At 43.2% G+C, this 122085-nt stretch overlaps 2 protein-coding genes across 3 annotated transcripts; both read right to left on the minus strand.

The window, feature by feature from the left end:
- Nucleotides 1-11916: 11916 nt before the first annotated feature.
- On the minus strand, nucleotides 11917-12674 carry lsm10 (LSM10, U7 small nuclear RNA associated). Its single transcript, XM_078566910.1, has one exon. It carries the CDS (start codon nucleotides 12537-12539, stop codon nucleotides 12174-12176), a length of 366 nt encoding a protein of 121 aa, XP_078423036.1. The 5' UTR covers nucleotides 12540-12674; the 3' UTR covers nucleotides 11917-12173.
- A 16466-nt stretch (nucleotides 12675-29140) lies between these two features.
- On the minus strand, nucleotides 29141-98147 carry oscp1b (organic solute carrier partner 1b). Of its 2 annotated transcripts, XR_013580025.1 has the most exons (11): nucleotides 97959-98147; nucleotides 72424-72578; nucleotides 71781-71948; nucleotides 67268-67348; nucleotides 48016-48119; nucleotides 42958-43086; nucleotides 40274-40343; nucleotides 31869-32008; nucleotides 30926-30989; nucleotides 30265-30437; nucleotides 30085-30181 (listed from the first exon to the last, which is right to left on the minus strand). XR_013580025.1 is itself a non-coding variant. In XM_078566911.1 (10 exons), the coding sequence occupies exons 1-10, from the start codon at nucleotides 98068-98070 to the stop codon at nucleotides 30065-30067; spliced, it is 1140 nt and encodes a 379-aa protein (XP_078423037.1). In that variant the 5' UTR covers nucleotides 98071-98147; the 3' UTR covers nucleotides 29141-30064. The 2 variants fall into 2 exon arrangements, 1 of the variants encoding a protein (XP_078423037.1); XM_078566911.1 differs by lacking the exon at nucleotides 30265-30437 and having other exon boundaries at nucleotides 29141-30181.
- Between the last annotated feature and the right edge of the window lie 23938 nt (nucleotides 98148-122085).

Raw genomic sequence — 122085 nt, forward strand, 5'->3', positions numbered from 1 at the left:
AGGGGGATATAAAGAGGCTGTCAAAGGGGATAGGACAGTTAAGTGACTGAGCAAGAAGATGACAAGAAGATGGGAGTATAATGTAGGAAGTTTGGTAGGAAGAATAGAAAATAAGTTTTTAGTAAAGTGAGCATTGGTCCTCTAGAGCGTGCCAATAGGGAGTTAATAGTAGATAATAAGGAAATGGTGGATGAAATGACAAATATTTTGCTTCTGCCTTCACTCTAGAGGTTACAAAAAACATTCCAGTAATAGTTGTAAATCAGGAAGTGGAGGGAAGAGAGGAACTTGGTGAAATTACAATCACTAGGGAAGCGGTGCTGAGCAAAATGATGGAGCTTCAGGCTGACAAGTCTCCAGGTCCTGATGGACGTCATGCCAGGGTCTTAAAAGAGGTGGTTAATGAGGTAGTAGCATTGGTGTTAATTTTCCAAAATTTGCTAGATTCTGGAAAGGTTCCATCAGACTGGAAATTAGTAAATATAACCCCTTTCTTCAAGGAGGGAGGGAGGCATGGGGAAGGCACTAGAATCCATCATTAAGGAGGTTATAGCTGGGCAGTTAGAGAAACTCAAGGTAATCAGGAAGAGTCAGCATGGCTTTATGAGAGGGAAATCAGGTTTAATACATTTATTGGAGTTCTTTGAAGGAGTAACATGCACTGTGGATAAAGGGGAGCCTGTAGAAGTGCTGTACTTGGATTTCCAGAAGACATTTGATAAGGTGCCACATCAAAGGTTATTGCAAAAAATAAAAGCTCATGGTGTAGGGGGTAATGTATTAGCACGAATAGAAGATTGGCTGGCTGGCACAAAACAGAGAGTATGCATAAATGGGTCTTTTTCTGATTGGCAGAATGTGACGAGTGGAGTCCCACAGGGGTCTGTGCTGGGGCCTCAACTTTTTACAATTTATATCAATGACTTAGATGAGTGGAGTGAAGACATGGTAGCTATATTTACAGATGAAACAAAGATAGGTAGGAAAGTATGCTGTGAAGAGCATATAAGGAGGTTGCAGATGGATATAGATAGGTTGAGTGAGTGGGCAAAAATCAGGCAGATGGAGTATTATGTGGGAAAATGTGAAGTTATTCACTTTGGCAGGAAGATTAAAAAAGCAGAGTATTACTTAAATGGAGAACAGCTGCAGAGGGATCTAGGTGTTCTAGTGCATGAGTCACAAAACGTTGTCATGCAGGTTCAGCAAGTAATTAAGAAGGCTAATAGAATGCTATCCCTTATTATGAGAGGAATTGAACATAAAAGGATGTTATGCTTCAGTTACACAGGGCATTGGTGAGACCACATCTCCAATATTGTGTGCAATTTGGTCTCCTTATTTAAGGAAGGATGTAAACGTATTGGAGGCGGTTCAGGGGAGGTTTACTAGATTGTTACCTGGAATGAATGGGTTGTCTAATGAGGAAAGGTTGGACAGGCTGGGCTTGTTTCCACTGGAGTTTAGAAGAGTGAGGGGTGACTTGATTGGAGCATATGAGATCCTGTACAGTCTTGACGAGGTGGATGTGGAAAGGATGTTTCCTCTTATGGGTGAGCCCAGAACTTGGGGGCACTGTTTTAAAATTAGGGGTCACTCTTTTAGAACAGAGATGAGGAGAATTTTTTTCTCTCAGAGGGTTGTGCGACTTTGGAACTCTCTGCCTCAGAAGGCGCTGGAGGTGGGGTCATTGAATATTTTTAAGGCGGAAGTAGATAGATTCTTATTGGGCAAGGGAATCAAAGGTTATCAGGGGTAGCTAGAAAGGTGGAATTTGAAACACAAACAGATCAGCCATGATCTTATTCCCTCCAACACCGATGCACAGTGACAGCAGTGTGTACCATCTATAAAAGGCACTGCAGCAACTCACCAAGTCTCCTTTGACAACACCTTCCAAACCTGCGACCTCTATCATCTAGAAGGACAAGGGCAGCAGGCTCATGGGAACACCACCACCTGGAAGTTCCCCTCCAAGCCACCCACCATCCCGACTTGGAAGTATGTCGCTGGGTCAAAAACCTGGAACTGCCTCCTTAACAGCACTGCAGGTGTACCTACTCAGCAAAGTGATAATAACTGGGTAATCTGGTTTAGTAGGTTGAGGGATAAATATTGGTCAGGATATCAGGGATAACTCTCCTACTCTTATTCCAATACCTCAGTTTACCTCAGTGGCATGGGGTATCTTCTGTTTACCTGAGGGGGCAGACAGGATCTTGGCTTAATCTCATCTAACAGACAGCACCTCTGGCATTGCAGCAGTCTTTCAGTACTGAACTGAAGGGTCAGTCTATAGTGTTCACATCTTAGGAGTGGGGCTTGAACCCACTGCCCGACGATTCAAAGGCAAGTACGACCACTGAGCCACATCTGCCAATGAGATTGAATCTCAAGTTATTTCAAATTTGATAGTGTTTCAATTGCTATCACTCAGCGTTTATGTCATTTCAGTTTTGGAATTCCTCTCCAGTTGCTGGTATGGTATGAACGTGTCATTTCAAATGTGCTACTTTGGTGCCACCTTGTGGTTGACATGCAAGAAGCAACACATAGAATAGGTTTACAAATATGCGATAATGGAGGTCCAACACAAATCAAGGAACTCCAACGACTTGACAATTAGAATAACAAAAAGTCAGTTTTTAATCGATGGTCTAAAAACTAGGTGATTTTTCAAGTTTTATTTTTTTGTATCAAAAATCAGGAAAAAATTGGATTCCAAAGCTTGGATAAATTTGGAGAAATATCAGTAAAAATCACATTTGATTTGGGAGTTTTTTTATTCGCTCCTGAAGCGCTGCAGTCCATGTAATGTAGATAAACCCACATTGCTGATAGGGAGGGAGTTCCAGCACTTTGACGTAGAGACATAGTTCCAAGTCAGGATGATGAGTGCTTTAGAGGGGAACTTGCAGGTGGTCGTGTTCCCATACGTAATCTTCCCTTTGTTCTTTGAGGTGTTAGAAGACACGGGTATGGAAGTTGCTGTCGAAGGAGCCTTGGTGAATTCCTGCAGTGCATCCTGTAAATGGTACATTCTGCTGCTACTGTGAGTCAGCATTGGGGGGAGTGAATGTTTATGGAAGGGGTGCTAATCAAGTGGGCTGCTTTGTCCTGGATGGTTCCATTGCAATATTTGAAGAAAAGCAAGGAAGTTCACCTACTTCCAGGTGCACCTTGCTAGAAGGGACATGTGAAATGTGGTGCTGACTAGCTGCTCATCTCCAAGCCAGTATCAAGCAGGAGTTGGCATTTTGTTTAGGAGCCCAGGTTTTCAGAGTATGTCACACAGGGCACTTGTTGGGTATGAGTCCTGGGAAAATTTAATCCCTGGAGTCGATCCCTGGCACAGGTCACAAGCCAGCATTGAAGGCTGGTGAGTGTTCAAATGGAAAATCCTGGCATTAATTTTGTCGACTACATTGAAAGAGTTTAACGCAGAAAACCTTCTACCCATTGATCCAAATTCCTTTGGAGCATTTCCAATAATGCCTGAATCCTTGTTTGATGCACTTATATAGCACCTTTAACAGAGTAAAATATCCAAAGGCACTTCACAGGAACATGATCAGGACAGAATTTGACACCGAGTCACATAAGGAGATATTAACACAGGTGACCAAATCTTGGTCAAGAGGGTACACTTTAAAGAGCATCTTAAAGGAGGATTGAGAGGTGGAGAGGATTAGGGAGGGAATTCTAAGTTCCTACTTCAAACAAACTTATTTCATATCCAAAATATTTCTCCGGACATCATAAAGGAAGTGTAATATTAACAGCATGTCAGTGAATCGTGTGAAGAATGCACTCACCACCTCCTGCTTTCGCACATTCTAAATAAACTTTTCACTTGATAACAACAATTCAAAGATCTCTTTAGGACTACATTGTACCTGAAGCAAGGTGCACACAATATGAAGACAGACTGGGTCTTTTTGTGAGACCATCTCAGATGACAGAGTAAATTTAAAATGATCAAAGACTAGAGGAGCAGATTGTTTCCAGGGGATCAGGGGGTCTGGAACCTCTGCATTCTTGAAGAGCGACTTGAAATGTTTTTTTCGTTTCATAGGAACAGGAGTAAGCCATTCGGCCCCTCGAGCCTGCTCCGCCATTCGATTAGATCATGGCTGATCGTTTACCTCAACGCCATCTCTCCGCACTATCCCCGTATTCCTTATTGTCATTGGCATCTAGAAATCTATTGACGTCTGCTTTGGACACACTCAATGACTGAGCCTCCAAAGCCCTCTGGGGCCCTCCCAGCTTTCTCTCAGGGGCAGTGAGTTTTGCCAAGGCAAAGTTCCTCGTCATTTGCAGGGAAATACAGCGTCATAGGAGAGGGTTACAGAACATAACTCGGCACAGCTTATTTTTACTTGATATCCACACATGCACTTTACAGCAGGGCCTATGGTGCAGTAGTGAGGAAGGTTGATATTTCACCTGGACCTACTGGGAGTATTGAGATTGACAGGAGTGCGCCTGCGGTGCTGTTGCTCAGATCAGGCTGTTCCATATCACTATGTTCCATTAATAGCTGAGCTGTTGTGTGATATCATGAATACGACCTGCCAACTTTGGCTGCATGCATTCCAGGAGTTGTCACGTGAACCCCTAACCCTCCAACTGCCCTACCCCCACAGTCCTGCTAGTGGGTGCCTGTTCTGCCCATTCTCACTGAGTGATACACTCCCACGCCAAAAAAGCGAATGTTGCCTATCATTTAAGAGCCTTATTCCCATCACTAATATTTTTGATAACTAATAGACAATGTTTTCAAAGAAAATAAAAATAACAATTTTTAAGGCCAGTGATTTTTCTCCTGTGTTGCTCACAGTAGTGTCCATGAAATTAATCTTTAACTCCTGGGCAATTCAGGAAGATTGGCAACTCTAGTAACTGTGAATGGGTGCTTGTGTGTCTGTTAAGTGTGTGACAAGTGAGTGTGTTTGCGTCTGTACACAAGGATCAGAGTGTGACAAGGCTGCACAGCAGGCGGTGTGACATGCAGCATATTAAATAGCAGTCAGTCAAGAAGGAAACACATTAAGGTGCAGAGTGGTTTGTAAATAACTCGCTCTGCACCTGTGGTTAAACAGCTGGCATCATAAATATGCAGAGATCTGAATTCTGACTACAGGTATTCTGCATCAGCAATTTCTCTGCAGCTGTTGCGCCCTGTTTAACAACTCTCACTCATTGTTCATTTTTTTTATTTAACCAGTGAAATATGATCTGAAAGACATCGAAATCTTGAGTGGGTGGTCCATCTTGGCCTCCTGCTGATGCCCCAACCATCATAAAAGCCAGTCTTTAGCCAATTTAAGCCACCCCATGTAATATCAAGAAACGGCAGAAGGCAGTGGATATAACTTGTGCCCTGACAACACTTGAAGACTTGTGCTCCAGAACTAGCCATGCCTCTAGCTAAACTGTTCCAGTACAGCTATAACACAATATTCTACCAAATAAAATGCAGAGCTGTCTGGGTATGACCTGCCCACAAAAAGCAGGATTTAGCCAATCAACCAATTACTACCCTATCAGTTTACTTTCAATCATCAGCAGCTTGATGGAAAGAGTCGTTGACAATGTTATAAAGGTCACTTACACAGCATTAACCTGTTCACGATGTTGGATTCTGTCAGAACTACTTGGCTCCCGACTTCATTACGGCCTCAGTCCAAACATAGACAAAAGAGCTGAATTCCAGAGGAGAAGTAGAGTGACTGCTCCTTGACACCAGGAAAGCATTTGAGCATATGTGGCACCAAGAGTCCCAGCAAAATTGACGGCAATGGGAAAACTCCCCTTTGGTTGGAGTCATACCGAGCACAATGGAGGATGATTGTCGTTGTTGGAGGACAATTGTCTCAGCTCCGGGACATCGCCACAGGAGTTCTTCAGGGAAGTGTCCTAGCCTTAATCACCTTCAACTGTTTCATCAATGACCTTCCCTCCATTATAAGGTCAGAAGTGGGATGTTCACTGATGGTTGCATGGTATTCAGTGCCATTTGCAGCTCCTCAGATAATTAATCAGTTCTTGCCTGCATGTAGCAAGACCTGGACAACATTCAGACTTGGGCTGAGAGATGGCAAGTAACATTCGTGCTACACAAGTGCCAGGAAATTTCCTTGCCAACCAGATAATCTAACCACTCCCCCATGATACTTAGTGAAATTAGCATCAACATACGAACATACAAAATAGAAGTAGGCCATTCAGCCCCTCAAGCCTGCTCCACCATTCGTTATCATGGCTGATCTGTTTGTGTTTCGAATTCCACATTCCTATCTATCCCCGACAACCTTTGATTCCCTTGCCTAACAAGAATCTATCTACTTCCACCTTAAAAATATTCAATGACCCCGCCTCCACCACCTTCTGAGGCAGAAAGATCCAAAGCACAACTCAGAGGAAAAATCTCTCCTCGTCTCTGTCCTAAAAGGGTGACCCCTAATTTTAAAACAGTGCCCCCTAGCTCTGGACTCACCCACAAGAGGAAATATCCTTTCCATGACCACCTTGTCAAGACCATTCAGGGACCATCCTCTTGTCCCTCACTGCTGACTAAAACAAATGACCCTATTTGAAGGGGTTTGACTAAATTCTGGAACAAATTTTCCAGGTATTTCTTCCCCTCCTTTATGTTGCACCATGTCTGCAGTTCAGCTTCCAGGTCAATAATCCTGATCCTGAATTCCTCTAGCGACTTACACTTTCCGCAGACGTGTTTGTCATGCATCATCTTGACATTCAAAAGTTCCCACATTCCACAGCTGCAACATGACACCTGTCCTGCCATTGTTACTTATGTTATTTAGTTAATTTAGTTACTCACTTAACTAACTTAGAATAATTCCTATGTATACCACACCTTTTTCCCCAATGTGCCAAATTCCCACATGAGCATAGTTCGCTACTCACTCAGTCTCCGTCTCACTCCGGTGCAGATGCCTGTCTCCTTGCGCGCCCCTTACTGATTGTGCAGTTTGAAAAGCCTGTTTCTTTTGTAGATCCTCTGATGAGTCATTAGCTAGTTTAGCTTCCTACTACAGAAATTAACACCACTTGAACCAATTGCTTTTTAATTATTGACATTTCCAGCCAAAGCCTTCAGTCATAATGCAATGCTTTAAGTTTAACTCACGTATGAGAGCCCCGGGGGAGCCGATTGCGACATACATTGTGAAACTCAATTATCAGAGCACTGCAATTTTGGTACGACCCTAAATGATATGCTGTGTGATCGATTAGCCTGTGGCATGTGTAACGACACCATACGATGTTGGTTGTTAGTGGAAGTTGATATTGATTTCAAACACGTAATGGAGATTGTGCTCGTTATGGAAAGCGCTGAGGCAGATTCATTGGAATTGCAGGGTGCGCAAATTGGTGCCGTGCACACTTAGGGCGGGAACTGGCAGCCAGCTGTGGCGCCAAATCGGCCAAGGCCACTGGAAAAAGGGAAGCAGTTCCAGTAAGCTAAAGAACTAAAAGATGGCAGTCAGGCAGGTCCAATGTTATTGATAGGAGGCCAAGTGCCATTACTGTAGAAAGGAAGGAAAGACACCTGAGGAGACAATGCTGGGCTAGGTCCAGGCAGTCGAATAACCAATTCAACAAGATGTTTCAAGTACACAGCGTGGAAGACCCTGGTACCAGTAAGTCTGATATTTATACTCTTTCCAACCTCAAGCATGTTAAGCCAGACCCAATTATTGTAACACTGAGTAAATGGGAAGCCTCTAAATATGGAACTAGGTATAGGTGCATAAGTCACTGTGATGGGCGAGCACACATTCCAGTATTTGAGAGGGGTGCCCAGCCTTTAAATTTAAAGACCACTTCAGCCAAGCTGAAAACATACACCGGAGAAGAAGTGAAGTTGAGGGGTACCACCACTGTACCTGTAAGCTATGAACAGCAGTCTGCCCAGCTACCTATCATAGTAGTATTGGGTGAAGGACCAAGCCTTCTGGGCCATGACTGGTTCAGGAGAGTAAAGTTAAATTGGGCTAAAATTTTCCAGATTAGGACAGGGGGATTGTCAGAATTGTTAAGAAAATATGACAGTGTCTTCCGGGATGAGTTAGGTAAAATTCAGGGCTTACAAGCCAAAATCTACGTGAATCCAGAAGCCACCCCTCAATTTTTCAGAGCAAGGCCCATACCATATGCCCTGCGTGAGGAAGTGGAGGCTGAACTAAAGAGGTTAGAAGAACTAGGTATTATCCAGCCGGCTCAGTTTGCAGAATAGGCTCCACCCATGGTCCCCGTTTTGAAACCCGACAATACTATCCACATTTGCGGTAATTACAAACAAACCGTCAATCAAACCACAAAACTGGACGAGTATCCTCATCCACGAATCGAAGATCTTTATGCAAAATTGGCTGGGAACCAGTCATATGCCAAGATGGACATGAGTCACACTTATCAACAGCTTGAGTTGGATGACAGTTCCTGAGGATATGTCGCAATTAACACCCACAAAGGGCATTTTCAGTGCACGCACCTGCCTTTTGGTGCCTCGACGGCATGTGCAATATTCCAACGCACAATGGAGAGCCTACTACAGGGGTTGCCACATGTTGTGGTATACCTCGATAATATACTCATCACAGGGGCCACAGAGGCCGAACATCTGGCAAATTTAGAAGTGGTGTTAAAAAGATTTCAGAAGGCTGGAGTTCACCTCAAGAAAGAAAGTGCACTTTTCAAGCCGGTGAGGTGACTTACCTGGGACACAGGATAGTAACCCCCAGGGTATTGATAGTGGGGTATTCAGTAATGATAATGCCATTGAATGTCAAGGGGGGGTGTTTAGATTCTCTCTTGTTGGAGATGGTATTATGGCACAACCAATGATAAATGCTGAGTTGTTCAAATCCCAAAGGGAAACTTGAAACAACTGTCACAACTTGTTTTGCAATTTATATAAATTGAGATGCCTGCCTTGAATTCACTAGTAATAAGACCACCAAATCTTATAGGTTTTTACAAAACTAGATTAAACATTTATTAGTAAGAGAAATGATTTTAAAGCACAAACGTGGATCTACAAATCACTGCTATGATAACTTCTAGGCTCAAGTGCTACACCCTGTCGTGGAGAAAGTCAAGGCCATAAAAGAAGCGCCTTCCCCGACGAAAGTGTCTGAACTTCGATCGTTTCTAGAATAGTCAATTATTATGGGCGGTTTTTGCCAAATCTGTCAACTGTGCTGGCCACCTTATTCACCCTAAAGAAACACCGCTGCTGGTTTTGGGGAATTCCTCAGGAAACGGCTTTCAACAAGGTGAAGCAATTGCTGCAATCTTCAAACGTACTTGTACACTTCCACTCTTCGAAGGAACTAATGCTGATGTGTGATGCCATGCAATTGTCATTGTCAAGAAGATACAATAATTCTCAATGTTATTGGAATGCATTGCAAAATAGTGGTATCTGTGTGTGTGTGAGAGAGACTTAATTGGATTAATGGCAGCTGGCCTGAAGGCTTTGACGTTTTAGGAGATGAGCTAGGTTTGAAATGTTAAGCAGGTAAACATAGGTGTAAAAGGCTAGATTGTTTTCAAAGGAGGAGTGAAATAGCCAGCTGAAACTTAGTAACAAGTGTGTTTATTTTAGATTACTGATAAACCTTAATGCTATGAGAGATTTTTATTGTCAGAAAGATAAAATCCAAAGACATAGCGAAACAATGGGAATTTGCATTCAAAGGGGAAACTTTGTATAAAGGAGTGAAGGGTGTGTGTAAGGATAGACACTTTTAAGATCTAACAAGTGTGAAAAGCCTTCAGTATCTATGCCTCAAGCTGCTGTCTTCACAGAACTGAAGTTAAGAAAACTCATTTTGAATTCAGCTGGTTCAGGGTATTGTGTGCCACCTTGCCAGACCAGCCATATAAATACTGTGGCTGTATGAGCAGGTCAGAGACTGAGAACACTGCTGCGACAACTCACCTCCTGACTCCCCAGAGCTTGTCCACCATCTATAAGGTTCAAGACAGGAGTGTGATGGAATACTCTCCACTTGCCTGGATGAGTGCAACTCCAACAACACAAGAAGCTGGACACCACCCAGGACAAAGCAGCCCGCTTGATTAGCGCCCTTCCACCACCTTAAACATTCACTCCCTACACCAATGCACAGTGGCAGCAACTCACCAGGGTTCGTTCAACAGCACCTTCCAAACCCACAACCTCTACCACCTAGGACAAGTGCAGCAGATGCATGGGAATACCACCACCTGCATGTTCCCCTCCAAGCTACAAACCATTCTGATTTGAAAATAATATTGCTGTTCCTTCACTGTCGTTGAGTCAAAATCCTGGAACTCCCTTCCTAACAGCACTGTGGCTGGGTCTACACCACATGGACTGCAGTGGTTCAAGAAGGTGGATTTGTTAATCCCTTTCATGCCTCTCATTCCGGAGAGGCCCCATCATTTTTAAATACTTCTGTTTACACTGAGTCACAGTCCAGTGGGTGGGTGGGTGGGTGGGTGGGTGGGTGGGGGGGGGGGGGGCGGCACTGAGCCACAGGTCAGCGGGAAGGGGCTAACTGTCCCTCCAATGAGCGGGAGCAGCTCCCCCACCACTTTGCCCACGGCCTGAGTCATCATTGAACCATCTCCCAAGGGGAGTTACCCTTTTCAGAACAAGGAGAGATGAGAAAAGGATTGATGCAAGTTAGTGTTGAGCTGCAAGTATATACAATGACTGCAGAATTCTCATGGTTACCCAGCATAATCACTGAGATAGCAATGTGTAATGTTGGCTGGATGAAATTTTCACACATGTGACAGACATACGAGATTCAGTCCTTCCAAACTTGGGCTCTGGATTGGACACTATACCATGTAACTCAAGGAGAAGTGCAGGTGGTGCAGAAGTGATCACTCGTGGTGATCAATTTTAAATGAAGAAGAGGTTCATACAAGAAGCAGATCACGTTCTTCCATTGAAGTATGTTAGTATGAATGTGATCCTCCTGCAATGTAATGTTTTCAGTGCTCACACTTGGACAAGTGCCAAGTTGTGGGAGCTCTCTTCTGCCATTCATTCTATTTACTGAGCCCTGATTGGAGAGTAGACAGACAAGACAGCACCTGGAGACTGTACTATCCATTACTAGCTGCTATTGTTAGTACTTCACATTGATTCACATACACACAGGGTCCTGCTGATCCACACAACAGGCAGACAGAAATCATGTGAATGACAGCATTGACCAACTTTTAGATACTTCAGGAAATCTAACTCATACTTACTCCAATCACCTATTAGGAAGCAGCACAAATAAACACAGTGGCAGTGTGAAAGAGAACCTGCATTTATATTTCATCTTGTCACACATTACAGATATATTCCAAAATGCTTCTGTAGTGGATGCAGCAGCTGCTCTCCACACAGCAAGATCCCAAGGTGGAAAGGTGTTGATGCTGCTGGTTAAGACTCTGTACTGGAACCAGTACTTAGTATTCTTCCCGTACAGCCAAGGGAACTGTCCTGTCCACATGAAGCACAAAAACAAGCAGACGGTACTGTGATTTAATGTTTCAAAGAACGGCATCTTCAACAACTCAGCTCTCTCTCAGTACTACTCTGGAATGCAGGCCCGCATATTATCAGTGGAGCTATAAGCTACAGCCTTCCAACTCGAAGATGAGGATTCTTTCTAGTGAGTCAATTTGGCGGTGCAGCTTGTCCCGATCAGTGGTCATGCTGTGGTGGGGAGGCAGACCTCATTCCACGTACACTGACCAGTCCAGTGGTCCCCACAACGCCACTAAGCCCTAATAGTGCCCCCCCACCTCAACGCCATCCAGTGCTGATAGTCACCCCCCCTAATATCAAAAGACAGCCCCAATGCCATCTTGTGCCAATAGCTGTACCCCCCCAACGCTACCCAGTGCCGATAGTCACCCCAACGCCATCCAGTGCCAACACCATCCAGTGCCAATAGCCAGGCCCCCCCAATGCCGATAGCCACCCCAATGTCACCCAGTCCCAATAGCACCCCTTTACCATGCAATGCCACTCAGTCTTGATACCTCCTCTATACTTCACATACATAATCCAGTGCTAAAATTCTCCCTTATTCCCCACATCCAGCACACGGTTCTGATGCTATATCTCTGGGATCAACACATTGTTATTTTCTTGATGGGAATTCTCTTCTCCCTCGATCTTTCCCCCCAAAGTTGCGCACTCGATGGATTTTTTGCAATTGACTCTGGATGGTTTCGATGATATCGATCTCGTCTGGAATGTGAACATAACGTACGTTTCTGCCAGTCACAAAAAAGTTGTCCAGGTGCGACACTCTACCCCACCTGTCAGTATATGTCACTTCAGATAGTCGGATATTCATGAACGCATCAACGTTAACAAAGCACCCCCTCACAGAGCTCTCGTCCCTGAGGTCCACGGTGGTGATGTGGCCATGCACTCCCTGAAGGAGGATAATGAGGCTGTTCTCTGCAATTGTCCGTTCTTTAATGGAGTGGCTCAACGACATGGTGCTCACTCACAACTCTGTATCATTGGCTGAAAGGAAGAGAAAGATCAAGCCCAACTCAAACAGGTCCGCTGATAGAACTGCAACAGCATCTGAATGGAAAAAAAGAAATAAATCATGTGAAGAGCTTTCCCCTCCCGATCCTCACTGACTTCTATTTTGCTAGGGCTCCTTGATGCCACACTTGGCGAAATTCTGCCTGAATGTCAAGTGCATTCACTCTCACCTCACCTCTGGAGTTCAGCCCTTTCGTCCATGTTTGGGCTGAGGCTTATAATGAGGACAGGAGCCGAGTGGCCCTGGCAGAGCCAAAACTGAGCTTTGATGACGGGCAGAGACTTGTCCACTAAGATTTAGCCATTTCTGCATTTGGACCCTGAACTTTCATCAGTGCTGACGAAAAGGCATCGAGCTGAAACATTAACTTTCTTTCTCGCCCCACAGGTGCTGCCAGATCGGAATATTTCCAGCATATTCTGTATTTCTTTTTGATGTTCAGCTTCCACAGTATTTTGTTTCTATAGTTCCCTGGTTTATCCCCCTTGTCGCCTTAAATTTTCCCATTCAAAGGAATAATTCCCAAAGCCTTGAAAGATTATAATTAGTCTAATAATAACTGTCCTGTCCACTCCTTTTCAGACTCAGATGGAGTCCATCAGCCCATTTTTAGTCACATTCATTTTGTTATTAATTTGAATTTTTAAGTTTTCCATCATCTCTGCTCCTTTATTCCCCTCCTCTACAGTGAAGACCAGTACAAAGTTTTATTTAGGAAGTCAGCCATTTGCTGATTTCCAATGAAGATTATCACCTGTGCCTGCTATATTATGGTCACTCGCCTCATTAAACAGTGGATAATGAGCAGACACTGGTCAGTGCGTCCCCCGGGTAGACAGTGTGTGGACACAGTATGTCCCCCCCCACCAGTGGGCGGACAGTGTCCCCCTGGGTGGACGGTGAGCAGACACAGCATCTCCCCCCACCCCCCCTCCAGGTGGACAGTGAGCAGACAGAGCGTCTCTCCTCAGGGTGGGCAGTGAGTGGACACAGCGTCTCTTCCCCAGGTGGACAGTGAGTGGACACAGCGTCTCCCCCCCAGGGTGGACAGTGAGTGGACACAGCATCTCCCCCCAGGGTGGACAGTGAGTGGACACAGTGTCTCTCTCCCATCCCCCGGGTGGACAGAGAGTGGACAGTGTCTCTCTCTCTCTCCCCACCCCCCCCACCCCCGGGTGGACAGTGAGTGGACAGTGTCTCTCTCTCCCACCCCCCCCCCCACCCCACCCCCGGGTGGACAGTGAGCGGACACTGTCTCCCCGGGTGAACAGTGAGCGGACACAGCGTCTACCCCCCGGGTGGACAGTGAGCGGACACAGAGTCTACCCCCCGGGTGGACAGTGAGCGGACAGTGTCTCCCCCGGGTGAACAGTGACTCCTCCCCGAGTGCAGACCGCACCCTTTCCCCGAGCTGGATTTGATCCTCACCCCAATAAACAAGCAACAGCTCCTAACTGGTCACCGATTAGCCCCGGAGTCATTTACCGCCGATTTAAACAGCTCCCGCCTCGGACATCCTCCTTTAGAAGGCCCCGTCTCGCAGGTAACGGCAACTTCCGCCTCTCCAGGAAATTACGTATAGCCCGAGAGCCCCGCCCCTCTGATTAACGTAAGAAGGCTCTAACCCGGAAGTGAGTGGGAGCACGTGGCTCAGCTTCTGCTCTTCATTCATACCAAGCTCAGGGTTTAACTCCATGCCTGGTCTCAGTTTACTATATTGGTGTGGACACACGGAGGACATAGTTGTGATAAACTTGGTGTACCAGACAGGGTTCTTGAAACAGTTAACTTTATTACAGAGCTCTTGAAAACTGCCCCCCTAAGATTACCCGTGCTAATGGCTGATTCATCAGTACAATTACGTGGCCCCTAAAAGCAGTAGGAAAGGTTTTACTTCTGGTCACTACATTCCTTCTCTTTTAAGTGTTTTACATTTCTTATTTACAAGAATATCTTAATCCATAACATAAACACATATACGCAGGTCATGCAATTATAAATTAAATCTTTGAGGTGGTTTTCTAATTTGGTTAGAGCGATGTGGCTCTACGACTTGAGATTCTCCCACTGGATTGACATGATCAGGAACTGAAGCATCAGGGACATCCTTAGATAATGGCAGTTCAGAATTAGGTAATTCAACAGAGACATCAGGTTTATCTATTCTATGTTGATCTGGCACCTTAGGGATCAAGGTTCAACTTCAATTACAGTTCGAAAAACCGATTGTTGGAATTTCTCTCTACCCCTTAGATGATCCACATGTTTTCAAACAATCTGGTCTTCCACTTGCACTTGGTATAACAAAGGTCCAGTTTTAGAAACAATTATGCCAGGAACCCATCTAGGTCCAGTTCCAAAATTCCACAGGAAAACTGTCTCTCCCATGATAAATTTTCGAGCTTTGCTGTGAATATCATGATTCACTTTCTGACTACCCTGGTTCTTCTCTACCTTCCCCTCTAAGTGTGTAAACACCAGACTCAACCTTGTACGAAGGCAGCGTTTCATCAGTAATTCAGATAGTGTTGAACCCATAGCTGCATGAGGAGTCATGCGATAGTTGAGAAGAAATCGTGAAATTCGCGTTTTTAACATTCCTTCGGGTAGCCTCTTCATTCCTGTTTTGAAGATTTGCGCTGCTCTTTCTGCTAACCCATTGGATGAGGGATGATTTGGTGTTATTTTAATATGTTTAATCCCATTTAAAATCATGAACCATTGGAATTCCATACTAGTGAAAGCAGTATTGTTATCCAAAACAATGACTTCTGGTCGGTCATGTATACTAAAACATTGGCGCAGCTTTTCAATAGTTGCACATGATGTCAGTGATCTAACTTCATACACATCCATCCACTTAGAACGTGCATCGACAATCAATAAAAACATGGTACCTAAAACTGGACCTACATAGTCTATATGTGGTCAAAGCCAGGGTTGACTAGACCACTCCCACAGATGCAGTGAAGCTGAAATAGGCAACTTCTTTTGTTGCTGATACTGGAGGCAGTGTTTAACCATTTTGTCTATATCACTCTCTATACCTGGTCACCAGACATTGCTTTGCGCAAGCATCTTCATCTTCTAAATGTGTGGATGCGGACTGTGAAGCTCTGTCAAGAGTGGTTCTCTTCCTTCCAAAGGGAACGTGCACAACAAGATTCCAGCTTGACAACTTGACTCAGTTTTACGGGATTAGAATGGCTTTATCTCTTCAGAGATTGGTGCATTCGACAATCCTTGAAATACCTGGTTTCAGACTTTTGATAAAATTAGATCCCGGTTTGTCCAATTCTTTATTTGCTTTGCATGGACTGGCAAGGAGTGCAGCAAATTCAACACAAATACAACTTCTTGTGGAGCATGTACAATGCTATCTGGCAAGGGAAGATGACTGAGGGCATCTACATTTACTATACTGTCACCCGGACAGTGCATAAAGCTGTACTAATATGCCGATAAAATCAAGGACCTAGTCCATTGTAAAATTCTGACAGAGGCTACTAGTGGAATGGCTTTATCTTCACTGAATAAACCCATTAGTGGCTTATGACCTGACACTATGGTGAAATATCAATCATGCAGATATTGATGGAATTTCTTTACTGCAAACATTATGGAAAAACCTTCCTTTTCAGTTGTGAGTAACCCTTCTCAGCTGCAGAGAGGGTTCTGGAGACATATCCTATTGACCTTTTGGGTTTGATTTCTGTCTTTTATTCTTCTGTTTGCTGCCGAGTTTTGTCTTGTCCTTCATTTTGATTCCACAGTCAGCCAGATTTCTCTCTGATGAAACCTTAACTTTGTTCAGTTTGTGGCTGAGTTACCCATGGCTTCGTTACCCACTCACACCTTAGATAGTTCCACGACTTTTCCTCCTAATGCCTCTTGAGTTTCAATCAGCTGATTCTTCAGCTCTTCTGTCTCCTTGTATCTTTTGGCTTCCTCCTGGAACACTGAGCATTGTTGAGTTTTTTCTGCCAACTGTTTCTTCAGTTTGTTCAGAGTGGTACTGTATTCATTTTGCTTCTTTTCAAGATTTTCCCGTGGAACCAACTCTGACCTGAAGGATCCTTGCATCCTGTGAAGGACCTTCAGTTCTCCTATCTCATTCCAAAATACACTGTCATATTCCCCTATCAACTCAGGATTTCTTTCTGTTCTAACTTGAAAAATTTCTGACCAGTTGAACTTAATTTCTTTCAACCAATCTCAGCCCAGAAGACTAGGTCCTTCACCTGTTACAATGATCATTGGAAGCTGGGCTGTCTGTTGTCTGTAGGATACAGATACTGTGACGATGCCTTTTACCTATCTTGACTCTCCAATGCATGTCTTCAGTTGAGCCACAGTTTGCTCCAGATGCAGTGGCTGGTACCTTCACTTTGGTATTTAAATGTGTGTTCTCCCACCACTGTGGTCGATGGTCCTGTGTTAACCTCCATGACTAGATGCTTCCCATTTACTTGAACGGTGATGGTGATTGGTTCAGTTTTCACTGGTTTGACATTGTATAAGGAATAGATATCAGTATCAGCAGCTTCTGGTTCAGTTATATTGTGCACTTCAATCGCCTTGGTCTGCTGTCTGATTGACTGTCTTGAGTCCGTCCTGCATTGCTTTAGAACGTGCCCTTTTTTTGTGACAGTAGTGGCATTCTGCCTTTTTAAATCTGCAGGTTTCTGGTATATGGTTACCCCCACATCGGTAACAATTTAATTTCTGAAGCGCTGGTGAGTTGCTTCCAGTGTGCCTTTTCATTTTTTGAGCAGTGGAGGCTGTTTCCCACTTCGCGGCTGTCTCTCTGGTTTTCGTGCCACGCCCGGTGGTAGGTTCCCACCCCAACTGAAGAACGGCGCCATGTTGCACACTCTGCACAGCCTGCGAGTCCCTCTCAGCACTCTCCATTGCTAGCGCTATTTCCATGGTGCGCTTCGAATCAGTATTAACTTCTGCAAGTAAACGGCACTGAATGGCATCGTCGTGTACGCCGCAAACCAAACGATCTCGCAACATTTCATTGAGAGTATCTCTGAAGTTGCAGTGCTCAGTCAACTGTTTTAACTTCGCAATATATGTTGCAATTGACTCACCCGGGCCCTTACTCTGGAGTTGAACTTAAATCTTTGCATAATCACCAAAGGCTTCGAAAATGTGTCTTCATGAGGTCTACCAGCTCGTTAAAAGAATTGGAATTGGGTGTTTGGGGCCGTCAGGCTACGGATGAGGTTCTATGTCTTGCTTCCGCACTCACTTAAAAGAATTGCTTTCTGCTTCTCCTCTGCTGTTATTTCATTCCCCACAAAATAAAAACCTAGGCACTGGCTCCAGTCTTCCATGGATGAGTCATAAGGATCAATTCTGCTGAAGAGTGGCCCGACTGGTGAGTATACTTTTCTTTCTTTCCTTAAGAATTGATGTACTCACATTCAGGAGGTGAGGTGCAGCGTCGGAGCTATTTATGCTCTTCGCCAATTGTAACAAAATTGGTGTACTAGATAGGTTTTTTTACTTGAAACAGTGAACTTTATTACAGAGCTCTTGAAGAAGCTACATGCTTGAACCAGGTCCATGACCAGAAAGCTCTATCCCTAAGATTACCCGCGCTTAGGGCTGATTCGTCAGTACAATCACATGATCCCTAAAACAGTAGGAAAAGTTTTACTTACAATCACCACAATAGTTAATTCAATATAACCCATAGGAAGAAAGGCAAGAACACCTAGGTCAGGTTTATAATTGATGAAGAAACTTCATCTGCTCTCTTCTGTCTCTGGGACACTCCTTACCCATTCATTGTGACAGTTCTCTTCTTGAATGCCACATGTAGCACTAATTAATGCTAAAATAGGGGATTTTTGGATCATTGGCCTACATCCAGCAGTAGCTGGATTCAGACTGTGCACACTCTATTACCAAAACCATCCAACTGCAGAGAAAATAGTCTGCACTCAATTCAAATGAGGCCCAAGGGCACAAGAATAGACTTAAAAACCATTGCCATATTACACATGTTAATATCTGTAGAGAAATCTAGTGAATGCAGATATTTTCTGTCTGCTTTGTTTCTTGGCACTTAACATTGAAAATTATTGTGAAATTAGTGACAATAACCTTAAAATCCCATACCCTCTCCATCACAGTCTCATATCCTCACAGTCTCATATCTCAATATCCTCTCCATCACAGTCTCATATCCTCACAGTCTCATATCTCATATCTCCATATCCTCTCCATCACAGACTCTTCCTACAATTACTCTCCATCCCTGCCTTGGCTCATCTACTGCTGAAATCAACCTCTGTACTTTTATTTTCTCAAGACGTGATTATTCCAATCTTTTCGATATGTAATCTTTAGCCTTAGCACGACCATGCTGCCCATATACCAGGTTCTGCTCACCCATGACACAAATCCTTGTTGACCTTCATTGGCTCGCAGAGCCCCAACTTTAAAATTCTCATTCAAAAATGTTTCTCCCATTTAAATCCTGGAAGTTCACTATACATGGGTAGAAATTATTTGTAAATCACACTCGGCAGCAGCGTTACTTTCTGCACAGACAAACATTTGGAAATAATAAGATAAAAGCTAAATACTGCAGATGCTGGAAATCTTAGATAGAAATAGAAAATGCTGGAAAAACTCAGCAGGTCTGGCAGCATCTGTGGAGAGAGAAACAAAGTTAACGTTTCTTGAGTCAGTATAATTTCTTCAGAGCGCTGAAGAAGAGTTATACGGACTCGAAACGTCCTGCTGAGCTTTTCCAGCATTTTATGTCTTAATTTGGAAACAATAGTCTGTTACTAACAACCACAACAAAGAACCTCCATTTATATAGCACCTTTAACATAGTAAAACATCCCAAAGTATTTCACAGGAACATTATGGGTAACATTTTCCCCCTGTCCGGGGGGAGGGGGAAAGCGCGGGAGTAGGTGCTGGTGGGTGGGCGTGCCTCCGATTGGTATCCCCGATCGGGGCCACGCCTCCATTTTATGTGGGCGGGCCAATTAAGGCATGCCCAGCGTGATGTCCACCAGGAAGCGCTATGCGCTCCCTGTGCGGGCTAGGGGGGGGTGGATTCCCTCAGCCGGGAGTGCACTCTTTCACGCATGCGCACGAAAGAGCGCACAGATCTCCCTAAGGCTAAATGCTGCCTCAGGGAAATCGGCTTCAATTCAAAAGCTGACTTGAAGGTAATAAAAAAATTTCCCTGCTATGTCCCCTCATATGACACTGTCATGTGAGTTGGGACATGTCCATTACTTTTATTTAAACATTTGATAAAAATTTAAAAACTCTCGTGAAACCTCATCCTGCCCTTGGATGAGGTTTCATGCTTTTTCTGAGGCCCTCCTGGGCTCCCGGCCTGTCCGCCAACCTTAAGGTTGGACGGGCAGGTCCATCAATCAGGTTAATTAGTTTTTTAATGGCCTTAATAGGCCGTTGAACTGAAAATCTAAATGACGCGGGGTGATGTCGTGACTCACACCCAATGTATCCCCGTGTCATTATACGCATCAGCGAGCAGGCCCCGCCCCTCCTCACCGACCAGAAAAACCTGCCCTATCAAACAAAATTTGACACCAAGTCACATAAGGTGAATGACCGAGAGCTTGGTTAAACAGGTAGGTATTAGGGTATTAAAGGAAGAAAGAGAGGTATGGGCAGGGAACTCCAGAGCTTGGTGCCTTAGCTGAAAGCATGACCACCAATGGCAGAGTGATTAAAACTGAGAATGCTCAAGAAGTCAGAAGTAGGCGAGTACAGGTATCGTTTTTTAAAAATTCATTCATGAGATATGGGCATCACTGGCTAGGCCAGCATTTATTTCCCATCCCTAATTACCCTTGAGAAGGTTAGGGTGAGCTGCCTTCTTGAACTGCTGCAGTCCATGTGATGTAGGTACACCCACAGTGCTGTTAGGGAGGGATCCAGGATTTTGATCCAGTGACAGTGAAGGAATGGCAATATATTTCCAAGTCAGCATGGCGAGTGCCTTGGAGGGGAATTCCAGGTAATGGCGTTCCATGTATCTGCTGCCCTTGCTCTTCTAGTTGGTAGTGGTCGTAGGTCTGGAAGGTGTTGTCAAAGGAGGCTTGGCTATATTCTCTCGTGTTGGAGATGGTCATTGCTTGGTACTTGTGCGGTGTGAATATTACTTGCCATTTGTCAGCCCAAGCCTGAGGAACTCCTGCAGTGATGTCCTGGAACAGAGATGATAGACCTCCGACAACCACAACATCTTTTCTGGACCTATACGTTGAGGAACCAACTAGAGAACAGGCTATCCTAGACTGGATATTGTGTAACAAGAAAGGAATTATTGGCAATCTAGTTGTGCAAGGCCCCTTGGGGATGAGCGACCATATGATAGAATTCTTCATCAAGATGGAGAGTGACGTAGTTGATTCTGAGACTAGGGTCCTGAATCTTAATAAAGGAAACTACGATGGTATGAGGCGGGAGTTGGATTGGGAAACATTACTTAAAGGGATGATGGTGGATAGGCAATGGCAAACATTTAAAGAGCACATTGGGTGAACTGCATCAGTAGTTTATTCCTGTCTGGTGCAAAAGTAAAACAGAAATGGTGGCCAAACCATGGCTTACAAGGGAAATTAGAGATAGTATTAGATGCAAGGAAGAGGCATACAAATTGGCCAGAAAAAGCAACAAGCCTGAGGATTGGGAGCACTTTAGAATTCAGCAAAGGAGGACCAAGGGATTGATTAAGAAGGGGAAAATAGAGTATGAGAGTAAGCTTACGGGGAACATAAAAACTGACTGTAAAAGTTTCTATAGGTATGTGAAGAGAAAAAGATTGATGAAGACAAATGTAGGTCCCTTACAATCAGAAACAGGGGAATTTATAATGGGGAACAAAGAAATGGCTGACCAACTAAATACATACTTTGGTTCTGTCTTCACAAAGGAGGACACAAATAACATACCAGAAATGTTGGGGAACACAGGGTTTAGTAAGAGGGAGGAACTGAAAGAAATCAGTATTAGTAGGGAAATGGTGTTGAGGAAATTGATGAGATTGAAGGCCGATAAATCCCCAAGGCCTGATAATCTACATCCCAGAGTACTTAAGGAAGTGGCCCTAGAAATAGTGGATGCATTGGTGGTCATCTTCCGAGATTCTATAGACTCTGGAACAGTTCCTACAGATTGGAGGATAGCTAATGTAACCCCACTATTTAAAAAGGGAGGTAGAGAGAAAACATTATAAAAGATTTAATAGCTGAGCACATGGAAAACAGTGGCAGAATTGGACAGAGTCAGCATGGATTTATGAAAGGGAAATCATGCTTGACAAATCCATTGGAATTTTTCGAGGATGTAACTAGTAGAGTTGATGAGGATGTGGTTTATTTGGTCTTTCAGAAGACTTGACAAAGTCTCACATAAGAGATTGACGTGTAAAATTAAAGCGCATGGGATTGGGGGTAGTGTATTGAGATGGATAGAAAACTGGCTGGCAGACAGGAAACAAAGAGTAGGAATAAACGGGTCTTTTTCCAATTGGCAGTCAGTGACTAGTGGGGTACCGCAGGGATCGGTGCTGGGACTCGAATTATTCACAATATATATTAATGATTTAGATGAGGGAACTAAATGTAATGTCTCCAAATTTGCAGATGACACAAAGCTGGGTGGGAGGGTGAGCTGTGAAGAGGATGCAGAGATGCTTCAGTGTGATTTGGACAAGCTGAGTGAGTGGGCAAATGCATGGCAGATGCAGTATAATGTGGATAAGTGTGAGGTTATCCACTTTGATAGCAAAAACAGGAAAGCAGATTATTATCTGAATGGCTATAAATGGAGAGAGGGGAATGTGCAATGAGACTTGGGTGTCCTTGTACAGCAGTCGCTGAAGGTGCAGGTGCAGCAGGTGGTAAAGAAGGCAAATGGTATGTTGGCCTTCATAGCCAGAAGATTCGAGTACAGGAACAGGAATGTCTTGCTGCAATTGTACAGGGTCTTGGTGAGACCACACCTGGAATATTGTGTGCAGTTTTGGTCTCCTTATCTGAGGCTAATGCTATCAAGGGAATGCAGCGAAGGTTTACCAGACTGATTCCTGGGATGGCGGGACTGACATATGAGGAGAGATTGAGTTGGTTCGGATTATATTCGCTGGAGTTCAGAAGAATGAGGGGGAATCTCATAGAAACCTATAAAATTTTAACAAGACTAGACAAGGTAGATGCAGGAAGGATGTTCCCGACGGTGGGGGAGTCCAGAACCAGGGGTCACAGTCTGAGGATACGGGGTAGACTATTTAGGACTGAGAAGAGGAGAAATTTCTTCACCCAGAGAATGGTGAGCCTGTGGAATTCGCTGCCACAGAAAGTAGTTGAGGCCAAAGCACTGTATGTTTTCAAGAAGGAGTTAGATATAGCTCTTGGAGTGAAAGGGATCAAAGAATATGGGGAGAAAGCAGGAGCAGGCTATTGAGTTGGATGATCAGCCATGATCATAATGAATGCTGGAGCAGGCTCGAAGGGCCGAATGGCCTACTCCTGCTCCTAGTTTCAATGTTTCTATCTTCCTTTGTGCTAGGTAGGACTCCAACCAGCAGAGCGTTTTCCCCCTGATTCCCATTTACTTCAGTTTTGCTAGGGCTTCTTGATGCCACACTTGGTCAAACGCTGCCTTGATGTCAAGGGCAGTCACTCTCATCTCACCTCTGGAGTTCAGGTCTTTTGTCCATGTTTGAACCAAGGCTGCAATGAGGTCAGAAGCTGAGTGATCCTGGTGGATCCCAAACCCAGCATCAGTGAGCAGGTTATTGCTAAACAAGTGCCACTTTATAGCACTGTTGATGAGTCCTTCCATTACTTTACTGATGATCAAGAGTAGACTGGGGCAGTAATTGGCTGGGTTGGATTTGTCCTGCTTTTTGTGTACAAGACATACCTGGGCAATTTCCCACATTGCTGGGTAGATGCCAGTGTTGTAGATGTACTGGAGCAGTTTGGCTAGGGGCATGGCAAGTTCTGGAGCACAAGAACTATTGCCAGAATATTGTCAGGGCCCATATCCTTTGCAGTATCCAGCACCCTCAGCCATTATAAACAAAAAGCTAAAAGCTACTGCGGATGCTGGAAATCCAAAACAAAAACAGAATTACCTGGAAAAACTTACCTGAAGAAATCTTCTCCACCGATGCTGCCAGACCTGCTGAGTTTTTCCAGGTAATTCTGTTTTTACCCTCACGTGGAATGAATCTAATTAGCTGAAGACTGGCACCTGTGATGCTGATAACCTCCAGAAAAGGCTGAGATGGATCATCCACTTGGCGTTTCTGGCTGAAGATTGTTGCAAATGCTTCAGGCTTATCTTTTGCACTGATGTGCTGGGCTCCCCCATCATTGAAGATGGGGATATTTGTGGCGCCTCCTCCTCCAATGAGTTGTTTATGCCCTCTAAACAAGGGCAATTAGGGATGGGCAATAAATGCTGGCCTAGGTAGTGATGCCCACATCCCATGAACGAATAAAAAAAATTGTCCACTCCCATTCACGACTGGGTGTGGCAGGACTGCAGAGCTTAGATTTGATCCGTTGGCTGTGCAATCGCTTAGCTTTGTCTACCACTTGCTGCTTATGCTGTTTGGCACGCAAATAGCCCTGTGTTGTAGCTTCAAAAGGTTGACACCTCATTTTTAGGTATGCCTGATTCTGCTCCTGGCATGCCCTCCTGCATTCTTCATTGAACCAGGGTTGATTAACTGGCTTGGTGGTAATGGTGGAGTTGGGGATATGCCAGGCTAAGAACATAAGAACTAGGAGCAGGAGTTGGCAATTCAGCCCCTCGAGCCTGCCCCACCATTCAATACGATCGTGGCTAATCTCATTTCGGTCTCAACTTCAATTTCCCGCCCTCTCCTCATAACCTTTCAACCCGTTACTAATTAAAAATCTACCTCCTTAAATTTATTCAGCGTCCCGGCATCCACTGCACTCTGAGGTAGTGAATTCCATAGATTCATGACCCTTTGAGAAAAGTAATTCCTCCTCATCTCTGATTTAAATCTACCACCCCTTAGTCTAAAACTAAGGCCATGAGGTTACAGATTGTGGTTGAGTACAATTCTGCTGCTGTTGATGGTCCATAGCACCTCACAGTTGCCCATTCTTGAATTGCTAGAACTGTTCGAAATCTATCCCATTTAGCATGGTAGTGCCACACATGATTGAGGATACCCTCCATGTGAAAACTTTGTTTCCACAAGCACTGTGCTGTGGTCACTCCTCCCGATACTGTCATGGACAGATGCATCTGTGACAGGCAGGTTGGTAAGGATGAGATCAAGTATGTTGTTGCCTCTTGTTGCCTCACCACCTGCTGCAGACACAGCCTAATAGCTACGTCCTTTAGGATTCGGCCAGCTCAGTCTGTAGTGGTGCTACCGAGCCACTTTTGGTGGTGGACATTGGAGTCCCCCATACAGATTTCCCCACATTAAAATCCCCCACAGCCTCAGTGCTTCTTCCAAGTTGTGTCCAACTTGGAGGAGCACTGATGCATCAGCTGACGGGGGACCCACGTTTGACCTGGTGCCCTGTGACTTCATGGGGTGCAGAGTCGATGTTGAGGACTCCCAGGACAAGTCCCTCCCGCGTGTATATCTCTGTGCCACCACCTCTGCTGGGTATATCCTGCTGGTGGGACAGGACACACCCAGGTATGGTGAAGGTGGTGTCTCGTTCTGAGAGTATGACTGTTAGGCTGTTGCTGTTGTGAGACAGCTCCCCCAATTTTGCCACAAGCCCCCAGATGTTGATAAGGAGAACTTTGCAGGGTCGACAGCGCTGAGTTCGCCATTGTCATTTACGGTGCCTAGGTCGATGCCTGCTGGTCTGTCCAGTTTCATTCCTCATTGGCTTGTTTTTAGTGTCTTCCCCAGAGCATTACCCTGGGTCTCTGGATTACTAGTCTAGTGACAATACCACTATGCCATCGCCTCTATCTCAGAGGGTTGTATCTACAGAAGGTTACAGAGATAGGGAGGTCTATGGAGGCACTTGAAAACAAGGGTGGGAATTTTAAAATTGAGGCCATTCTTAACCAGGGGCCAATATAGGTAAGCAAGCACAGGGGTAATGGATGAACTGGATGTAGCATATAAGATCCAGAGGGGGATTTGACTCGTGGTGGAGACTAGAACCAATAGACACAGTTTAAGAATAAGAGCTCTCCCATTTATGGCTGAGACGAGGAGAATATTTTTCTCACAGAGGATTAGTCTGTGGAATTCTCTACCCCAGAAGGGAGTGGAGGCTGGGTCATTGAATTTATTCAAAGCAGAGATAAGACAGATTTTTGATCGACAATGGAGTCAAGGGTTATGGGGGGCAGACAGGAAAGTGGGGTTGAGATCACAACCAGATCAGCCGTGATCTTATTGAATGGCAAAGCAGGCTCAAAAGACTGAACATTCTGCTCCTGCTCCTTAGTCCTATATTGCAGGGCTTGTGCAATTTAAGACACAAACAGCAGAGTTTTCCATAACCTCATGTTTACAGAGGATAGAACATCAAAGACTAGTCAGCCCTACCGTGGAATGGTTGAGACTAGAGGTAATAAAGGAATGGGTGAGGGTTTCAGCAGCAACCAAGCTGAGGCAGGGGCAGAATTGGACGATTTAATGGCAGCAGAAATAGGCAGCCTTATTGATGACACAAATATGCTGGCAGAAGCTCATCTCAGGGTCAAATAAGACAGCAAGGTTGCAAACCATCTGGTTCAGCCTCTGACAGTTGCCAGGGAGAGGGATGGGTTTGGTAGCTAGGGAACGGAGATTGTAACAAGGGAAGAAGACAATGGCTTTGGTTTTCCCAGTTTTAGATGGAGGGTATCTCACCATCAAGATCCTTGGTAGATACATATTCTGTACAATTTGGTCAAATAGGAAGCCATCAGGAGCACTGGCTGGTAAAGGGCTATTAAGCTTAACGGAATGGTCAGGGTTCAGGGTGAATGAATTGATGTAAGTAGATGTAACCACGGAATGATTAAAAATCATTCTACATTTTAATTTAGCTCCCTCCAATTGTCAGAGTCAGAATACTTTACTTCCAATAAAATATATTAGGTGATATCTTCAGCATTTACTGTATTTGGCTTAACTACACATTTTAAAAACTTATGTAAAAATTGTGAATGTATCTTCTAATTATTGCTGAAAAGAAAGACATGTTGTCGAAGCTTTTTCAACTTGTACTCATTAGGACAAATGCAAGAATACCAAATTTCAAACAATCACAACAATTTGTACTACAGGAGAAAAGGGTGATTCTCTCTCCATTTAAATTATATTCCGCTTCTCTATTCTTCCTGCCGAAGTAGGGAAGCTCACATTTTCCCACATTATAATCCATCCGCCAAATTTTTGCCCGTTCACTTAACCTATTTAAATCCTTCTGTAGACTGTGTCCTACACACAACTTGCTACCCTACCTATCTGTGCCATCAGCATATTTAGCTACCATCATCCAAGTCATTAGTATAGTTGAGGTGTCTGCACTGATCACCCCCCACTGGTTGCAGTTTGCCAACCTGAAAAGGATCCACTTATTCTTCCAGTTAGCTAACCAATCCTCTATCTATGCTAATATGTTTCCCCTAACACCACAAACTCTTATCTTGTGTAGTAACCTTTTATGTGGCACCTTATCAAATGCCTGTTGGAAATCCAAATCTACTGGTTCCCCATTATCCACACTGCTTGTTACTTCCTCAAAGAGCTCTAATAAATTAGTCAAACACAATTTCCCTTTCACAAAACTATGTTGACTCTGCCCGATTGTATTACGATTTTCTAAATGTCTAGCTATTACCTCTTAATAATGGATTGTGGCATTTTCCCTATGACAGATGTTAGGCTAACTGGCCTATAGTTTCCTGCTTTCTGTCTTCTTCCTTTCTTGAGCAGAGGTGTCACATTTGTGATTTTCCAATCCACTAAGACCCTTCCAGAATCTAGGGAATTTTGGAAGATTACAGTCAATGCATCCACTATCTCTGCGACCACCTCTTTTGAGATCCTAGGATGCAGGGGACTGGTCAGCCTTTAATCCCATTAGTCTTCCTGTGACTTTTTCTCTAGTGATAGTTTTTAAATTCCTCCCTGCCTTTTCTTTCCCTTGACTTTCAACTAATCTTGGGATTATTTTTGTGTCTTCTACAGTGAAGACTGATAGAAAATACCTATTTAGCGCTTGTGCCATTTAATTCTCCAGTTTCACCCTCTAATGGACCAACACTCACTTTAGTTATTTTTTTCCTTTTTATATAGCTGTAGAAGCTCCTAGGCCAGGATTTCACCACCCTGCTGTGGCGCGTTTCCCCCAGGTGGATGCAACGGGCCATTTAATTCTCCATTCTGTTCAGCGGGACCATAATATCCCGCCGTAAAATCCTGGCCCTACTGTTTTTAAATTTCTCACTAGCTTTTTTTCATACTTTAATTTCTCCTTCCTTTGTTTTTTTTAGTCTTTCTTTTCTGGTTTCTAAAATTTGACCAATTTTCTGACCTACCACTAATCTTTGCAGTATTGTACATCTTTTCTTTCAATTTGATACCATTCTTAACTTCCTTAGCCACAGGTGGTGCATCCTTTGCATTGTCCTGCTTTCTCAATGGATACTTCTTTCTTCATGTATACGGTGTAGCTACTGTTAAGGGCCCTATAAACTACTCCGACAAGTGACTTCTTTCCTTTGCTATTTCTTATCTCCACCCAATTCTACCATCTTGCTTTTCTAAACCAAGATCATTTCAGACTGCTGTACTAATCTCATTGTTTAATTACAGAGCTACCCCACCACCTTTTCCTTTCTTCCTGTCCTTCTGAAATGTCAAACACCCTTGAATATTTAGATCCCAGCCTTGGTCACCTTGCAACCACATCTCTCTAATAGCTCTCAGATCATACTTATTTAATTCTATTTGTGTTATCAATTCATCTATCATCGTTAATAATTCTGTGTGCATTCAGATACAGAATCTTTAATTCTGTCTTTTTACTGTTCTTCCACACTTTTACGCTATCTGCTGCACCCTTCATTATGTTCACACTGTCCCTTCCTGTCACACTGGTTATCATTTCCCAAGTCGCTATCCTGTTATCACTTTCCAATCACTACCCGCTCTTCTTCTTTCTCTTCAACTTACCAAATCTACCCTCACATGATCCCTCCCCTCCATTATTTAAAGTCCCCTTTATGGCCCCAGTTATACCATTCTTCAGGACACTGGTCGAATGGATGAAGGAAGAAGTGCAATTGGAGAGCGAATGTTCAAGAAAATATTGAAAAGATTATTAAGACATTAAAATAAATCATTTCAGCAAGTGAAGTAAATACAAGATTAATCAGAGCCAGTCCAACACCCAAGATAGGAAATAAGAACTGCATGGAATGAAAATATTGTTCCTCAGAGAATTTAAGTAATAAAAACAAACAAATTGAAAATAAACAGGAATCAAATATGCTAAATACAAATTAATGCTCATACTCAATTTGGTTGTAATATTTTAATGAAGTTGTCAGTGTTTAAGGTTATTTAAGAACATTTAATGGTGGCAATTAATAGTTGATCTTTTAGAAATTCTAGGTGCAGAGGTCCAAATCTTGAGGCCAGCTCTGCCCTTTAACATTAAAAGTAGAACCAAGCTTTATGTCTGTTTGGTTAGATGTAGAAATCTGAACTGTCCAAGAAGATCGGCAGATTTTCATACAACTGCTGGCAAGATTCCGTAAGGTCACCCAGTGACCCCACTGCCTCACAACTCAGCGTCAGACACACACACACACTCAAAGTTTCATAGCATGACCCACTGTGACACCAACCACACAATGTGGCCCAACTATAACCTACACTACTATTTTCAATGGCATGGTATACTTAGCAATCATCCATAACATTTTTACCTTTCTCTGCATGCCCCCCACCCCCCGCACCGACTCCATGGCTACTAATAAGCCAGAGTCTCAGTTTTACCTGGTGTGATTTGACTTTCACAGATGCACACTCAAAAAATGCACTAAGAAAACATTTGCATCCCGTACAAATCTGTCTCCAGTTCACAGGTCTGCAAAAAATTCACAACTGAGCCAAAACCTCTGTCTCTTCCACTTCTGTCTTCCCTGCCCCATTGCTTTCCAAACCTCTATCCAGGTTTTGAGAGTCACAAACGTTGGTGAATATGATCAGTCTGGCTGGTTTAATATTTACTATGTACATCGAATTTAACTGGATGAAACTGTGCCTAGATGCACAAAATTGTGCAGAATGGGAGTTCAGCTCTTCGTACAGGAATTAAGTGAGTCGATAACAGAAATAACTTGTTCAGAGGGTTGAAAGCTAGTGACCCAGCCACAGGTGTTGTGCCAAGGAAGGTCGTGGGGTAAAGGCGATGACCTCACTGTTGACTGGGAGGATATCACAGATTGTCCATCATGGCCAGGAGGTCATCCCCCTTACTGCAGCTGTGCCTGGGCTGCTCCTGGACATGGAACTCTCCCATTATTCGAGCTAACTCTTCATGCTGTTGCTGGTCCTGCAGAGGGAGACAACACATATCATCTAACCAGCTGTCTTCTGTTTTTTATTAATAAATCAATTGATTGATTGGGTAAATACCTGTGTGTGTGGCATGATATTATTTGGTTTACAGGGGGTTACAAGGGGAGGAGTTCCTGGTGAGAAAGTCATACCAAACATCATGTCAAGATCTGACACAATCTCTTAATTCATCAGGACCTGAATATCATCGGCCTTCGCAAAGTGAGTGGTTTGGGTCTGGAATGCACTGCCTGGAAGTTCAATTGAGGCATTCAAGAGGGTAATAGGTGATTATTTAATTAGAAACAATGTGCAGGAATACGAGAAAAAGGCAGGAGAATGGACACTGGGCCCGGAGGCTGGACCCCCTGAGTCTGTTGCTGGGCAGGCCCTTCTCAGCAGAGTACAAGACAACTGACTTCACTGTTGATATAGGTCATAAACCAGCTGGAGTCCCTCTAGTGCCTCTGGACACTCTCTGGTGAGTGTGCATGGGTACAAGACAGGATTGGGCTTGTATGTAATGACCAACACCCTTTCACCAGGCATATGGTTGAATAGAATCATGTGCCCATTTAGCTGAATTAGCAAAGGGTTGCTGGTGCCCACAGGTATTAAAATCTTTGTTGATTCAGTGAGAAAGCTGGAGGGAAGGAGTGGGGAGAATCACAGATGCATACATTCATTAAAAAGTAAGGTGTAGCTGCTGCAAATAGCGATCCAATGACATTCTGCTCACCTTAGAAACCTGTATGTTGATCACTTCATCCAAAAGGTCTGGAGGCCTTATGGCCGCTGCAAGGCTATAAGACAAAAATAGGTCAAAGTATGACTTGCTGTGGCTAACAGACTGCCTCATTCTATAGAACAGATCAAACTTCAACAAACAACTCTTCTCTGTTCACATAACAAACTAAGGAGCTGAGCTTCTGTTCCCGCTGTACTTGGTTAATGTTGTTGTATTACGGTATGTTTCAGTATCTTATTGCCAATGTTTTATGGTCATACTGTGTTACTGCTGCCTCCACTGGACAAAGATCTGAAGGCCTGTTTTAAGTTGAGGCCTTGATGTAGCATCATGGCAATCATCTTGGATTTCCCTCTCAAAGAGACACTGTCCCTGTGATCTCCCTGCATAGTGTAACACCAACACAACAATTCCTGTGTGTGGAGGATTAATACTTTCCAAGTTTTATTATTTCCTGCCCTAATTTTGGGTTAACCCATACCATGCATCATTTCCCAGTTGAGAATATAAACAGTAACACTGCTTCTGGGCCTCTGCAACACTTAAGGGTGCCACTAGAAGGTGCAAGGCACCAGTTCAAGCTGACTCTCAGTATTAACATTCTTGCTGTAGGGATATATCAGAGGCATGGTGAGATGTGAAAAAAATCATTTTCATCGAAATTTACAGGAGTCAATTCTGCAATTCATGCCTGTGAGTATGTGCACAGTGGGGTGTGTGCATTTGGGTATATGTGAGAGAAAGTATATGAATATGGATGTGTGCATGAAGGAGAGTCGAGTGTGAGTACATGTACATGGGTATGTGTGAGAGGGTGCATCTGAATGTACAAGGGTGTCTGTGGGAAGGGACATGTGAATGTGTGTGCATGCGTGCAGTTATAAACCTTGTTCCTGCAAAAGACACACAACTAGATAAACAGCAGTCAACTTACTCTTCCTCCTCATCTGTGCAAAACAGATTCAGCCGAAATCCTGGGTCAGTGCCCACAGGCTTCTTGATCTCTAGACCGCCCATTAACAGTGCTAGCAGGTTCAGCTCCTCCTTAGCCAGTGGGTTGGGGGCTGCATTCTCCTGGAATGAAGGACAGGAGGTAATGAAATGTCAAAAAATAAAGCAAAACAAGCAAGAGAGTGATAGATTATCCCAAGGCATTTTATAAATATATTAAGGGCAAATGGATAACCAAGGAAAGAGTAGGGCCCATTAGGGATCAAAGTGGCAATCTGTGCATGGAGCCGGAGGACATAGGTGAGGTTTCAAATTATTACTTTTCATCTGTATTCACTATGGAGAAGGATGATGTAGGTGTAGAAATCAGGGAGGGGGACTGTGATATACTAGAAAGTTGCATTGGAATGGAGGAGGTATTAACGGTTTTAGCAGGCCTAAAAGTGGATAAATCCCCAGGCCCACATGAGATGTATCCCAGGCTGCTATGTGATTGAGGCAAGGGAGGAGATTGCAGGGGCTCTGACACTCATTTTCAAATCCTCTCTGGCCACAGGAAAGGTGCCAGAGATCTGGAGGACAGCGAATATGGTACCATTATTCAAGAAGGGTATTAGGGATAAACCAGGTAACCACATGCCAGTCAGTTTAACATCAGTGGTAGGGAAACTATTGAAACAAATTCTGAGGGACAGGGTTAATCTCCACTTGGAGAGGCAGGGACTAATCAGGGATAGTCAGCATGGCTTTGTCAAAGGGATACCATATCTAACAAATTTGATTTAATTTTTTGAGGTGGTGACTAGTTGTGTAGATGAGGGTAGTGCAGTTGATGTGGTCTACATGGACTTCAGTAAGGCTTTTGACAAGGCTCCACATGGGAGAATGTCAAGAAGGTAAGAGCCCATGGGATCCAGGGCAATTTGGCAAATTGAATCCAAAATTGGCTTAGTGGCAGGAGGCAGAGGGTGATGGTCAAAGGTTGTTTTTGCGATTGGAAGCCTATGATGAGTGGTGTACCGCAGGGATTGGTGCTGGGATCCTTGCTGTTTGTAGTGTACAATGATGATTTCAACATGAATATAGGAGGTATGATCAGTAAGTTCGCAGATGACACGAAAATTGGTGGTGTCGTAAATAATGAGGACGAAAGCCTTAGATTACAGGACGATATAGATGGGCTGGTAAGATGGGCAGAGCAGTGGCAAATGGAATTTAATCCTGAGAAGTGTGAGGTGGTGCATTTTGGGAGGACTAACACAGCAAGGGAATACACAATGAATGGTAGGACCCTAGGAAGTACAGAGGAAAAGAGGGACCTTAGTATACATGTCTACAGGATGTTTAGATCCCTGAAGGCAGCAGCACAGGTAGATAAGGTGCTTAAGAAGGCATATGGGATATTTGCCTTTATTAGCTGAGGCATAGGATATAAGAGCAAGGAGGTTATGTTGGAGCCGTATAAAACGCTAGTTCAGCCACAGCTGGAGTACTGTGTGCAGTTCTTGTCACCACTCTATAGGAAGGATGTGATTGCACTGGAGAGGATGCGGAGAAGATTCACCAGGATGTTGCCTGGGCTGGAGCATTTCAGCTATGGAGAGAGACTGGATAGGCTAGGGTCATTTTCCTCAGAGCAGAGAAGGCTGAAGTGGGGTAAATAATAGAAGTATAGAAAATTATGAGGGGCACAGATAGGGTAGGAAGAAACTTTTCCCCTTAGCAGAGGTGTCAATAACCAGGGGGCATAGATTTAAGGTAAGGGGCAGGAGGTTTAGAGGCGATTTAAGGAAAACATTTTTCGCCCAGCGGGTGGTTGGAATCTGAAACACACTGCCTGAGGGGCTGGTAGAGGCTGGAACCCTCACAACATTTAGGAAGTATTTAGATGAGCTCTTGAAATGCCAGAGCATACAGGGCTACAGGCCGAGTGCTGGAAAATGGGATTAAAATAGATAGGTGCTTGATGGCTGGCGCAAACATGATGGGCCAAAAGGCCTGTTTCTGTGCTGTATAACTCCATGACTCTATGACTGATTATAGGTAGAAATCTGACAGAGTAAACTGTCATGACAGCATCAGTATCTAACTGTCAAGCCAAAGTGCCAATGTTAAATGGACTGATTTTGGATTCACAGCAGAGGGATCATCTGGTACTCATTAGTAACAGGATTCTAAACAGGGATGTAGTGGAATAAATCCAAACATTGGCAAAGAGAGAAAAAAGAACAAACTTTTTAGTGCCGTTTATGACCTCACAGCTCCCAAAGCCAAGTAGGTACTTTCGAAATGTAGTGAACATTTGTTATAACTTTAAATATGTTTATTTTAAGCATATTTCTGTCAAATTAAAACAAGTAAAGAATAGGTTGGTGCTGTAAGTTTTGCTTTTCTGGTTAAGGGTTTGTTTTTCTAGAAACAAAACTGATGGGATGATGGAATCAACATCCTGGGGGTTACCATTGACCAGAATCTGAACTGGACCAGCCACATAAATACTGTGGCTACAAGAGCAGGTCAGAGATTGGGAATTCTGCAGAGAGTAACTCACCTCCTGACTCTCCAAAGCCTGTCCACCATCTACAAGGCTCAAGTCAGGAGTGTGATGGAATACTCTCCATTTGCCTGGATGAGTGCAGCTCCAACAACACTCAAGAAGATCAACTCCGTTCAAGCAGCCCGCTTGATTGGCACCTCATCCACCACCTTAAACATTCACTCCCTCCACTATTGATGCACAATGTACTGCAGCAACTCACCAAGGCTCCTTTGGAGCACCTTCTAAACCCATGACCTTTACCACCTAAGAGGACAAAGACAACAGATGCACGAGAACACCATCGCCTGAAAATTCCCCTCCAAGCCACACACCATCCGGACGTGGAACTATGTTGCCGTTCCTTCACTGCTGCTGGGTCAAAATCCTGGAACTCCTTTCCTAACATCACTGAGGGTGTACCTACATGCACTGCAGCAGTCAAAAAGGCAGCTCACCACCACTCTCTCAAGAGCAACTGGGATGGGCAATAAATGCTGGCCTAGCCAGTGACACCCATGCCCTGTGAGAAAATTGTTAAAAAGGTGATAACAGCTGTAGCTAGCCCAAGAAGGGGTGATGGTCAGATGAGGTCTCTGCAATAGTGGAAGGACAACTGGGTAGATAATTAAAACAAATAACCATATTACAAAACTAGTGTTAGGCTCTTCACTTAATCTTACTTAGTTCAGATGTTTGTGAAATGTGTAAGTTAATTAGTGTGTAGAAGTAGAATATGAGTTACTTTAATGAACAACACTATGGTTCAACAGTCTGATAAGAAATAAGAACAACTTGTTAACAGGCCTTATGAAGATCATTGGGCATATATAAATGGTGATGGGGCAGATATGAATAAATGAAGCTTCTGAGAATTAGTTTGGCAGTCAAAGATGGAATGTCCCTGGCAAGGTGCAATAAAGTAAATCCTTATAGGGCAATAAGGTTTGTCAATAATCAATCCATGTCTAGCCCTGAAAAAAAAGGTAAAAAGAAAGAGACTTTGGGAGACCTGTTACAATTATGAGGTTGACAGGATTATTATGTTTGGAACTGTTGTCTTTAAATTTAGGGTAAATGGAAGGGGATCTTGTAACCTGTTCTGGAGTCTGCCTGACAGTAAGCCTGGGTGGTTAAACTGTTAGAGATCAAAGGAAGGCTTAGGTTGTTTTACTGAGAAGAAGGTGCAAGGTACTTACACTTGGAGACAATGGCAGCAGTTTCTGAGCTTACAATGAGTAGACCCTGGATCTCTCGAAGTCCCAGGAAGGTATTGTTGGAATCGGGTTGTAAATAGTGGTTCTATTACATATCCATTTATTTCTAAGTTGCTAGCTTTTTTTATTCATTCACAGGATGTGGGCTTCGTTGGCAGGGCCAGCATTTATTGCTATCCCTAATTTATTGCATATCCTTAATTGCCCCCGAGGTGGTGGTGAGCTGCCTTCTTGAACTGCTGCAGTCCATGTGGTGTAGGTACACCCACAGTGCTGTTAGAGAGTTCTAGGATTTTGACCCAGTGACAGTGAAGGAACAGCAATATATTTTCAAGTCAGGATGGTGAGTGACTTGGAGGGGAACTTCCAGGTATTGGTGTTCCCATGTATCTGCTGCTCTTGTCCTTCTAGGTGGTAGTGGTCATAGGTTTGGAAGGTGCTGTCTAAGGAGCCTTGGTGAATTGGAATCAATGATAGCTAATGAGCAATTCAGCCTGGATGCAAGATTAATGTGCTTCATATTGCCACAAGGTAGAGGGGAGGGAAAGCCATTTTTGAGATCAGATTACAGGCCTCCCTCCAAATCAAGTATCATAAATAGACAGCAGTTTGTTTTGGGGTAGACTGCAGCCATCTGAGAGATAGAGGCAGCCAGTCCTGCATTTGAAGCAGAGAAGATGCTGAATCTATTGTTTATCAGTCAATGTGTGTGGAAGCTCACAGTCAGATTGAAGGCGCCGAGTTTGTGGGGACTTAAAGGAGGCTGGAAGATTCGCCTAGCTTGGGCTAGAGGAAAGCAGTCTCCAGTCCAACTTTCATAGCAAAAGTCAGTTCTAGGATTAGAAGTTATAAGGCTGGCAATGTTAAAAGGAAGCAACACGTCGGAAGCTGGGAGCAATTATGGACTGTTTGCTATAAGGATTGTAATTCTGCGGAGAGTACAATGTGCGGTAAGTATAAAAGGGGAATGTTCCTCTGTGTAGTTTAAAGTATAAGTTGCAACAAAAAGAAAAAAGTGCTTAGTCAGTAGCGCTTTTAATCATTTGTAACAACACAAAACTTCATGTTATTCTTTTAGCTAGTAATTGGAAGTTTGAACCTGTAGCTGTTTTCCTTGGAGAAGTTGAAAGGGTATTTAATAGAGGTATTCAAAATCATGAGGGGTCTGGACAGAGTAGATAGGAACAAATCTCCCATTGATGGGAGCATTGAGAACCAGAGGATACTGATGTAAGGTGATTGGCAAAACAAGCAATGGTGACATGAGAAAAAACTTTTCCACGCAGAGTGTGGTTACTATCTGGAATGTAGTCCTGAGAGTGTAGTTGAGACAGATTCAATAGTGGCTTTCAAAAGAGAATTGGATCATTATCCGAAGAGAAAATATTTGCAGGAAAAAATGCAGGGCAGTGGCACTAGTTGAATTGTTCTTGCAGAGAGCTGACACGGACACAATGGGCCGAATGGCCCCCTTGTGCTGTAACCATTCTATGATTCTACAACATGCCAATAATTTAGAATTAGCAGCACTCCTGCAAATGAATATGGAATGTTATTGCATGAGGTGATCTACAGGTGTAGAGTATTAACCCAAGTAGATAGTGATTAGGGATCACATTTTAGTAGCTAGATTTTTACCGAACTATAACCGATAACGAGTATTTAACACAAATTCCACATTTCTCACCACCCAAAGTGATTGGGAGCTGTGGAAAGAGGAAACTAAACTCTATAAAACTACGTTAAACAAATTATGTGCAGATCACCCCACTCATAGGTGAGAGAAAGAATGAGTGAGTGGTAAAGAATAACAATGAGACATGGATCGAGGGAAAATCTTGTCTTGTCCCTTTCAATTATTCTACTGTCGTAATTCCAAATTGCCTTCTCTGCTATGTGATAGTTCTCCTGCTCTGGAAGGTACTACAATTAGTTCAATTTTTTTTGCACATTTGAATGCTTTACATGCAGGGAGACAGGCTTTCATCAAGGCTGAGGTCTCAGAAAATTCAGAAAGCTCTGAGGCATCATATAAGGCCTTTTGGGACAGAATTTAATTCAGGAGATTCGGTGTATTAAAAAAGGGAAGGCCACGGAATGGAAAGACCTTGGTAAGGTAATAGGCCATGATGGTAAGACAGTATTTATCAAACCGTTAAGGTTCATTTCTCATGATTAATTAGAATTAGTTGTCAGACTCTGAGCAGCTGATAGTAAATGAGGCACCTTGTATCTCGAGTGCTCATATGTTTTGTGATAAAGTTCCTGAGGAGCAGAATACAGTGGGTTAAGGGGATGAATAGTGGTCAAAAGAGTGATCATGACACACAGGACAGAACTATCCCATCCAAAGGCCAATTATCCTGAGTGGGTACTCGGGTGAAATATATTCCATAAATGGAAGGATGCAACAATTATGGGATATGCACTGTCTAAACTTTTCCCCTTCTTTCTGAAAGTAACTTCCCATTCGTTGTTCTCTTCCTGTCTCTATTACTTACCCTCTTTCTCTTATCACCAAATCATACCTTGGTCTGTCCCCCTACTCCTCTGGTACCTTCTCCTCCTTTAAGGATCTCATCATGTTCTACCTCTCCCAGAGGTTTTGTGTCAAATATTGTCTGTTAACCCTCCCGTGAAGCATCTTGAGACATTTTACTATGTTAAAGGTATTCTATAAATTCAAGTTGTCATTGTTGTTGTTTAACCTCTGAGGGGACTAGGACCTCACCGTGTATTTTTTTATATAAAATATATAAAGATATCCTCATGGCTATATCTAAAATTTTAAAAACTGGACAAAGATCTTTTAAAACGGCTGATGCTATGTCTGTCTGTGACACTCAAACAAAACTACTATGGCAATATCAAAGAAACTTGTACCTCGTTATCTCTGAAGACACAAAAACAACGCCCCCCCACCATGGGCTGCGAAGACCAAATTCAAAGAGAGCTATACAAAGGCCATCTGCATTTCATAACCCAGGTTGGTCAACCGGAGTCTACTCGTCTGCTTGGACAAAGCGTCCCATAACCTTCCTTTCAATTATTAATAGTTGGGACATTTAATAATCTCGGGAACCCAGACCAGGGATATGCAACCCTTGTCAAAGACAAAGGAGAGAGGTGGGAGTCATGTGACGTGGACCTTTTGAGCCTGCTCCATCATTCATTAAGATCATGGCTGACCTGGTTGTGGTCTCAGCTCCACTTTCCTCTCTGCCCTCATAACCTTCGACTCCCTTGTCTAACAAAAATCTAACTCAGTCTTGAATAAATTTAATGGCTCAACCTCCACTACCTTCTGGGGAAGAGAACTCTACACTCTAATGACCCTCAGAGAAAAAAAATTTCTCCTCATCTCTCTCTTAAACTTATTCTTAAACTATGCCCCTGAATTCTAGTTTCCCCCACAAGAGGAAACATCCTCCCAGTATCCACCCTATCCAGCCCCCTTAAGATCTTAGCAGGTCTGACATCATCTGTGGAGAGAAAAACAAAGTTGACATTTTGAGTCCATATGATCCTTCTTCAAAGTATAAATCTTCTTCAGAGCATATATTGAGTCATAGGGACTCGAAACGTCAGCTCTGTTTTTCTCTCCACAGATTTTTTCCCACCTATTTATTATTATTTAAAAAATTTATTTCCATTCATTGTTTTATCCCCACCTTTTAGCCTATTGCGATCCCCTCCCCCACTAGGGCCATCTGTCACTTGCTCATCCTGCTTTCTACTCTTAATGTCATCATTAGCACATCCTTTAGCCAGTATCACCACCATCCATACCCCTTTTGTTTATGACATCTTTTGCAATCTCTCCTTTGCCTCCACCTATCACTGTCCTTCTATCCAGCTTCACCTGTTCCAACCCCCTTAAACAGTATATATTTCACCACATTTCTACTTCTCTTTAGTTCTGAAGAAGAATCATACGGATTTGAAACATTAACTCTGTCTTTCTCTCCACAGATGCTGTCAGACCTGCTTGGTTTTTCCAGTATTTCGCTTTTGTTTCAGATTTCCAGCATCCACAGTATTTTGCTTTTATCCCCTCAAGATCTTATATGTTTCAATAGATCACCTCTCATTTTTATAAACTCCAATGGGTATAGGCCCATTATGCTCAACCTTTCTTTATAAAAGATGCCCTTCATCCCAGGAATGAGTTAAGTGGATCTTCTCTGAAGTGCTTCTAAAGCAATTATATACTTTTTAAATAAAGAGACCAAAACTGTACACAGTATTCCAGATGTGGTCTCACCGAAGCTCTGTACAGCTGCAGTAAAACTTCCCCACTTTTACATTCCATTCCCCTTGCAATAAACACAACATTCCATTTGTCTTCCTAATCACTCACTATATCTGCATACTAACTTTGTGTGATTCATGTACCAGGACACCCAGAACCCTCTGAACTGAGTTCTGCAATCTCTCCCCATTTAAGTTGAATACTGCTTTTCTATTCTTTCTGCTAAAATGGACAAGTTCACACTTACTCATGTTATACTGACATAACAATATAATTTAGTTTGGGTTTGTGGGAGAGAAATGAAAAGAAAATGGGAATAGCCAATAAAAGTTAGAGGAAACTAGAAACAGCAACGACCACTGTGTGCTGGAAAGAGCACTGACCTTTATGTGTGCAGCCGAGCTCTTTAATGTCCCTGACATGTGTGTTTCCACGGGCCGTGAAACACTGTACCTGTGACCATTGAGACAATACATAAGTTTTAGTAAAAAGGCACAAAACACAACATCAATAATAATAATAAAAACAGTCTGGTGTCTTTGGTGCAAATCTTCAGAAGCAAAACTTATTTAGTGAGTGGGCACCACTGGCAGTTCCCTGAAACAATGATCACAAAAGCACAATCCTCCGCACCCACTGACTAAAGTGCAGGTAAATCATTGCTTATTCTGTCTTTGTTGTTTTCTTGAATTTATAGGAATCAGTAACACATGAAATGAAATAATTGTTCTATTAGTAGCACAAACGAGTCCTATTATTAACTACATTAATAGCAATAGGTGTGGGAGCCTGCCATCAATTTCATCCCGTTTATTCCCTTAGTGTGTGCATGACATTTTTAAAGGTGTCATTTTTGCATGTGTTGGTTTGAAGAATGAACACTCACAAAGTCATGAACTGATTCATGTTAGTAAACAGAACTGTGATGACAATAGAACCTTGTACATGGCATTTCTCTCACCATCACTGCTTTCAGAATCTAAAGGCCAAACATTAGTGGCCTTGTTAAACAAGCTACCTTGTATGTTTTCCCCTTTTTTCTGAATTCATGCTTTCGGCTACGGTACTACTCTTCCACAAAAGTCTGGATGTCCTACATAAACCAGTTAAGTGGTCACTTCATGTGCAAGTCTGGGCAGCAGCAAGGGTTGGCAGGTCATGAGGGGCATCACAGCTCAGTCAACCAATACACTTTCCTGAAGAGGCGTTATCAGGAGTGAAAACCCTGGCTGGGTTCTCCCCTCTCTGATTGTGGTCAATTATAAAATTCCAGTTTAGATATAAACTGACTCAGCACACATACAGATGGAGCCAGGGTCTGGTTTGTATGGCTCAATTATACATCAGACAATACCCTATCTGGACCCCACACTGTGGCTCTATTACCTGAAGATTGGGTAGGAGGTTTTTTTCATTCATTCATGAGATGTGGGCATTGTTGGCTGGGCCAGCATTTATTGAGCATCCCTAACTGCCTTCGAAAAGGTGCAATATAAGTGGCTGTCATGCCTTCAAGGCTGACAAACAAACTAGCAGTGGTACCTGAAGCACAGGCACCATGGCACAGTAGGCAGTGAGATTAATAGTGCATGTATGTTGAAGTGATTTAGTTGAAGTAACAGCCGCTGAAGTTCCTTGGGGCGAATGATGACCCAATGCAGCTCAGTCACAGTGCTTTCAAATTATTCGTTCAATTGCTTCTTAATTCATCACTTAAAGGAATCATACGACATTAATCACCTACCTCATGCAAAACTTAAACATACCACTTTGGTTCAAACATGGACAAAAAGCTTAATTGCAGAGGTGAGGTGACAGTGACTGCCCTTGACATCAAGACAGCATTAGAACGAATGTGGCATCAAGGAACCCTGGCAAATTGAAGTCAATGGAAATTAGAAGTAAACCTCTCTACTTGCTGCAGACATACCATGTACAAAGGAAGATGGTTGTGGTTGTTGGACATCAATCATCTCAGTCCCAGGACATCACTGCAGGAGTTCCTTAGGGCAATGCCATAGGCCCAACCATCTTCAGCTGTTTCATCAATAACCTTCCCTAAAACCCAAGGTCAGAAGTGGGGATTTTGGCAGATGATTGCACAGTATTCAATTCCATTCACAACTCCTCGGATACTGCAGTAGTCTGTGCCCACAAGCAGCAACAACATTCAGCCTTGGGCTGATTAGTGGCAAGTAAATTTTGCATCACACAAGTGCCAGGCAAAGACCATCTCCAACAACAGATAATCTGTCGACCTCCCCTTGACATTCAATAGCATTAACATCACTGCTTATGGCTCGATGAAGAGTCTTCTCTTTATGTATAAATTAAACAGTGGGTGTTGGCAGGATATTCACCAGTTGGAGGATATCACAGTGAATCAAATTTATGACCTTTTGATCTACATTGCTGAGTGCTATAACAGCAACAACTCGCATTTATATAGTGCCTTTAATGTAAAAAAATCATTCTGAGTGTTTCACAGGCATTATAAAATTAAATATGACATCAAGCCACATAAGATGGTATGAGGATGACCAAAAGCTTGGTCAAAAAACGAAACTTAAAGGATTGTCTTAAAGGAGGAAAGTGAGGTGGAGAAGTGGGGAGGTTTAGGGATGGAATTCCAGAGTCCAAACAACTAAAGCATGGCCACCAGTGGTGGAGGAACTTCAATCAGGGATGCTCAAGAGGCAGGAATTAGAGGAATGCTGATATTTTGGAGACTTATGGGGCTGGAATAGACTACAGAGATCAGGAGGGCCTGGCCATGGGAGGGATTTAAAAACAAGAATGAGAATTTTAACTTTGAAGCATTATTTAATTGGGAGTCAATGTAGGTCAGATAGCAAAGGGATGATGGGTGAACAGCATTTGGTGAAAGTTAGGACTTTACTGACCAAGCAATCGAGAATGCCAAATGAATCATTTTCAAATAACACTTCTTGGTGCTTAGTTCATTCCAGAGTGGTCTATTGTAAGGCAGATCGGGAGAGTTGATTGAGCTTACACCTTCTGGGACTGGCACCATGAGATCCTTAGAGAGTGGATATGGGATACTTACATATTAGTGCCAAGCTTAATGACTCTGTCGCCAAAGAGGTCAAAGGATCCTTCTGTCAGCACACTGGTGTAACTGCCGCTGGCTACAAAAGTTGCTCGCTTCACCTCTTCTCCATCATAGTTAAACATTCTGTAACAAGTGAAGAAAGACCAGAAGTTGATATTTTCCTTGGGCTGTGTTTGCTGACAATGCCGTGCATGCGCAGTTAGAACCATAGTTTAACCATAGTTAAACAGCTTTATTCTGATGTCATTGCAACGCCACAGTGAACTTAATCACAATGGTCAGATTAACTCAAAACATTTAACTAGGTGCTTCGTCAAATAATAGGTGGTAAATAAACATTATGTAGACTGCATATTGCTCCATCTTACAGCTTTTTAAAATGCAAACAAACATTTCCCCAACAAAAGCTGATAGTGTCTTGCGGTAACTGGGATCTTAATTTGATCTTTAGTGATTTTGCTTCAGATTTGATTGCAGACTGAACTCCTTTTTTAAAAAAAGACACACATTCAGTGTTGCTGCTGCCACCTAACATGTACATTCACCTTTTTAAAACAATCTGTGTTTCAGTGCCTACCAACTCATTTTCAGCTAGAACCGGAGGTGTACAGGGTGTGGCGCTGGGTGGGGTACAGTGCTTTAGCAAAACATTACCACAGCAATCCTTCCATTGGTGTCTGAGTTACGGGGCATCCAGCAGCTGGCTGGATAAGCATCAATATTGGGAACAATGTGCAAGACTAGCAGGGAAGCCAGCCACTTTGAATTATCTGCACACAATTAAAGGCAATTCCAAAGAGGTCACAGGTGAACAGAAAAGAATCCAAATCTCTTCCAACCTGAAACTAAAGGCGGCAATACCAATTACACAGAGCAAAAAAAAAGTTTTTGTTCAGGACCACAGGACAGAATCAGCTCTGCAATTAAGGTGGCAGGCTGCGGTTAAATAAACTGAGGCATACACTGAGGCTCAGCGTTATTTGTTTTCAGCACATGCACAGACCAGTGCGCATGCGCAGATGTGCATCAGCTGCTATCTTGTTGGCAGGCAACAGCGGTTTCTTTGTGTAAAAAGTTGCAATTAAACATTGCATTAATTCCAAACATTAAATTCCTATTCATTTTTATTACTGTGCTCTGATGGATGCTTATATCTTTTTTGGATTATGCAGGAGAGGATTCGTGTAAAGTCTGATGTTCTGTAAAAGCTGGCTTTAAACATCATAACATGTACAGCTCATGCATATCCATACATTCATTGCAACAATAAATCTATCTAGGGGACAGATTTGTCTAGGGGATAAGTGTTTTTTAAGCACTGTGGAGATAGAAGGAAAAAAGCTGCAAATGCTGGAAGCACAGGAAAGCCAGCATCTAATAAAAGACGGTAATATTTTGGGTGAACAGTCTTCATTAATTTTAAATTAATCCAAGCCAGATGGTGAAGTACGAAACAAGCCAATTCTTTTTCATGGTAGTAGGTTCATTCACAGGTTGCAGCCTTACAGCTCGCTGCCTCCTAACTACCACCTCAGTGTCCCAGCTGACTCTTTATTTGTGATCCCAGTTCTTAATCAAACAATGCCCATTATCTGTGTATCCTTAACAACATAATCAACAAACCAGTAACAATTAAGGCGATTCCCACAAAGACACACAGAATACTGTGAACAGTTTTGGTCCTCTTATCTAAGCAAAGATATACTGGCATTGGAGGCAGTCCAGAGAAGGTTCACTAGGTTGATCCTGGGTAGGGAGGGATTTCCTTATGAGGAGAGGTTGAGTACGTTGGGCCTGTACTCATTGGGGTTTATAATAATGAGAGGCAGCCTTATTGTAACATATAAGATTCTTAGGGGGTTTGACAGGATAGATGCTGAGAGGTTGTTTCCCCTTGTGGGACAGTCTAGTACCAGAGGGCATAATCTCAGAGTAAGGGGTAGCCCATTTACGACAGAGATGAAGGGGAATTTCTTCTCTGAGGATAGTGAATCTGTGAAATTCTTTACCGCAAAGGGCTGTAGAGGCTGGGTCGTTGAGTATATTCAAGGCTGAGATAGACAGATTTTTAATCAGTAAGGGAATCAAGGATTATGGGGAAAGGCAGGAAAGTAGAATTGAGGATTGTCAGATGAGCAATGATCTCATTGAATGGCGGAGCAGACTCGATGGGCCGAATGGCCTACTTCTGCTCCGATGTTTTATGGCACCTCAGTATGGAAGGCTTACCTATTTTATCAGATGCTAACCTCCCTGATATGTAGTTCCAGCAATTTCTCTACCGTTAAGTTTAGACAATTCAGTCAGTCATTGCTGCTAATGTATGAAATGAACATCTCTCAGGGCCTGTTCTTGTATGTGCAGAATTAGAATGTATATGTGAAAGAGTTACATTAGCAGTGTGCCAACATGGGAAAAAAACTCCCTTTAAGCCAATACACTTACAGATCTGGCGCTGGTACTGAAACATGAAACATGAGGCGTGCAGTACAAGTTGGTTCTTCACTTTTATTATCTGTGAAGTGATGGACTTAGACACACAAAGTTCTGTGAAATTGGCCATGAAGCTGGTTGACCCACATCATTTGTTAAAGGTCTATCTTACATAGCCTTGCAAATTAAGTTATTTAAAAATAACGGAACCTATCCTAACGTTTGGAAATGTTAGATGATAGTTGGGGAAGTTTTCCATTCCTAGCTCTAGAACGGAAAGCCTTCCCATTTGGTTACACAGAGGGAGACTGGTGTTTCTATTGCCTTATTTGCATCCAAGATCAGGATATTAGTGGAACGACAATCGTATGGCATCAAGAACACCTGTTGGTTTGCCCATTCTGATTTTGGGCGAACCTTAATTTCCCAGAATCTCACAATTGTTACAGCACAGGAGGAGGCCATTTGACATATTGTATCTATGCTAGCTCTCCTTAGGAGCAATTTACCTAGTGCCATTCCCCCACCTTTTCCTGTAGTCCTCCATATTTTTCCTTTTCAGATAACATTCCAATTCCCTCTTTAAACACCTGTGCCCAATTGTTCTCGATCCTTCCACCAATGCTTTTCCCTATCCACTCTGTCCAGACCCCCAAGAACCAGAGGCGACAGATTTAGGGTAGTTGGAAAAAGAAGCAATGACAACATGAGGGCAAACTTGTCATGCAGCGAGTAGTTGAGATCTGAGATGCACCGCCTGAATGTGTGGTGGAGACAGGTTCAATTGAAGTATTCAAGAGGGAAGTAGATTATTATCTGAAAAGGAAGAATGTGCAGGGTTATGGGGAGAAGGTGGGGAAATGGCACTAGCTGAATTGCTCCTTCAGAGAGCCAACACAAACACAGGCTAAATGTCCTCCTTCTGTATGGTAACCATTCTGAGATTCTGTAACCTATATGAACAAGCCCATTACAATATACTGAACAAATCTTAGTTACTATAGAAGTCTGACATCAGTCTAACATGATTACCTGGTACAATAATAGAAACAACCAGAAGAAAAACTAACTGCATGCAAATAACCATCACCTGCAAGTTCCCCTCCAAGCCATACACCATCCTGACTTGGAACTAGATCACCTTCACTGTTGCTGGATCAAAATACTGGAACTCCCTCCCTAACAGCACCGTGGGTATACCTATGCCACATGGACTGCAGCAGTTCAAGAAGGTGGCTCACCACCACCACCTTCTCAAGGACAATTAGTGATGGGCAACAAATTCTGGCCTTACAAGCAACACCAACATCCCATGAAAGGATAAAAAAAATTCAATAAGATAGAAGTAAAATATTGTGGATGCTGGAAGTCTGAAATAGTCTGAAAGGTTGGAAAGCAGTAGAGATTAAATGACAAAAGCCAAAGCAAAAGACAGAAAGCAAATGATTCAAGATTCTGCTATTCACAACTCCTGACAAATGATTATGTTTCTTTCGTTGTCCCACTCACTTTGGTCTTGTACCATCAATCCTTTAATCACTCCAAGCTATCATAGACCTTCCCTTTTGTTCTTCTTCCCACCTTCCTCTCTTTCACTTGCTTGAAACCTATTACACTTCTAACATTTCCCAGTTCCGGCGAACAGTCATTGGTCTGAAAAATTAAGTCTGTTTCTCTACAAATGCTGCCCGATTGACAGAATATTTCCAGTATTTTCTGTTTTTAATCTTTGCCAATTGGCACTGAGCTTCTGAAAACAAGTCATTAATGCAAATTAAAACCAGTAAGGGCGTCACCAATGATCCCCGTAGCAGTCTCATTACCACCTCTCTTCACCCTGACTTAACTCCGCTGACTACTATTCACTGCTTTCCAGGTTGCAGCTAAGTTTTTATCTGAGGCCCCATTGCTTTTCTAGCAACCCTTGTGGGGCGTTTTGTCACAGGTTTTCTGGAAGTCTAGATACATTACATCATAGGATGTGCAATAGTCCTATTTGCATGTTACCTCCCAAGGAAGACCAAGCAATTGGTCAGGCAGGATCTTCCCCCTTCTGAATTGAAGTTGGCTGCTGTTTACTAAGCTATCATCGTACAGGTAACCCTTGAGTTTGCTCTTGGCAATTTAGTACATTATTTTATGCAGATATTAGAAGAACTTCTACATACAAAGAGTGATAACTATTTGGAATGGTCTTTGGGGTAGGGTAGTGAAAACAAAAATCTTGGATTCATTTAAAGGACAACTCCAATGATATAATGTGAAAATACAAGTTTCTTTTCATAGATGGTGAACTAAGGATGGACCAGATGGTTTCTCATCTATATCTGTCTTGTGATGTTGTGTCTGCTCCATAGAAAGATGACTAAGCAACAGTCAACAAAGACCTATAGTGAAAAATTGCCATAAAACTAAACAGGTCACTTATTTGCTGCCTATGGCCATGGAAAGAATTTGGAGAGAAGCAAGGAATAAGAGATCATAAACAATTGAAGCAAACAGTTTTCCTTCTTCCACAATAAAGATCAAAGCCAAACTGATGGGAGTGTGTATAGGGAATCGTGAATGCAAAAAGTTATAGTGAGCAGACAGCTGTGGGATTGAGACTATTTAACTTACTTAATCAGTCCAGGGATCTCTGTTCCCCAAGGAACAGGCCCAGAAATTGGCAGCACAAATCGGCCATTAGAATTCTGAACTTTATCCTTCAGAAAGATGGACACCTGTGGAGATAAATTATGGCCTGGTAAATAATGATGGTTGATAAATGTTAAATAGCGATGAAATCACATCTGCAAGCATACACTGCATAGGATAACGTAAGATAAATGGCACATTTAGCCCTACCAGTTAATGCCATGTTTAAGTTGGACTTGAGACTCCTCCCACCTTTGCTCATCCAAATCTATCACTGTACTCCTCTATTCCTTTCACCTTCATTTGCTTGTCTAGCTTCCCCTTAAATGTATCTGTACCAGTGCTTCCCAAACTATGTTCCAATACAACTCATTGTAACACTTGAAATTTAATACAATCCCAGGTGCCAAAGGTAACTTGGCAATACAGCAGAATAGTAACACTCAGTATATAATTATTAAAGTTCGTGTATTATAGATCAACATATAACATCACATGAACAAAAAAGTGAGATTGCCGGTCGCTAAATCAGTGTCTGCCTCCATACTGCCTTTCTGGGGAACTTCTAACACATAGATGTAGATGCATAGTTATGTTAAAGCATGCCTGATCAGAGTAGCCTCAGTTAATAAAAAGTGTCTAACTCTGTGGGTTCGTCTTGTGATTGGTTCAGAGTGTAGCTGACTAACAGAGTGAAGACTTGGAGTTTGGTGAAAGGAGAGTTCTGTGAAGGGGGAGAAGGAGTTGTTCATTTCCTCTTCCTATCATTCTCACCTGATAGAAGTTGGTCCTTGCTCTACTACAGGGAAAGGAGCTAGCTGTTTGGTGGGTGTCTGGCAAGTGGGTAAGTTCTATTCTATCCCTAAGGTTTAAAATGGTACACATTTGGTGTTAATAAAGTTAATAAAATATATAGGAAAGCAACATAAATAAGTGATTAATATAATTGAGTAATTATTTAAAACACATTAAGGATGTTAGAATATGTGATGCATCGAGGCTGCAGCATGTGGGAGCTCCTGGATAACATTGTGATCCAGGGCAAACACGTCTGCAATAAGTGTTTGCAGCTTGAGGTACTTTGGCTCAGAGTCATTGAGTTGGAGGCTGAGCTGCAGACTCTGTGACATATGAGGGAGGGGGAAAGTTACCTGGATGCTTTATACCAGGAGGCAGTCATACTACTTAGGATAGGGTCTTCTGATTTGGTCAGTGGCCAGGGACAGGAGGGTGTGACTGCGAGTGAGGCAGGTAAGAGGACCCAGAGGGCAGGAGAGCAGGAATGTGAGCTTCTGCAATTGTCCAACAGGTTTGAGGTTCTCTCAGCTTGTTTCGATCAGACTGGGGGCTGGAGTGTGGATGAGCAAACTGACAATGGCACCATGGTACAGGAAGCCATCCAAGTTGGGGGAGCAAAAAGGAATGTAGTGGCAGTAGGGGACAGTATAGTAAGGGGGATTGACACTGTTCTCTGTAGCAAAGAGCGAGAGTCCTGGCTGCTTTGTTGCCTGCCCAGTGCCAGGGCTTGGGGCATCTGCTCAGGGCTGGAAAGGAACTTGCAGTGAAAGGGGGGAGGATCCAGTGGCCGTGGTCCATGAAGGTAGCAACGACATAGGCTGGATGAGGAAGGAGGCTCTGCATAGTCAGTATGACGAGCTAGGCACCAAATTAAGAAGCAGAACCTCAAAGGTAATAATTACTGGATTATTACCTGAGCCACGTGCAAATTGGCATAGGTCAAATAAGATTAGAGAAATGAATGCATGGCTCAAAGACTGGTGTGGCAGAAGTCGGTTCCTGTTCGCGGGGCACTGGCACCAGTAATGGGGAAAGTGGGATTTGTAACATTGGGACAGTCTACACCTGTTCCATGCTGGGGTTTGTGTTCTCGCGAGCTACATAACTAGGGAAGTAGAGGGGGCTTTAAACTGAATAGTGCGGGCAAGGGATCAAATTTGGGAAGATGTGGTAAACCGAATAAGGGAAATGATAAACAGGCTGTGACAGGGTCAGAGAGTACAAATCTAAGAGTAAATCAGCAGATAAGGCTAGATGCCACAAAATTTATAAAAGGACAAAACTAAAGGCTCTGTATCTAAATGAATGTGGCATTCAAAGCAAAACAGATGAACTGAACAGAATGTGAACTGAAAAGAGCAAATAGAAATAAATAAGTACGATCTGATAGCCATTACAGAGACATGGCTACAGGATGACATAAACTGGGACCTGAATATTGAAGGGTATGTGACATTTAGGAAGGACAGGAAGTTAGGAAAAGGTGGAGGGATGGCTCTGTTAATTAAAGATGGTATTAGCATATAAGAGAGGGATGACCTAAGTTCAGGAAACCAGGAACCTAAGTTCAGGAAACCAGGATGTAGAAGTGGTTTGGGTTGATATGAGGAATGATAAAGCAAGAAGTCACTTTTGGGAATGGTGTACAGGCCCCCTAATTGTAACTACACAGTAGGACAGAGTATAAAAGAAGAGATAATGTGAGCTTGCCAGAAAGGTAAGCAATAATCATGGGGGAATTTTAATCAACAAAAAGATTGGAAAAATCAGATGGGCAAAGGTAGCATAGAAGAGGAGTTCATGGAATGTTTTTGGGATAGTTTCTTAGAACAGCACATTCTGCAGCCAACTAGAGAGCAGGCTATACTAGACCTGGTATTGAGCAACGAGATGGGATTAATTGATAACCTTCTAGTGAAGGCACCCCTAGGTAATAGCGATCATAATATGATTGAATTTTACATACATTTTGAGGGAGAAACGAGTGCTTCCAAGACTCGTATTTTAAACTTAAATAAGGGCAATTATTAGGACATGAAAGCAGAGTGAACTGGCAAATGAGGTTAAGGGATATGTCAACAGAAGTTTAGTGGCAGACATTTAAAGGGATATTTCAGAATACACAGAATATATACATCCCAATAAGAAAGAAAAACTCCAAGGTTAGGGCCTGCCATCCGTGGTTAACTAAAAAAGTTAAAGACAGTATCAAACTCAAAGAAAAAGCATATGATTACGCAAAGACAGGTGGCAGGTCAGAAGATTGGAGAGAATATAAAGAACAGCAAAGAATGACAAAAAGATTAATAAGGAGGGAAAAATTAGAGTATGAGAGAAAGCTAGCTGGTAATATAAAGATGGATAGTAAAAGTTTCTATAGATATTTAAATAAGAGTTAACAAAGTGAGCATTGGTCCTACTGAGTTTGCGTCTGGGGAATTGTTAATGGAAAGTAGGGAGGTAGCAGATGAATTGAACAGGTATTTTGCTTTGGTGTTCACTGTGGAGGACACAAGTAACATCCTGGAAAGAGCTGTAAATCAGGAAATGGAAGAGAGGGAGGAACTTGGGAAAATTACAATCACCAAGGAAGTGGTGTTAAGCAAATTGTTGGGGCCGAGGGCTGACAAATCCCCAGGTCCAGATGGACTTCACCTAAGGTCTTGAAAGAAGTGGCTAGTGAGGTAGTTGATGCACTGGTTTTAATTTTCTAAAATTCCCTAGATTCGGGGAAAGTTCCATTAGATTGGAAAATAGCAAATATAACTCCTTTATTTAAAAAAGGGGAGGGAGAAAACCGGAAACTATAGGCCAGTTAGCCTAACATCTGTCACAGGGAAAATGTTAGAAGCTATTATGAAAGGTGTTATATAAGGGCACTTAGAAAAAATCAAGTCAGCATGGTTTTTCAAACGGGAAATCATGTTTAACCAATTTATTGGAGTTCTTTGAAGGAGTCACACGTGCTGTGGTTAAAGGGGAACCAGTGGATATATTGCACTTAGATTTCCAGAAGGCATTTGATAAAGTACCACATCAAAGGTTATTGCAGAAAATAAAAGCTCATGGTGTAGGAGGTAACATATTGGTTTGGATAGAAGATTGACTAGCTAACAGTAAGCAGAAAGTTGGCATAAGTGGGTCTTTTTCTGCTTGTCAGGATGTGATGAATGGTGTGCCACAGGGGTCAGTGCTGGGGCCTCAACATTTTACAATTCATATAAATGACTTGGATGAAGGAACCGAAGGAATGGTTGCCAAATTTGCTGATGACAAAGATAGGTAGGAAAGTAAATTGTGAATGGGAAATAAGGAGGCTACAAAGTGACATAGACAGGTTAAGTGAGTGGGCAAAGATTTGGCAAATGGAGTATAATGTGGGCAAATGTGAAATCATTCATTTTGGCAGGAAGAATAAAAAAAGGTTATTACCTAAACGGTGAGAGATTGCAGAGCTCTGAGATTCAGAGAGATCTGGGTGTTCTAGTGCATGAATCACAAACGGTTACTATGCAGGTACAGCAGGTAATTAGGAAAGCTAATAGGATGTTATAATTTATTGTGAGGGGAATTGATTACAAAAGCAGGGAGGTTATGCTTCAGTTCTACAGGGCATTGATGAGACCACATCTGGAGTAGTGTGTACAGTACTGGTCTCCTTATTTAAATACATTAGAAGCAGGTCAGAGAATACCAGGAATGGGCAGGTTGTCTCATGAGGAAAGGCTGGGCAGGTTAGGCTTGTTTCCACTTGAATTTAGAAGTGTAAGAGGCGACTTAATTGAAACCTTTAAGATTCTGAGGGGTCTTGACAGGGTGGATGTGGAGAGGGTGTTTCCTCTTGTGGGAGAATATAGGACTAGGGGGTCACTGTTTAAAAATAAGGGGTTTTCCATTTAAAACAGAGCTGAGAAGAAATTTTTATTTCAGAGGGTTGAAAGTCTTTGGAACTCTCTTCCTCAAATGGCAGTGGAAGCAGAGTCTTTGGATATTTTTAAGGCAGAGCTAGATAGATTCTTGATTAACAGGGTGTGAAAGGTTATCAGAAGTAGGCAGGAATGTGGGTTGAGATTACATTCGGATCAGCCATGATCTTACTGAACGGCAGAGCTGGCGCGAGGGGCCAAGTGGCCTACTCCTGCTCCTAATTCATATGTTTGTATGTGGTTACTTGCCACTGCTGGAATAACATGAGGGGGTGGGAAATTAACTTGATTTTATTTATCACGACCCCTTTGCTGTTTCTGCAACTTCAATTGTGGTGGCAACCCACACTTTGGGAACCGCTGATTTATACTATTCACTTCAACCACTCTCATCACTATTTGGGTAACGAAGTTTCTTTTGAATTCCCTATTGGCTATCTTATACGGGTGCCCACCAGTTATGCACTTCCCCACAAGGGAATACATTTTCTCATCTGTCGTGAAGCACTATCAATGTATATAATATTTTGGAAAATATTTTTCCTTTAAAACAGAGGCTTGGTCTGCGAGGATGTCTTAATTAGGTTAAAGCCAGCTAGACTGGGTGCTTTGCTATGTAAGAGATAGCGTGCATTTGCATTTTTTGAACAGAGCATTCAAGAAGTGGGGTGAAAACTTGACGCCTTTCTAGCAGCTACCAAGCAATATGTTTATATTACTAATAAAATTGGTACAATGAATGGGATTTCATTGTTAAAAGGTAAAGTTCAAAGACGTTGTTGATACAATGAGAATTAACATTCAATGGGGCTGGTAGGTATAACCTCAGTAGTTTCCGGGTGTGCAGGCAGAGGCAATGAAAGATCAAAAGGCAGCTGCAAGCCTCCAACTAGCTCAACAATGGAAAGAACCTCGATTTGAGTTTGTAAGGTGAAAATGCTTTGCCTGGTGTTTTGGTTAAGTCTATGGGTTGCTGTTGCCTTAATGGAGATTAGCTTGGGAATTTGTTAAAAGTTATGATAGTAGTAATTTGTAGCCACGTGTACACATATTTTAACCTGTGTAAATTAATAAAATGTTTCAATTAGTTAATGTAAAGGCTCGAGAACTGGTGGTCTGATTCCTGAGTTTAGAGTTGCATCTCAAACACAACACTTAAAATGATTGGTTACGACAGTTGTTTAAAGTTTCCCTCTAGGATTTTTAAAATAACTCCGCTTTACCAACTGCATGGGTCATAACAATTGGGGGCTCGTCTGGGATAAATTATATTTCTAATTCCTCGATTGGTTAGGAATTGGTGGATCGTAAAGCTTACGAGTACGAGGTGTACTTTGAATTCAGGAATTGGTGAGGTATTCTAGAGGTGGTGAGACTGCAAGATGGCTTTGGCAATTGCTAAGGCTTGTCTGGGAGTAGAGGAGATAGCTCTCAGTGGGTTGGAGAAAATAACCAAAAGTAAGTTAACAGAGTTGGCAGTAAATTACAATTGGGGTTACCTGCAGGAGCTAGGAAAGCTGATATAGTTAAAGGTATAGCACAATATCTACAGTTGGAAGTGAAATGTGACACTAGTGAGTCACAGCTGGAGGTAGTGAGACTTCAATTGCAAACGAAAAAGCTTGAATTAGAAGCAAAGGACAGAGAAATGGCTTTTAAAAGGGAATTAGAAATTGTTAAGATGGAGGAGGAGGAAAGAGAAAGACAGAGAAAGAGAATTCCAACTGAAAATGCTGGCAGTTAAAAAAGAGATGTCAGTAGGTGAGGAAGGATTTATCTCTAGAGTAGAACCCAGTAGGGATATGTTTAAATTTGTACAAGCTCTTCCAAAGTTTGAGGAAACAGATATTGAAGCATTCTTTATTTAATTTGAAAAGCCAGCAAAACAGATGAAATGGCCACAGGAAAACTGGACATTATTATTACAATCTAAGTTATTAGGTAGGGGGCTTGAGGTATATGCTTCACTTCCAGAAGAAATGTCGGTGAATTATGATGTGGTGAAAAAAGCTATTTTGAGTGCACTTGAGTTGGTTCCTGAAGCAAACAGGCAGAAATTTAGAAATATGTGAAAACAGACTGGGTAAACTTATATGGAGTTTGAAAGAGTAAAACATAGTAATTTGGACCGGTGGATACAGGCGTTAAAAATATAGACAACATTTGCAGCTCTTAGGGAAATCCTTTTTTTGGAAGGATTTAAAGATTCAATCCCTTCGGTAGTGAGAACTCATGTGGAAGAAGAGGGTTGATTCTGTATGACAAGCAGCAGAGATAGCTGATGATTATTAGTTAGTTCATAGAGCTAAACCTTTATTCCGTCACCCTTTCAATTTGGAAAAGGATTAAAAAGTGGGAAGGTGAAAGGAAGGCAAGTAGTTAGGGAAGAGAAGGAGTAGCTGGAAGTTCCCAGGAAGTTTTTCTCAGAACAAAAAGGAAGGTGCTGGAGGTAGAAGTGACATTCAAAAATTGAGGTGTTTTCATTGTAATAAAGTGGGGTGCACAAAGTCAGTGTGTTGGAGGTTGCAGGAAAAGTCTGTAGGAATTATTGGGGTACAGAAAAACTCTGGAAGTAAAAGTACTGTGGGTTCTGAGGTTCAGGCAGAGGAGAAACCAGTGGTTTGTGGCCAGGTGAAACAGGGAGAATCAGTGAAAGGTAAAGAAGTGGGAATGTGTTCACAGTTTATTCAAGAGAATTCTGAGGAGCAGGTTGCAGGAATGTTTAAAGATTTTGTGTGTGTGAAGGGAAAGTCTTTCCATGTGTACAGGGTGGAGTAGGTAAAGATGTTAAAATATTAAGAGACACAGGGGCTAGTCAATCCTTAATGTTGTGGGATAGTGATATTTATTGTTCAGAGGGAGTGTTGCAGGAGGAGGTAATATTAAGGGGGGTTCATGGAGATGCTAAAGCTATTCAGTTGTGGAAGGTAAATTTAAAGAGCAAATGGAAGAATGGTGAAGTTATGGTCGGAGTGGTGGAAAAATTGCCCATTGCAGGGGTTCAATTTATTCTGGGTAATAATATAGCTGGATCGCAAATGTGGGTGATGCCTGTGGTAGTTGAGCAGCCTGTAGAAGTGTTTTCAACAGAAGTACTGAGAAGGAACATCCTGGATTGTTCCAGTGAAGCTCAAGGCAAACTGCAGGAACAGCACCTCATCTTCCGACTAGGCACTTTACAGCCTTCCGGACTGAATATGGAGTTCAACAATTTTAGATCATGAACTCTCTCCTCCATCCCTACCCCCTTTTGCCCAATAATTTATATAGATTTTTCTTTTCCCACCTATTTCCATTATTTTTAAATGTATTTCCATCCATTGTTTTATCTTTACCTTTTAGCCTATTTCGATCCCTTCCCTTCACCCCACCCCCACTAGGGCTATCTGTACCTTGCCTGTCCTGCTTTCTACCCTTAATTAGCACATTCCTCAGATAATATCACCACCTTCAACGCCTCTTTGTCCTTTTGTCTATGACATCTTTTGGCTATCTCCACCTATCACTGGCCCTCTATCCAGCTCTACCTGTCCCCCCCACCCCTTAAACCAGCTTATATTTCACCTCTTTTCTATTTTTCCTTAGTTCTGTTGAAGAGTCATACGGACTCGAAACGTTAACTGTGTTCATCTCCGCAGATGCTGCCAGACCTGCTGAGTTTTTCCAGGTATTTTTAGTTTTGTTTTGGATTTCCAACATCTGCAGTTTTTTGCTTTTATCCTGGATTCTTTCCTGATTGTGTTATAACAAGATAAAAGGCCCATCGGGAAGAACAAAATAAACAAGATAAGCAGGCAGTTCAAAGGCAAGAAGAAAGTGTCAAAATCCAATTAGCTGGCACTGTATTTGATAACATTGCTCAGGAGGAAGGAATGCAGTTCAGTTCAGCTGATAAAAACAAAAAGCTAAAAGCTACTGCGGATGCTGGAAATCCAAAACAAAAACAGAATTACCTGGAAAAACTCAGCAGGTCTAGCAACATCGGTGGAGAAGAAATCAGTTACGTTTCGCGTCTTCACGACACTTCGACAGAACTGAGTATAGTTAGGAGAAAGGTGAAATATAAGCTGGTCTAAGGTGGGGGGGCGGGGGGAGAGAGAAGTTGAGGGTGTGGTGATTGTGGAGATAAGCAAGCAGTGATAGGAGCAGATAATCAAAAGATGTCACAGACAAAAGGATCAAAGAGGTGTTGAAGGTGGTGATATTGTCTAAGAAAAGTGCTAATTAAGACTGGAAGACAGGATACTCAAGGTACAGCTCTAATGGGGGTGGGGTGGAAAGACTAACAAAGTTTTAGTTTTAGATTTAAAAATAATGGAAATAGGTGGGAAAAGAAGAATCTATATAAATTATTGAAAAAAAAGGGAGGGGGGAGAAACGGAGTGGGGATGGGGGGAGGGGGAAGTTTAAGATCTAAAGTTGTTGAATTCAATATTCAGCCTGGAAGGCTGTAAAGTGCCTAGTCGGAAGATGAGGTGCTGTTCCTCCAGTTTGCGTTGGGCTTCACTGGAACAATGCAGCAAGCCAAGGACAGACATGTGGGCAAGAGAACAGGGTGGAGTGTTAAAATGGCAAGCGACAGGGAGGTTTGGGTCTTTCTTGCAGACAGACCGCAGGTGTTCTGCAAAGCGGTCGCCCAGTTTGCGTTTGGTCTCTCCAATGTAGAGGAGACCGCATTGGGAGCAACGAATGCAGTAGACTAAGTTGAGGGAAATGCAAGTGAAATGCTGCTTCACTTGAAAGGAGTGTTTGGGCCCTTGGACGGTGAGGAGAGAGGAAGTGAAGGGGCAGGTGTTGCATCTTCTGCGAGGGCATGGGGAGGTGCCATAGGTGGGGGTTGAGGAGTAGGGGGTGATGGAGGAGTGGACCAGGGTGTCCCGGAGGGAACGATCCCTACGGAATGCCGTCAGGGGGGGTGAAGGGAAGATGTGTTTGGTGGTGGCATCATGCTGGAGTTGGCGGAAATGGCGGAGGATGATCCTTTGAATGCGGAGGCTGGTGGGGTGATAAGTGAGGACAAGGGGGACCCTATCATGTTTCTGGGAAGGAGGAGAAGGCGTGAGGGAGGATGCGTGGGATATGGGCCGGACACGGTTGAGGGCCCTGTCAACGACTGTGGGTGGAAAACCTCGGTGAAGGAAGGAGGACGACATGTCAGAGGAGCTGTTTTTGAAGGTAGCGTCATCAGAACAGATGCGACGGAGGCGAAGGAACTGAGAGAATGGGATGGAGTCCTTACAGGAAGCGAGGTGTGAGGAGCTGTAGTCGAGGTAGCTGTGGGAGTCGGTAGGCTTGTAGTGGATATTGGTGGACAGTCTATCATCAGAAATTGAGACAGAGAGGTCAAGGAAGGGAAGAGAAGTGTCAGAGATGGACCATGTGAAAATGATGGAGGGGTGGAGATTGGAAGCAAAATTAATAAATTTTTCCAGGTCCCGACGAGAGCATGAAGCAGCACCGAAGTAATCATCGATGTACCGGAGAAAGAGTTGTGGGAGGGGGCCGGAGTAGGACTGGAAGAAGGAATGTTCCACATACCCCATAAAGAGACAGGCATAACTGGGGCCCATGCGGGTACCCATAACCACACCTTTTATTTGGAGGAAGTGAGAGGAGTTAAAGGAGAAATTGTAGCTTTTAGCTTTTTGTTTTTATCTCTGTGTTTAATTGACTGCCACCTCTCTTCAAGAAATGCCCTCTCTGAAGAAGTATGGTTCTGTTCTCCGACAGGATTTCCGCCTGTCTCTTCTGCCCTGCTCACCTTCATTGCTTTCCATTTCTCTCCTGGTGTTTGACAAGGTGTTTACTAAAACCCGCTTTCACAGCCATATCTCCTTTCTCAGTGACTGTCTCCGTCTCCGACTCACCCCACGTGGATTTCAACTGAAATTCCATCCCTCTTGTTTCGAACCCACCCAGGATTACAGGTATCTCCGGGACATAAAACGTTTCTCGGACTGCTGTTCCCGTCGCATTCTGAGATCCACACTCAGTGCCATGCGCCGCCATATGAACACACTCGACCTCTCCCTCCAGCAGCACCGCCGCACCCATTTTCAAAGCTGCGCGTGCCCCCAGTTTCATTTTATTCTCCGCCTCATCCGTCGCCTCAACAAGAAACTTTTTCTCTTTCTCTCAAGTGCTAAGGAACGCAAGCTCCAACAACTCATCGACACCAATACCCATCTGGGACCCTCCACCCCTGCTTGTCCCTCCGTCCCCACCCCATCTTCCAATCCCAGCCCCAGCCGCGTATTCACTATACCCCCTGACCTTCCCCTCTCCGATGCTGAACGTTCAGTGCTCAGCAAAGGACTTAGTTTCATACCCTTCGCCCTCATCTCAATGAATTTCGGGCTCGGCATGATGCTGAACTCTTCTTCCGCCGTCTTCGTCTCCGTGCTCACTTCTTTGGGCAGGAGTCCTCTCCCCGTTCAACGGATCCTCTTACCCACCTCCAATATTCTCCCTCCACCTGGACCCCTCCCTCTGGATTTTTACCTTCTCTTGACCTTTTCATTCAGAACTGTCGGCGTGACATTAGCCGTCTCAATTTCTCTGCTCCTCTCACCCATTCTAATCTGTCTCTCTCTGAACTCACTGCACTCCGTTCTCTCTGAACTCACTGCACTCCGTTCTCTCTGAACTCACTGCACTCCGTTCTCTCTGAACTCACTGCACTCCGTTCTCTCTGAACTCACTGCACTCCGTTCTCTCTGAACTCACTGCACTCCGTTCTCTCTGAACTCACTGCACTCCGTTCTCTCTGAACTCACTGCACTCCGTTCTCTCTGAACTCACTGCACTCCGTTCTCTCTGAACTCACTGCTCTCCGTTCTCTCTGAACTCACTGCTCTCCGTTCTCTCTGAACTCACTGCACTCCGTTCTCTCTGAACTCACTGCACTCCGTTCTCTCTGAACTCACTGCACTCCGTTCTCTCTGAACTCACTGCACTCCGTTCTCTCTGAACTCACTGCACTCCGTTCTCTCTGAACTCACTGCACTCCGTTCTCTCTGAACTCACTGCACTCCGTTCTCTCTGAACTCACTGCACTCCGTTCTCTCTGAACTCACTGCACTCCGTTCTCTCTGAACTCACTGCACTCCGTTCTCTCTGAACTCACTGCACTCCGTTCTCTCTGAACTCACTGCACTCCGTTCTCTCTGAACTCACTGCACTCCGTTCTCTCTGAACTCACTGCACTCCGTTCTCTCTGAACTCACTGCACTCCGTTCTCTCTGAACTCACTGCACTCCGTTCTCTCTGAACTCACTGCACTCCGTTCTCTCTGAACTCACTGCACTCCGTTCTCTCTGAACTCACTGCACTCCGTTCTCTCTGAACTCACTGCACTCCGTTCTCTCTGAACTCACTGCACTCCGTTCTCTCTGAACTCACTGCACTCCGTTCTCTCTGAACTCACTGCACTCCGTTCTCTCTGAACTCACTGCACTCCGTTCTCTCTGAACTCACTGCACTCCGTTCTCTCTGAACTCACTGCACTCCGTTCTCTCTGAACTCACTGCACTCCGTTCTCTCTGAACTCACTGCACTCCGTTCTCTCTGAACTCACTGCACTCCGTTCTCTCTGAACTCACTGCACTCCGTTCTCTCTGAACTCACTGCACTCCGTTCTCTCTGAACTCACTGCACTCCGTTCTCTCTGAACTCACTGCACTCCGTTCTCTCTGAACTCACTGCACTCCGTTCTCTCTGAACTCACTGCACTCTGTCTCTCAACCCCAACATTGTCATCAAACCCACTGACAAGGGTGGTACTGTTGTTGTCTGGCGCATTGACCTCTACCTCGCGGAGGCTGAGCGTCAACTCGCAGACACTTCCTCCTACCTCTCCCTGGACCATGACCCCACCACAGAACATCAAGCCATTGTTTCCAGGACTGTCACTGACCTCATCTCCTCTGGAGATCTTCCTCCCACAGCTTCCAACTTGATAGTCGCCCAACCTCGGATGGCCCGCTTCTACCTCCTACCCAAAATCCACAAACAGAACTGTCCTGGCAGACCGATCGTGTCAGCCTGTTCCTGCCCCACGGAACTCATTTCTCGTTATCTTGACTCCCTTCTCTCTCCCCTTGTCCAGTCCCTTCCCACCTACATCCGTGATTCCTCTGACACCTTACGTCACATCAACAATTTCCAGTTCCCTGGCCCCAACCGCTTCCTCTTCACCATGGATGTCCAATCCCTCTACACCTCCATCCCCCACCAGGATGGTCTGAGGGCCCTTAGCTTCTTCCTTGAACAGAGGCCCCAACAATCCCCATACACCACTACTCTCCTCCGTCTGGCTGAACTTGTTCTCACACTGAACAATTTCTCCTTTAACTCCTCTCACTTCCTCCAAATAAAAGGTGTGGCTATGGGTACCCGCATGGGCCCCAGTTATGCCTGTCTCTGTATGGGGTATGTGGAACATTCCTTCTTCCAGTCCTACTCCGGCCCCCTCCCACAACTCTTTCTCCGGTACATCGATGATTACTTCGGTGCTGCTTCATGCTCTCGTCGGGACCTGGAAAAATTTATTAATTTTGCTTCCAATCTCCACCCCTCCATCATTTTCACATGGTCCATCTCTGACACTTCTCTTCCCTTCCTTGACCTCTCTGTCTCAATTTCTGATGATAGACTGTCCACCAATATCCATTACAAGCCTACCGACTCCCACAGCTACCTCGACTACAGTTCCTCACACCCCGCTTCCTGTAAGGACTCCATCCCATTCTCTCAGTTCCTTCGCCTCCGTCGCATCTGTTCTGATGACGCTACCTTCAAAAACAGCTCCTCTGACATGTCCTCCTTCTTCCTTCACCGAGGTTTTCCACCCACGGTCGTTGACAGGGCCCTCAACCGTGTCCGGCCCATATCCCACGCATCCTCCCTTACGCCTTCTCCTCCTTCCCAGAAACATGATAGGGTCCCCCTTGTCCTCACTTATCACCCCACCAGCCTCCGCATTCAAAGGATCATCCTCCGCCATTTCCGCCAACTCCAGCATGATGCCACCACCAAACACATCTTCCCTTCACCCCCCCCTGACGGCATTCCGTAGGGATCGTTCCCTCCGGGACACCCTGGTCCACTCCTCCATCACCCCCTACTCCTCAACCCCCACCTATGGCACCTCCCCATGCCCTCGCAGAAGATGCAACACCTGCCCCTTCACTTCCTCTCTCCTCACCGTCCAAGGGCCCAAACACTCCTTTCAAGTGAAGCAGCATTTCACTTGCATTTCCCTCAACTTAGTCTACTGCATTCGTTGCTCCCAATGCGGTCTCCTCTACATTGGAGAGACCAAACGCAAACTGGGCGACCGCTTTGCAGAACACCTGCGGTCTGTCCGCAAGACCCAAACCTCCCTGTCGCTTGCCATTTTAACACTCCACCCTGTTCTCTTGCCCACATGTCTATCCTTGGCTTGCTGCATTGTTCCAGTGAAGCCCAATGCAAACTGGAGGAACAGCACCTCATCTTCCGACTAGGCACTTTACAGCCTTCCAGGCTGAATATTGAATTCAACAACTTTAGATCTTAAACTCCCCCTCCCCCCATCCCCACCCCGTTTCTCCCCCCTCCCTTTTTTTTCAATAATTTATATAGATTCTTCTTTTCCCACCTATTTCCATTATTTTTAAATCTAAAACTAAAACTTTGTTTGTCTTTCCACCCCACCCCCACTAGAGCTGTACCTTGAGTATCCTGTCTTCCATTCTTAATTAGCACTTTTCTTAGACAATATCACCACCTTCAACACCTCTTTGATCCTTTTGTCTGTGACATCTTTTGATTATCTGCTCCTATCACTGCTTGCTTATCTCCACAATCACCACACCCTCAACTTCTCTCTCCCCCCGCCCCCCCACCTTAGACCAGCTTATATTTCACCTTTCTCCTAACTATACTCAGTTCTGCCGAAGTGTCGTGAAGACTCGAAACGTTAACTGATTTCTTCTCCACCGATGCTGCCAGACCTGCTGAGTTTTTCCAGGTAATTCTGTTTTTGTTTCAGTTCAGCTGAAGTGTTTAACTCAAAGAGGTTAGTGGAGTTACAGAAAAGTGATTTGCAATTAAAACAGTTATATCAGAAAGCTAATTCAGAGACCGAAGCAAAATGTATCCCAGTGTGTTATTATCTTCGAGGGAATATATTAATGAGAAAATGGCGATCGGATGACATCTCAGCAAATGAAAACTGGAGGGAGATGCAACAGGTTGTTATCCCATTATGTTATAGAAATGAGATTCTGAGGGTGGCTCATGGAATTCCAATGGGGAGACATTTAGGAATTAGAAAAACACAGGAAAAGATAGAGGTTTTTTTTTTTAGCCAGGATTGCGTAGGGATGTAGTCAAATTCTGTACAACCTGTCATATATGTCAAGTAACAGGAAAGGCACAAGCAGTGATTAAGCCTGTGCCTTTAATTCCAATACCAGCATTTGAAGAACCTTTCACTAGGGTCATGATTGATTGTGTAGGACCCCTCCCTAAGATTAATAGTGGAAATCAGTATTTTTGACAATAATGGATGTGTCTACTAGGTTTCCTGAAGCGATACCTTTAAGAAATATTACCATTAAGAAGATTGTGGAGGAGTTAATTAAATTTTTTTACAAGATATGATTGTACTTCATTAGGTAAATCAGATCAGGGGTCAAATTTTATCTCACAGCAAGTGATGGAAGTGAAAGCAGATAAGGCTAAAATTCACAGTTTTGTTCCTGGAGAGAAAGTATTAGTTTTATTACGAGTACCCGGGGATTCATTAAATGCAAGATTTAACAGACCTTACAGGATTGAGAAGAAATTGAGTGAAGCAAATTATTTAATAAATACTCCAGATAAAAGAAAGAAGCAAGAGGGTGTGTCATGTAAATATGCTTTAAAAAATACTTTGACAGGGAAGTGGAACAAAGAGGTATTAGTGATGGTGGATGATGAGAAAGGAGTAGAAGTGCAGGACTCTGAAATTGATTTTCCTCTAATCAAATTGGATAATGAGGGGGTGCTTGAAAATTTAAATGCAATATTAAGTTACCTTCCAAGCAAGTGTCAAAGTGACTTGGAAAAGCTATTGCAGTCACACAAACCTATTTGTGGAAATAAGTTGGGAAAGACACATTTCGCTCCACATGATGCGGTTTATATTGATGATCTAATTGTTTCTAGTCAGATGTGGGAGGAACATTTACAACATCTGGAAGAATTATTTACTTGACTACAAGAAGCTAATTTGGTGATGAACTTGGCTAAAAGTGAATTTGCAAAAGCGCAAGTTACATAACTAGGCCATACCATTGGACATGGTAAGGTGGCTCAGAGAGATGCGAAAGTCAAGGCTATCCTGGATTTCCCAGTGCCTACAACAAAATGAGAAGTTTTGAGATTTCTGGGCATGAGTGGGTTTTACCGGAAATTTGTACCAAACTTTAGCCAAGTGATTGCTTCACTGACTGAACTGTTAAAAAAGGACAAGAAGTTTCAATGGACACTAGAGTGTCAGAATTCATTAGATAGTTTGAAAACTGTATTAACTATGACACCAGTGTTGGTAGTACCCAATTATGCCAAGCAATTCAAGTTGGCCATTGACACAAGCGATATAGGCATTGGGGCTGCACTGTTATAAGATGACACTGGAATTGAAAAGCAAGGTATTTTTCACGGAAACTGAATTACAACAGAGAAGATATTCAACAATCAAAAAAGAGACTTTGAGTTTGATGTTAGCAATGCAGCATTTTGAAATTTATGTTGCAAATAATTCATCAGAAACAATTGTTTATACAGACCATAATCTTTTGAGGTTTTTGGTCAAATTTCGTGACAAAAGTGCAAGGCTTTTCAGATGGAGTCTATTATTACAACCATTTACTCTACGTAGAGAAAATCTGTTCGCAGATGCATTATCAGGAGTTTGAAACTTAAAGGAAATTGGGACATTTAAAAAAAAAACATGGACACTGAACTGGAGTGATTTCATTTGATACCAAGGACTTGTGCATATATATAATATATAGTTATGTTAATGCATGCATCTGGTAATGTAATAGTGTAATGAGTATAGGAGATGGTGTGAGATGGGTTATTAAAATGAAGCTATCTTTTAGAATTATGACGGTTCATTTTTCGATAAGGAGGGGTTGTCATGAAGCGTTATTAATGTATATAATATTTTGGAAAATAATTTTCTTTTAAAACAGAGGCTTGGTCTGCGGGTATGTCTTAATTGGATTAAAGCCAGCTAGTTTGGGTGCTTTGATATGTACTAGTTTTTATATGTAAGAGTGATAGCGTGCATATGCATTTTTTGAATAGAGCATCCAAGAAATGGGGTGAAAACTTGACGCCTTTCGAACAACTACCAAGCAATATGTTTATATTACTAATAAAATTGGTACAATGAATGGAGTTTCACTGTTAAAAGGTAAAGTTAAAAGAGGTTGTTGATACAATGAGAATTAACATTCAATGGGGCTGGTAGGTATAACTTCAGTAGTTTTCGGGTGTGCAGGCAGAGGCAATGTAAGATCAAAAGGCAGCTGCAAGCCTCCAACGGGCTCCACAGCAACCAAAACAGAAGAACTCATTTTGAATCCATAAAGTGAAAATGCCTTGCCTGGTGTTTTGGTTAAGTCTGTTGGTTGCTGTTGCCTTAATGGAGATTAGTTTGGGAATTTGTTAAAAGTTACGATAGTAGTAATTTGTAGCCACGTGTACATATATTTTAACCTATGTAAATTAATAAAATGTTTCAATTAGTTAACGTAAAGGCTCAAGAACTGGTGGTCTGATTCCTGAGTTTAGAATCGCATCTCAAACATAGCACTTAAAATTATAGGTTATGACAGTTGTTTAAAGTTTCCCTCTGGAATTTTTAAATAACTTCGCTTTATCAACTGCATGGGTCATAATACATCCACTCTATCAAAACTTTTCTGAAATTTTAAAGACCTGTATAGGTCATCTCTCAGCTGCCTTTTTTGAAGAGAAAAAAGAGACCAAGGCTGTTCATCCTTTCCTGACATGTATACGCATGCATTTCTGGTACCATTGTCATTATTATTTTTTCCTTCATTCCTCCTATCCTTTGGTTTCTGATTCTTGCTGCTGCACAGTAATCACTGTCCTCAACTATTCTGCCCTCACTCATTCTGAGGTAAGGAAATGAGTGTCAGAAGGATAGTCAACTACCGAAGCATCCAGAAAAAGTTAGGTTAGATGGCAAGGATTATTTCCTCGCACCGTCTCAACCTCTGGAATAGATCACCAAAACGTGTTCTAACTTGGTTCACTGCAGTCCTTCAGAATGGAGTGGAATGAGATATGAGGATGTTTTAAGGGATGTGTTAAGTTGGTCGATGGTGCGGGGGCAGGGGAGCTAGCAGAGATTGGTATTATCAGTTACCAGAATCACTTGGAGCTTGCTTGATTGGCTTGGGTGGGGTGGGCAGGAGGAGAGTGGGAGAGGAATTTCCCAGAGTTTCCTAAAGCTGGTTAGAATATTTTCTTGAAATAAAAGCAAAATACTGTGGTGTTTGAAATCTGAAATAAAAACAAATTACTGGAAATTACTCAGCAGGTCTGGCAACATCTGTGGAGAGAGAAAGAGTTTTGAGTTGAACACGACTCTTCTTCAGAACTCTTCTGGCACTTCCTGTTTATATTTTTGATACTTTCCTGTATTTTTGCCTCTGCCAAATTTCACAGCATCATAGAATTGTCACAGCGCAGGAGGAGGCCATTTGGCTCATCATGGTCAGCTCTCCAAATGAGCAATTCCCTTTGTGCCATTCTCCCATCTTCTCCCCACAACCCTGTACAGATTTCCTTTTCAGATAGCAGTCAAATTCCCTTTTGAATGCTTCAGCTGAACCTGCCTCCACCACACTCTCAGGCAGTGCATTCCTTAACCACTCGCTGTGTGAAAAAGTTTTCCCTCATGTCACTTTTTCTTCTTTTGTCAATTAGTTTAAATCTATGCCCTCTCATTCTCAATCCTTTCACTAGTGGGAACAGTTTCTCCCTATCTGCTCTGTCTAGACCCCTCAAGATTTTGAATACCTCTATCAAATCTCCTCTTAGCCTTCTCTGCTCCAAGGAAAAAAGAGTCCCAATTTCTCCAATCTATCTTCATATCTGAACTTTCTCATCCCTGGAACCATTCTCCTTAATCTTTCCTGCATCCTTTCATGAATCTTTTCGACTTCAATCAAAAGGAAAAATCAGGCCATGTGTATAAATAGCGGTCAATCCAATATTGCACATTTTACAATGGCCAAAGTTAAAATTACCCCCATTTCTCTATACGGACACTATGCTTCTATAGGTGTGAGGGCCCAAAAAACAGGCATAAAGTTCTCATCTACTCCTTGACTAGACAATAAACGCTTCTGCAATACAACTGTGAAGTTGCAGACTCAGTAAGTTCCACCCAGTTGCATACGTGGTGTATCACAGACCAAGCAGGGACTCAGTGCACTTACTCGGATATGGAGGTCCTGAAAGAAAACCAGCAGGGTTTGTCTGATGAGCTGAAACTCTCCTGCTGGTAGGCAGCTGTACGTCTGTCAATCAGAAAAAGGCAAAAGGTCATGCATTATATTCCAAAACTAGCAAATCAGAAACATGTAATCTGTTTCGCAGTACTAAACACAGTTGACTATACGTCCCAGCTAGACCAAGGCCCAAGACTGGCATTTGTGATGCTGCAGACCCCAGGAAGAGGCCAAGTGTCACATACGTGGTATTTCTGGCTGAAGATGATTACAAATGCTTCAACCTGGTCTTTTGCACTGATGTGCTGGGTTCCCCCATCATTGAGGATGGGAACAATTGTGGAACCTCCTCCTCCAGTTGGTTATTTAATTGTTCACCACCATTCACAACTTGATGTGGCAGGAGCTTAGAAATAGGAAAATAGCGCAGATGAATACGTGGCTTAAGAGGTGGTGCTGGAGGGAGGGTTTTAGATTCCTGGGACCGTTTCTGGGGAAGGTAGGACGTGTACAAGCAGGATGGTCTACATCTGAACCAGAGCGGGACTAACATCCTTGCCGGCTGGTTTGCTAGTGCTGTTGGGAGGAGTTTAAACTAATTTGGCAGGGGGAGGGGCCACAGAATGTTAGCAGAATAGGGACACATCATAATACAGTAAAACAATCAAGTCAGAGGGAGTACAGCTGTATTAAGTTTCAAGGGAGTAAGGCAAGGCTGGATGGCCTCTGCTTTAATGCCAGGAGTATTACAGGTAAAACGGATGAGTTAAGGGTGAGGATTGACACGTGGAATTGTGATATAGTAGCCATCACTGAGACGTGGTTGAGGGGGGGCAGGATTGGCAGCTCAATATTCCGGGATATAGAATCTTCAGGCGAGACAGGATGGGGTAAAAGAGGAGGAGGCATTGCTTTATTAGTTAAGGAGTCAGTTACTGCAGTAAGGAGAGATGATATCTTGGATGGGGCATCGAATGAAGCTTTGTGGATAGAGCTTAGGAATAAAAAAGGAGCAGCCACATTGTTAGGTGTTTATTATAGACTCCCAGATAGTCAGCGGGAAATTGAGGAGCAAATATGTGCACAATTTGCGGAGGTGTGTAAAAGCAATAAGAATAGGATAATTGTATTAGGTGATTTCAACTTTCCCAACATTAATTGGGATAGACATAGTGTTAAGGGCTTAGATGGAGTGGATTTCTTGAAATGTGTACAGGAGAACTTTTTAGGTCAATATGAGAGAGTCCAACAAGGGACGGCGCAGTGTTGGACCTAATTCTGGGGAATGAAGCCGGACAGGTGGCTGAGGTGGTGGTGGGGGAGCATTTTAGTGATTGCGGCCACAACACAGTACAGTTTAAGTTTGTTATGGACAAAGAAATAGACAAGTTGCAAAAAAATGTTTTGGATTGGGGGAGAATGGATTTTAGTAAAATAAGGCAGTATCTGGCCAAGGTAGACTGGGAACAGCTGCTTGTGGGGAAATCTACAGAGAAGCAGTGGGGGGCATTCAAAAAGGAAATGGGGAGGGTACAGGCTCAACATGTTCCCTCTAGGGTGATAGGAAGGAGTAACAAGCCCAGAGAACCATGGATGACCATAGGTATTCAGTTTACGATGAGAAGGAAAAGAGAGGCTTTTAGCAGGTACAAGGGAAGCAAATCAGCAGAGGCATTAGTGGAGTACAGAAAGTGCAGGGTGGAGCTTAAGAAAGCAATTAGGAGAGCAAAGGGGATATGAGAAAGCTCTGGCTGGTAAAAGCAGGGAAAATCCCAAGATATTCTATAAGTATATCAATGGGAAGAGGATCACCAGGGAAAGAGTAGGGCCCATAAGGGACCAAGGGGGCAATCTATGGGTGGAGCCAGAGGACATCGCTAGAGTGTTGAATGAATACTTCACATCCGTCTTTACCCAAGAGAATGAGGATGAAGGTATTGAACTCGGGGAGAGAGACTGCGAGGTTCTTGAGCAAATTGATATAGGGAGCGACAAGGTATTGGAGGTGTTGGCAGGCTTAAAAGTGGAAAAATCTCCAGGTCCAGATGATTTGTGTCCCAGATTGCTGCGGGAGGCAAGGGAGGAGATCGCAGGGGCCCTGACCCAAATTTTTAATTCCTCTCTGGCCACAGGGGAGGTGCCAGAGGACTGGAGAACAGCTAATGTGGTTCCGCTATTTAAGAAGTGTTGTAGAGATAAGCCAGAGAACTACAGGCCAGTGAGTCTCACGTCAGTGGTAGGGAAACTATTGGAGAAAATTCTGAAGGACAGAATCTATCTCCACTTGGAGAGGCAAGGTTTGATCAGGGATAGTCAGCATGGCTTTGTCAGAGGGCGGTCATGCCTAATAAATTTGACTGAAATTTTTGAGGAGGTGACCAGGTGTGTAGATGAGGGTAGTGCAGTTGTTATAGTTTATATGGATTTCAGCAAAGCCTTTGACAAGGTCCCACATGGGAGACTTATAAAGAAGGCAAATGCACATGGGATACAGAGTAATTTGATAAGGTGGATTCAAAATTGGCTTAGTTGTAGGAGACAGAGGGTATTGACAGAAGGGTGCTTTAGTGACTGGAAGCCAGTGTCCAGTGGCGTACCATAGGGATCTGTGCTTGGTCCCCTATTATTTGTCATTTATATAAACGACAGAGATGACTATGTGGGGGGTAGGATTAGTAAGTTTGCGGATAACACAAAGATTGGCCCGGTGGTTAATAGTGAGGTTGAGTATCTTGGGCTACATAGACGGGATGGTCAAATGGGCAGATAAGTGGCAGATGGAATTTAACCCTGAAAAGTGTAAGGTGATACACTTTGGAAGGAGTAATTTGACAAGGAAGTATTCAATGAACGGCATGACACTAGGAAGTTCTGAGGAACAAAAGGACCTTGGTGTGTGTGTCCATAGATCTCTGAAGGTGAAGGGGCATGTTAGTGGGGTGGTGAAAAAGGCATACGGGACACTTGCCTTTATCAATTGAGGCATAGATTACAAAAGTAGGGAGGTCATGTTGGAGTTGTATAGAACCTTGGTGAGGCCACAGCTGGAGTACTGTCTGCAGTTCTGGTCGACACATTATAGGAAGATTGTGATTGTGCTGGAGTGGGTGCAGAGGAGATTCGCCAGGATGTTGCCTGGGATGAAACATTTAAGTTATGAAGAGAGGTTGGATAGACTTGAGTTGTTTTCATTGGAGCAGAGAAGACTGAGGGGCGACCTGATCGCAGTGTACAAGATTATGAGGGGCATGGACAGGGTGGATAGGGAGCATCTGTTCTCCTTAGTTGAAGGGTCAGTCACGAGGGGACACGAGTTCAAGGTGAGGGGCAGGAGGTTTGGGTGGGGGGGGAATGTGAGGAATAACTTTTTTACCCAGAGGGTGGTGACGGTCTGGAATGCACTGCCTGGCAGAGTGGTGGAGGTGGGTTGCCTCGCATCCTTTAAAAAGTACCTGGATAAGCACTTGGCACATCATAACATTCAAGGCTATGGACCAAGTGCTGGTAAATGGGGTTAGGTAGGTCAGGTGTTTCTCACGTGTCAGTGCAGACTCGATGGGCCAAAGGGCCTCTTCTGCATGTTGTGGGATCACTTAGCTCTGTCTATAGCATGCTGCTTCTGCTGTTTAGCACGCATGTAATCATGTGCTGTAGATTCACTAAGTTGGCATCATATTTTTAGTTATGCCAAGGTGTTGCACACCCTTCAGTGAACCAGGGTTAATCCTCTGTCTTGATGGTAGAGTGAGGGACATGCCAGGCCATGAGGTTACAGATTGGATTCAAGTACAATTCTGCTGCTGCTGACAGCTCACAGCACCAGTTTTGAGCTGCTATATCTGTTTGAAATCTATACCATATTGCACGGTGGTAGTGCCACACAAGGTGTTGGATGTCCTCAATGTGAAGACAGGACTTTGTCTTCAACCGATACTGTCATGGACAAATGCATCTGCGGCTGGTAGATTAGTCAGAGTGCGATCAAGTAGGCTTTTTCTTCTTGTTGGTTCTCTCACCACTCCATCACACACCTCTCTTTGCCTTGCCTACCAAGCCAAACTTCCCCTAAGGTTCCCTCCTTGCTCTAATTCTGAACTTGCATCTTTCTCTAATTTCTCTCCAAATGTTCTGCATGGTGTCATGATCTCATCTTGAACTTATTCCCACCAAACTGTTGATCACCCAACTTGCCTTCTGAGTCCCCTGCTAGCTGATAATGTAAACCGTTCCCCTGTCTCAGGTACTGTCCCCTTTATTTTCTGCCATCATAACCCCACCTCCTCAAAATTCCTATCCTTGAGCACTCTTCCCAAGCTCTCTCATGTTGTCAAAGGAACCTGTCCCTGAAACAGTCCTTCCCACCATCAATCTCAATTACATCTGCTAGATAGTGCACATAATGATGCCTGCAGACCGGTGTTACAAGACATTCTTATTCACATGCCTCGTCCAAAATATGCCTTAGTTACATTGACTTATATCAAGCGAAGAAAACACTCACCTCGATCAGCTGTCGGAATGTCTCATCCACCTGGTTGAGAATGCTTGGAGAGTCACGTATAAATTCTTTAACTGCATCCATATGATTAAACGTGACCAATAAGATGTCTTTAGGCCGTGGACAGAGCAGCACTTGGTACTTGAATGCCATTGTCATCAGGTCATAGAGCTGGATATTATAGGGAAACAAAGCATAGATACCAAATATACATGGGGTTAAAATAAACAAACATTCTTTTCTGCAACCAAGAATCACCCTAGAATTCTTTCTTCCTCTTCCCACCCCTCCTGAGTAGTGACCTTTGGCTTTGGCAAGCAATGGTTTCTCCCACATGTTTTAATACGTGAAGCCAGTGCTTGAGCTAGGGGTGTGAATTTTCATTGATTGGATAGTTGAGAGTTTTGCAGGTCGCTGCTATTTTTTTTTTCCATCATACTGTTTAATACTCAGGCATCCAAAAGAGCATAGCTGTGAAGAATGCCTGCTTCCAACAGCTTGACTCAGGTCAGGGTTGTTAGGGGTGATTGCAAGCCATTTTTGTATTTGTATTTTTTGAATAAATCTACACTCTGTAGAAACCCAAAAGACTCCCATATTGCTGAGAGGATTAAACACTGCAATTACACTAGAGTGATCCATTCACCTTGTCCATGCTAGCCTGATTAAGTCTCATAATGGAGGCGTGAGCCAGTCGATCAAACACGGTTCTTAGGGCTTTCTTGGAATACAGTTCCTGAGATTTGAATAATTCCTCCATGAACTTCTTATTGAACATAGTACTTATAATGTCATTCATAACTGAAAAAAAGGAAGAAAGAATTATATATAATTTAATAAATAATCCATAAGTATCCCTTATATACCTAGCAGATAGAGACACTGCCCAGGGTAGACCTCAACCACATAGACCCAAGTTAATTAAGCTAGGCTGGGGTGACAGCTGAGGGTGCATCAATTATAATTAGCCTGATTACTGTATTTTACCTGATGGAAAGTGTGCATGTGATAGGGTCAAGTGCAGCTATGATATGCACATAATGAAAAGCCCTGCTAAGACTCAAAGTCTCAATGTAAAGAATGGTCACCGGAGGGGAACTATGTATCTGCGTGAGAGTCATCACCTTTAACAAAGGAAAGGGATAAATTGGATGAAGAAGAACCCAAAAGAAGAAGGTGAAGAGGTGCAGCACAGTGGCAATGTGTCTTGGAGCTCTGTGAGGTAGAACCCAGATTCATGTCTATCATTCCTCACCTGTCAATGTACCGAGCAGCTATCCTTGCAGGCTATTCAGGGAGTGAGGCAGACATAAAAATAACAGTTAAGTGCTACGTCCATGGGTCTTACAGCTAGCTTGGAAGCAAGCCAAATAGAGAGTGGAGAGTAGGTTATCTGCTCAGGAAATGTGTGTGACACAGGAGTAAGTAATAGATAAAAGAAAGAAGATCTTCTTTTAAAAATGTGAAGCACCAGGGTTCCAGTTCTATACACTTTGCTGACCAACAGCTTTTTTTGTATTTGCACAAGCGGACAAGGGTGAATTTTCTTCACACTCACAACACTGACTTCATGAGACGTTGATGGTGGGAGATTCAATGATAGTAATGTCATTTAATGTCAAGGGGAGATGGTTAGATTTTCTCTTTACAGTATATCTGTGAGGCATTATCAAATTATTGTATTAGTCCTTTCAATTGAGGCAAAACGTGAGCAACTATTCTTATAATTATGTCCATGTATAGTTACTTTTTTTGTTTTCTTATATTTTATTTTTCCGTGCTTATCAAGTTGAGGGGCATTTTGCCAGGTTTTAAACTTTTTATCTTAGTCACCTAGTGTCAGAAACATGTACTACAAAAAATGATTTATTTTCTAAATTTCTTCATAGTTGACAGCATTGTGTAAGTACTGGAAAGGAAATCATCAGTAATATCATATTATTCTACATTAAATATGAAAGAAGTACAGAGTTCCAAACAAAAAAGTTAACTTGTTGGTTATTGCTTATATATAGATTGTACCTTTTGAATTGGGTTGTTTACAGAATCAACAAGGTTAATGTATTAAGGACAAGGGAGTATGCCAATAGAACAAATGCCATGCAGCATCTAGGATTCTGACTGAGCACTGCATTGTTATCCTGAAACAATGATTCTGCTTAGAGGACATATTAGGCTGTATTGAAGGATTCCTCCCAGACTGAATGTCAAGATTCATAATCGCTTATAGCATGCTCTACACTCAAAGGGAAGTTATCTTTGAGCTGCCTGAGGAGGAAGATGTAGAGCAGGAAGACGAAAAAGGGGATCAGGAATGGGTGGATGCAGATGAAGAGCAAGACTCAGCAGTGCTACAAGAAGCTGTGAGGGCTATAATGCAGGAAGTGATTGAAGAGGCATTCTCCGGAATCATCTCTCCCTTGCCTGAAGCACCAAAACAGTCTCTCCTTCCATTTGACCCACTCCTGACACCACCATGTCAATGTGCTCAAACAGTCCAACCCCATGAAACAAAAACAGAAAATGCTGGAAAAAACTCAGCAGGTCCAGCAGCAGCTGTGGAGAGAGAAACAGAGTTAACGTTTTAAGTCTGTATTGAATCTTCTTCAAAGAAGGGGGTGGGGGGAGGGGGTCCGATGTCAAAAGGGAGGGAGAGGTTGGTGTGGGGATGTTGTCGGAGGTCGGGGGAAATTGAGGTGCCCCGTGGCGTCGATCTGGGTATTTACAATAGTTACCCAGAAGTTAAAAGAGGTTTTAATTCTTCTAACATTTTCTGGGTGACTATTGGTATAATCCTGGTGGAACTATCCAAAGTTTGCAACTTAAATCGCATTTTCAGGTGGTTCCCAGTGCAGCGCAATTGTCCTGAGGAAGTTTGCACTTCTGGACAATTGCTGTGCAAACCCTTGCCTGGGAACATGCCAGAGGGATTCCCCAGCGCATCTTTGGGGTACCCCCCCCAAATCCGACGTTGGGGGGCATGGAAGTTACGGGCCATTTTTTAAAATTAACTGTCCAAAACCTCACCCACGTGTGGATGAGGTTACGTTAAAAAGGCAAAAGCCGCCTGGCTTATTTGTCCGTCCGCCAACCAAACGGTTAGACGGGCAGCGAAAAATTCAATTTAATTAATTGATTAAGGGCTTTAATAGGCCTTTTAATTGTCGGCAGGCGCGCTGCCGCCTCTCTCGCGCATCCACCAAATGAAATATTACAAGAGTGCGCGATGACATCAGGACGCTCGCCCGAGGTCATCGCACATTATTTCATTCCTGTTTGGGTCGGACGCACGCCTGCTGATGGGATGAAAAATTCTACTCATGGATTTTAAAAGACCCAGGCAAAATAACACTATACCCTGAACAGCTGAATTCAAAGTGAGTTTTCTTCACTTCAGTTCGTTTAGACAGCAACATGAGGCTTAGAGGCTGGAGGCTTTTCACATTTGTTAGGTCTTAGAATGCTTTCTTCTTGTACATAAGCTCACCTCCTTTATACAGATGTTTCCCTTTTTAATGTAAATCCTATTGTCCCAATAGGTCTTTTCAACTCTACTTTTCTAATAATAAAAATCTTTCATAGTGCCAATTTTATCACTAAGATTTGGAAAAAATAAACACACTGTTTGGCTTCTTCTGGCTACGTGTAACATTTCACCGCCTCTTTTGAAACTCAAATTACTCTGGTTTATCTAAAAATACAATTTTTAAAGCTTCAGCCATGTTTATCTATTTAACAATTCAAACCTAGCTTCTCTTCTGACACATCAAAGCCTTCAGACCAGCTGTCTTTAATTCAATTAAGTCACAGACACACACAGGCACACACTATTCCTACCTTAGAATACATTCCAATAGCACAATGAGAATTATTATATTTTCCTGACACCCCATCATTACTAAAAATGACCCATCATCATTTAAAAAGACAGCTTCATTTTCTTAACCCATCTTACATTACCTCCTATACTGATTACACTATTACATACCAGGTGCATGCATTAACATAACAACATATATACAAGTCCTTAGTATCAAAAGAAATCATTCCAGTCCAGTGTCCAGGTTTTAAATGTCTAATTTTCCCTTCAAGCTTCAAACTTTTGACAATGCATCTGGCATCAGATTTTCTCATCCAGCCACATGTATAACCTGTAGATTAAATGGTTGTAGTAATAAACTCCATCTGAATAGCCCTGAACTTCTGTCTCAAAATTTGTCCAGGAACTTTAAAGGAGTGTGGTCTGCAGAAACAATTGTTTCTGACGAATTGATTACAACATAAATTTCAAGATGCTGCTGTGGTGGCCTAGACAAATAGGGAACCTACTTAGTACTGAAAGGGTTAATGGAGAAATTGAATTAAATGCTTAGGCCTAAGAGAAAAATACTGCAACCTTGAAGAACAATACCATCTTGTCTGACTACTGTAGGATGAGCCCTGAGACATCCCATGTGTCTCTCTCTCTCGGGCCAAATGTAATCAAAGTTGTGGTAACCAAGTGTGTAGGCACTGCACCTGTTGTGTAGGAATGGAAATTAACTAAAACATGGATTGGTCAGTTAACGTATGCAAATAAGTGGATTGAGATGTGCAAAATTTACTGATTGGTTGTAAAATGCTTTTAAGCAAGTGTTTGTGTATTCTGCTTGGAGACGGCACAATAGCTCTCGTTGTATTGTTCTCCCTTGTGCACAAGTAATAAATGGGGTTTCTATGTATTAATGATGCCTCGGTGTGATTAATCTCCGACAGTTTCTGGAGGTTCCACCAAGATGACTAACCCCTGGGGTTGAGTCACGGAGCGCCAGCGTCAGGACCTCGCGGTTCAAGGACTCCTCAGTCCGCGGCAGACCCATTTGGGCTTCTGGGGTTCGTTGACCTGCGATCTGCCTTCGCCTGCCTGTGGCTGACTCTCAGGGTAAGTCGTCTATTTAAATATTTGGGAGATTAATTTGGCCAGTAGTTTAGTGTAAGTTAGTAGTAATATACCCAGGGGTTCGAGTCCCCTGGAGGTGAAAAAGTAGTAGTAGTATTCCCAGGGGTTCGAGTCCCCTGGAGGTGAAAAGTAGTAGTAGTATTCCCAGGGGTTCGAGTGCCCTGGAGGTGAAAAAGTAGTAGTTGTATACCCAGGGGTTCGAGTCCCCTGGAGGTGAAAAGTAGTAGCAGTATTCCCAGGGGTTCGAGTCCCCTGGAGGTGAAAAGTAATAATAGTATTCCCAGGGGTTCGAGTCCCCTAGAGGTGAAAAAGTAGTAGTAGTATACTCAGGGGTTCGAGTCCCCTGGAGGTGAAAAGTAAGTAATTTCTGTGTTTTCTTTTGTGTATATTATTAAGTAAAAATGGGAAATATGGCATCAAAGAAACCCCAGGTTCCCCCTTTGAAGAGAACCCCAAATGCTTATATGTATGTCCATTACGGTCCTGAAATTGTCAAATATGTTTCTGATTGGGTTAAATGGACTCAAAGTAAAGGAGAGAGCTTCCCACCAGGTGGAACTTTTAATCGGGACAGATTTGAGCGTTTATAATATGTTTTAAGGGAGGTAGATAGTCCGCTACTGAATTTTCTGTAACTTAAGAAAAAATGAATTGATGTAAGTTACAAGAGCTGTTTGTGCTGGAGAGAGAGAGAGAGAGAGAGAGGTACCCCTAGGGGGTTAATGAGCAATTGACAAGCAGCAGAGGGAAAATGTGAGCTTTCGTCAGTTTGAAGGTCCCTATAGGTGGAGCCTTCAAGATCCCTTTATTCCCCCACTGCTTCTCGAAGCTTCGTTTAGAGTTAAGTTCAATATTATAGGAGTATCGATACGTACCTTTATCTATGTGTTTGTTTCTGTGCAATGAAGCATTTGTATGTGAGCTTTAATGTGTTTTCTTCCCTGAATTGTATTTTGTTGAGCACTTCAGAGTCAAAAGCCTCATATTAGATTAAAGGAAAGGTTTATTCAAATATTCCAAAATTTTGAGTATAAGGTTTGAGTTGAGATTTCTGGCAAAAATCGTAATTTGAAGGTTGTGTAAAGATAAAACAGGGCTTGCCTTTGTTTGAGATGAACCAACCCTTGTACCACCCCCTTGCAGACTAGTAGGGAATAACCCTCATCATCAGCTTCATCATACATACGAGTTCGTATTCTAAAATTCTGAGGAAAAAAAATTACTTGAAATTCAGAAAGATTCTAGGAAAACCAAAAGACATAAACTCAAGGTCTAGGTGGTTCCAATGGGTAAAAAGGGGTTTCTTATGAAGAGATGAATTAAATATTAAAGGAAACCTGCTTTCCAAAAGCACTGGAATTTGAATTTCGGACAATCTTGAGATGTAAAGTTCAGTGTAATTTAACAGGTTACTTTGAATAACGAGGATGCTATCTAAAGATAAAGAATGTGTCGATAGACATACGGAAATTATAACTTGGATACAAATCGTTACACATGAAAAACAGGTTATTTTAATTTTGATAGTGCAAATTACAGTTCTTACAAAGTTTAAAAATTTGAGGTTTGGTTCTTGATAAAGTTCTCAAAAGGGAATTTTCATTTTAAAAAGGTTTGACAACAATTGGCACTAATTCAAATGCTGCAAGCTTTTGTACTTGTAAGTCTGTTCCCAAAACGTGAAGTTAAGCTCAAGACTGTGACAAAGTTTGACAGAAATCCATTTTTTGGCTGAGTTAATGAATCTGGGATAAAGCAAAAAAAAGTCAGACATAATTTAGTGGGACAATAAGATGTTGTTTGAGAAGAAGATAAGGAAGCAAAACATGTCAATGCTTGACTTCTGTTTTAAAATTGTTGTGAGAATATTTTCTTTATTTTAAAGTCTCTCCAGGCAACCTGAACAAGATAAGATGGTATCTGTTGCATGTGTAAAATGGTATGAGGCAAGTAGGAGAATGAGTTAGGGAAAGAGGACATAATGTACAAACTGTTTTAAGGGAAATGAATTTGATAGTCTGGCCATCAACTGAGACATTAGAACTGCACAGGGGGAGATAAGCAAAGATCTAGAGACAGAGATCCTCGTTGAAATGGAATAGTTAATATGGCCTAAAGAGTAAGGAAACATTTTAAACAATCAAGACAATAGAGAAACTGACTTCAAGAGAATCAAGATGATCATGGTCAGGGAAAAAACTTAGAGGTAAAACTATGTGGAATCTGTAGTTCAGGAATTGAAATGCAAGGAGAAATAATACTTAACAACAATTTACCACAAGATGGATACAGGTAAAGGGAAAGCTGGAAAAAGGCTAAATAATTGTATTACTGATTATATTAATGTGCCTGTGAGCTACAAAAAGTAAAACCACAGGATTAACACCTTGATGACAGGCAGAGTTAAGCGGTTCTCAGAGAGAACCATCACTGGAAGTGAAGATACTGAGCCATTGAAAGATAGGATAAGAAGGTGTAGAGTTGTTTAAGGAATTGAGGTCTGACATGAGACAGCAGCAGGAGAGAGTAAACTGGAAGGAGTGGGAGTGCCGACCCAGATGGATTCAGAACAGGGAACTCATTTCACTGGGAGAGTCATTAAAGAAGTGTGTAATCTTATGGAGATTAAACAGAAATTCCATATTCCTTACCACCCCCAGAGTCCAGGGATGGTGGAAAGGATGAACTGAACTTTAAAAACATCTATAGCCTAAGCAATTCAGGAGACAGGCAACAACTGGGCCACAGTATTGCCCAGCATTCTGATGCGCCTTAGGGCTACACCAAATTGGACTACCAGGTTCACCGCATTGAAATGATAACAGGAATGGCCATGCAATTACCTGAAGGCATTATGGTAGGAGGTGTAGGGCCACTGAAAGGAAAAATACAGGACAATGTAAGGGAATTAAGTAGGCAATTACATGAGTTGAGAGAAGAAGTTAGAGACTGACAGATGATTAAGGATATGGAAACAGGCAAATCCAAAGAGCAACAACGGACACCCCAAAGTGGGGAATAAGGTGATGGTCAGGGTGAGCTCAGAGCGAACAGGCATGGACCATACGAGGTAATTATGACAGGTGATACACGCGCACTTGTAGATATGAGAACCAGTGCCGATGTTAATGTCTCCACAGGTCTACGATCCTGGTCGAGGGCGTATCAGTACTGGCAACAAGGTCGGGGATCATCACTGCTCATCCCGCACCACAGGAGGAACTTTGGTACAGCATGGAGAGTGCCGAATGCGACACGCAACGGGGAATGATAAATGTAACAGTAGGAGAACAAGTGCTTTCAAATTGTAGTAAGGGTTTGCTTCGGATCGGGCATGGGAGGTCCGCACTACCCAGCCACCTCCCACCTCTACTTTCACAGTCCGAGTACAGATAATTGAAGACCCTCAAACCACACCAACTGACCCATCTTGTCCGATTATGCATCCAGGACTGGCGAATGGTTTGGTACTGGTTAATCAGAAGTTTTGAATGAAATGTACACCATGAGCTGGTACCCGTAGTCTTGAATGTATCCGAAATTGTCCTGCCCCAGTGGTGGTCAACCCATACCCAAGCACTCTATACGGCTCTGACGCGCCAATTGATGACTGAAGCAGTTCAGTTCAATGGCGAGATGCGATCAGGCTTGGGAGGGAACCGTGTTAAGCGCAGCCTGGTAAATGATGCTGCTACGATATTCAATTTAGGAACATCATTGGTTAATCCAAAGCCTGGCTACCGTGCTCGAAAGTCATACGGGGACTATCAATAAATTAATTGAAATAGGCAAAAAATATTTCAGACGAAACGAGCAGAAATGATGTATGCAGCACCTATGGACAAGAATCATGACTTGACCGGTTGCCAGCTCAGAGGTTTAACAAGTGTATATAGAATGAATGTTGAATGTATAGTGAATAGTAATATGCTAATAGGCATTGTATTAGTAATACCTGTTATACCTATGTCAATGACATAACCCAGGCAAGATGCTCACAGTGACTGCTGGTACGGGACCCCAGCCATGGGGCCCGTTTGTACACTTACAAATGGACTTTAGACAGATGCCTAAATGTTTGGGACATAATTATGTTTTAGTTATCATATGTTTGTTCTCGCGATGGGTGGAGGCGTATCCCACCGAACGAAATTATGCTGTTGTTGTTGTAAAATTGTTGTTGTGTGAATACACACCCAGATTTGGGATACCAGAGTTTTTATCGAGTGGTAATGGGCCTTATTTTACCGCTAAAGTGATAAAGGAACTGTTGAAGGCCTTACAATGCAACCATCACCTTTCCTGCCCGTACCACCCCTAGTCTACTGGGGCGGTGGAAAGACAAAATGGTATTCTGAAAAACAAACTAGCTAAATTATGTGAAGAAACTGGTTTGAAATGGCCTGAAGCTCTACCCTTGGCACTCATGACTATGCGCTCTCACCCTAACCGTACCACCTCCCTCTCTCCTTATGAAGTTGTAATGGGACATCCTATGCGCCTCCCACCTTTGTCTGCTAGGGAAATGGACATCCACGCTATGGATGAGGGAATGATTACATACTGTATAGCACTCACTAATTCTCTCAAGAGCTTGCATATACAGGTAGTAGAAGCTCAGAAAAAGCCCACTATTGAAGATCGCCATCAATACCAGCCCGGGGACCTAGTCCTGGTAAAGACCTTCAGGAGAAAAAAACTGTTTGGAACCTTGATGGGAAGGACCTTTCCAAGTCCTGCTCACCACCCATACGGCCATGAAGGTTGAAGGACGACCCTTGTGGATCCACACATCGCATGTCAAGCGGACGCTGACCTCGGACGGAAATGCTTGTGCAAGAACTTTAACTGAGCCGTCAGAGTGCTGACTCTGATTTGGATCCTGTCCTGCGTGGTCCTTGCGGGGGCATGGAATACCAATTCTGCGGTTCAACGAATGCAGGCCGTAGCCTAGCAAGTTAATCGGACTAAATTTGGATTTGTACTCATTTTCTTGTTAACCCCTCCTCCTCAGAGATGCGTTTTCTGGCTTTCCCCTCAGATTCCGCATGGTCCCTAGGTAATACAGGGGCCCTCATTCAGCAACCGCCCATTTGGAGACAGGAGCCCACCTTCTTGGCTCTTAAGGGGGAGGCCTGGCTATGCATCAGGAGAAATTATACCAAGGGTAGTACTCGGGTGGGTGAGTTGCCATTGGGTTCCTGTGCCTACCTTGCTGATTCAAACCAGCTATCTATCCCCTCCCTTTCCTCTGAAATCAGGATTCCACTGAGGAAGAAGCTCGGCGACTAGGATACATAGAACTTGGCTAAGGGTGGTGGATTGTCATTTTAGGACAAAAGGGGGGAAGTGTGGTGGCCTAGACAAATAGGGAACCCACTTAGTACTGAAAGGGTTAATGGAGAAATTGAATTAAATGCTTAGGCCTAAGAGAAAAATACTGCAACCTTGAAGAACAATACCATCTTGTCTGACTATTGTAGGATGAGCCCTGAGACATCCGATGTGTCTCTCTCTCTCGGGCCAAATGTAATCAAAGTTGTGATAACCAAGTGTGTAGGCACTACACCTGCTGTGTAGGAATAGAAATTAACTAAAACATGGATTGGTCAGTTAACGTATGCAAATAAGTGGATTGAGATGTGCAAAATTTACTGATTGGTTGTAAAATGTTTTTAAGCAAGTGTTTGTGTATTCTGCTTGGAGACGGCACAATAGCTCTCGTTGTATTGTTCTCCCTTGTGCACAAGTAATAAATGGGGTTTCTATGTATTAATGATGCCTCGGTGTGATTAATCTCCGACAGTTTCAATGCTAACACCCAAAGTTTCCTTTTTGATTGTTGAATATCTTCTGTTGTACATTCAACTTTCGTGAAAAACACCCTACCGGTTTTTCAATTCCATTTTCATCATCACCAACTTAAATTGCTCGGCATAATTGGGTATTGCCAAGTTAATACTGTCTTCAAACTGTCAAATGCCTTCTGACACTCCTGTGTCCATTGAAACTTCTTGTTCTTTTTTAATAGTTCAGTCAATGGAGCAACTACACTGTTAAAATTTGGTACAAATTTCTGGTAAAACCCACTCATGCCCAGAAATCTCAAAACTTCTCTTTTGTTGTAGGCACAAGGAAATCCATGATAGCCTTGACTTCCACATCTCTCGAGCCACCTTACCATGTCCAATAGTATGGCCTAGATACGTAACTTTCACTTTTGCTAATTCATCTTTGGCCAAGCTAATCAACAAATTAGCTTCTTGTGATCGACAAAACAATTCTTCCAGATGCTGTAAATGCTCCTCCCATGTCCGACTGAAAACTATCAAGTCGTCAATATAAACAGCACAAATTGCTCAGACCTTACTTTGTTTGTCAGTCTTTGAAATGCTGCAGGTGTGCTTTTCATACCAAATGGCATGACTTTAAACTGATATAGTTCATCTGGCCGATGAAAGCCTATATCTCCTTTGCTCTCTCCGATAACGTACTTGCCAATATCCTCTTAGCAAGTCAATTTTTGTGATAAATTTTGATTGCCCCACTTTCTCAATGCAATCTTCCAACCGTGGTATAGGATATGAATCTACTTTTGTCACTGCATTCATCTTTCAATAGCCTACACACAGTCTTTGTCATCCATCTGATTTCGGTACCATCACAATAGGCAAACTCCAATTACTGCAACTAAGACTCAATGATATCATTTTGAAGCATAAATTCGATTTCTTTCTGTACTTATGGATTAAATCGGCAAAGTTATCACAAGGATAATGCCTTATTGAAGATGAAACTGCTACACACACATCATGTGTAGCTAAATTTGTCCTCCCCAGCTTATTCCCACAAATAGCTTTGTGTGGCTGCAATAGCATCCCCAAATCACTTTGACGCTTATCTGGAAGGTAACTCAATATTACATTTAAATTTTCATGTATCCCTCATTATCCAATTTGATCAGAGGAAAATCAATTTCAGAATCCTACATTTTTACCTCTTTCTCATTACCTACCACCACTAATACCTCCTTTTGGTCCTCTTCCCTTTCAAAGTACTTTTTAAGCATATTTACACGACACTACCTCTGCTTCTTTCTTCTCTCTGGAATATTTATTAAATAATTTACTTCACTTAGTTTTTTTTCAATCCTATAAGGCCCACTAAACCTTGCCTTTAACGAGTCACCCAGTACTGGTAACAGAACTAGCACTTTCTCCCCAGCAACAAAACTGTGAGCTGTAGCTTTCCTGTCTGCCCCACTTTCATCACTTGCTGTGATATCTTTAAATGCTCCCTAGCCAACTCACATGTTCTGTCCAATCTCTCTCTGAAGTTTGATACATAATCCAGGGGAGTAGTTACTGAATTTTGACCCACCAATTTCTCATGATCCCCTTACCTCATGACCATAAACTAGTTCAAAAGGACTGAAACCAGTCGATGCATTAGGAGCATCCCTAATACTAAACAACAAGAATGGAATTCCTCTATCACAATCCTATACACCCTCATCATAGTTTTTAGAGTTTGATGCCATCTTTCCAAAGCCCAATGTGGCTCAAGGGTGTGATGATAAGCTGTTGACTTAAATTGTTTTATCCCCAATCTGTTCATTACTTCCTTAAACAGCTGTGACATGAAATTTGAACCCTGATCTGATTGTATTTCTTTTGGTAAACTATATCTTATAAAAAATTTAGTTAACTCTTCCACAATTTTCTTTGTTGTAATATTTCTCAAAGGTATCGTTTTAGGAAACCTTGTAGATACATCCATTATTGTCAGTAAGTACTGATTTCCATTTTTGGTCTTTTGGATTACACAATTAATCATGACCCTAGTAAAAGGTTCTTCAAATGCTGGAATTGGAATTAAAGGTGCCGGCTTAATCACTACTTGTGGTTTCCCCATCACCTGACATGCATGTGACTACATCCCTATGTAATCCAGGCCAAAAAAAATGTTTTTGTACTTTTGCCTGTATCTTTTTAATTCCGAAATGTCCCCCATTGGAGCTTCATGAGTTATTCCCAGAATCTCATTTCTATATCCAAATGGTAGTACAATCTGATGCATCTTCCTCTACTTCCATTTGCTGAAGCATGATAAGGCCTCAATTTTCTCATTAAAACATTACCCTTAAGGTAATAAGATTCTGGAATACATTCTGTCTCTGTTTCTGAGAAAGCTGTCTGATATAACTGTTTTATTTGCGAATCCTTTTTCTGTAACTCAAGGCAGTTAGTGGAGTTAAACCTCTCAGCTGCATTGTCCTCCATTTCATCCTCCTGAACAATGTTATCAAACACAGTCTCAGCTAGTTGGATTTCCACGCCTTCTCCCTGCCTTTGAACTTCCTGTTCTTCTTGTTTCAACCTGTGAGCCTGTGGTCTTGTTATCACACAATCTGGAAACAAGCCAGGATGCTCTCCCTGCAACACTTCTGAAAACACCTCTACAGGCTGCTCAACTACCATAGGCATCACCCACATCTGTGACCCAGCTATATCATTACCCAGAATAAACTGAACCCCTGCAATGGGCAATTTTCCACTCCTCCAACAATCACTTCGCCTGTTTTCCACTTACTTCTTAAATTTACCTTCCACAATAGAATAAGTTTAGCATCTCCATGAACCCCACTTATTATCACCCAGTCCTGCAATACTCCCTCTAAACAACAAATGTCACTATCCTAAAATATCAAAGGATTGACTAGCCCGTGTCTCTTAAAATGTTAAGATCTTTACTTACTCCACCCTGTACACATGGAAAGACTTCCCCTTCACATACAAAATATTTAAATATTTCAACCACCTGCTCCTCAGAATTCTCTTGGGTATATTGTGAACACATTCCCATTTCTTTACCTATCACTGATTCTTCCTGTTTTACCTGTACACAAATCAGTTTTTTTTCCTGTGCCTGAACCTCAGAAACCACAGTAATTTTACTTCCAAATCTTTTCTGCACCCCAATAATCTCAACAGATTTCCCCTGTAATTTTCAACACAGACTTTGTGTATCTAACTTTATTATAATGAAAACACCTCAATCTTTGAATGTCACTTCTACCCTCAGCACCTTCCTTTTTATTCTGAAAAAAAAACTTTGTGAATTTCCAACTACTCCTTCCCTTTCCACCTTCCTTTCACCTTCCTACTTTCTATCCTTCTGATTTAAAAGAGTGATGGAAAAAAGGTTTAGCTCTATGAACTAACTCATAATCATCACCTATCTCTGCTGCTTGTCTTACTGTTTCAACCCTCTGTTCCTCCACATGAGTTCTCACTCCCAAAGGAATTGAATCTTTAAATTCTTCCAAAAGAATTACTTCTCTAAGAGTTGCATATGTCATCTCTATCTTTAATGTCCGTATCCACCGGTCAAAATTACTTCGTTTTACTCTTTCAAACTCAATATAAGTTTGCCCAGGCTTTTTTCTCATATTCCGAAATTTCTGCCTGCATTCTTCAGGAACCAACTCATATGCACTCAAAATAGCATTTTTTAACCACGTCATAGTTCACCGACATTTCTTCTGACAATGAAGCATAAATCTCATGTGTTCTACCCACCAACTTGGATTGTAACAACAATGTCCAGGTTTCTTGCGGCCATTTCATCTATTTAGCTATTTTCTCAAATGAAATAAAGTATGCTTCAACATCTCTTTCCTCAAACATTGGAAGAACTTTGTACAAGTTTAAACATCTCCCCACTGGGTTCTAATCTGGAAATAAGTCCTTCCTCACCTCTTGGTGTCTCTTTCTTAACTGCCAGCATTTTAAGCTGGAATTCTATGTCTCTCTCTCACTTTTTCTCTTTCCTCCCTTTCTGCCTGGCCCCTTTGAAATATCCTTTCTCTTTCCTTTTCTTTTTCTGCTGCCTCTAGCTCAAGTTTTTTCATTTGCAACTGAATTTGAGCCCATTCCAATGAACCACCCCTTGAAGAACTCAGTCTCTCAGGTATTCCTTCCAATTTCAAATGCTGCACTATACCTTCAATTATGTCTGATTTCCTTATACCTGCAAGTAACCCATATTGTAACTTATCTGTCAATTCCATTAACTTAGCTTTATTTGCCTTTTATAAGCCAACTAAAGTTATAACTTCAACTCCCAGGCAAGTCTCAGCAACTGCCAAAGCCATATTGCAGTCTCACTACTTTAAAAAACCTCACATGTACTCCTGAATTCAAAGTGCTTCTTGTACTCATAACCTTAAGATTCACCAACTCCAAACCAATCCAGGAATTTCAAATATATCTCGCAAAGAGCCCCCAATTTTGTTCCGGCACAGCGGATGGTAAATGCGGAGCTGCTCAAATCCCAAAGGGAAATTTGAAACAACTGCCACAACTATTTTAAAATCTGTGTTTATTTAGAGATGCATGCCTTGAATTCAGCAGTAATAGGATCACTGAGTCTTATAGGTTTCTTACAAAACTAAATTAAACCTTTTGTTAATAAAAAAAATTTTAAACACATACATATGTTTACAAATTACTACTATGATAACTCCTAGTTCCCCTAATTATTCTAACTCCCAGTTACACCTCCGTTAAGGCAGCAGTAAAACGCAGATATTTTAACAGACCCAGGTAAAGTAACACAATGCCTTGAACAGTCTAATTCAAAGCGAGTTTTCTTCACTTCAGTTCGCATAGACAACAACTTGAGGCTTAGAGGATTTTCGCACTAGTTGGATCTTTGAATGCTTTCCTCTTACACATAAGATCATCTCCTTTATACAGGTTTCTCCCTTTTTAATCTAAATCCTTTTGTCTCAATATGTCTTTTCAACTCTACTATTCTAATAATAAAAATATTTCATGGTACCCATCTTTATCAGTAAGCTATGGGAAAAATTAACACACTGTTTGGCTCCTTCTAGCTAAGTGTAACATTTCACCACCTCTTTTGAAATTCATATTACTCTGCTTTATCTAAAAATGCAAATTTTCCCTTTACACCTCACATTCTAAAACTTCAGCCATGTTTATCTATTTAACATTTCAAACCTAGCCTCTCTTCTGACACACCAAAGCTGTCTTTAATTCAATTAAACCACCCCCCGCACACAGACACACACTATACTGACCTTATAATAAATTTCAATAACATAAAGAAAATTATTATATTTTCCTGACAACACACAGATGCACTTCCACAGGGTCTATAGAGCAGTCAGGATCAGGCACTCAACCTGATAGTTTCCCTCTAATATCAATTACATTAAGGTCAACTGAAGAACTCAAAACATCTTGGCTAAGATCAACTAACTCAACACAAATACAGACTAGGAGTTATGCGCACCAACTTCACTAATGCGGGAAACTCCATTGTGACAAGATTGTAATCGTATTTTGAATAAAATACTTTTAACGGGGTGTGAAAATGCCATTGTTCTTCATTTCCAAAAGGAGTTTGCTCCTAGTTAAGAAATAAATATTACATTTCACAACCACCAGACATCTCAAGGCACTTTACAGCCAATTAAGTACTTTTGACGTGTACTCACTGTTGTAATATAGGAATCCCAATGCCCAATTTGCACACAGCAAGCTCCCACAAATGGCAATGTGAGACCAGATAATCTGTTTTCTTTTAAATGATTTTGGTTGAGGAATAAATATTGGCGAGGACACCAGGGATACCTCCCCTGTACTTCTTTGAAATAATGTCATGGAAGCTTTTACATCCAACCGAGAGGGCAGACAGAGCCTCACTTTAACATTTCATCTGAAAGATTGCATTCCTGACAATGCCGTGTTCCTTCAGTTCACCAAGGATCAACTTTGACATTTTATGTTTACATCCTGGACTGACTTGAACCCAGAACTTACCATTTAAGGCTGGGATAGACAGATTTTGGTCTTGGAGGGAATTGAGGGATATTGGGAGTGGGGAGAAAATGGAATGGAGGCCTAAGATCAGACATGATCATATTGAATGGCAGCCCAATGAGCCTACTCCATGTGGTCTAATCCTGCCTACTGTTACTCCTATTTCTTGTGTTCTTCTGGCTCAGAGATGAGTGTACCAACAATTGAACCATGGATGACACTGAAAACTGTAACAGCTGTTATTCTTTTACAAATAGAGGCACATCAAAAGGAATTCCTATCTTCTGACAAATCAATGCATCGTTGTTTGCCTTATATGCGTGTAAAGGATATATCATCCCTGGAGTTTAGAAGTATATTTCATTGAAACATATGAGATTATGAGAGAGATTAACAATGCAGATGCTGAAAGGATCTTTCCCCTGGCTGGAGAGTTGAGAACTAGAGTCACAATCTCAGGACAAGGGGTTGGCCATTCCAGGTCGAGATGAAGAGAAATTCTTTTCACTCAGAGGAATTTGAATCTTTGGAATTCTCTACCTTAGGGGTCTGTGGTTGCTCATTGAGTATATACAAGATTAAGGTTGAGAGATTTTTGGACTCTAAGGCAATCACAGGACATGGAGATCAGACAGAGGAGTTGAGATTGTGAATCAGCCATGATCTTACTGAATGGCACAACAGGCTGGAAGAGACCATATGGCCTATTCCTATTTCTTATTTTAAGTTATGCAAGTAGAATTAATGGAGAAACAAGTTACATTTTGACAGCATTTATATTAGCCAATGGTTCTTGGTAGCAAATCCCCACTTTCTGCAAACTGGTCAGAATTTCTTGAAGGGATGTGGACTGTGGCCCAGCAATGTTATAATGATATCTGAAAATGAAATGATCTTGATGTGAACTCATCACATTTGAACAGCGCTGCATTTGTTATAATATGATTAAGCCATGATTAAGATTAACTATTTCATTATCTTACTAATTCCTTGCATAAAGTCCGAGTCTTATAGGCTGTCCATAATTATCAACATTTTCATAAGGTTGCAATGCGTACCTGCAGGAGGGAAAATTTACTTGTCCATTTATACATAAATTACTACCTGTCAGTTTTAGATTATTTGTACAATACACTTTTGGCGAGGCAGAAGGAAGGAAGATTCCTTTCTGCCCTCCTGGAACAAAGACAACCATTATGAAAGTTTCCGTTCCATAATCTGCTATCCCTCTTGAAGGAGGCTACCAGGATCACATGGGAACAGAATAAAGAGGAGCATGACCTGAAAGCACCAAAATTACACCAAGCTTCCAAAACATACTTTGTAAATAAGCATGTGAGGAGCAGCCAGCCCATTTCAGAACTGCAAACTCCACTCTGTATATTTAGGCTTGAAGCATAGGTGCAGGGTATAGAAGCTTGAAAAGGTTTCAAACCAAAAGTAATATTTTGCTTCAATTCTCCAGTAAGACTAGATGGATCAGAAGTCCCACCACTTTATAATCCATTCTCACTATTTTAAGATTGATTGTTTCAGTATACAGGCCTGCACATTCAGCCTTGCTCCTTATCAATAACTCCAAAGAATCTAATGCACATTACACATTTGGCTAACTTAACACATTTTGGTTTTCATTATGTTCATGCATCAAGAAGCCTGCTTTGCTTCTAAAGATGCAGCCTCACCAATTGGTGGAGCTGATCTTTTGTTTCACGAGTCCATTTCTAGATAACGCTGTGGTGTTGCGACATTAAATCACTGTGGATCCCAGCGTTGCCTCTCAAGGACAAGTGAGACCTCACCAAAGCATAAATACACCCATCGCACGACTGATGAGCGACAGGCAGATGGCCATGGACTTCCTTGTGCAGTAGCTCGCTGGCATGATTAGTGCATTAGTTCTATTCTACTTTCAAAGCCGAACAGAAAACAGGATTTGTTTTCTCATGACTATCAGCCCTGTCCCCTTCCTCTGGGGGGAAAAAAAAGAGTAAAGTCCAGGGCTGAGGGAGTGATGCTTTTTCTGCAATGCTATGTGCCTATTTAGAAGGAGAGGTGAGGTGGAGCAGCACAGTATGCAACTATGCAGCTAAATGGAACAAAGTACAATACCTCGTTGTCGGTCTGCCTCTTGCCAATCATCTACAAGGTGCATAAGAAAAAAGTGACAATGATTTTTTTTTAAAAAATTAATTATGATTATTTGCAACCTGCAGTAGCCTGGTGGTTTACATTTCACAGATTACTAACGCAGAAAGTTATGTACAAAGAAACATTTTTGCAACACATTAGTACTTACATCAATTGAACTGTGAAAAATACCAGCAACACAATTAAAGATTTTGTCCTTTCAGATTAGAAAAAAAGAGTCTAGAGAGAGCCATTTGAGCTGTGTAATATTATGGTGAAGAACTGGTGTTCAAATCCTCTCTCACACTACATCTCAATTGTCCAAAACTCTAATCATCACCAACTACCCAGCACCCCCAAACTTCCATCCTCATTGCATTGAATTCAAAAATCTTCATCCTGGTTTACAAATCCTTCCCTGTCTTCGCCCCATTTAATCTCCTCCAACTGCATATCTGATATTGCATCCTATCTTCCAATTCTGACCTTCTCTAGACAATGCTCAATTCTATAATCAGTAGTTGAGCCTAAAGCTATCTTGGCCCTAAACTCTCACTTTATTGGCTGCCACTTTCCAAAGCTTCCTTAAAGGCTTTCTCTTCAACTTTGCCTTCAACCATGTCCCCTAGATCCTTTTCTAATACCATGCACTTCTTTATGCTGTACAAATTTCTTTGGTATGTTCATTTCCTAAAGCTGCTAAATAAATGCAAGTTGTTGGTGGCACTGGTTAGAGGTGCTGTAATGGTGGTATATTACTGGGAGCAATTTAAGGTGACGAGTTAAAGACTATCACAACATTAAACTGTACTATCGCTATCTTACTCCATAGATAGTGGTATAGTTACATTCAGTGAAACCATTACTTGAAAAACAAAAGCAGCTTTGTAGTTTCTGGGTAATCAATGTTTAAAAAGTGTGTTAAAGTCAAGTGAATGTGCTTTAAGGAATAAAATACACCAAATGGTTGATGTTAGATTTAGCTGTGCACAACTAATTTAACATGGATACCAAGAATAATAGGCAAACTGTGAAGTGATGCACTTTAGTAGGACAAACAGAAACATTATCTACACGTTAGAAAATAAGAAATTGAATGGGGCAGAAGGGCAAAGGGATCGAAGAATACAGGTGAACAAACCATTAAAAATAGAATCACGGGTCAGGGGAGAACCCAAAACTAGGGGCCATAAATATAAGATAGTTATTAATAAATCCAATAGTGAAGCAAGGATACATTTCTTTATTCAGAGAGTGGTTCAAAAACACAATTCACTACCGGAGAAAGTGATTGAAGCCAATAGATTAGATGCTTTCAACAAGAAGGTGGACAACTAAAGAAAAAGGAGTAGAAAGATATGCAGAAAGGTTGAAATGAGGAAGGTGGAATGGAAAGAGACTTGCGTGAAGTGACTAACTAAGGAAGTTAAAGATAGTATCAAATTGAAAGAAAAAGTGTACAATTCTACAAAGGTCAGAGGCAGATCAGGAGTTTGGACAGACTATAAAGAGATTGATACGCAAGGAGAAAGTAGAGTACAAGAGAGAGCTAGCTAGAAATATAAAAGCAGATAAAGTAAGAGTTTCTGCAGGTATTTAAAAAGAAAAAGAGTAAGTAAAGTGAACGTTGATCCTCCAAAGTGAGTCTGGGGAATTGACAATGGAAAATAAGGAAATGGCAGATAAATTGAACAGTATTTTGCATCTGCCTTCACTGTAGAGGATATAAATAACATCCCAGAAATAATTGCAAATCAGGAGGTGAAAGGGAGGGAGGAACCTAAAACAATTACCATCATCAAGGCAACTGTACAGAGAAAATTATTAGAACTAAAAGCTGACAAGTCCCCAGGTCCTGCATGACTTCACCCTTGAGTCTTAAAAGAAGTGGCTGCTGAGATAGTAGATACATCAGTTTTTATTTTCCAAAATTTGCTACATCCTGGAAAGGTCCCATCAAGTTGGAAAATAGTGAATGCAACTGCTCTGTTCAAGAAACGAGGGAGTCAGAAAGCAAGAAACTATAGGTCAGTTAGCTTAACATCTGTCACAGGGAAATGCTGGAAATGTTAAAAAATCTCAATGCAATCACAAAACTATGTTGACTTTGCTTGAAAGGGAATCATGTTTGACTAATTTATTGGAGTTCTCTGAGGAAGTAACAAGCAGCGTGGATAAAGGGGAATCTGTGAATGTACTGTACTTAAATTTCCAGAAGGAATACGATAAAGTGCCACATCAAAGGTTACTGCACAAAATAAGAGCTCATGGTGTAGAGGTTAATGTACTAGCATGGATAGAAGATTGGTTAGCTAACAGGAGACAGAGTAGGCATAAATGGGTCATTTTTGGTTTGGCAAGATGTGATGAGTGGTGTACCACATGGATCAATGCTGGAGTCTCAACTATTTACAATTTGTATCAATGAGATAGATGAAGAGACCGAATATATGGTTGCTAAATTTACATATGAACAAAGAGCTGGAGCAGGAGTAGGCCATTCAGCCCCTTGAGCCTGCCCCATCATTTAATAAGATCATGGCTGATCTGATAGTAACCTCAAATCGACCCCTGATAACCTATCACTCTCTTGTTAATCAAGAATCTATCCACCTCTGCCTTAAAAATATTCAAAGACTCTGAGCCTTTTCAGGAAGAGAGTTCCAAAGAATCACGACCCTCAGAAAAAATTTCTTCTCATCTTCGTTATAAATGGGTGACCCCTTATCTTTAAACATCTACCCCTAGTTCGAGATTCTCCCACAAGAGGAAATACCCTCTCCACATCCACCCTGTCAAGACTCCTCAGGATGGTATATATTTCAATCAAGTCGCCTCTTACTCTTCTAAACTCCAGCGGATACAAGCCTAGCCTGTCCAACTTTTCCTCTTAAGACAAGCCGCCCATTCCAGGTATTAGTCTGGTAAACCTTCTCTGAACTGCTTTCAACGCATTTACATCCTTCCTTAAATAAGGTGACCAATACGGTACACAGTACTCCAGATGTGGTCTCACTAGTGCTCCGTATAACTGAAGCATAACCTCCCTATTTTTGTATTCAATTCCCCTTGCAATAAATGATAACATTCCATTAGCTTTCCTAATTACTTGCTGTACCTGCATACTAGCCTTTTGTGATTCATGCACTAAGACACCCAGATCCCTCTGCATCTCAGAACTCTGCAATCTCTCACCATTTAGATAATATGCTTCCCTTTTATTCTTCCTGCCAAAATGGACAATTTCACATTTGCCACATTATACTCCATTTGTCAGATCTTTGCCCACTCAGTTAACCTTGTCAGATCTTTGCCCACTCACTTAACCTATCTACACCTTTTTGTTGCCTCCTTATGTCCTCTTCACAGCTTACTTTCCTACCTATCTTTGTGTCATCAGCAAATTTGTCAACCATCCCATCATCGAAGTCATTTATATAAATTGTAAACAGTTGAGGTCCCAGCACTGATCCCTGTGCACGCTACTCGTTACATCTTGCCAACCTGAAAAAGACCAATTTATACCTACTCTACTTCCTGTTAGCCAGCCAATCTTCTATCTATGCCAATACGTTATTCCTTTTACCATGAGTTTTATTTTCCATGATAACCTTTGATGTGGTACTTTATGAAATGCTTTCTGCTGATGACACAAAAATAAGTAGTTGTGAAGAGGACATAAGGAGTCTGCAAAGGGATATAGATAGGTTAGGTGAGTGGGCAAAAAACTGGCAAATGGAGTATAGTGTGGGAAAATGTGAACTTGTACATTTTGGCAGGAAGAATAGAAAAATAGCATATTATTTAAATGGAGACAGATTGCAGAGCTCTGAGCTACATAGGGATCTGGATGTCCTGGTACATGAAAGACAAAAAGTTAGTTTGTAGGTACAGCAAGTGATTAGGAAGGCAAATGGATTGTTCTTGTTTCTTGCAAGGTGAATGGAATATATAAGTAGGGAAGGTTTGCTACAATTGTACAGAGAATTGGAGACACCACATCTAGAATACTGTGTACAATTTTAGTCTCCTTACTTAAAGGATATAAATGCCTTAGAAGCAGCTCAGGGAAGGTTTACTTGATTGATACCTGGGATGGGGGGGGAAGGTTATCTTAAGAGGAGGGGTTGGAAAGGCTGGGCCTGTATCCAATGGAACTTAAAAGAATGAGGAGTGACCTTATTGGAACATATGAGATCCTGAGGAAACTTGACAGGGTGGATGCTGAAAGGATGTTTCTCCTTGTGGGAGAGTCTAGAACTAGGGGATGCAGTTTAAAAATAAAGGGCCTCTCATTTAAGACATAGATGAGGAGAAGTCTTTTCTCTGAGTGTCGTGAGTCTTTAGAACTCCCTTCCCCAGAAAGCGGTGGAGCAAGGGTCAATGAATAGTTTTAAGGCAGAGGTAGATAGATTCTTGACTAACAAGGCAGTCAAAGGTTATCGGGGCAGGCAGAAATGTGTAGTTGAGGCCACAATCAGATCAGCCAGGATTGTATCGAATGATGGAGCAGAATCAAGGGACCGAATGACCTACTCCTGCTTGTAATTCATATGTTTGTACCTATGTTCGTAACACCAACACAAACAAGTTGGGCCAAATGGCCTATTCCTGTGCCGTTCATCCCATTTAATTCCCTGTAAAGAAGAAGAACAACTTGCATTTATAAAACATCTTTGATATTGTAAAGCACCCCAGGGGATTCTTATATGCATCAGCTGATAAATTTGATACTGAGCCACATAAGATGATGTTAAAACAGGTGCTTGGTCAAAGAGAAGCTGCAGCGAACATCTTAAAGGAGCAGATACATGGAGGTGAGAAAGGTGGAGAAGTGGAGAGGTATAGAGTGTACCGGGTCAAGCTTTTATTTATCTCTTGTTTCTGTAGTTTACTCCTGTTGTTCTAAAGACAGGAGTTCATACGCTCAAGTCAGTGGCTCGTTCGTGCCCCACTTAAGTGGCTTTCATGATGTGGCCAGGTATTTGACCAGGAGACAGTGGAGGGCACATCCCAGCCTCATCCTGTCCTTAACGTCTTCACACCCATAACACTTCCAGTCGGATCAGAGAGCAAACAGCTGTGATGTCCTCATGAACCACATGTGATGACTTGATGACTAGCACAATTATTCCCACAACACAAGTTAAAAGCTTAGAAGGGCAAGAGGAGAAAACCGACAGAGGATATTCCAACTAAATAAATACAACCGCCCAACAGTTTCAGGGTCTGCTTTAGACATGAAATCAGCTGGCCCATTTCACAACTTTGGCACATTGAACTATTCTGATGGCACAATTATCGGCAGTTAAGTGAGCGGACAAGAACGTGACAGATGGAATGTAATGTGGAGAAATGTAAAGTTATCAATTTTGGTAAGATAAATAAAATAGCTGGATTTTTTTAAAATGGTGAGAGACTGGATAATGTTTGGTTTCAGAGTGATCTGGAAGTCCATGTATACAGAAAGCTAACATGCAGGTACAACAAACAATTAGGAAAGCAAATGTCATGTTAGCTTTTACTACAAAGGGAATAGAATATAACAGAAGAAAAGTCTTACAACTGTATAGCGCCTTGGTGACACACGCCTGGAGTACTGGGTACAGGTTTGGTCTCCTTATCTAAAGAAGGATAGACTTACCTTAGAAGAAGTGCAACAAAAGTTCACTTTTATGAATAGCTGGGATGTGGGGATTGCCCAACCAGACACTGAGTAGGGATCGTTCCCTCCGGGACATCCTGGTCCACTCCTCCATCACCCCTTACACCTCAACCCCCTCCCACGGCACCTTCCCATGCAACTGCAGAAGGTGCAACACCTGCCCCTTTACTTCCCCCCTCCTCATCGTCCAAGGGCCCAAACACTCCTTTCAGGTGAAGCAGCATTTCACTTGTACTTCCCTCAATTTAATTTACTGCATTCACTGCACCCAATGCGGTCTCCTCTATATTGGAGAGACCAAACGCAGACTGGGTGACCGATTTGTGGAACACCTTCAGTCTGTCCGCATGACCCAGACCTCCCTGTCGCTTGCCATTTAAACACACCACCCTGCTCTCATGCCCACATGTCCGTCCTTGGCCTGCTGCAATGTTCCAGTGAAGCTCAACGCAAACTGAAGGAATAGCAACTCATCTTCCAACTAGGCACTTTACAGCCTTCCAGACTTAATATTGAGTTCAACAACTTTAGATCATGAACTCTCTCCTCTATCCCCGCCCCCTTTCCGATCCCCTTTTTCCCCAATAATTTATAATTTTAAATATTTTTTATATATATATTTTTCTTTTCCTATTTCCATTATTTTTAAATGTATTTCCATCCATTGTTTTCTTTACCTTTTAGCTTATTTCGATCCCTTCCCCCCCACCCCACCCCCACTAGGGCTATCTGTCACTTGCTTGTCCTGCTTTCTACCCTTAGTGTCATCATTAGCACATTCCTCAGCTAATATCACCACCGTCAACACCCCTTTGTCCTTTTGTCTATAACATCTTTGGCAATCTCTTCATTGCCTCCACCTATCAATGGCCCTCTATCCAGCTCTACCTGTCCCAACCCGCTTTCAACCAGCTTATATTCCACCTCATTTCTATATTTCTTAGTGCTGATGAAGAGTCATACGGACTCGAAATGTTAACTCTGTCCCTCTCTGCAGATGCTGCCAGACCTGCTGAGTTTTTCCAGGGATTTTTGTTTTTGTGGCTGAGTAGACCAGGTCTATTTTCCTTGAGTTCAAAAGGATAAGACGCGATCTCATTGAAACACAAAATCCTTAAGGCGTTTGACAGGGTAGATGGTTGGAGGATGTTTCCATGGCTGGGAGAGTATAGAACTAAGGAGTCACAGTATAGGAATAAGGAGTTGGCCATTTAGTACTGAGATGAGGAAACAATTCTTCATTCAAAAAGTTGTGAACCTTTGGAATTCTCCACCACAAAGCACTGCAGATGCTCAGTCATCGATTACATACAAGCCAGAGACTGACAGATTTTTTGACACTAAGGGAAGCAAGGGATATGGGGATAATTGAGGAAGGTATAGCTGAGGAGCAAGGGGAGTACGGGGGGGGGGGGAGGGTGGGGGCGAGGGGAAGGGGGGGGGGCGAGGGGAAAGGGGAGGGGCGAGGGGAAAGGGGAGGGGCGAGGGGAAAGGGGAGGGGCGAGGGGAAAGGGGATGGTTCGGGTTGGACTCGCTCCATTTGACTGCACTCAGTGCCTCAGGCCCCCAGCTTCCCCTCCCCCCTCTCTCGGTACCTTTCTTGGCCTTGTCGCTCGGGATGTTCTGGGCTCGGAGCCGCTGGTCCAGGATGTAGAGCATCTCCCCGCCCAGGTTTATAAAGAGGAGCGGCAGCGTCCGCAGCGACATTCCGGCCCCGGTCTCTGGGCGTCTCTCCTTCTCTGTGTCTGTCTGTCCCGAGCCCTGATCCGCCCGTTGCCTGGACGCTCCGGTTGCCAGGTCAGTGACGCAATTCCTTTTACACCAATCAGCATCACTCTCACTGCCAAGTGCGATTAAAGGGATTAATTAAAGGTATGGGCAGTTTCACCGATTTGTATTCAGCCAACCATAAATCTCTCCAAGGCTCCTTCCACAGCACCTTCCAAACCCACCACCACTACCATCTAAAAGGACTTGATTTCTCCCTTGTTTTTTGTTAATTTAGTTTATTGTTTTGACTCAAAAGAGTTACCATCTAAAAGGACAAGGGCAGCAGATAGATGGGAACACCACCACCTGGAAGTTCCCCTCCAAGTCACTCGCCATCCTGACTCGTCTTCTGCTCGGATCCGCTGTCGGTGCGCAGACTGATGCACGTCTGCGACCAGTTCGAACTGGCCTCGGGAGCCAAGGTAAATCGTGGGAAGAGCGAGGCCATGTTCTTTGGGAACTGGGCTGACCGATCCTTTGTCCCCTTCACTGTCAGGGCTGACGGCCTGAAGGTGCTGGGGATATGGTTCGGAGGGACCGGGGCATGCGTTAGAAACTGGAAGGAGCGAGTGGCTATGGTGAAAAGGAAACTGGGCATGTGGGAGCGACGCTCCCTCTCCATTGCGGGTAAGAACCTGGTCATCAGGTGTGAGGTACTCTCGCTGTTGCTGTACGTGGCGCAGGTCTGGCCCATTCCACACTCCTGCGCGATGGCGATCACTCGAGCCATCTTCCGCTTTATCTGGAGGTCGAAAATGGATCGTGTCTGCAGGGACGCGATGTACAAGCCTCTAGATAAAGGGGGAAAAAACGTGCCCAACATCGCCCTCATACTGATGGCCACCTTTGTGTGTGGCTGCATCAAGCGGTGCGTAGACCCTCAGTACGCAAACACCAAGTGTCACTACGTGCTGAGGTTCTACCTGTCCCCGGTGTTGCGAAGGATGGGTCTGGCCACGCTGCCGCGGAACGCTCCAAGTAGTTGGACCGTGCCGTACCACCTGTCCCTGGTGGAAAAATTTATGCAGAAAAACACCTTTGACCACAAGTCCATCAGGCAGTGGTCAGCACGTAACGTCCTAGAGGCCCTGAGGGATAAGGAGAGGGTGGACCCTGTGGGATGGTTCCCCGAGCAGACTGTCAAAGTCATTTGGCAGAATGCCTCATCGCCAGAACTTTCCAACAAGCACCAAGACGTAGCTTGGCTGGTGGTGAGAAAGGCCCTCCCCGTCAGATCCTTCCTACACGCCAGGAGTCTCACCCCCTCTGCACGATGCCCTCGAGGTGGCTGTGGTGGGGAAGAGACCGTTGTTCACCTCCTTGTGGATTGTGCCTTTGCAAAGAAAGTCTGGAGAGAGATGCAGTGGTTGCTGTCGAGGTTCATCCCGAGCAGTTCTGTGACACAGGACTCTGTGCTCTACGGGCTGTTCCCAGGGACACACACCGAGACAAACATCAACTGCAGCTGGAGGATCATCAACTCGGTGAAAGACGCGCTTTGGTCTGCCCGAAACTTGTTGGTCTTCCAGCACAAAGAGTTGTCCCCGACCGATTGTTGCGGACTGGCACAATCCAAAGTCCAGGACTACGTGCTGAGGGACGCACTAAAGCTTGGGGCAGCTGCCGCAAAGGCGCAATGGGGAAGGGCCGCTGTCTAAGACCTTTCTACCACAGCGCACCGAGAGACTGGGAACTGTTTAGAGCCCCTCGGGCTGTACAGATCAAAATGAAAGGCTGTAAATGACTGTAATATTGTTTGTACTGATGCACCTGGTGATACATTTTGTAAAAGTTTAACCTGGATTGTACCCTTGTAATGTTGTTTTTGAAATGGTTTTGAATGTGATTGAAGATTTTTATGAATAAAGTATATTTTTACAAAAAAAAAGACTTGGAAATATATCGCGGCGCGCGCCTGTTATCCGGCGACTCGGAGGCTGAGGCTATCGGATTGCTTGAGGCCAGGAGTTCTGGGCTGCTGCGGACTATGCCGATCAGGTGTCCTCACTAAGCTGGGCATCGATATGGTGTCCCCGGAGGAATCCGGGATCACCAGGTCGAGTAAAGAGGGGTGAATCGGCCCAGGTCGGAAACGGAGCAGGTCAAAGCCCCCGTGCCTATCAGTAGTCGGATCGCGCCTGTGAATAGACGTTGCAGTGCAGCCTGGTTGACACAGTGAAACATAGACTTGGAAATATATCGCCGTTCCTTCACTGTTGCTGGGTCAAAATCCTGGAACTCCCTCCCTAACAGCACTGTGGGTGTACCTACACCACATGGACTGCAGCGATTCAAGAAGGCAGCTCACCACCACCTTCTCAAGGGCAATTAGGGATGGGCAATAAATGCTGGCCTAGCCAGCGACACCCACATCCCGTGAATGAATAAAAGAAAGTTTTGCTGCTCCATGGCCACCCAGCAGCTGGCCTTCATTCTCCTGTCTTAACTCACACCAACTCCCATTTCCCTATCATCCCCTGTGCTCACTGACCTACAGCTCCCAGTCAAAGCAATATCTTGATTTCAAAATTCTTATCCTGGTTTTCAAACCTCTCCATGGCCTTGTCACATATCTCTGTAGTCTCCTCCAGCCCCACAGCCCTTTCAGATATTTGTGTTTCTCTAATTCTGGCCTCTTGTGCATCCCCAATCATAATTGCTCCCAGAATGACCAACCGTCCTGGGACCATCCCATATTTGAGGCACTCGCCCCACCTCCTGGATTGTCTGCATCCGGGATGCTGTTTGTCTGGATCATTTAATTACCTGCACATGCACACCATGTTCCCCTCCCAGTGCCTTGCTCCCATGCTCCACCACAACCTGCCAAGCCCCCAATCCCCTGTGCTCTGGTACAGACCTGGCACAACGCCCCCTGCCCCGCCCTTCCTCGACAGGTCCACCAGAACCTGCACTACACCTCCCCCCTCCTCCCCCATCTCGACTGTCCACCATTCACTCCACCATTGGTGGTCATGCCTTCATTTGCTGAGGCCCCAAACTTAGGGCGACCAGACATCCTAGTTGTGCTAGGAAAGTCCCAGATTTTCATTAAACATCCAGGTGGCCTGACAATTTCCTCAAAATTGTCCAAATGTCCCGGGTTTCTGCTTTTCTCTTTGTGGACATCTTTAAATGATAACAACTGGCAAAATTTAAACCGGTATATTTTTTACGATCAATCCCATCAAATAGTAAACAGAATGAATATACAGGTAATCCTGAAATTATGTTTAACACAGTAATGCGTACAGTGTGCTGTGTATACTGGTTGGAGTATGCATGGCTTCATTCAGTCAAGGAGGAGAGATTTTGTGAGCACCATGTTTTTCCTCCCACTCAAAAATTATTCTTATTTACTTCTTAGCAGACGCTCTTATCTGGATAAATGTATATTTTATTACTTTTTATTGTATATTTTCTTCAACTTTCAATAAAAACAAGAAAAAGCCAACTAGCAACAAAAAAAGATGCCTAAACAAAAATGTTCATTCAGGGAGGAGTTACAGAGAGCATTCTCATTTTTGCATAAAGTAGGGAAGAGTGAAAGTGATGTGTACTACAAATCAATATTCTCTACATTGGTTACAAGAGCAGGTCAGAAGTTAGGAATTCTGCAGTGCATAACTCACCCTGACTCCCCAAAGCCTGTTGACCATCCCCAAGGTGTAAGTTAGGAGCAGGATGAAATACTCCCCACTTGCCTGGACCAATGCAGCTCCAACAACACTCAAGACGCTCAGCATCATCCAAGACAAAGCAGCATGCTTGATTGGCCCACCATCCACCACCTTAAACACTCACTCCCTCCACCACTGATGCACAGTGGCAACATCGTGTACCATCTACAAGATGCATTGCAGCAACTCACCAAAGATCTTTTGACAGCACCTTCCAACCCGCGTCCTCTACCATCTTGAAGGACAAGGGCAGCAGATGCATGGGAACACCACCACCTGCAAGTGCCAAGACACTCAACATCCTGATTTAGAAATATATCGCCGTTCCTTCACTGTCACTGGGTCAAAATCCTGGAACTCTCTCCCTAACAGCACTATGGGTGTACCTACACCACATGGACTGCAGCACTTCAGGAAGGCAGCTCACCACCACCTTCTCAAGGGCAATTAAGGATAGGCAGTAAATGCTGGCCTTGCCAGCAACTCCCACACCACGCGAAAGAATAAATTAAGATGAAATTCTCGATTAGTCATGGTGGAAAGGCAGATTTAAATGACCATATTCAAACAAAAAAACACAAATCGTGGGTCGGATCTGGAAGCAGCAGCACTGAAAATATTTTTGGGAAGGCAGCACCTAGAAGGACTGAATTTAATAGGGCTGCAGCTGTAGGCACGTTTGCATATCATGTTGCAAAGCACCACCACAGCTTTTGTTCAATGGCCCCTACATCTCGATTGATTCGAAAATTGTACAATGAAAGATTCTACTGTGCTTGGGCAAAGACCAAAATCTTGGTCACTAACATATTAGTGTCTCTGGCAATGGACGACCAAAAGAGTGACACGAGCAACATTGATCATATATCTATTTCGATTGATGTTTCTAATACGAAAGATGTGAAGTTGAAATCTATGTAATTTGTTATCACAAGCACTATGAAGAAGTGAAAGTGAACATTTTAGAGTTTGCCTCAGTTCCCAGTGGAAACCCTGCTATACTTTTCAAAGAACTGCAGCAGGCCCTGGGAAAGTACAGTCTGCAGGAAATAGTGATTGGATTTTGTGCGAACAATACGAACAATTTGTGGGGAAGTTCAGAGCAAGAAAATACATCACCTGCAGACTCAGCAAAATAATCACCGACAGTAACGTAATTGGAGTGAGGTATGCACACTTTGTTCACGACGCCATACAAACCACTGCCGACAGCCTGCCCCTTGAGTCAGTTGTTGTAAAGATTTTCAAATGCTTCCATATCTACACCGTTTGAACAGAACAATTGAAAGAATTCAAAAACAAAAATACCTGGAAAAACTCAGCAGGTCTGGCAGCATCTGCGGAGAGGAGCACAGTTAACGTTTCGAGTCCGAATGACCCTTCAACAGAACTAAGTAAAAATAGAAGAGAGGTGAAATAAAAGCTGGTTTAAGGGGTGGGGGGAGGGGGGGTGGTGGTTGGGACAAGTAGAGCTCGATAGAGGGCCAGTGATAGGTGGAGATAACCAAAAGATGTCACAGACAAAAGGACAAAGAGGTGTTGAAGGTGGTGATATTATCTAAGGAATGTGCTAATTAAGGGTAGAAAGCAGGACAAGCAAGGTACAGATAGCCAAAACAAAAACAAAATTACCTGGAAAAACTCAGCAGGTCTGGCAGCATCGGCGGAGAAGAAAAGAGTTGACGTTTTGAGTCCTCATGACCCTTCAGCAGAACTGAGTAAAGTTAGGAGAGGGGTGAAATATAAGCTGGTTTAAGGTGGGGGGTGGGGGAAAGAAGTTGGAGGGGGGTGGTTGTAGGGACAAGCAAGCAGTGATAGGAGCAGATAATCAAAAGATGTCACAGACAAAAGGAACAAAGAGGTGTTAAAGGTGGTTATATTATCTAAGAAAATGTGCTAATTAAGAATGGATGGCAGAACACTCAAGGTACAGCTCTAGTTGAGGTGGGGTGGAAAGACTGACAGGGTATTACAGTTATAGATTTAAAAATAATGGAAATAGGTGGGAAAAGAAAAATCTATATAATTATTGGAAAAAACAAAAGGGATGGGGAAGAAACGGAAAAGGGGTGGGGATGGGGGAGGGAATTTAAGATCTAAAGTTGTTGAATTCAATATTCAGCCCGGAAGGCTGTAAAGTGCCTAGTCGGAAGATGAGGTGCTGTTCCTCCAGTTTGCGTTGGGCTTCACTGGAACAATGCAGCAAGCCAAGGACAGACATGTGGGCAAGAGAGCAGGGTGGAGTGTTAAAATGGCAAGCGACAGGGAGGTTTGGGTCTTTCTTGCAGACAGACCGCAGGTGTTCTGCAAAGCGGTCGCCCAGTTTGCGTTTGGTCTCTCCAATGTAGAGGAGACCGCATTGGGAGCAACGAATGCAGTAGACTAAGTTAGAGGAAATGCAAGTGAAATGCTGCTTCACTTGAAAGGAGTGTTTGGGCCCTTGGACGGTGAGGAGAGAGGAAGTGAAGGGGCAGGTGTTGCATCTTCTGCGAGGGCATGGGGAGGTGCCATAGGTGGGGGTTGAGGAGTAGGGGGTGATGGAGGAGTGGACCAGGGTGTCCTGGAGGGAACGATCCCTTTGGAATGCCGCCATGTTGGGTGAAGGGAAGATGTGTTTGGTGGTGGCATCATGCTGGAGTTGGCGGAAATGGCGGAGGATGATCCTTTGAATGCGGAGGCTGGTGGGGTGATAAGTGAGGACAAGGGGGACCCTATCATGTTTCTGGGAGGGAGGAGAAGGCGTGAGGGCGGATGCGCGGGAGATGGGCCGGACATGGTTGAGGGCCCTGTCAATGACCGTGGGTGGAAAACCTCGGTTAAGGAAGAAGGAGGACATGTCAGAGGAACTGTTTTTGAAGGTAGCATCATCAGAACAGATGCGACGGAGGCGAAGGAACTGAGAGAATGGGATGGAGTCCTTACAGGAAGCGGGGTGTGAGGAACTGTAGTCGAGGTAGCTGTGGGAGTCGGTAGGCTTGTAATGGATATTGGTGGACAGTCTATCACCAGAAATTGAGACAGAGAGGTCAAGGAAGGGAAGGGAAGTGTCAGAGATGGACCATATGAAAATGATGGAGGGGTGGAGATTGGAAGCAAAATTAATAAATTTTTCCAGGTCCCGACGAGAGCATGAAGCAGCACCGAAGTAATCATCGATGTACCGGAGAAAGAGTTGTGGGAGGGGGCCGGAGTAGGACTGGAAGAAGGAATGTTCCACATACCCCATAAAGAGACAGGCATAGCTGGGGCCCATGCGGGTACCCATAGCCACATCTTTTATTTGGAGGAAGTGAGAGGAGTTAAAGGAGAAATTGTTCAGTGTGAGAACAAGTTCAGCCAGACAGAGGAGAGTAGTGGTGGATGGGGATTGTTGGGGCCTCTGTTCAAGGAAGAAGCTAAGGGCCCTCAGACCATCCTGGTGGGGGATGGAGGTGTAGAGGGATTGGACGTCCATGGTGAAGAGGAAGTGGTTGGGGCCAGGGAACTGGAAGTTGTTGATGTGACGTAAGGTGTCAGAGGAATCATGGATGTAGGTGGGAAGGGACTGGACAAGGGACTGACAAGGTACAGATAGCCCTAGTGGGGGTGGGGTGGGGTGAAGGAATCAAAAAAAGGCTAAAAGGATTCAGTGACTTCGTTGATTTGGAGTATCAGCAACATCTGAGTACAAGCAACACTCATCGGCTTTCTCTGGTGCCGGCAATTGACAGGACCCTGAAGCTGTTCCCAGCCATGAAATCCTACTTTTCCTCACAAGAAAAAGCCCAACAACAATTGTTGCATTTTTTGGGATCCCTGTTGGTGAAACCTGGCTCTGGTTTTTGCGCAACCAATTATCTCTCTTCAATGACACAATTATAGCAATGGAAATCAAAATGCAAATACGGTTGACGTTGATCTGAAACTGACAAACCTGAAAGAAAAACTGATTGAAAGAAGATATGTGTGCTTCAATGGTGAAGGGCCTTCTCAACTCCCTGAAGGAACAAGGAACGGCATTAGAAACTCAAATAAAAACAGAAGATGCTGGAAAAAACTCAGCAGGTCCAAAAGCATCTGTGGAGAAAGAAGCAGAGTTAACGTTTGGAGTCCATATGACTTTTCTTCAGAGCTAAAGAGTAGAAATGTGATGGAATTTATACTGTTTAATGGGGGCAGAGCAGGTGCAGCTGGATAGAAGGTCACCGATAGGTGTGGGCTAAGAGGAGTGTCAGGACTCACTTGGGAGAGTGCGCTGTAATATCAAGCCCATTGTTCACCGAGCCGCGACAAATGTGAAAAAAGTTTAATCAAACCACCAGATTTCCCCAATTCTACCTAACTGTTTAATTTAGGTTAACAGAATACGAGCACCAGGTTTGTAAACTTAATGGGCAGAATTTTGCCGTCGGTGAGCAGGGGGCAGGGCCCGCTCACCGACGTGTAAAATGATGCAGGATGACGTCAAGCGGAACCCCCGACGTCACCGTGTCCCCATTTAAATTTTCAGAAAGGTGGGGGTGCAGCAAAATCAGCTGCGGGCCCACCAACCTGTCAATGGCCAATTGAGGCCATTGACAGGATCATTTAAACAATTAAAGGACCTGCCCGTCCAACCTTAAGGTTGGCGGGTCGGCCAGGAGCCCCAGCGGCAAATAGATAAAACATGAAACCTCATTCACCGGTGGGATGAGGTTTCATGTAGGGTTTTAAAATGTTTAATAAAGTTTTACTGTAATTTATGAACATGTCCCATCTCATGTGACATTGTCACATGAGGGGGACCTGTTAGGGAATTTTTTTTTCTATTTTTTTTACCTTTTTAAAAGTGAAAGCGATCTCCCCGAGGCAGCACTTAGTCTCAGGGGGATGTGCGCTCTTTCGTGCACATGCGCGAAAGAGCGCACTCTCGCTTTTGGGGAAATCCCCCCCCCCCCCAGCCCGCACAGGGAGCTCATAGCACTTTCCGCCGGACGTCATGCTGGACGGGTCTTAATTGGCCCTCCCATGTAAAATGGTGGTGGGGGCCCGCTTCACTGGCGGGGATCGTCTCCCCGCCCGCCGGAGATTGGGTCGGGCCCGCCCACCTGGCAGGCAGAAAATTCTGCCCAATAAGTAAATAACTGTTTATTGAACAAACAGTTATTAACCAGTGGCAAAAGAAAGAAATATGAACTGCTAATTTCTAACACTATTCTTAAACTCTACCCCCTTCTTAAATCCCTATACACACACATACAAGACACACAAGGCACACAAAAACATGGATTTTAAGGGTGGGATAAAACAGTTCAATAGCACCAATTCTGGAATACAGGATTTGATGGGTTGATTTTGATTTATGTCTTCCAAATTCCTTTCAGTTCTTGTTGATGACATGAAGTAGACTTCCAGCACTTTGAGTATTTAGTTCACTGGTTGATACCTTGCTTTTCAATGTCTCTAACAATGGTTTTCCCCTGTGCCTCCTGACAGGGATTTTCAGAGAGGGAGCAGGTTATAGACATATGAGGAAAAGAGATTTTAGTTGTTATCTCTTTACAGGCCAGGAGCTTTCTGCCTGCTGCACTGCTACCACACAAAACCCTGGTCACCTGGTCAGGAGCTAATTACAATGCTGTCGTCAGGCAGCTCTCTTGGTCCTTTCCAGCACCATCCTGTCTTTCATGGCACACTCTGTTCCAGGACTGCAACATTTTATATATCGCTCATCTTGTTCCAGTGGACGTGTCTTCAAACTGCAGCCATTGTAATTTTAACCCACAGTCCAACAGAAAATAAAAAGATATGTTCTTTACAACAGCCCAGCAGAAATAAAAAGTTAGGTTCCTTACAAGAGATTGACAAAGATGCCATGGACACAAGACAAAGGGACTGTTAATGGTAGTGGTAAAGGCTAAAGGAGGTGCTGATAGTAGCATAAAAGTAAGAAAATTTTCAATGTGTTCTGGTTTTGACTGAAAATCTGGTCACCCTACCCAAGCTCTGCAGTTCCTTCCCTAAGTCTTGCTAGCTCTCCACCTTGCTTGTCTCTGTTGCTTAAAATCTACCTTTCGATAGATTTTGGTCACCCATTCTAATATCTATATGGCTCATTGTCCTTTTTTATCTGACTCAGCAAAGCGCTTTATGATGTTTTTATACTTTAAAGGCGCTATATAAATGCAAGTTGTTGTTGTTGCCCTAAAGTTAAACCAATAGTGACACTGTTCACAAATCAGGAGAGCATAATGCTTCAGAACAGAAATTCCCATTACTGCAGTCACATCAATTGCCCCACCCAGCGACACAAAGAGGTTTTTACATGGTCACAAGTGCTTAGTGGGATTATACAGTTTTTGCGATGCACTCATGCTACATTTCAGTGACTCACACTGGAGGATTTATTCTACATGGCTGAAAGGTGATTGACCCCAGTGATGACTCTCTGACACATTCGTCAATAGGAACGCTCTTATTATTAGGTACGGGGGGTAGGTGGGAATGGGGTTTAAAGCCATTGGACAGAATTTTAACTTTGGGGTGGGAAATGGAAGTCAGGACTGTTTCTGGGTCCCGAACTTGCCCCATGGGGGAGTAGATTAAATTCATGATTTTCGCAGGGGTAACCCCTAATTGGATTGGAATTGGGTTTGGCAGCCAATTAGAGGCCATAGGCGGCAGGAACGGAGTCGGGTCAGATGAAGTGGCGTCCAGATTCAAACTTCCCATGACAGAGCAGCCATTAATGTGGCTGGGGAAGCAAGCAGAAGTATTCCTATGAGCCAATGGCCCATCATCTGGGGCAGGGCTGGCTTCCCAGTTCTTGGTTATCAACTTAGAGATGATGCTTGAGACCGTGAGGGAGAGGAGGGAAACCCTCTTCCCAGATGGTCGCAGGAGGAGGTCCTCTTTCCAGATGGTGGCAGGAGGAGGTCATCTATTTAAACTAAACAGGTCTGTGTTGAGATAGCAGCCATTGTCAGTGGCCGGTGTAATCAGAAAACCTGGATTCAGTGGCATAAAAAGTTCAATTTGCTCTGGCAATATGAGCGCAACCCTCAACTTTCAGGATTGATCTCAGTGCTTGCACCCTTAAGCAGACACCCCACCCCTGAGGAGCCTCAGAATGCATGCTGCTCCTGAACATGGGTGCGATGTGTTTTCAGGGCACTTACCCACATCTCAGAATGGCTCAGAGCCATATGGTGCTGCTGAGCACTTAACACCACTGAAACATAAAGCTTCTAAGGGATAGGGGCAGATGTGATTGGTCACAGAGAACAGCAGTGCCTTATTTCACTCTCTTGCATCCTTACAGGAGAAATGTGCATAAAGAACCTTGGAAAGCTGCTGACAGGCAATGGGATACCATATGTCGCGGAAATCGGAGTGAACACTCAGACCCAGGAGGTTTGTCTCGGAAGCCTTTATTAATCGTGATATCACGGAGAGCCCAGTAGCATACAAGGTAGCTAGCTGACACTCTCAGGAAGCATCAGAGCACACACGTATTTATAGTAGAAGTTGTACATATCAAAGAGCTTGAAGGTGATAAGGCTGTCTAACTTTCAATGATCAATTACATTGAGAATCATTGTCACACAATTAGTCTATTCTAAGTTTATGACTATACAGGATATTGGGGGAAGCTCACGTAGTAATAAAAGTGAGACAGAGAATAGATGACCATTGCTTGATCCTGGGGGCAGACATCCCGTCTCAAGGACTCCAGGAAGCCTGCCCATGACACTCCCCTTTCTCCCCTCCTGCTCAATTAGCTGGCAACTGCAGGTGTGCCTGCTAGAACAAAAGAGGGAACTGTGCTGTAGTATTCCACCATTGTGCTAACGAGAGAGGGAACTAGTATTCCACCATGGTGCTAACTGTTTAACCCTTAGTTGACCTGTAGATGTATTTTATTCTTCCACAATCCCTCCTTGTTAATCTTTCAGATTAATACCAATGAGGAATAGTATCTTCATCATCATAAGGGGGCTCATAACCATAAGGGAAAGGCCGATCCCTGGCAGGGTAAACCTTTTCTCCCCACCAGTGGGTTTTGCTGGGGCCAGTGCGTGTCAATTGAGGAACAACTGGAGCTCCTCCTATTCCAGTAGAGACACTGTTAATAACCTGGGAACAACAAATCCGCAAAGCAATACATGCACAAAACCCTATAACACATGCTACGACCAACCCAATTAAAACGTATAGCAACCAACTTCCCCAACCGGAGAACCAACCTAGTATTACAGACCACCAAGAATCTTTTTTATAAAAATTATTCAAAACTTCCGTTTCAATACATAATACAAGTTAGATCACTTGGTAACAGCTGCTATATTGTTGTTGGACAATGTCTTTTACAGTGAGTGGCGTGGACCCAGTCTTCCTTCCCTTTAATCTTCAGGGCCGTTCGAGTTGTTAGCAGCAAAAGGTAGGGTCCTTTCCACCCTCTCTTGCAATTCAGCTGCTGTTTTGGCATAGAGGAAAATGAGTACAAATCCAACATTTAGTCTGATTAACTTGCGAGGCTACGGCCTGCATTCGTTGAACCGCAGAATTGGTATTCCATGCCCCCGCAAGGACCACGCAGGACAGGATCCAAATCAGAGTCAGCACTCTGACAGCTCAGTTAAAGTTCTTGCACAAGCACTTCCGTCCGAAGTCAGCGTCCGCTTGACGTGCGATGCGTGGATCCACAAGGGCGTCCTTCAACCTTTACGGCCATATGGGTGGTGAGCAGGACTTGAAAAGGCCCTTCCCATCGAGGTTCCAAACAGTTCTTTCTCCTGAAGGTCTTTACTAGGACTAGGTCCCCGGGCTGGTATTGATGGCAGTCTTCAATGGTGGGCTTTTTCTGAGTTTCTACTACCTGTATATGCAAGCTCTTGAGAGAATTAGTGAGCACTATACAGTATGTAATCATTCCCTCATCCATAGCGTGGATGTCCATTTCCCTAGCAGACAAGGGTGGGGTCACTGGGAGGCGCATAGGACATCCCATTACAACTTCATAAGGAGAGAGGGAGGTGGTACGGTTAGGGTTGAGAGTGCATAGCCATGAGCGCCAAGGGTAGAGCTTCAGGCCATTTCAAACCAGTTTCTTCACATAATTTAGTTTGTTTTTCAGAATACCATTTTGTCTTTCCACCGCCCCAGTAGACTAGGATTGGTATGGGCAGGAAAGGTGATGGTTGCATTGTAAGGCCTTCAACAGTTCCTTTATCACTTTAGCAGTAAAATGAACAACAATTTTACAACAACAACAGCATCATTTCGTCGGGTGGGATACGCCTCCACCCATCGTGAGAACAAACATACTAGAACTAAAACATAATTATATTCCATACATTTAGGCATTTGTATAAAGTCCATTTGTAGGTGTACAAATGGGCCCCATGGCTGGGGTCCCGTACCAGCAGTCACTGTGGGCGTCTTGCCTGGGTTATGTCATTGACAAAGGTATGACAGGTATTACTAATACAATGCCTATTAGCATATTACTATTCACTATACATTCAACATTCATTCTACATACAGGTGTTAAACCCCTGAGCTGGCAACCGGTCAAGTCATGATTCTTGTGTCGTGAGAGATTCAATAAATGCTCATTAGTTACCCATAAAGGGACTACCCCTTCTTTAGTCTGTCTTAAATTTTCTCGGGCTTGTTCCAGTGCCCAAGATCCATAGGTGTTGCACACATCATTTCTGCTTGCTTCGTCTGAAATATTTTTCCCTATTTCAGTTAATTTATTGATAGTCCCCGCATGACTTTCGAGCACGGTAGCCAGACTTTGGATTAACCAATGATGTCCCTAATTTGAATATCATAGTGGCATCATTTATCAGGCTGCGCTTAACGCGGTTCCCTCCCAAGCCTGATCGCACCTCGCCATTGAACTGAACTGCTTCAGTCAGCAACTGGCGCGTCAGAGCTGTATAGAGTGCTTGGGTATGGGTTGAGTACCATTGGGGAAGACGACACCGGATACATTCAAGACTACGGGTACCAGCTCATGGTGTACATTATCATACAAAACTTCTGATTAACCAGTACCAAACCATTCGCCGGTCCTGGATGCATAGTCGGACAAGATGGGTCAGTCGGTGTGGTTTGAGGGGCTTCAATTATCTCTACTCAGACTGTGAAAGTAGAGGTGGGAGGTGGCTGGGTAGTGGCAGACCTCCCATGCTGGATCTGAAGCAAACCCTTACTACAATTTGAAAGCACTTGTTCTTCTACTGTTAATTTATCATTCCCCGTTGCGTGTCGCATTCGGCACTGTCCATGCTGTACCAAAGTTCCTCCTGCGGTGCGGGATGAGCAGTGATGATCCCCGACCTTGTTGCCAGTACTGATAGGCCCACGACCAGGATCGTAGATCTGTGGAGAAATTAACATCGACTCCTGTTCTCTGGGTTACCGCTTGGTCAATTGCCATGTATCTTTAACTGTGTGTAATGCCTTCATTTACTTCCCTTTCATTGTCCTGTATTTTTCCTTTCTGTGGCCTTACACCTCCTACTATAATATCTTCAGGTAATTGCATGGCCCTTACCTGTTATCATTTCAAATGGGGTGAACCCGGCGATCCTGCTTGGGGTAGCCCACGGCGCATTAGAATTTTGGGCTGTTCCCTGTCTCTTGATTGATTTTTTTTTTAAAGTTCAGTTCATCCTTTCCACCATCCCTGGACTCTGAGGGTGGTAAGGAATATGGAATTTCTGTTTAATCTCCATAAGATTTCACACTTCTTTAATGACTCTCCCTGTGAAATTAGTTCCCTGATCTGAATCCATTTGGGTAGGCACCCCCACTCCTTCCAGTTTACTCTCTCCTGCTGCTGTCTCATGTCTGACCTCAATTCCTTAAACAACTCTACAGTGCACCTTCTTATCCTATCTTTCAATGACTCGGTATCTTCACTTCCAGTGATGGTTCTCTCTGGGAACCGCTTAACTCTGCCTGTCCTCAAGGTGTTAATCCTATGGTTTTACTTTTTGTAGCTCACAGGCACATTAATATAATCAGTAATACATCTATTTAGCTTTTTTCCAGCTTTCCCTTTACCTGTATCTATCTTGTGGTAAATTGTTGTTAAGTATTATTTCTCCTTACATTTCAATTCCTGAACTACAGATTCCTCGTAGTTTTACCTCTAAGTTTTCTTTCCTGACCTTGGTCATCCTAAAGTTCTCTATTCAGTTTCTCTATTGTCTTGGATTGTTTAAAATGTTTGAATACTCTTTAGGCCATTCCATTAACTATTCCATTTCAATGGGGATCTCTGTCTCGAGATCTTTGCTTATCTCCCCCTGTGCAGTTCCAATGCCTCAGTTGATGGCCAGATTGTCAAATTCATTTCCCTTAAAACAGTTTGTACATTATGTCCTCTTTCCCTGACTCATTCTCCCACTTTCCTCATACCAGTTTACACTTGCAACAGCTACCATCTTATCTTGTTCAGGTTGTCTGGAGAGACTTTACAATCCAATCAAGTATTTTCATAACAGTTTTAAAACAGAAATCAGGTATTGACATGTTTTGCTTCCTTTTCTTCTTCTCAAAGATTTTATTGTCTTAAAAGTAACCCAATAAATTGTGTCTGACCCTTTTCTTTAGAATTATCCCAGATTCATTAACTCGGCCAAAAATTGGATTTCTGCCAAACTTTGCCAAGGTCTTGAGCTTAGCTTCATATTTTGGGAACAGACTTATAAACACAAAAGCTTGCAGCATTTGAATTAGTGCCAATTGTTGTCAGACCTTTTAAAATGAAAATTCCCTTTTGAGAACTTTATCAAGAACCAAACCTCGAATTTTTAAACTTTGAAAAAACTGTAATTTACACTATCAAAATTAAAACAACCTCTTGTTCATGTGTAATGATTTGTATCCAAGTTATAATTTCCGTATGTTTATTGACATGTTATTTATCTTAAATAGCATCCTAGTGATTCAAAAGTAACCTGTTAAATTACACCACTTTACATCTCAAGATTGTCCCCAATTCAAATTTCTGTGCTTTTTGGAAGCAGATTTCCTTAAATATTTAATTCATCTCTTCATAAGAAACCCCTTTTTATCCAATGGAACCACCTAGACCTTGTGTTTATGTCTTTTCGTTTTCCTAGAATCTTTCTGAATTTCAAGTAATTTCTTTTTCTCAGAATTTTAGAATACTAACTCGTATGTATTAATCCCAATCAGCTTGGAAGCTGATGATAAGGGTTATTCCCTACTAGTCTGCAAGGGGGGTGGTACAAAGGTTGGTTCATCTCAAACAAAGGCAAGACCTGTTTTATCTTTACACTACCTTCAAATTACGATTTTTGCCAGAAATCTCAACTCAAACCTTATACTCAAAACTTTGGAGTATTTGAATAAACTTTTCATTTAATCTAATATGGGGCTTTCGACTCAAGTGCTCAATTACACACACAAAAGACAATTCAGGGAAGAACAACTACACACACACAAGACAATGCAGGGAAGAAAACACATTAAAGCTCACATACAAATGCTTCATTGCACACAAACAAACACATAGATAAAGGCCCTTCGGCAGAACTGAAGCATAGTTAGAAGAAGGGAGAAATATAAATTGGTTTAAGGTGGGTGGGGGGGTGGGGGAGGGTAGAGAGAGAGAGAGACATTGAGGGTGTGGTGATTGTGGAGATGAGCAGATAATCAAAAGATGTCACAGACAAAAGGGTCAAAGAGGTGTTGAAGGTGGTGATATTTGTCTGAGAAAAGTGCTAATTAAGAATGGAAGACAGGATATTCAAAGTACAGCTCTAGTGGGGGTGGGGTGGAAAGACTAACAAGGTTTTAGTTTAGATTTAAAAATAATGGAAATAGGTGGGGAAAGAAGAATCTATATAAATTATTGAAAAAAAAGCGGGGGGGCGGGGCGGTGAAGAAACGGGTTGGGGATGGGGGGAGGGGGAGTTTAAGATCTAAAGTTGTTGAATTCAATATTCAGCCCGGAAGGCTGTAAAGTGCCTAGTCGGAAGACAAGGACCTTGGCTTGCTGCATTGTTCCAGTGAAGCCCAACGCAAACTGGAGGAACAGCACCTCATCTTCCGACTAGGCACTTTACAGCCTTCCAGGCTGAATATTGAATTCAACAACTTTAGATCTTAAACTCCCCCTCCCCCCATCCCCACCCCGTTTCTTCACCGCCCCCCCCCCCACCGCTTTTTTTTCAATAATTTATATAGATTCTTCTTTCCCCACCTATTTCCATTATTTTTAAATCTAAACTAAAACCTCGTTAGTCTTTCCACCCCACCCCCACTAGAGCTGTACTTTGAATATCCTGTTTTCCATTCTTAATTAGCACTTTTCTCAGACAAATATCACCACCTTCAACACCTCTTTGACCCTTTATTCTGTGACATCTTTTGATTATCTGCTCATCTCCACAATCACCACACCCTCAATGTCTCTCTCTCTCTCCTCCCCCACCCCCCACCCCACCCACCTTAAACCAATTTATATTTCTCCCTTCTTCTAACTATGCTTCAGTTCTGCCGAAGGGCCATGAAGGCTCGAAACGTTAACTGATTTCTTCTCCGCCGATGCTGCCAGACCTGCTGAGTTTTTCCAGGTAATTCTGTTTTTGTTTTGGATTTCCAGCATCCGCAGTAGCTTTTAGCTTTTTGTTTTTACATAGATAAAGGTATGTATCGATACTCCTATAATATTGAACTTAACTCTAAACGAAGCTTCGAGTAGCAGTGGGGGGAATAAAGGGATCTTTAAGGCTCCACCTATAGGGACCTTCAAACTGACGAAAGCTCACATTTTCTCTACTGCTGCTTGCAAACTGCTTATCAACCCCCTAGGGGTACCCTCTCTCTCTCTCTCTTCAGCACAAACAGCCCTTGTAACTTAGGTCAATTCATTCTTTTTTTTTAAGTTACAGAAAATTCAGTAGTGGACTATCTACCTCCCTTAAAACATATTATAAGCGCTCAAATCTGTCCCGATTAAAAGTTCCAGCTGGTGGGAAGCTCTCTCCTTTACTTTGAGTCCATTTAACCCAATCAGAAACATATTGGACATTTTCAGGACCGTAATGGACACAAAAGAAAAACACAGAAATTACTTACTTTTCACCTCCAGGTGACTCGAACGCTTGGGTATACTACTACTACTTTTTTGTTTTCGTTTTCTTACCCATCTTCAAAGTTCCTGATTCAAGCTCCGGTTTCGCCGGTTTCGGTTTGTTCTTAGTACTTTGAGAAGCGGGGGGAGTGGCAGAGCCCGCTCTGCTGTTGCGATCTCCCATTTTTCTGAAAAGAAAACACAATTAACAGCGCGGCGCATTTCCTACCCTATGCGCTCACCGGTGTTTAAGAATTCCTCAACAATTCCTCCAAATCCTTGGGTCTTTCAAATCTTTTCGGTCAGTAGCTACCCTTTTTGCAAGCACTCCCCCTTTCAGCTAGGATGCTTGCTCGTCCCCCTTTCACCTCTCCAACTTAAGAGGTAGCTGGGACGCTATTTAACTGCAATCCCCTTTTCAGCTAGGATGCAGTTCGCACTCTCCCTAACTTGGGAGAGGTATTCCTCCCTTTTTTCCTCAAGGGTTCTTTTTTAGAGATCCGACGGCCCAGGATTTCAATCACCTCTCTAACTTAAGAGGTTACTGGACTTCAGTCGGATCCTACCTCCATCGCCAATTTGTCGCGGAAATCGGAGTGAACATTCAGACCCAGGAGGTTTGTTTCGGAAGCCTTTATTAATCGTGATATCACGGAGAGCCCAGTAGCATACAAGGTAGCTAGCTGACACTCTCAGGAAGCATCAGAGCACACACGTATTTATAGTAGAAGTTGTACATATCAAAGAGCTTGAAGGTGATAAGGCTGTCTAACTTTCAATGATCAATTACATTGAGAATCATTGTCACACAATTAGTCTATTCTAAGTTTATGACTATACAGGATATTGGGGGAAGCTCACGTAGTAATAAAAGTGAGACAGAGAATAGATGACCATTGCTTGATCCTGGGGGCAGACATCCCATCTCAAGGACTCCAGGAAGCCTGCCCATGACACTCCCCTTTCTCCCCTCCTGCTCAATTAGCTGGCAGCTGCAGGTGTGCCTGCTAGAACAAAAGAGGGAACTGTGCTGTGGTATTCCACCATTGTGCTCACGAGAGAGGGAACTAGTATTCCACCATGGTGCTAACTGTTTAACCCTTAGTTGACCTGTAGATGTATTTTATTCTTCCACACCATACTACCAGAGGATCACACCTGTGGAAGACTGGGAATAGTGATAACCAGGACCCCAGTCAAAGAGAAAGTTGGCCCCAGTGGGATGGGAACTCGCGTTGTAAAAGGTGATTACAGAGGGCAAAACGCTCATTAAGGGGTTGCAGTGGACGTCTCCCTGCCTGATTGCATACCAAACACTAAGTTATATTGGGAAGTGTCAGCACTGCTGTGGCTTCTGCTCTCCCAGACTGGTTCTCATGATCTTTTGCATCTCTCTTAGGTACAGGCATCCACTCAATACCAACTTCTGTCTCTCCCATCATGGCCCTGGGGGAAACTCCTGAAACTGAGGAAACACTGTCACACCTGACAAAGGCACTGTTCACCAGTACAGAAACTCTCACCTTATTAGGCCCTTGAATGTGGTTAGATAGGGTGGCACAGGGTGAAAGTCATTGCACTGGTGGCAGGAGGAGGTGCCAGCAGAAAAGGGATCTGTGCACAGTTCCCGTCGGATAAGCAAGAACAGAAACAGCCCCGCTCAGCTGGCACAGATGCAGGGCCTCAAAAGTCACAAGTAAGGAGGCTGTACCTAGACCAGCAACAGATGAGCTCCCACATGTCAAAGTTCCCTGAGGCAGTGCAGAGTCATGGGCTGAGAATGGAGGAGTCCATCCAGCTCATGCAGGAGCTGCGCACTGACATTCAGAGGATACATGTCACAACTATGTAGCCTGGAGTGGTTAGTGACGCTGGTGGCTCAGAGATGTTTGGAGGGGATGCCAGTTTTGGCCTACCTGGTGTCCAACTCTAGCCACCTGGAGTGCCAGCCAAGGGCTGAGGATGTCATGGAGGAGCATGAGGGTGCCATCTTGGCCTCTTTGCTCCTCTGACAGTGGGAGCCTCTGTCCAGCAGGGCCAAGTGACGGAGGCTGCCTCTGAAATGATGCAGTTGCAGCAGCCACTGGAAACTCCCCCTGGTCACCTCCATGACAGGGATGACCACCATATGCATCTCAGCTACAAGCTGAGATCAGTGAGTAGGCTGCCTTTACCTTCTGTGAGGCTACAAGGAGAGCCCCTTGTAGGAGTGACTGAGCATGGAGGCCATGACATCGCGTGGAGCACTAAATGGGTCACTGGGGCATCTTCTTATTGTTTCCCTTTTTTATCATTTTATAAATAATGACACTTCACGGCATGTCTGAGAATCCTTCTTTTGCTGACATGACAAAAAAGTGGTATGAGCTGGTGAAGGGGTCAAGGGTTCCTACACAGTGAGGACAAAGCCTCTTAGCACATGTGCTTCCTTCATTGGCAGTAAGAGTTTAGATATGTTCAGGCTGCATCTTCAATGGAACTATTAACACAGATACGTCAGGGTGAGCTGAATTCATATCTTTCATCCTAGGTCAGACTCAGTTGAAATGTTCCTCAATCAGAAGCTCTTGATGAGACCTTTGCCCCCCAAGCTGGACCTAGCCCTCTCCCTATGCAGCCAGGACACTTTGGTGTTCTGCATCTTCACCCTCTGCCTCCACTTTCTCCCCCTCTCCTACTCCCTGCTCCTCCTTTTCACCCTGATGAGCTATCTCGATCCAGAATCACCCCATCTTCAAGGCCAACTCATCTCTGGAGGGTCATGCTATGGGGCATGGAGAAGATCACCACAATGAGTGAGACCCTTGCAGGAATGTACCACCCAAGAAGAGTTTGAGTTTCAAAGAAAGTTTAGAACAAAGGGTTTAGAGATAAAAGGGGGAGAAAATATATTTGATGAAAGATTGAAAGCTGTATGGGGAGTGGCATGTGAGATCTTGAAAGGTGGGCTGTGCGAAGACAGGCTTGTGAAAAGCAGCCTCTAGCTACCCCGGAGAAGTGCTTGCTTGTTCCAGAAAGCAAGGTTTTGTTAAAAGCCTTGGAATTCCATTGTCTAGTGAGAAGAAGAAAGAAGCTGTGAAATACCTCCCTTATATCAATAGAGGGTGTCTTGCAATAATATTACTGGATGTTTTATAGATTAAGAATCTACTTGGGCTTTTGCCTGGTAAAGGGCGTTTATTTGGGAGTCTAGCTAAGTAGAAATCTTTTGGGAAATGTTGTAAGACTAAATTTACTTGTGTAACAGTAATCTTGTATGTTTAAGTTTTCTTTTCTATTGTTAATAAATGTTTTAATTTAATATTTAAAATCGCCAAAATTGGTAGTGGACTCTTTACTTCCGACTTCAGTGCACATACCTTCTTGTAATAAAATACAAATAGCAAAATGTTGTGATAGCTTGGTCAAGTTTCCTTTTGGGATTTGGTCAGCCAGGCAATTACTACTGCCATATCATAACAGGTCACGGGATACCTTGATGGCCACGTGGATGCAGTTGGTGATACCCTTTGCCTGGGGAATTCAGGGATGGAGGTGAGACCCACTGCCCCGTGTCTGCAAGAATTCGTTTGTTATGAATTGAAAGTCCTGCTCAGGCAAAGAGGGTGTCAGTGACAAACCTTGGGAGGAGCTGGAAGCGAAGAACTTCAAGGCCATAGTAACTTTGACATCTACTTGCAGGGTATGTTGAGCAGTGCTGTGAGGTGCAAGGTTCTTGGCAATGAGGGCACAGATGTTTCTGACTACCTGCCTGGGGAATCACAGTCTGCTGCGGCACTGAGTCTGAGTTAGCTCCGGGGAGATCCCCCGCAGAGGCTATGGCCTCCGTGTCCTTCCTGCTCCTAATTCCTCTCTCCTGCCTTCCTGATGTCCGGAGCTCTACCCTTCCTGCAGAACCTGTTGCCTTATTGTTACTGCGCCCTCATTGGCAACTGCTGCCTCCCTTATGCTCAGCTGGTTACATAGCTGTTCTTCCTTCACCTGGTCTGCCCTAGAAAGTAGAACCCTGCGAAACTCTCAGCTCTCTTCCATTAACAAACTCTTAATGAGTTCTTCGACCACTTTAATTGGCCTTAATCGGGATCGCTGTCCTGGTGAACATGGCCGGCTCTGGGAACAAAAACTAGCATAATGGGCGGCACTGGTATTTTCAGGCCCCATCGTTTCCGTTCTCGACATCAGTGGGCTGTGAAAATTCAACCTCTAGAGTCATAGAGTTACTATGGCACAGAAAGAGGACTTTCAGCCCATCAGGTTTGGTTTTGAATCTATTTAGTTGGACCACTCTGCACCAGTGAATGCGAGGAGGACTATGCCTGAATAGGTCTGATTTTGATTAAAGATTCTTGTTGTGAGCCCAGACTTTTTCCGTCTGGTTCTTGTTGTTTGGGATTGCTGAGCAGATACTCCAAAAGCAACAGCACTTTGTGAAAACCTTCAGCACATGGAGTACAGCAGTTCAAAAAGGAGGCTTTTAACATCACCAAGCTTTCAATGGCAGCTGGCGATGGGCAACAAACACCAGCTTTGCCAATGATGCCCACATTCCCAGAGTAAGTTGAAAAACAAAACCTGATTTTTTAGAATTTAAAATTGAACAGGTCTCCCAGTGAATTGAAGAACATGTGAAGCCAGTATAGGACTCGCAGGTGATTTGTATTCCGCTGAACACATGTTGCCGATGCTGCATGCGGGGAAACAACTTTTAGGATGCCAGACTAAACCATCTCAGGAAGCTAGATGCCATTTTACAAAAGCCATTATGATTGGGGACCCCAGATACACAAACAGGCTCCAAAATGGTTGACTGTTCAACCAAAGTGCAAACCATTGGCAATATTGCTACTGGTTCAGCCTTAACACTTAAGGGTTGCCTTCTTCTTTCTGTCTGCAGGGTGTAGATTCCTATCAGGGTATAGTGTCACAAACACCTTGCGGGGCCTCACCAAAGCCACAGTCTTTTTGATTATGATTTACACAGTATCAACTGGCTGTTCAACTATGAAGAGCGAATAAAATGAAAGAAGTGAAAAATAACTTGCCTTTACAAAGCACATTTCATAACCTCAGGACCCCCAGTGTGCTTTACAGCCAATTAAGTACTTTTGAAATGTAGTCACTGTTTTATTGTAGACTGTGGTCCTCAAATTGAAGTCCATAGACGTCCAACCAGATCTGCGATGAAGGACTGGTTTTATGGATGAGCTACATGGACAAGAGTAAGCGAATGAGCGGTAACTGGAAGTGTGCTCTGCTCATTCCATGCTCTGTGCTCCTACACTCCTCTGCTCCATATTCCTAGCTCCATGCTTGGTCAAAGGAAGACTTGCAATTATATTGTGCTTTTCATGTCCATTGACATCCCAAAGTGCCTACAAACAATGAAGTGGTATTTGAAGGGTAGTCAGTGTTGTAATGCAGGAAACACAGTGGCTAATTTGTTCTCAACAAGCTCCCACACACACAGCAACATCAAAATGGGATTGTTTAAATCCACCTAAGCAGGCAGATGGGACCTGGTTCATTGTCTCATCTAAAAGACAGAATCCCTAAGTCCAATGCTCCCTCAGCACTGCACTGTGCCAGCCTTGACTTTTGTGCTCAAGTCCTGAACCCAGAAGCAGAGGTGAGTGTGATCTACTGCTACATTCTAGAAAATGCTCCAGACTCTCTTGTTTCCCACCATGCTCCTGCTCTTCCTGTGCTCCTTCTCACCCCCATACTCCTACTCTTTCCAGGCTCCTGCTCTCCCCGTGCTTCTGCACACTCTGTGCTCCTGCTCTCCATGTACTCGTGCGCTCTCTCTGTGCTCCTGCCCTCTCTTTGCTCCAGCTCTCTCTGTGATCCTGCTCTGCCTGTGCTCCAGTTCTCAACTTGCTCCGGCTCTCTCTCTGCTCCTGCTCTCTCCTCAATGCTCCTGCTAAGGATAGATAGACTCTGCAGTGAGAAGCAAGCTCTCCCATTTCACTGATATTTGTAAATAGATACCCACTTTCTTAAAAGCATTATTAAAACACTTTTTACATTCAGCTCTTTCATGTTAGGATTATTATAATTTGGATGCGTGTTCCATGATTACAAATCTATTTGAAAAGGGATACTTCAGCTAAAAAGTTTGAGAACTCTCGATGTAGAAAATGCATGGGCACATAACAAGATCCCACAAACATCAATGAGATAAGTAAGCAGATA

This window comes from Cetorhinus maximus, chromosome 21 (assembly GCF_964194155.1).
Source record: "Cetorhinus maximus chromosome 21, sCetMax3.hap1.1, whole genome shotgun sequence".
Lineage (NCBI taxonomy): Eukaryota > Metazoa > Chordata > Chondrichthyes > Lamniformes > Cetorhinidae > Cetorhinus > Cetorhinus maximus.

What these genes read in the sequence shown, in the direction of transcription:
- lsm10 (XM_078566910.1), bottom strand. Translation starts at nt 12,539, where the DNA reads ATGTCGTTGAGCCACTCCATTAAAGAACGGACAATTGCAGAGAACAGC.
- oscp1b (XM_078566911.1), bottom strand. Translation starts at nt 98,070, where the DNA reads ATGTCGCTGCGGACGCTGCCGCTCCTCTTTATAAACCTGGGCGGGGAG. An exon ending in GCTCGGCTGCACACATAAAG is followed by an intron (nt 32,009 to 40,273) that starts GTCAGTGCTCTT and finishes CCTTCATTCCAG; the next exon opens with GAGAATGCAGCCCCCAACCC. An exon ending in TGCACAGATGAGGAGGAAGA is followed by an intron (nt 30,990 to 31,868) that starts GTAAGTTGACTG and finishes TTTGTCTTATAG; the next exon opens with CCTTGCAGCGGCCATAAGGC.